Source organism: Culex pipiens, chromosome 2 (assembly GCF_016801865.2).
Source record: "Culex pipiens pallens isolate TS chromosome 2, TS_CPP_V2, whole genome shotgun sequence".
NCBI lineage: Eukaryota > Metazoa > Arthropoda > Insecta > Diptera > Culicidae > Culex > Culex pipiens.
This window is the reverse complement of record NC_068938.1, coordinates 92,348,918-92,470,813: the sequence shown is the minus strand read 5'-3', so window position 1 is coordinate 92,470,813 and position 121,896 is coordinate 92,348,918. Positions and strand designations below refer to the sequence as shown.

General features: G+C 37.5%; 5 protein-coding genes across 7 annotated transcripts in view; 4 read left to right on the top strand and 1 right to left on the bottom strand.

Annotated features, from left to right (window-relative positions):
- Positions 1-346: 346 nt before the first annotated feature.
- Positions 347-38,614, top strand: LOC120418955 (uncharacterized). 3 transcript variants are annotated; one of them, XM_039581496.2, is made up of 8 exons: positions 347-927; positions 15,646-15,825; positions 24,278-24,475; positions 24,551-24,646; positions 24,726-24,824; positions 24,920-25,051; positions 25,134-25,431; positions 33,171-38,614. In XM_039581496.2, the coding sequence occupies exons 2-8, from the start codon at positions 15,703-15,705 to the stop codon at positions 33,365-33,367; spliced, it is 1,143 nt and encodes a 380-aa protein (XP_039437430.1). In that variant the 5' UTR covers positions 347-927; positions 15,646-15,702; the 3' UTR covers positions 33,368-38,614. The 3 variants fall into 3 exon arrangements, with proteins under 3 accessions (XP_039437430.1, XP_039437431.1, XP_039437432.1); XM_039581497.2 differs by lacking the exon at positions 347-927 and adding an exon at positions 7,259-7,536; XM_039581498.2 differs by lacking the exon at positions 347-927 and adding an exon at positions 8,049-8,247.
- A 2,986-nt stretch (positions 38,615-41,600) lies between these two features.
- LOC120418945 (carbohydrate sulfotransferase 1) lies at positions 41,601-98,134 on the top strand. The gene is made up of 5 exons (XM_039581483.2): positions 41,601-42,497; positions 46,146-46,745; positions 75,301-75,480; positions 95,497-95,698; positions 95,767-98,134. The coding sequence occupies exons 1-5, from the start codon at positions 42,283-42,285 to the stop codon at positions 95,881-95,883; spliced, it is 1,314 nt and encodes a 437-aa protein (XP_039437417.1). The 5' UTR covers positions 41,601-42,282; the 3' UTR covers positions 95,884-98,134.
- A 2,182-nt stretch (positions 98,135-100,316) lies between these two features.
- Positions 100,317-102,102, top strand: LOC120418963 (thioredoxin-related transmembrane protein 2 homolog). The gene is made up of 2 exons (XM_039581508.2): positions 100,317-100,737; positions 100,814-102,102. Exon 2 carries the CDS (start codon positions 100,829-100,831, stop codon positions 101,660-101,662), a length of 834 nt encoding a protein of 277 aa, XP_039437442.1. The 5' UTR covers positions 100,317-100,737; positions 100,814-100,828; the 3' UTR covers positions 101,663-102,102.
- A 4,057-nt stretch (positions 102,103-106,159) lies between these two features.
- On the bottom strand, positions 106,160-118,282 carry LOC120418948 (minor histocompatibility antigen H13). The gene is made up of 3 exons (XM_039581485.2): positions 117,870-118,282; positions 116,929-117,806; positions 106,160-107,373 (listed from the first exon to the last, which is right to left on the bottom strand). Exons 1-3 carry the CDS (start codon positions 118,074-118,076, stop codon positions 107,232-107,234), a joined length of 1,227 nt encoding a protein of 408 aa, XP_039437419.1. The 5' UTR covers positions 118,077-118,282; the 3' UTR covers positions 106,160-107,231.
- A 3,424-nt stretch (positions 118,283-121,706) lies between these two features.
- The window catches only part of LOC120418952 (crossover junction endonuclease MUS81), a 1,597-nt gene continuing 1,407 nt past the window's right edge, over positions 121,707-121,896 (top strand). Inside the window, exon 1 of the mRNA XM_039581490.2 lies at positions 121,707-121,896. This exon is cut by the window's right edge and continues 1,407 nt beyond it. The gene's annotated coding sequence lies outside the window, so the exon portion shown is untranslated.

Sequence of the window (121,896 nt, the reverse complement as noted above, 5' to 3'; positions counted from 1 at the left end):
ACCCCCCGTTTTCCCAATCGACGGATATCCTGGCGTGTTTGACGCGCGGTGTCTGATGGTGCCTCATGTGCGGGGTCTGCATGAAAGGAGCAGCGGTGGGTGTTTTATCTAACATTTGCGCATAAGCGCAACATACCACACCAATACACACGCCCAATAAACACTACAACCCCCCCAGAAAGAGCCTCGTTATCCTGCGACGGCATTCCGACAAGGGGGTGTTTTACGCCTCGTTTGTGTGTGTGCGTTTTTTGGAGGAAAATTTCTCTCTTTCTCTCTCTTGGATTTCAAAAGGAGAGGATTTTTCCCATTTTCCTAATATGTTGGGAACTTGTGTTGTAGAGTGAAATCGAGTCCTGGCAGTCCTGGTAGTGGTTCGAACTCTGATGGGTTGGTTGGTGGAGCACGGCGACGACGACGACGGCAGAAGGAATCGTTGTCCCAAAGTGTGATAAGAAGTGAGAAGAAGGGTAGAAAAAAAAACGAGGATAGATCAAACGGGACACGATTTTCCAACGCATCGGGAAAAGCTCCAACCATGGCCGGCCAGTAGATTCCTCCGTCGTGGATTCCGTACTACAAAAAAACGCCGTGGCCGTGCGTGCGTGCGTGCTTTTGCTGTGTGCAGCTGAGGCGTATTGCGTATAGCGTCTCGCGTGTGACCGTCTAACTCGTCCGTCCGTCCGTCCATCAGTCCTCCGAGATCTCGGGACTACTGCTGCTGCTGCTGCCAAGGATTATCTGCCGATAGTATCACCCCACGAAAAGGTCCCCCCCCCTGCGAAACTTCCCTGAAAGCCTTGGAGGAAACGCGGATTCCGCGGGGGCAGAATCGCTGGAAAGACATCAATCGCCGTGTGAAGCAACCCCTCCGTGTTTCCGATTGAGGAAAATTGATGAAAACCTCAAGTGGTGGAAAAATTATAGGTCACTCACATTCTCATACACACACTCTCCTCGGCATACGGCTCCGGTGGGCTCCTTTTTGCTCGTCGTGGTGGATTTTCCTTGTGTCTCACACTCGCGCCGAGGGACGGGTTGCCAGGTTGAGGGAAAGAGCTGGCACCATTTTGAATGATTTTAATTTTATTTCGATCCTTATTAATCTTACTTATCTTGAATAACACAAACCAACAATATGCAAAAAAAAAAGTTGATTAGGTGATTGATTTGGTACATGGGCAAATTAGGACATCCGTTTTAACCATGTTTTTGTACAATATTTTGAATTATTTGAGTTGTTTCGACAAGAAGAGAATCAGAACACAAAAAAATAATACATCGATTTCCAAAGTTAAACCATTTATTAGGTTCTCTAAAACGACTGTGTTCAGTCTGTAGTCCTGATTTGCCCCAGTTGACGACACTGAATTTAAAATATGAACTCGATTAGATGCAACAGTAGATGACCCAAGCACCTCAAATTGAGAGTGGACCTTTTATCGGGTTAACAAAAAATAAATAAAAAATAATAATACAGAAATGTAACCTTTTTAGTACTTTGGCCATTTTGCGATTAATTTCAACGTCAATTGATAAATATGAAGCTTTCTGTGGCATAGTGAAAAATCTATTTTTTTTGTTGTTGAATAACGGCACCAGCAAAACCAAATTGAGCTGGTTTATTTTACATCTCCGACGACATGCTCCATGGGTTAACCACAGATTGGAAATAGATGTAATAGTTAAAGGAAAAACATATTTTCATTATTGCATTGAAAATAGATATTTAGTTTTTAGAATTTTTTGACCCTCATTTCCTAACCTTGATAAAATCCTAGTTGGCGAGACGAAATTGATCACGCCTTCCATCGGATGAGCAAGTCAAAAAAAAAAAAAAATATTAATATAGTTTCGCATTTTTTCTATTTTTCGCCTCGCAACGTAAATTTTTTGCCACATTTTTTTTCGGGAAGTTTAATGTACTTTATGAATCTGCAACAACCCAGAAGAGTCATTATTTCATTTAACATTTTAAAATTTAATGTTTGTGTAACTTTGCAGAGTTATTTTTTGGAGTGTATCAATGTTCCACAAAGAATAGATAATAACCTACAAAAATGCTGATGTTAAAACAAAATATAAAGGGGTTTGCTTGTAACCTTAATGAATTAGCGCGATTTTACGAAAAAATGTTTTGTATTATTGTATTATTGTATTCAATAAAAATCACGTTTTTTGCCTTCCTCACGTTACTGAGGAAAGGCTATAAAATCACTAGAAAAATGGACTTCTCAATTAAACCTTCTGGACCCACCTTCATGTATACCTATCGACTCAGAATCAAATTCTGAGCAAATGTCTGTGTGTGTGGTGGGATGCTGATCAAAAAATGGTCACTCGATTATCTCGACATAGGCTAAACCGATTTTGTCCGTTTTGGCGTCATTCAATCCGTCTTGGGGTCCCATAAGTCCGGAAGATTGTAAAAAGAGTGGTTTTTGTAAGAAAACCCGTCATGCTATACATTTCCAGAAAGGTATTTAAAAGACCTTTCCAACGGGTCCATTGAAGATTTGACAACCCTATTAAAAGTTATAAGCGCTTAAGTGTTATTTACGCACTTTTTGGAGGCCGGATCTCAGATCAATCATGAATTGAATTGAAGGTCTGACTACCCTACCATAAGTTGTAAGCACATAAGTGCCCTGCAATATGAAGATCTGTATGAATAATGAGTCAAATTGATAAAACACTGAAAAACACCGCCATTTTGTGTCTATTTTGGAAAGCACCCTTTAAATGTGAGGAAGGCGCCAACCACCTAAGGATGGATTAAATAAGTTTTTTTTCTAAATTTTGAGGACGCTTTCAAATCGGGTATCCAATTTATAAAAAAGTCTCTTCGACTCAAATTTTCCAAATCATCACCATTTTACAGATTATTGAAAACACGTATTTTTTCGAATTTAGGGGTCGTACTGCCCCTCCGTCAGGAGATATCAAAAAACGGAATCCGGCAAGAATTTGGATTTGTGATCAGGGTTAAAAATTACCCCTTAAGAACAAGTTTCATGCAAAACGAAGAGGAGGCGCGGCAACTGTTGTGTGAGTTGGCGGATAAACTCTTTTATTGATTTAAAATTATTCATGTTGAAAATTGATTCTCGAGCATACTTTTGGAATAATGTTAAAATCAAATTGTAACAAAGAAATATTTTTCAATTCAATTCAATTTATTTTATAAGTAAATAATCAATTTACAATTCCGTATTTTTTATAACCTAATAGTGTTTTGGAATTCCTTTCAATTATGATTTGTACTATAATTCATTTTGATGTAACTGGATATTCTAACAATGGATTTGGCAAGAGAAGGAAGATTTAAAAAGAAATCCTTTAATCTAAAATTTAGATTTGCCTAGGAAAAGGATGGAAATAAAAAAGCTTTAAACTACAGTATGTTTTGTCTATTGACATGGAAAACATTTGCTGCACAGCACAGCTTATCCGTTGTAAATGTACTTCAACATCGGCTCACTGAGAGCTTGGCATTGTTCTGCCTTGTTTCGGCAGGCACGAAAGCGCGTGAGCATCTCTCCAGCAAGGGCGAAAAACACAGGAAGCGTGAAGAGATCATCACCGGTAACACCAGCTTGACCCGGGGGAGAACCGACCCAATGAATATTTTTAAAGTGCTTTAAAAACTGATATTTTGTGGTGAGTTCATACAAATTTCCACATTTCGATGCCTTTATACTCTTTTATACTAACTTTATAAGAATCTAGCATGCTTAGCACAATAGAGCACAGAGTAATCGATTTACTAAAAAAATAGTTCTTCTGAAAATGTTTATGAAACTTTTTTGATCTGTTCTAAGGGAAAAATGTAATTATTCGATAAAAATCCGTTTTCGATTCGATCCTTTTCATCGAGAAATCCTGACATTTTGAGTGAATAATTTACTATCTTCGAAAGCTTTTCAAAATTTGTTGAAAACTATTCTTGAGGCTTGTGTACCGTATTCAGGGCTATTCCATACCATCGTGTTTAATCCGTATTTTTTATGATTTATTGTCAAAAAAACCTTCCATCGGATGAGGAAGTAAAATGTTGGTCCCGGCCTTGGTTTTTAGTCCGTTAAGTCATTCCAGGTGTAGGAGTCGTCTCCATGCCATAAGTACAAACAACACACCAAACCAAGCCTACTCCGGTGGAATCGCTGGCGGCGGTTGGACTTGCAATCCATAGGTCGTCAGTTCAAACACTGGGGTGGAAGATTCCTTGGAGTTGAAAGAGGTTTGGGTGCTCTCCCCATTCAAGCCTTCGGACTCCTAGGTTCGAGCAGAAACTTGCAATAGAGACCACAAAAGACCCGGGGGTCGTTAATGTGGATGGTTTGTTGTTTTTTGTTGCCAAAAATAACTGTACCGAAAAGTACTTTTCAGCATCCTATTTAGCCACTGTATAACAAAGTGAGATTTTTTTTGTTTGTCGGAAGTTTTGGTAAATGATTTTACTTCAAAAAATGAATATGGAATATATAGTATTTTGATCTTGTTCTCGAGATATGAAATTTAATTCAATTCAATTAATTTTGTGAACTAATTTCACATTGCTTTTAACCTAAATAAAGTTTACCAGTTCCTTTGAACTAAGGTTTAAACTATTTATTTTGATGTAATTGGATATTCTAGCAGTGGAATTGGTAAGAGAAGGAAAAACTACTCACAAAAAAACCTTAAAAATTTGCTCAGAAAAAGGATAGAAATAGAAAAGATTAAAACCGAATAATGTGAAATTCAAAAATTAATCATAATGCTATAATAGTGGTTTATGCAACAAGTTGCAAAAAAAGAATTTTTTCAGCACGAGTCGTACATTTATCCAACGAGGTTTACCGAGTTGGATAAATACGAAGAGTGCTGAAAAAATCAAGTTTTCAACGAGTTCCATACAACATTTTTTGCAATTCCAAAAAACACACACTGAGTGAAATTTTATGTCAAATTTTCATTTTTTTTGTCAATAAATCGTTTAAATCATAAAAATGTTGAAAAATGTTACTTTTCAAAACAAGTGCTGAAAAGTTCAACTTTTCAGCATTTATTTTGAAAAGTGTTGCTATTCGATTCTGTTATTTTTGGTACAGAAAAGTACGCTATTTCGTCGTTCAAGAATGACAGGAAAAGTAAGTAGTTTCACGACGGAATTGCAAAAAAAAAATATTTCGTGCTTTTTCTAGCTTCAAAACTTTAAATTTAATGTTCAAATTTTATGTTTCAATTCAATTCATTCTAATGGCAGGCCAAGTGCGAATGATGCTGATAATACCTCTTCAGTTGACGCTCAGGCGAGGAACATCCTGAAAGGAGTGTCACTGACTTCGTCCGTAGTCCTGTTAGATCATACTTGATCAATACAGTATAGCTCTGGTTCCTTGCAAGTGTCCTATTTTCTTACCTCCACGTTGGCTTGGTTTTCATGATGACCTAGCTGGTGGCCTGTGGAAACGGATCGTAAACCTTTGACCACCGTGGGTCAAAGTCGAGACGGCTAAAAGAAAGGGGCGCGACAATGTGGGAAAGGGAAGTAATTTGTGATTGTAGACGGTATTGTTTTGATTCGCAGTATGTTGAGTCAACTGCTGTGGATGTACCTGAAACATCGCACAACGGGGTTTCTCTTCTTTCCATTTCATCTACCACCTATCTTCTGTTTATTTTGTTTCACTGATTTTCTAACGCGGCTTATGTTTACTATCCTCCACTTAATTTCGATTTTACTTATTTTATTCTCTTATTTCCCAACGCTTTCCACTCTATTTTACCAATTGATTCTGCTGTAACAAACTGTCTGCTTTCCCTTAATTTGGCAGCGATGTCAATTTTGTTTATCATGTGCCTTTTCTTAATTTATCTATTTGAACAATTTCTCATCTTCCCTGTAACTTGCCCTCAATACAATCTAAGCTGGTTTGTTACCTCTGTTTATTAACTATTGTTAATTTCTTTATCTACTTCATAAATTACTATCTTTCTTTTACTATTCATTCTTTACATAGTATATTTCCTTCATTGTCCATTTTTTTTTAAACTTCACCTTTTTCTTAAGCAAGTGAGGTTCGAGCCCTTACTCAATTTATGGAATGATTAAAGGATTAACACAAATATTACTATTGTACTTTTGGTAAACTTTTATAACATGCTTAGGACCAAAAATTGTGACATAACACCGCGACAAAAGAAATAGCAACATATAAACACGACTCAACCCTAGGAAATACTTAAGGAGAAAACAATACACAGTAAAATAACAACTAGTTTTTGATTTCAAACTAAAAATAAAACAGTTTTTGCTTTAATGAAAGTTGTTAGGCACACTTTAATTGGTTAGGCGCTTATACTTACATCAAACCCTACGTAATGTACCACCCCCGGCCGAGTTAAAATGCGTAACCGGAAAAGAAGGTGTGCATGCCTGGCACGAACACTAAAAGCGTGTTCTAGCGTGCTGCTCGCACTGACTCAGAGCAAGGGTGAGATGTAGGTGTAACGGCAGTGCGTGTTCGTCGGGAACCTGGTGCATAAGATCGGTCAAGGCCCGTTTTTACACTGAAAATTGCGAATTGCGAATTCAATTCATTCTAATGACCAAAATAACAATTTTACGGCTGGTTAACAGAGATTTAGATTCCTTATTTTTTTGTATTTTCATTTAAAGCTTGAGGTTATAGGGTTTTTTTGTAAAGTAATTTATCAAACATTAGAAAAAAATGGCAGGAAAAAACTAATGAGATCAATTTATGTTCATTTAATGATATTAAAAAAAAACTTTGAAACGATGCATTTTTACAATAATTTCCTAGCAAAATTGAAAAACATTGTGAACTCATTTTTGAATGAAGTTTTGGTATCTTGGGATCTTCTATTTTCTGTGAACAAATTTTCGATTTTCGAATGATTACGTATCCTTTTTTGTACGGATAGTTGTCTGACAGTAGAAAGTCATAGGAAAGTCCTCACAGAATTCTAGTAAGAGAGTTTTCTATCTTTAAACATTATATTTCTTTGAAATAGTCAAAAATACTTTATGAAAGCTGTAATTCATGATCAAATTTCTGACAAGCTGAGAATAGAATGGTGTTATTTCCCCTTTATTTTAATTGAAAAACTTGTTTAAGTTCAACTAATCCTCAAAATATTTTAAAATTTCCAAACTCTACACTCTGGCATCCCTGCGGCTTCCACTAAACCATACCTACGATAGCTTCTGCTGATTCTGCCATCAGCACCATCGGGAGGACTCGCAGGAGCAACGGGCTGGCAGCGGCCAGGATATTACACTCTTGGACCCCATCAAAGAACTGTGTGTGTTTTAGCCTCTTGTTGGGGTTCGGGTATCGATTATTCGGGCCTGCTGCTGCTGCTGCTGCTTAATTGTGGCATGTAGCCTCTTGTGCTTCGTGTGTGAAAGTGCGTGCGTGCGTGAGTGTTTACGGCCTGTGCTGCCGATATGTGACCAGTTTTGGAGTTGTGGCCACCGTGTTTCGATCCGGGGCGGGATCTGAACGTGCACCGGTTCGAGGAGTCCAGGTCAGGGAAAAATTGAAGTGTTTGCGTGTGTGTGTGTGTGCATTTGTGGGGCGGGAGAGGCAGGGGGAAAACTCGTGGTGGTGGAACAGTGTCTCGTCTCGTGATTTTTTATTCTACTTCTTCTGTGAGTGGCAGTGCTACAGGCCAGGACTAGGACATGCCACAATAAGCTCTCAACGCTTGCCATCAGCATCAGCAGGCAGCATAAGGAGCACAGTCAGAAGAATCCAGCATTGCCAGTGGGGACCCGTTTTTGTTATGTAAAACCCTCCCTTCAACTCCGCGCAAGGACCTCATCGCTATCACCATCATCATCATAACTTCGTTTTTCCCTCTCCCAGTTTTTCTTTTTTTTCGTTTTCCAGTTGTGGTGTTTTTCTCCGCGTGCTTCCGCGAGTATCCTTATTCACGGCGCGCGCGAGAAAACGGTCGCGTGGAAAAAGGAAGGAAAAATTTCGAGGAAAATTGGTGGAAATGAGTAGAGGGGGAGTGGGGGCACCGATAGGATTCTAATTGACATTGGCCAGGACGCGCCGAGGCTGCTCCTGCTGCTGCGATTATTGTTCAACTTTGAATGGATGGACACGGTGGACAAGGACGAAGTGGGGGCAGAGTTCGAATCATATTAACATCATCGCAGGCACAGTGTGTGAAGCATATAGTAGTAAACGAGCGCAGCATCGTTCGCATCTCCCGTGGAGGTCCTTTCTGGTTCGTGCATCCTTGTGTGTTTTTTTTTTGCTTTGCTTTGCTTCATTGAAAAGTATGGGAACCATGTGTTAGCGCCACCGTCAGTGGGATGTTTGGGGTGGTACGTGACCAGATGGATATGTGGTACTTTGAATAAGTGTAAAAATAAGTGATTTAGTGACCGTTATGCACCAACTTGAAAATGCTAGAATATTTTAAAGTCAACATTTTTTAACTTCATTGAACATACTAAAACACAATATATATAATAAATAATAATATAATAATAATAAAATCAAATTATTCGCTCTACAGCAATGCCTTGGCGTTCTCGACTGCGAGATTCCTACTCGAAACTAGGTGTTCGGAGGCTTGATTGTTGAGGCAATTGTAACCTCTTTACCTAACCTACACTTTAGCTTCCACCCACCTCGGGATTCCAAGTCCAACTGTCTACCAGCGACTCCACCGATACAGGACCCAGGGAGACGACTCCTAAGCCTGGATTGAGCTAACGACCTAACCCTCTAGATTAAACCGGGGCCAACATTAACTTTCCTGTCCGACGGAAGGCGTGATCAGACAAAAATGCCACCGGGACCTTCGGGGATAGTAAACCTTATCAAACAAAATATTTTGAGGAGCCTTCATCTGGGGTGAATCCACCATTTTCTAAAACGACTGTCCCCGCGGAATTTTTGGCGAATTATTTTTTACACGCGAAAAAAAGTTGGAACGATTTTTTTGATCGCAAAAATTAAAGGTTTGATCAAATTAAGTTCTGCAAAGTTCTAGAATCATCTAGACATCCTAACGAATCACTTGAAAGAAGAATCATTTTGATTTGTTGGGTTATGCTCGAGAACCATTGAGTTGAAGTTACCGTTCCAACTTTTTTGGAGCCTTGGGCGTTGGAATGTTAATATTGTTCCAGTTGTCAATAAATTTTTCAGTCCCTTCAAATAGATTGCTTTGATTTTTCGTTCTATAAATTGATATTTCCCGCTCTTTATTGTCCCTTCAATATCGACAACGACAGAGTCCACTGTATTAAGGTGCAATTAGACTATGACTAACAAACAAATAAACGCACTTTTTCGCGTTTGACTGTTTTGACAACAAGACAAAATTTGCAGAAACGTCAGCCTGTATACATTTGGCTTTGTTTGCGAGTTTGCCGCAAACAAGTTTACGAGTTTGGTAAAGTGTCAAACAGAAGAAAGTGCGAGTTTGTTTGTTATAGTCTAATAGCTTCTTTATCACTTTCATACATGTCAAAAAAATCAAATTATTCGCTCGATTGCGAGATTCCTACTCGAAACTAGGTGTCCGAAGGTTTGATTGTTGAGGCAATTGCAAACCTCTTTTTACACCTAGGCTTCCATCCACCCCGGGATTCAAACTGACGACCTTTGGATTGTTAGTCCAACTGCCTACCAGCGACTCCACCGAGGCAGGACCCAGGGAGACGACTCCTACACCTGGATTGAGCTAACGACCTAAGCCTGTAGGTTAGACCGGGGTCAACATTTACTTTCCCGCCCGACGGAAGGCGTGGTCAGACAAATCTTGACTCGAAAAATGCCACCGGGACCGTCTGGGATCGAACCCAGGCCGACTGGGTGAGAGGCAACCACGCTTACCCCTACACCACGGTCCTGGATACTTTCATAAATGTCTCCATACAGTTTTGGGGGTGGTGGGTATTTAAATGTATAAAATTTGTATGTTGTGAAGGGAGTTTTTTTTATATCTTCTATTTCACTTTTGGCTTCTAATAAAAAAAATCCCAAAAACACAAAATTTTCATTTTTTGATTTTTTTCTAATATGTTTTAGGGGACTAAAATGACATCTTTACGCCATAATGCGTGATGATGCCAAATCTGTTTTGGGAGATATGATTTTTTTAAAGTTCATCAGAAAATCCCTTCTCAAAATACAGATTACACCGTATGTATGTATGTATGTATGATCCCCATACCCGCAGGCAACTTGGTCCTGTAACACATGTGAGCGCTAGGTGAACAATTCGATCATATTTTACTCCGTAATCTGTACACCCACGTGCATAAGTTTTTTTGCTCGAATTTTAGAGCTACAAATACCGACGCATAGATCAAAATGGTATCCCTCTTCCCTCCCCAAGCACCAGGAATTTTTAGCGGGTGTAGGAACACTTCGCATAGACGCCCTTGCTCCCATCACGTCACTGAGGGTGTGGAGCAACGTGAAATTAATAAGCATGCCCCCTCAGTCGAACCTTCATTAGAGAAGCAGGCAATCCAAAACTCACAGCGAACGACCAAGGGAACGCTCTACCGCGTATATAGTAAAGTGGCGTAGTTGCCTTCATTGAAATGTATGAATGTTAGAATAAGAGCAGTTCTCTCAGATTTCGGTCATTCGATTTTTTTTTGTATTTTTTAATCCTATTGAAACTTTTTTGGTGTCTTCGGTATGCCCAAAGAAGCCATTTTGCATCATTAGTTTGTCCATATGGGTAATTCTCTACCAACTCACACGAAATCTGGAAAAGTTGCCCCGACCCCTCTTCGTTTTGCGTGAAACTTTGTCCTAAGGGGTAACTTTTGTCCCTGATCACGAATCCGAGGTCCGTTTTTTGATATCTCGTGACGGAGGGGCGGTACGACCCCTTCCATTTTTGAACATGCGAAAAAAGCGGTGTTTTTCAATAATTTGCAGTCTGAAACGGTGATGAGATAGAAATTTGGTGTCAAAGGGACTTTTATGTAAAATTAGACGCCCGATTTGATGGCGTACTGAGAATTCCGAAAAAATGTATTTTTCATCGAAAAAAACACTAAAAAAGTTTTGAAAATTCTCCCATTTTCCGTTACCCGACTGTAAAAAATTTTGGAACATGTCATTTTATGGGAAATTTAATGTACTTTTCGAATCTATATTGACCCAGAAGGGTCATTTTTTCATTTAGAACAAAATTTTTCATTTTAAAATTTCGTGTTTTTTCTAACTTTTCAGGGTTCTGAGCATGCCATCAAATCGGGCGTCTAATTTTACATAAAAGTCCCTTTGACACCAAATTGCTATCTCATCACCGTTTCAGGCTGCAAATTATTGAAAAACACCTCTTTTTTCGCATGTTCAAAAATGGAAGGGGTCGTACCGCCCCTCCGTCACGAGATATCTAAAAACGGACCTCGGATTTGTGATCAGGGACAAAAGTTACCCCTTAGGACAAAGTTTCACGCAAATCGAAGAGGGGTCGGGGCAACTGCTGTGTGAGTTGGCGGAGAATTACCCATATAATTTTCCATACAAATTTGGCAGCTGGCCATACAAAAGTGATGGATGAAAATTAAAAAATCTGTATCTTTTGAAGGATTTTTTTCATCGATTTGGTGTCTTCGGCAAAGTTGTAGGTATGGATATAGACTACACTGAAAAAAATGATACACGGTAAAAAAAATTTTGTGATTTTTTATTTACCTTTTTGTCACTGAAACTTGATTTGCAAAAAAAACACAATTTCAATTTTTTTTTGATATGTCGTCAGCTGTGTTCTATCTTGTGACATAGACCATTTTGGTCGAAAATGAGTTAATGATGACGTTTTGCTATACTTAACAGACACTACAAGATGCTTTAACCCGATTTTGGAAACTCGCTTCCGTTTCCCAGATATCGCAATACACACTTGCAGGGTTGTTAAAATATCAAAGTATCAGCTCTCAGCAACTACAATTATCTCGCGTGAATATTCATGCCTCAAATACAACTGCTCTTCTCTCTTCATTGAAACTCTCAGCGCCGAACATAGCCGAACACGTTTTCGTGTTTACCCACTCGCGATTGACATTTTCCTTTTCTCTCTCATTCCCGCTTCCACGATCATGCTACCGCAACAGCGTTTAACCACAAAAGCCGCCACAAAACCAATTTCGCAAACGCAGTTTAACAGGACGTCATGCGTGGTCGGCTCCTAATCGCCATCTCGCGTTCTCTCATTGCAGTTTTCGGAGAGATTGAGAGACTCAGCGGTGAGAGCGCATAGTCGAGGAAAAGGGGAGGAGTGATAGAGAGAGAATTACATCGCTGGGAATCACGAGACACAAGAAGAGATCTCACAAGCTACAGTGACGGCCGCTATACTCTCGGATATTTTTGGTGCAGAGATAATCTATTGATAGCTTTTTTATCACTCATTTGCAACACTGCACACTTGTGACATAGAACAATTTATCATCAAAATGATTGTGCACACTTGTGACACGTCACACATGTTTTTGGAAAATGTGGAAAATTTTTCTTGTTTTTCACAAATTTATGTACACACATACTTTCTAAAGGCAATGCAACCTTTTGTTTTTGAAAATATACTGATTAAGTCGGTTAAACTATTGATTTAAGCCTATTTTAGTTTATATGGGAATTCTGTGCACACTTGTGACACGTAGTACAAATTTACTTTCGAAACACATTTGTGACACGTGCTTTTCAGATTTTTGTTTACATAATTTACTGTATCTTTAAACTGGTGTAACCAAATTAGTTGAAACTTGGAGCGTTTGTTAAGCGATAGTATACGAACCGATTGCTTCAAAAAGTTCGACTCTACCATTCATAGTTTTGAAAATATTTATCATCAAACTTTAAAAATCGATTTTCTCGAAATGTACTAAATGGTCGTTGTCACAAGATAGCACACAACTGACGATGTTTTAGAGGACATCAAATGCCAACTTTTCAGAAATTTACAGAATGGGCAAAAAATCTTTGACCGAGTTATGATTTTTTGAATCAATACAATTTTTTTTCAAAAAGTCGAAATATTGGTCGCAAAATTTTTTCAATTTCATTTTTTGATGTAAAATTGAATTTGCAATCAAAAAGTACTTTAGTGAACTTTTGATAAAGTGCACCGTTTTCAAGTTATAGCCATCTTTATGTAACTTTTTTCAAAATAGTCGCAGTTATTGATTTTTTAAAATGGTGCCCATGTTTGCCCACTTTTGAAAAGCTAAGAAAATTCTCTATATTTAGCTTTTTCGGACTTTGTTGATATGACCCTTAGTTGCTGAGATATTACCATGCAAAGGTTTAAAAACAGGAAAATTGATGTTTTCTAAGTCTCACCCATACAGCCCACCATTTTCTAATGTCGATACCTCAGCAACTAATGGTCCGATTTACAATGTTAAAATAAGCAACATTCGTGAAATAATTTTCAAATTTTTTGAATCAAAACTAACATTTCAAAAGGGTCAAACGTTCAATATTATGCCCTTTTTCTAAAAATACAAAAATAGTTTACTGAAAAAAGTAAAAAAAGAGGTCAAATAATTGTCCGTTCCCCTGAGAAAAGTACAAAATCTGTTCGATTTAAGTGAGTTGATTTATGAAATGTTGTTTCTGTGTCAAATACTAGTACCTCCAGCCAGTTTGTGACAACTTTGAACTTCTGATAAGTTTGTTTAGTTAGTTTATATTAAAAATTGGTTTAAGTTTAGTTTTTTTAAAGTAAAACTTATCGAAACATTAGTTTATAAACAACTATTTTTATAAAATTGCTATTTGATGTTGTATGAGTCTCTATTGAACAAGTTTTTACAATATTTGTTCAAAATATACATTGTTTTCATCTTTTTTATTGACATTTTTCGACCAAAAATACTGTTTCGGAACAATACCGTTAAACAATCCGGATTGTCCCGGAACCGGTTTAACCCCTCGGGGAGGAGATTTTGTGGTGGTCAGATAGAGGCCAAAAAAACCCACCTCTTGCAATTTGAAGCATCTAATTTCGTCCACTACAGCCCGATAACGAGTCCCTAGTCTGAAATTTGAAATTTTAACTTTTCGTGCTGAGAATTTCTGCACAGTCCTGGGTCAGAATGTTTTGCTTGGGCATGCCTTCAAAAACTCGAGTTAAAATTCTATTTGAATGTTGAATTGTTTCTCCTCACCAAAACTAAATACGATTTTTTAACTTATTTAGGAAAATTGGAAACTTAAATCGAAAGTAAAAACACCATGCGTCTCCATGATTGTTCGCCAGAAAACATTATCATAGCAAATCGGTAATTGAACTTAATGATTCGCTTTTACCATCATTTGAAAGCTTTTCATGCGAGCTTTCGAATGCTGTATCGAACAACTGCAAATTTTTACTTTTACATCAAGTTTTTGAAGAAAACCTTTGACCCTCGAAATCCACAAAGGCATCATCCATAAAGTATGTCATGCTCTAGGGGGGGAGGGGGGGTCTGAGCAAGTGTGACATTGCATGTTATAAGTATAGGAAAAGCGTGACAAAGGAGGGGAGGGGGGGGTAAATTTTGGCTGATTTTAGCGTGACGTACTTTATGGATGAAGCCAAATTCGGAACACTTTTTTTACGGATGTAAACAAACTTTGGATCTTTCCAGGAATACATATTTGTAACAAAATAATGACTTCGCACACTGCAACCAGTTTCACTCAAGCTTAGTGATGGTCTGATAACTTTTTTGTGAAAATATCAGTTAAATTCAGGCGTTCCACAATTGTGGGAGGCACAATAACATCCCACAATCATGGAACAGGCAATTTGGAGGCAGTGTTTTGCTGCTCTGGATAAAACAAATCTTGAAGTGAAGTTTTTTGTTCAAAAAGTACTACATTTACTAGTGAAATAGCAAGAAAATGTCCAAATAAAGGTCCTAAAAATAGAAGGGTCGAGTCAAAAGCTGGATTTGGCATGCTATTGACAAATTATCACAAAAGTGTTCCGAATTTGTGGGTGTTCCGAATATGTGGGATGACTGTATTTAATTTAATTTTGAAACGTGATGATAGAGACATTTAACATTACCTCTTATTTTTCGTCCCCGAGTGTGAGTTCAATCGAAAATCATTCAGTGGAGAGTTTGTACCAACCAATGCTGTTAATCGTTGAAATCAACGGCGTTTATATCATCGAGGACTAGGGAACCAAAGTGGAGATGAAAGTGACCAGCAATTAGCTAGGGCTTAAATTACGTTTAAAATCCGGTCACTTCGGGTCTCTTGGTACACCCGGATCCCCGAACAACCATGTCAAATCTATTTAAGAATGTTTCCCAATCAATACATTTATGAAAAAATCGTTCTTTCCTCATAAAACTCTAGAAAACTATAAAAGAACGCCGTTGATCAACGCGTTGATTATCGATAATCAACGCGTTGATCAACGCCGTTTAAATCAACGACTACGTTGACGTTGACGATTGAATCAACGATGGCTGCGATTACGATTACGTTTAAATCAACGATCAACGACGACATCGATGACGTTGATTCAACGATTAACAGCATTGGTACCAACGTCTTCGTCCCACCCGGCACTACAAATTCACCCTGCCAGGTCCGCCACCACAGGGTATACTAAACGGGACAACCCCCTCCCTCTCGATTTCAGTTTCGGAACCCGGACCAGTTTCGCACACGGTGATGGGGGTGTACCCCCTGACGGGAAATGCAACCACCCCAACGTTACATACCGTCAGTTTCTGATTTATACGGTACAGACGAAATAGAGTTCCTCCTGGACGAAATACGGGATCTCGAACCGGCCTGCTGTCAGCTAGAGGACATTCAAGTACGTATAACCTGGTTTATCTTTGTTCGAGAAAAAAGCTTTGGAAAAACTTCGCTAGTGGTGCACCGTAATTGTTTTCGGCCAACAACGATTATAATTATTTATTGTACAGAGGACAAGTGCAGTCATACCGTTCTCATGTGTTTGTCATACATAAAATCAATACACACCATGATGCATTCGATTCAATAAAATGCATATATTTGGGGATGGCCAACGGACACGTGTGAAGCGAGCACATGGCAATATGTGTGATACAGAGTGACTGTGTAAATGTGACACGGAAAAAGAACAACAAGAGCAGAAGCAAGGTGACAACGAATGAAGAAGAACAAGAAAACAGAGTGTCGTGTAAAATTACCCCCGAAAAAAAAAAGAAAAGTGGACAGAAAACACCACACAGCATCTCATGTATCATTGATGAAGAGAGCGGAAATTGGATATTCATACAAACACACACACACACAGTGGCTCCAAAGAGAAACTTTAAATAGTTTGACCGGATACCGGGACCCATGGCCAGAGCTCGGTTGTACTAAATAAGTGAAACCGAACCGGCTTGGGTGTCGTATAATAAGGCGAAAAGTTTCGAGAGGGGCCAACAATTCTGGACTGACGGCAGCCCGTTTTGGCACTGGGATATGGTTTCGATGGGATATAGATTTCGGATGGCGAGGTGTCCCCGCACGGATCGATGTTGAGAGCGGGTTGTCTGCGCGCTGGGAATTTTGAGGAATTTTATGAATAAGGTAGCAAATCGTCTGGAAAGGGTACCAGAGCTGGGAGAGCTTGCAATGATGGTGTGTACTGTATAAGTATACCTTTTGAGAAATAGTTTTGGGGTTATTTCAGTCTGAATAAGGCCAATTCATGGAGAAATCTAACTATCAATGGGTTAGTTTTCATTCTATCTATTAATTTTCTTGGATTGACTAAATCAACTAAAACTGTTTTGGAACTCCTCGAAAATGTTGACAGCTAATGTTTATTAGTAGGTGAAACTAAGAAGTCAAATCAAAAATTATCTAATTGTTGAACTTGCTTCAATTTGTGTGTTTTTTTAATTAGCTAAAACTATTTGAGGATTGTCCACGAAACAAACTTTAGCAAAAATGTAGGTTCCTCCTTGCTCCTTGGTTTTTTTCTTGCCATCTTTACAGATTTTAACAGGCCAGATTTTTGTACGGATTTTTCGTAAAGTTCGGAATTTGATAACGACAATAAAATAAAATTTGAAATTTCATGCTTGACTGTCAGTTTAATTTTAAAATGATATTTTGGGTAGTTTTCCGGGTTTGCCGCAGTGAAACTTTGATTATCAATTACTATTTAGGCTGTTACAAATATTTTTAAAAGTTTTTGTCACCCCCCCCCCCCCTTCAAAATTGGCCCGAAAAACCAGGGGGCAAAAAAAATATTTTTACAATAAACTTCAACATTTCAATGAAAACTCAAATGCAACCAGCTGAAATCAAATTAAAATGCATTCTTCTGCGTTTATAATCATTTTTAACATGTTTGGGTTTATTAAAAAATCTTAAGATTTTTTGAAAATTTTCGATGCAAAATCTTTTTTTTCGATACAATTTTTGTTTTTGTCAGATCTTAGATTTTTTGAAAACTAATGATTGCAAAACAACTGAACTAGTGTAAAATGCATTTTAAAACACTTTTTTCATTTAAATGTGAAGACTTTGGCTTGTTATTTAAATTTTAATATTTTTTTATTTTTTTGCCCCCCCCCCCCTCTTGACCTCGGCCAGGGCCGAGGGACAAAAACTTTTTTAAATATTTGCATCGGCCTTAGGTACCACACAAAAAAAGATTGACTATGGGTAATTCTCTACCAACTCACACGAAATCGGGAAAAGTTGCCCCGACCCCTCTTCGATTTGCGTGAAACTTTGTCCTAAGGGGTAACTTTTGTCCCTGATCACGAATCCGAGGTCCGTTTTTTGATATCTCGTGACGGAGGGGCGGTACGACCCCTTCCATTTTTGAACATGCGAAAAAAGAGGTGTTTTTCAATAATTTGCAGCCTGAAACGGTGATGAGATAGAAATTTGGTGTCAAAGGGACTTTTATGTAAAATTAGACGCCCGATTTGATGGCGTACTCAGAATTCCGAAAAAACGTATTTTTCATCGAAAAAAACACTAAAAAAGTTTTAAAAATTCTCCCATTTTCCGTTACTCGACTGTAAAAATTTTTGGAACATGTCATTTTATGGGAAATTTAATGTACTTTTCGAATCTACATTGTCCCAGAAGGGTCATTTTTTCATTTAGAACAAAATTTTTCATTTTAAAATTTCGTGTTTTTTCTAACTTTGCAGGGTTATTTTTTAGAGTGTAACAATGTTCTACAAAGTTGTAGAGCAGACAATTACAAAAATTTTGATATATATACATAAGGGGTTTGCTTATAAACATCACAAGTTATCACGATTTTACGAAAAAAAGTTTTGAAAAAGTTACTTTTTGCGTTTCTCTTTGTTTCGTCGTCCGTGTCTGTCGCGGGTGACCATGAACGGCCATGATCGATGACGACCAACTTTTTTTAAACTTTTTTTCGTAAAATCGTGATAACTTGTGATGTTTATAAGCAAACCCCTTATATATATATATATCAAATTTTTTGTAATTGTCTGCTCTACAACTTTGTAGAACATTGTTACACTCTAAAAAATAACCCTGCAAAGTTAGAAAAAACACGAAATTTTAAAATGAAAAATTTTGTTCTAAATGAAAAAATGACCCTTCTGGGACAATGTAGATTCGAAAAGTACATTAAATTTCCCATAAAATGACATGTTCCAAAATTTTTTACAGTCGAGTAACGGAAAATGGGAGAATTTTTAAAACTTTTTTAGTGTTTTTTTCGATGAAAAATACGTTTTTTCGGAATTCTGAGTACGCCATCAAATCGGGCGTCTAATTTTACATAAAAGTCCCTTTGACACCAAATTTCTATCTCATCACCGTTTCAGGCTGCAAATTATTGAAAAACACCTCTTTTTTCGCATGTGCAAAAATGGAAGGGGTCGTACCGCCCCTCCGTCACGAGATATCAAAAAACGGACCTCGGATTCGTGATCAGGGACAAAAGTTACCCCTTAGGACAAAGTTTCACGCAAATCGAAGAGGGGTCGGGGCAACTGCTGTGTGAGTTGGCGGAGAATTACCCCTATATGAAACAAGGCAATGTGCTTTGAAGTGCAGTGGGTAGCAGTAACAAAAACATGAAATAAAAAATATCAGTTTAAAAATTTTTTACAATTTTTGCCTTAATCACCTTGCTGAGGAAAGGCTTTAATTCAATTCAATTCAATTCGATTATATTTGTGAATAATCAAGTTACAACGGATTTATTTAGGTACACAAAAGTGTTATTGTGTTCCTTTCAGCTGTGTGTTACATCGTAATTCAAACGAAAACATTATTACGTATATGTACGGAATAGACAAGAGTAGGAAAAAAACTTTCAGGAAGTGCAAAGCAAGGCTATAAAATCACTCGAAAAATTAACTTCTTCATTCAACCTCCTAGACACACCTTCACGTATACATAACGTTTGAGAATATCAAATTCTGAGCAAATATCTGTTTGTGTGTGTGTGTGGGAGTGGGGGGGGGGGGGGGGTTGTTGGTCTGTGCACAAAAAATATGCACTCGATTATCTCAGCCTTGTCTGAACCGATTTTAACCGTTTTGGTCTCATTTGATTTGTCTAGGGTCTTGACTCTTGAGGTAGGTCCTTCAAAGTACTTCAAAAGTTATGCTAAACAACGAATTTGGCTAACCTTGGGTGGTTTTTGTCAGAAAACCCACAATGTTATACATTTCCAGAAAGGTATTTAAAAGACCTTTTTAACGAAATCCAAAAGATCTGACAACCCTTCCAAAAGTGATTAGCACTCAAGTGTTTAAACACTTTTTAGAGGCCGGATCTCACATATTTTGATAAAAATCTTGTCCCTGTTATGCGTCCCATTGTGGGATGGATAATCAAATGACCTTTCCAACGCGTCCAAAATATTGTAGATCATTTAAATTGGGGGGAATAATGAAATTCTGACTGAATGTATTGTTTGTATGTATATGAGGAAGGCACCAACCACCTAGAGGTGGATTAAGTAAAGTTTTTATTATGAAAAATACTTGTTTTTGTTTTAATTACATCATCTAAATGTTACTTTGACGTCAAATTTCTAAATCATTGCCATTTCAGGCTCCCCGAGGGCCAGAAATTGCATTTCAGGATGCAAACCCTCAAACCCCGGTGGTTGGTCACTTTTTGGTTTGATTTTTTTAAAGTTTGTACCCCGTTGGTTAGTCAAATCAAACAACAGTTGGTGTCAAACCATCGGGGTTTGAGTGCATTGGAAAACACGTATTTTTTTTTCAAAATATTGAAAAATAAAAGATGTCATACAATCAGGCCCAGTTCATAACTTACAACATTGCCGAAGACACCAAACCTCATATATATTTTTTCAATTCAATTCGGTTTTATTGCTGAATAATCATGTTACAATTTGTTCATTCGCAGTACATAACAGAGTTTTGGAGTTCCTTTCAGCTGTGTGTTAAATCTCTATCCATTTTGGAACGATTATTGCTTATCACTAAGAGATTACCAAGAGTAAGAAAAATATTGGAAAAAACTTACTGAAATTTCAAAGAAAAGGGGTTAAAAATAGAAAAAGCTTAAACTAGATCACAGTTTTTTTTATCTATTGTAGATGTGCTTAATCATAAGCTCCCCGAGGGCCAGAAATTGCTCCGCCTTGTTACGGCAGGTCCGAAACCGCGTCATCATCTCCCTTGCGAGAGCAAAAAACTCCGGCAAGGTGAAGAGATCTCGTCAACATCGTCCGCCAACGTATCCAAAACAAAAATTGGAGGTCTCGCGTCAGTCTCGCGTCAGTCTCGGTCTCGCGTCAGTCTCGCGAACTTGTTACTGGTGAGAATGTTGGCGGATGTTGATGCGCCACCGGTCGACAGATTACCGGAAGTACCTGAGCGGGGTCTGCTTCTTATAGGGCTACGATCCTGGACACGATAATTAGCGTGTAATAACTCCGGATTGAATCCATCAGCGCACACGCTCCCCTGCGCGATGGCGGACGACGCAGCGGCGTTGTTTTGTTTACCTTTTTGCACTCGGCCGTTGACGAACTTCACGGGTTTTTCGAGGCCACAATCGAACTGCCACGGCCACGGCCGGCCTTCGGCATGCTGGTAAAGCAAACTCGCGGGTAATCACGGTCAATTACGGCGGAAATTTCGAAAAAAATTTTAGAGCTCTGAGCAGAGCTGAAAATGTCAGGGGTCCAGACGCGAAAATCGGCGACACATACACGATTTTTTCAGATCCATTCACTGAACCGCAAAACCGTGACATAAACAAACCCGACTCAGTCGTGAGTGCCCTAGCTCACTGAGCAGCTGCAATGCGAGGCAGTAGTCGAACAACGCTCATTCGACGTTGCACGCACACACATAAAGAAACAAGTTTTTACACAAAAAGTTGGTATTTATGCGTGGAAATGTAATTTTGAACATAAGTTATGGTTGTTTTAAGTGTTTTGCACAGTCTAGAACCATTCAATTGTTTAAAAATAGTCAAAATAGTGTTTAGAGAGGATTTTACGAGTCAGTCATACGACACGAATTGAGTGAGTGTTGCTCATTTTTTCACGTCATTCTCCAGCAGCCGACCGGCACGAGTCAGGCGGCAGTGGTTGAACGGACACAGTAGGCTTACAGTCACATGCTAGCAGTGAACTGACATTTTGGTTTGCTTCATGTGTACGCTGGGTTGGAAACATTTTGCAGGCCTGGCTCTGAGCACTTCATTGCTGCTTGCTCTGGAGGATACACGCAAAAGGAACCTCATATCTTAAGAAATAGATTCTTGAATATTTTCATAGCACTTTGGCATAAAAGCCCCCAAATTTGTAGTTAGAAACCTATCAAACAAAGTGGATTATTTATTTTACTATTAGGATATAAGGATTCGAAGCACGATGTTGCATATTTCAAAATCCAGTGAAATGTCGAATTGTGACAACGTAGGGAAATTTAATTTTTTAGTTATTTTAAGGGTGATTCCCGAAAAGTGCATTTTAATTTGCTATGAAAATCAACATAAACGCCCCCTTATTATCAAGGATGCTAGGTGCATTGTTTGTGTTTCACAGACATTTTAGTTTGTGTCAAAATTTTTTTTAGATGCACAGATTTAAAAAAAACTTCATTAAATTAATATTTTGTAAAAAATATCAACCGAAACTTATTCCGATAGCCTTCAAATGCTTTCTGATGGTTTTCCATGACTGTAAATTGAAATGTTTGAATTTTAGACAAATGCACAGACTTGCACAGATTTGTTTACATACATTTTTGAAAATCATGTGGCATCTCTGCTTATTATGATGACTTGCCCAGCAAAAAAAATGCACACTTCGGGAAAATTTAACTTCTACAGGAAAAATACCAATTTTAGCTAACTTTGAAATTTGCTTTATTGGTTTGGGTCTAAAGGTCAAATCACAACTACTTTTGTTGATTTGAATGTCTTTTAGCTAGAATATACAGCAAGATTGTTTTTATTTTGATTTTTTTTTTTCATATTCAAATGTTGGATACAAATAATTGCCAATTTAAATAACTCATACATACAGGTACAAGTGACATAAACCAACGGTTCAGATTTATCAAATTGCAACTGCAAATTGATCTCTTTTAAAGAAAATTCAGTAAGTTTTACGCAACCTAACCAAACATGTTTAACATAAATCAACTGTTTCAAAGGATCAGCATATTATGTTCTTTTAAATAACCATGCGTCTCCATGAAAATTAGTTCTAATTAAATTTAGGTGGATGATTGCGAACAAAGTGGAGTTCTATACAAGGGAATGATGGAAAGAGAGGAATCACAAAGCCGTATAAATAATTTCAAGATTGTTCAGGTGTAAACCGAAAACGCGATCAAAAATTTAATTGGAAGAATAAGGCTTTTAACTGCTTATTTAATTGTTGGTGTCCAGGCCGCCGCACGGTTAAATCATTTTCTGACGTACATTCAATTTTGCAGTCCAAAACCAGTCACTGAAATGAAAAAAATAAAATTCTTTTTCAAATTTTCTTTTCTCGATTTGTATGCACCTACGTAGAAGACCAAGATTGTTTACTTTTTGCTCTTTGGTCTGACAGTCTTGGTCTGACAGATTTGGTCTGACAGCTTTATCATGGATTTTGGTCTGGTCTAGGCGAGGGATAGGACAAGCACCTTCCTGGTTCTATACCCACGAGAAACGAGGCGAGCGGCAACTCCGCGTCGTCGTCAGAGGACTTCCACCGGCTTTACCTGAATTCGTCAAGAAGAAACTCAAGGAATTGCACAACCTGGATGCTGTGGAGGTGCATGCCATCAAGAGAAAAGGAGAGTTCGCCTCATCGACGGAAACCCCGTACATTGTTACGTTCTTCAAGGGGTACACCAACCTCAAGAAGCTGAGTGAAATAAAGCTTTTGCAAGCATTTCACATCCGGTGGGAGGCCTACCGGAACAATTGGTCGAACGTGACTCAGTGCAGGAACTGCTTGCAGCTGGGTCATGGAACCAGGAACTGTCACCTCAAGGGGAGGTGCAACAACTGTGGGGGTCCCCACAAGACGGACGAGTGTGAAGTCCAGGAAACCTAGCCGAAGCGTTGTGCCAACTGCTCTGGAGCCCACGAAGCCACGGACCGCAGCTGCCCCAAGCGTGCGGACTTCATCTGGAGGCGCCAGCAGGCGTCGAAACCAAAACCGCCGGCAAGGAAGGCGGAGAAGCAGAGTCTAGCAGTTCCGGCGTTCACGCTGGCGGAGTTCCCTCCGCTGCCAGGCGCAGTTCCGGACGGAAAATTGAAAGATCGCCCTCGACCCGCAGGAAGCAACCAAGGTGGCCCCCGAGACGGTGGAGCCACGGAGAAGGAAGCCGGGGAGGTACTTTACAGTTCGGCTGAGCTGTGGGGGATTTTCTCCGAGTACATCGGCAGGTTCAAGACCTGCAAGACCCGCTTGGACCAATTAACCCTCGCCAGTTACATTATCTCCAAGTATGGAATTTAAGGAGTTGTTTTTGTTTTTTTGTTATTATATATTGTTTTACTGATCCCCGGTACCAACCTGGTCACAGCACCTAAAAGGATCTAATAAAAATAAGTTAAGAAAAAAAAAATTTAGGTGGAGACGCTTCAGAAGCTCTCAGATAAAAAGTAAATGATTGTAATATTTTGAAAAAAAAAAAAAAATACTTGTTGCCAAAATGCTGTATGATTGCCAAGGAAACAATAACGGTTCCCACTTTTACTAACCAAAAAGGAAACTTTGCATGATTAAAAACTATCATTAATCTTCCCATCTTCCCATCCAACCCCGCGGCGACTTCTTTGGCGAGCAGGACTTTGAGATAGCTGGCAGCAGAGCTGGTGAGCTTTCAATATCGCTCGAATCGCCGCTGGGCACGTGCACATCCTGGGACTCGCATGTACATTACCGTCAAAGGATAGGGAACACACCGCTACCGTGGGGCGTTGCGCTGCACTGCGACGCCTCACACCTGACCAGCCCAACCGGCATCGTGCGGATTCTGTTGGTGGTAGGTTCTTTGAAGGGGGCAAGGGTTTGATCCTGAGGCTGATGCCCTTTTTTTGTTTTTGTTTGCTTCTTCCAGATATCGTCAGCAGCCTGTTTAGCCTGTGAATGTTCGGCCGGAACCGTGCAAGTCGGGTTGTTTTTACTGCCACTGATTGGTCGATTGAGGTTAATGGTAAGATTTAACGGATGTTTTTTTTTGTTGTGTCCTTCTGTATGTGTGCAGGTCATTTAACCAATGTTTTATTTTCCAGGTGTTTTGCGCCCTGTTTTCGCTGTTAATAACGTGTTTAATGCTGTTTTTGGATATATCGCACATAGCACTGATGTTTCCCTTCAACTGGGGAAAACTGGTGAGTATTGTTGGCTGATTTCCATGTCAATCAATCCGTGTGATGATGATCCACATTGTTGTGTGCTCTCTATTTTATTTTATTCTATTTTGCAGAATGCATGGATGTACCTGACAATCGGTTTATTATTTCTTGTTGGCTCGTCACTGCTGATACACATGGTGTTTTTTGCTGAGGAATTTATGTGGGTGCCAAAGCACACCAAGGACACATTGTTCATATCAGCGGTAGGTCGACGTTTCGGACAAATTGGGGCAGCCACACAGAAAAAAAGCAACAACCCCCCTCTAAACATTTCCCCAATTCCAGATAATCGGGTACGTGTGCTCCATTGAGGCTGTGGTCCTGGCGGCGCTGACCAAGTGTCCCTCGACGTACCGTCACGTGATCGACGACTACAGCGACATGTGCCTGGAGGAGCGCGAACTCAGTCCCATCTGTAGCAACGAGCACACGAACAACGTCAACAACACCACCCTGGACGCGAACGGTGGCGCGGCCAGCGAGCTGACGAACCATCGGAACTACAACAACAGTAGTGGCAACAAAACCGACGACAGTGCCGGTGGTGGGATACCGATGTGCAACCAGAAACCGTACATACCAGGTGAGGGATCATTTGTTTTTTTTTTTTTGGGAAAAAGCCAATCGAGGATTCCTAAATTTAAATCACCAACTCAGATTTTCTTGCACCACTCGACAAAGTTGTAGGGAATTGAATTTCGAACAAGAATCTTACACTTGGACAAATTTTGGTGGGACCTGCGCCACCTACCGGAGTAATCCTGAAGCAATGTTTTCCCCTTTGGGTCATTCCATCCCAAGTGACCACGCGTCCAACATCGACCTTCACCAAATCTGCTCATATTTGGCATGGGGGTTGTTTTTGCCCCAAAAACAAAGAATCACAAGTTTGGTGACATTTGGTCACCTCCGCGCCCGTGGCACCCCCCTCTTTTTCTGAGATTTTTGAAAAACCTCATTTTTAAAATGCATTTTGCTAAGAGAAAAGTTTACAAAAAGTGAACTTTTGGGTATGCATATTTGAAGATCTTTTGACGTAAAATCGAATGGCGCACTCAAAATTTACGTAAAGTGTTGCCAGATATGAAAATTTTGCGTTTTAGGTTTTAAAATGCATTTTTAACCCTTTGGACGAGCACTTACGGGAAAACTGACAATTGCATTCGATTGCTGAGAGTTTTGCCTTCCTTACCTCACTGAGGCAAGGCTATAAAATCACTCGAAAAATTAACTTCCTAAATACGACTCCTAGATATACCTTCACGTATACCTATCGACTCAGAATCAAATTCTGAACAAATGTCTGTGGGGATGTGTGTAGACATGATTTTTTTCCACACGATTATCTCAGAACTGGCTGTACCGATTTTGGCCGGATCAGCCTTATTTTGTTCGTTTTGGGCTCCCCTAAGACCCTATTAAATTTTATTCTGTTTAGTGAAGCACTTTTAAAGTTATGTCAAAAAAAAGTTTTTTTTGTAGCTACAAAAAGGGTGATTTTTGCATAACCTCAAAGGCCGGGTCTTTTTGCTTTTTTGACTTTTTGACCACGCGGGGATTGGCAGCCACACCCCCTTGCATGCGTATCGGCCGGTTGCCACATCGCTTAAGCAGTGTCTGCGTCTCTTCTGGAAAAAATCTGTATTAATTATGTTGCTGCATCATTTTATCTCGACAAAGATTTACACGAACTTTTTACTGAAATATATAACTCATGAGACTTTTCACCTTTATTTTGAAGAGTTGGTAAAAAAAAAGAATTGAAAATTGCTGTTCAAGTAAAATCAATAATTTAAAAAAAAAAACAAATGAAAAAAAAATAAAAAAAAAACTCTTAATTTAATTTGTAAATACCACCTAAAATACAACATGAATGCGAGGAAGGCACCAACCACCTTAAGGTGGATTAAGTAACGTTTTGCCTTCCTCACCTCAATGAGGAAAGGCTATAAAATCACTCGAAAAATGAACTTCTTTATTAGACCTCGTAGACCCACCTTCACGTATACCTATCGACTCAGAATCAAATTCTGTACAAATGTCTGTGCGTGTGTCTGGATGTGAGTCCGTGCACCGAAAAATATGCACACGATTATCTCCGGATTGGCTGAACCGATTTCGACCGTTTTGGTCTCATTCGATCCGTCTTGGGGTCCCACAAGACCCTAGTTAATATTATGAAGTTTAGTAAAGTACTTCAAAAGTTATGCTAAAAAATGATTTCGAATAAAGTCCGGAAGATTGTAAAAGGGTGGTTTTTGTAAGAAAACCCGTCATGCTATACGTTTTTTAAAAGGTATTAAAAGACCTTTCCAACGAGCCCAAAACGTTGAAGATCTAACAATCCTATCAAAAGTTATGAGCACTTAAGTGATATTTATGCACTTTTTGGAGGCCGGATCTCAAATATTTTGATGAAAACGTTGTCCGGATCTACCATGCGACCTGTCTTTGTATAGGTAATCAAAAGATCTTTCCAATGAGCCTAAAACAGGGGTGCTCAAAGTTTTTGGAGGCCGGGCCAAATTTGAAGCTCAAATGAGCTTGCGGGCCAAATTTACAAAAAAAGGTTATCTTAATTTAAAAGATTTAATTTCTCTTATTTAAAAAAAATTCAATTCAAAATAATAGAAACAACAAAATAACGATTTAATTAATTCAAAATAATAGAAACTACAAAATAACGGTTTTCTATCGGTATTGTTGATTTTATTGTTTCAGGTATTGAATGTACACACTCAGATTTTTATGCCGAACTTCGGCAGAATTCTGCCGAAATCAGAACAACTTATCGCTCGGCAGAAATATATGCCGAATCTCGGCAAAATGTGAGTCATTGTCCCGATTACTCGGTGAAAAATGACAGTTAATTTGCCGAAGTTCGGCATTTTTCTGCCGAAGAAATCAGTTGTTCTGTTTTCGGCAGAATTCTGCCGAGCTCGAAAACCAAAAATGAGTGTGTACCAGTGTTTAAAAAAAATTAAAGTTTTGTTTTTATATTTCAAAAATGGTGACATTACATGTTGAACAATGTAAATGTTTTAAGCTTCCGTATAGTTAAACTGCAATCTTTATTTTCGAAAAAAAGAGATTCGACAAAAAAAAACATTTATTCATTTCAACAAAAATTCACTGAAATTCAAATTATTTTTCATAAACCTAAACATGCTCAAATGATTCTAAATGCAAAGGAATGCATATTTAATCAATTTCAGATGATTACACTTAAATTTTATTTTTTTTAAATCTATTCTAATCTAATCGAACTTAATCGCAGCCAACTTAAGAAAGCATCCTGGAAGAACTTTTGGTTAGATTATGCCCAAGTCCTTTCTTGTCAATATTAATGATTGCATTACATCCGAAAAAGCCCGAACATGTATTGCAAAAATTAAAGCGGCCAGGCCTACTGCGTTGCATTAACCGCAGAGACAGATTCTGAGAACGGATCACATTTCACAGAATCAACAGGGGAGGAAGGATGCGTGGACATACCGTACCAAACGCTCCGAATGAGTTGTGATTGGGTGTGTAAGTGTAAATTTGGCAAGTAATTATTATTATTTATAGAGGGGGAAGAGGGAGGACCGGGGGGGGGGGGGTGAATTTGGATTAAGGACATAGTAGATGGGGTGGGGTAGAACGGCTAGAACCAAATGGAAATCCTTTGCGTTACGCCACATGAAAAAAATCACGCAGAGCTTCACTTTTGTCTTCAGCATGTAGATTCACTTACAGCGCAAACAAATCCGAAAAAAATAATCAGAAACTTTCTTGGAATTTGCCAATGAAAAATAACTCTAAACCGAAAAAAACGTTAAATTTTCGGCACCAATCAAATTTCGTCGCACTTAAATTTTATTATTTTTAAGTTTTAAAGTGTTTTTGGAAATAAATTTTTGCTCCTTGTTCAGTTGGTAATCCCGAAGGAAGTGCAATGTAAGTTTCAGGGTCAGTTCATAAAAGGGTCATTATGAATTGCAAAATAATAAAGAAAGCTTAAATTTTTGCAACTATTAATTTTAATAAGTCAAACTTGAACTTTTTTTAATATTTCAATTTTAATTTAATTTAAATTTATAATTTTTTTTGATGAAAGTTTTGACGATATTTACCAGTTTCACTCACATTGAAACGTGTGAAATTGTTTTAATTATAAAATATTTTGAACAAATTATTTGTATCCTAAAGGTGGGATCAAAATATTGATAAATCATAAGTTTGTTTTATTAACAAAAAATAAAAAAAGGATTAGCATATAAAAGTTTAAAATGAACCTTAATTTTGAAAAAGTTAAAAAGCACTTTACAAGTGGTCAACGGGCCATTTTACATGATCATTCAAAATGGGTCCGCGGGCCACAAAATATCACCTCGCGGGCCACGTTTGGCCCGCGGGCCATACTTTGGTCACCCCTGACCTAAAACGTTGAAGATCTGACAACCCTGTCAAAAGTTATAACCACTTAAGTGTTATTTATACACTTTTTTAGGCCGGATCTCAGATATTTTGATAAAAATAAGTCTTATTTATACTCTTTTTGAGGCTCTGTTGTGTAACTTTATGAATGTAAGGAAGGCACCACCCACCTAAAGGTGGATTAAGCAACGTTTTTAAATTAAATTCAATCAAAACCTCAGGGTAAATTGAATATTTCTTGAGATATCCCATTTTTATGTTGGAAAGCTCTGTATTGCATAGCAAATGTTTTACTTAACTATCAATTTTCAACAGTACATTGCGTGAGAGCATAGTAGGCCTTGAAATTTGAATGTTTTTTTTTTAATTTCTTAACGGAAGCAAGTGAATGTCCCAAAATTTAATTTATGTATTTATGTATTGTATTTATGTATTGTATTTATGTATGTATGTATTGTATTTATGTATGTATTTATGTATGTATGTATTGTATGTATGCATTTGAACCCCCGTCTCTTCTTTCAAATGCAACCTAGTGCTTAAAATTTGGCTTGCGCCATTTTTTTTCTATTTTTCGGGATATTTAAGTTTTAAATTTGTATCTTTTTTACATTAAAATGGCTGTAACTTTTAACCCTTAAGTCCAAATTTACTTGTCAGATAATACAAATGTTTATTTTTAAGAGCTCTAAAAGTGCCCCGAATAACACTTTTCTCTAAAACTTAACCCTGAATTGCTACGTTAAAAAAACAGATTTTTGAAGGTTTGCTCAGATGCTTTCTCTAAATTTGGTCGTAGAAGGCGTAGATTGTGAGATAAAATGTTGGTGTCTTCGACAAAATTGCTTGGATTGCCAAGCCCAACAACTTTTTAGAAGTCGAAAAAATTTCAAAAAATATTCCTGAAAAGTTAGATTTTCAAAATCACCCTAATAGTGATCCACCCTAATTTTCAACCAAACCAAAAGTTGCCCCTTTCCATTTGCAACAACTCTTCTGAAGACACCAAAGCTCAAAAACTTTACAATTTTTCGGAAAATCAATTCCACTTAATTTTGTGATCTGGACCACTACTGGTTCAAAACATTAAATTTCAGCTTGCCCATTTTTTGTTATTGTTTATCAAGGTACGTTTGATGATCAAATAGAATTCAAATTTTGAAAAGAGAACGAAAGTTTCTTGGATGGTTTTGGTATGGTAAGAGGAACTTCATCAGGCCGATAAAAATATTTTAATGCATAATATAAATCATTGTAAATTATTAATGTTGCGAATGGTTTCGTTAATGATAACGTTTCATAATGATTTGGTTTAATCAAATTTATCGCAAGTGGCACCAGGTTCCTTCTTAAACGATTTCGCTTCCTCTTGATACATATGGGCAATTCACTGTACAATCAAAATAGTCTTAAGGGGTTACATATATGTAAATCGGCAAAAATGTCAGAGGTTGGTTTGAGCACAAACTAAAACTTTTTTTAAATCTGTTTTTAGGACATTAAAATATTCATTTTGAACTTTCATCAAAATAAATTTGAAGACTTTTGGTTGTTTCATTGCCGAGATACAGCTATATGAAAACGGGTGCCTCGATATCTCAACACTGCCTTGACCAAATTGGCTCAAAATGTTGGTGAAGGTTCATTAAACCGGTCCCGTGGCCAATTTTCAAAAAGTTTGTTTTTAAAAAAGCTAAAAATATTTTTAAGTTTTTCATATTAAAAATCGTCAATTGTCGTATTTTTTTAAAACGCGAAATTTCAAAATCAGGCTTCGGAATATGTCTTGCAAGTCTTCACCCGAAATTTCAGCCAATTTGGTCTATCCGATCTCAAGATATCGTGGCACCCGTAAAGCAACTCGGTATTCAGAGAAAAACGCTCGCAAAGTTTGACAGTTCGCTTTGCGCATGGCAAAATTTTCAGCTTAAATCGTCTCTTACTCAGTTTAATCATGAAATATCTTCATGAAACTTTCAGGAGTGATTGAATATCATCTTTTAAGTTGATTTAATAAGTCTTCCGTAAGGCCGTTGCAAATATTTTTCAAAGTTTATGTAGCCCCCCCCCCTTCAAAAATAGTCCGAAAAATCATGAACGCAAAAAAATTTTTTTTTCAAAAATATTCAAAAATTCTATGAAAATAGAAGTCAAATTAACTTAAAACAATCTAAAACGCATTTTTCTGATTTTATAATCATATTTGGAATATTTGGGCTGGATTAAAAGTATTTTGAATTTCAATGAAATTCCAATGTACAGCACCGCAAAAACTTTTTTTTCTGCAAAAAAAAAATGCAAAAAAAACAATTCGTCAAAACCTGGGTGATGAATAGAGAGAATGCGTAACGTGATTTTCGAATGATCCCACTTTGTTTACATCTACAAAGTAGGAGGCTGTTCAAGCACAAACATGACTTTTTTCTTACTGGTAAACGAGCTGTTTTATAAACAGTAGTATGTGTTTTATTTTTTCTAGTTTTTTACATTTTTGCTGGAAAATTGTGCGTGTTTTTAAGTTTCGATCGGGTAGAAGAGGTTTTTCTTTTTGACGGGTGACAAAGAACTGCGGCGAGAGTGTAATTCTGTCATGCCGCAGATAAATTCCCTGGCTGATTTTGGAATCTTCCTGGTTCAGTGAAAAAACATTGGTGATTCTAGCGAAACTGATCCAATAAACAGAGAAGATTTTTACTAAACCAGTAGGGTTTCAATCGGAATAAAAAAATAAAAACAGCTTCTGTATAAATAAAACCGCATTGACACCACACAAAAAACTTCCATTCATAAATATAAAAAATGACGATCTCGTAGTCAACTTTCTTAAGATTTCTTGACTTCAATTTCTGGTTCTAAAAGCCACACATTTTTTATTCTTGCAAAAAAACAATTTTTAATGATCGATAACAATACTCTCTACTTTTGCTGAACAGTAAATTGGTTCCACTTTGACAGTTCAAAATTGAGGCCGTTTTGCGAACCACTATTCAGCACCCAGGTCAAAACTAATGATTGCAAAACAACTTAATCGAAAAACTAAAAAATAAACATCTTTGGCATATGTGATTGGTGCCTGCCATTCCCAGTTATGAATAGGGCATACGCAGGATCCGGGAACTATTTTTATCAAATCATTTTTTTGAAATCAAGTGCGCAGAAAACACAGCATTTGGTTAGGTACCAATATAGTCCAACTAAGTCCTTCCATACCAAGTTTATCAGTGCCATTTGGAAACAACAACTTGTGGCAGATTTGCCAGATTTTCGACCTTTAAGCTTGTTTGAATGTATAAGATACCGTCATCTGGGGCGAATCGGGACTACAGTCTGAATAAAGACAGCAGTGTTTAGAGCACTTAAAGGTTATACATTTGGAAATGGATGTACACATTTTGTTGGTCTGAGTCTGTTCTATCTGAAACCTACTAGAAAAAAATCAAAATATTGTGCTCTAAAATGGTTAAAACTGCTGTCCCGATTCGCCCCAGTTGGCAGTATGAGCTTTTTTAAATGCAGCGAATGATCAAGAAGGTGAACGTTGCTCAAATGAACGAACAAACATCAACCTATTGATTTGCCTATACATTTAAATTAATTCTGGAATAAAAAACGTTATTTTTCGTTTTTTCTTTGATATGAATTCTATTAAAACCTAAACCCGCAAGATCGATTAAAATAAGGAATTTGTATGGCGATTCCCACTATTTCTGAGAAAAGTTAAAACGTGAGCATAACTATAGGAATGTACCAAGCGCCTCCATAATCTTCTCAATGGGTATTACATTTTTGAGGGGACGCATGGTTGCTCAGGATGTAACGAAGTTAAAAAATGTTATTATGTAAAAATAAAAAGTATTAACATATTCAAGACTTTGTCCCTTAATTTGCCATCCTTCTTTCCAGTAAAACGTCCCGACCAAGCGTACAACCAGCGCCCAACCCTTGGCAACTTGCAAAAGTCGGCGAATCACCGTAACCGCCAGGGCTACCACTACCAACCAATCGCCTCAACGTCCCGGCAGAGTCCCACGTTCGTGCTGGACGACGATGCCATCCCGGGACCCTCGAACCGCTCGCCGCTCGACTACTCTAGTGCGTGATAATGCGCCACGGAACCTGGATGACCTGTATGTCTATGTCCTGCGCCACTCTTCGACGGCGGCGGCGACGCTCGGTAATCTCCCCGCACGTGCTGCAATCCGCAAGATCTTCTACTGGATGGTACTGTGGACGACCTCTTCGCAGAACCTGGTAGAACTCGCAGCGCAGTTGCTGATAAAGGAATCTCTCTTTTGAACTGGATCAACAAATTCCACCCACAAATACACACGTACAGACACGTAAACCAAACCCCAAATACTAAATCGGAAACATCAATGCATTAGCGTACACTACATTTAGGGCCACCACGTAGGATTAGTTGGATTCGTCGAGTTCCGGGTTCGCTGGGGACAACACAACGCGTGGGGAACTGTATCCTGAATGGCACGAACGAGCGCGAACTAATTTGCTGACTTGGTGCACTTGGGCACAAACATTTGCAGTCTCTTCTACCAACAACCTCCTTCATCCTGTACATAATGCAAAAACTTTCCAATCCCCGTAGATGCTGTGCTGCATCTTTCGCGCCGAGCATTAACTATTGATTATGGTTTTTTGAGTGAACCGCGAGGTTTGCTTGGTAGCTGACTAGAGGGACGACCGGTGGGAGAGGAAACAATAATATATAAATTATATTAATTTAGCAACAAACAGATTTCGTACAGTAATAAATTGAAAGAAAACTTAAAAGTAATAACCGTAAGCAGAGTACAGTACAGCGGCGAGGAGAAAGACGTTGATTTTTGGATAAACGCAGTTGTTTCAAATTACAGTGAAGTATAAAGGTCACACAGACACATACACACATATAGAGGCGTATAATTTCGTAACGTATTTATACTAAAATAGCAAAACTTCTAGTCAACGGGTTTTTAATATGGTGCAGGAAGATATTATTGTAGATATCACTAATAGTACGAGCAAGGTTTTGCAAAGGCAGAGAGATCGTGGAATACAGCTACGCATGAAGTTTTATTGGGCTGGTCAAGAAGTTTGCAGGTCAACGAAAGGCTACACACCGTGGTGGTGGTGAATTGTTTGGAATCAGTTCCGCAAGTGATCGAACAGAATCGAAACCACACTTGGATTCTTATTCTCAGCTTTGTTTGTCCCCATGTTAACATATCCTTTTTGAAACCCGTAAGCTTCTCCAAACTTATTCACACCCGTTTATCAAATATCCAAGGTTCATATATTCCCCCGACTAACCCCGTCTACAGCACAGTGGGCTAAAGAAGCTAATAAGTTTGTTAATGTTGTTTGATTTACTTCTTGGTTTCAAGTGATTCCGGGCTTGTAAGGCACGAACTAGATTCCTGGAATCTCCGGCATGTTGGCCTGGCTTAGGTTGAACCAGTAGGTATTCCGCATTATGGCGCCAGAAAAGCAATCTCCACAAAGTAGTAAGTGAAACGTCTCAGCTCGAGAAGTATCCAAAGTGGCGTTGATATTTTTCTATAAAAATAGTCATACAGAGTGTAATGTATGTAACCTAGTAGAGAACAAACCAGCTTAACTATTTTCCCGATCATAGCATAACGTACGCTACATCCGTCCCAATGGAACTATTTTATAAATCTATTCCAATTTAGTTGATACTTTCATCTAACATTTGATCAGTATCTCTCCAGTATCGTAGCGTGAGGGATTAGTGCGGAATGAGTTAGTTTTTGGAGTATTTATCTTATCTGCCGTCCATATTTAAACGATAACACACATAACTAAACTTCATACACACAGAAACACACACAGCGAGCATATTGGATAACGAACTGTTAGCAAACCTTCCGCCACAGACAAATAGACGTAAAAACAAAAAAAATAAACACCTGTCAATCAAGTCTCACTAGTAACATCTAGTTGTGAACGAGTGCAAAGCTTCAAGCAACTGTCAAACGTGGGTAAATGAGCAGTGGTGAATAAGAAATGGCGGTGGTGAATTTTCGAATTCAGTTCAAAGTGACGTCTATTTGTTTGTACTTTCACTATCACTAGTGTTGTTTCCGAGAAAAGTCTGTTGGAATAACGATTGATAGGACAATAATTATGGTTTTGCTCCAAATGCTTTGCGACGAACATCATTTAGCACACGACGACATCATTTAGCACGTGCATACAGGAACACACTTACACATGCCCACATACGCAAACACACACGTTTACACAAATTCAACATTAGAAGACAATAAATAGATCGAATCAAATGGGATCGCGCTATGCAGCTTCACGTGCCCACTGTGCCTTTTTTAAAAGCATGTTTTTTTTTTCTTGAGCCCTTCCTTTCCTTGAAACAACTCCCCTCTACAGTAGTGGCAGAGTTCTGCTAGAAGACGTTTAATTTTGCCTTCGATTTTTCATTCCTTATTTGACGAAACAAAAACCAAAACGGTATTAATCGCGATCCGAACCAGAGTTTCTACCTAGTTCAAACAAAAAGTATTACTTTTACAAAAGAAAACAACCTTAAACCCTCTACAAACCAAATTAGGACCGCACTTTTCATGGCCTCATGGCATTTATTGGGTGGCGATTGCGCAAAGTTGACCAACTATTGAGCTGATTTCGGCTAAAAAATCGTTTAGAGTATTTTGGTCCACAGTTTCATTAGAAAGAAGAAAGTATATTCTTGTGCATGAACCACAATTCCATCGTACTGTGATTTAAGGGTCTAATTTGAACATCTTAGCTCACTTGGTAAAGTTTTTGTGAGATTTTGAGATCATTTATTGTGGAAAATCTTCACTCGTTCTTATCTAAATAAGCTTAAATTTTAAGAGACAAGATTCTGAGATCATTGTACAACAAAATTCCGGATGATGCACAAGGCAATAATCAAAAATTCTTGGACCTCTCTAGTCTACAGTGTTGACCGCAAAACTAACGGACTAATTGAATCGACGAAATTCCTCAGGAATATGTGTTCAACGCAAAACATAAGTAAACTAGAAACGCAGATCGAAGACAATTCTCGTCCGATGTTCCATACTACTGAGAAACTAGTGACAAAATATTAATAAAACTAGTTCAAACTAAAAATCGTCTAGATTGGAATAACGGCTTTCGAATAAGGTTGAAACGTCCTCTGAAACGCACAAAGAAACACCGTTTATAGAATAACACCGCAAGATCAATTTGCTGGCAACGATCACACTAAACTAATGCAAGGTAACCTCAATAGTTGGTAAACTTTGACTTGATTGATTCGGTTCAAAATTGCCCTGAAAAAGCATTGTATCCTACTCTTAGTTATTGATGTTTGTTCTTTTCCTATTAGACGTGATGTTTCGTTTTTGTTACAAATTATCAGCAACACAGAGAATTAATGGCTTTAACACACGAAAGTGGTGAAATATTAGACAAAACAAACAAAAAATTAGAACTTAAAAAACAACCGGCACATTCTAGTTTGTAGAATGTCCACCTGCAACAAAACACAACAAAAAGAAAACTTGAATGGCAGATAAACTTCGTTGAACACGAACAGTATGAGTGTAAATATAGTTTTTAGATAGTTTTGGAGACGGTTGTAGAAAGATTTATATGACAACAAAAGAACATATAGTATCATACCAATAAAATAGAGAGAACTACTGCCAAAGAATTATCCTGAAACGATAGTGTCGTCTTTAATGATAAACTTGCAAGAATCAACAAAACTCGTAAAACTTTCCCTTTGTTTGACAAAAAAAAATGTAATGCAACCTATATCCTAAACACCTACACAAACCTTCTCTTAAAATTGTTAATTTCAAACGCATTAGGTTAACAAAATCTGAAAAAGAAGTGTAAACTCAATTATCACAATTCGCTTCTAAGCACAAACATGACTTTGATAAAAAAAAACGTTTTCTTCACATTTTGTATTACCTTCACATCAGACAAAAATACAACAAGAAAAAAAATCGTCGAATGGTAAACCAACCAAACATCAAATATTAATTTCAACCAAACAAAGTGTAATCAAAATTTGAAATCGAGAGAGATGAAACAAGCGTAAATTCCATTTTATATACCATAATTTTACAGGGTATCGAAAAAAAAATTCCGTTTCAAATGTGATTTGAACATTAACTACTGTAAGAGCTACTGGAAATCGGTCACATTTCCGGCTAGAACGAATCGCGGTAATTTAACTAGAAGAAGCGAAGGTGGAAGTTAAAATAGAAGAAAAAACAGGAAACCAATTCAATATTTAAGCATAATACGGTTTTGTCATAACAAGCGATGTAGATAGAATTGTTAAATATGAAATCATGAAAGCATCGTAATAATTACCAAACAAAAACATTGTCAAATGTTCACCGACAGATAATTGAAAAAAAAAACGAAGCTGTATAAATGAGGAAGCAAAATCCACGAAAGCTTGAGGAAAAAGTTAAAACAATTTTTAGCAGGTAATCGAACGGTAGCAGCAATAGTGTGCAATTGTTTAAACATTGTATATTTATATCAAAATTGCTTTATTTCCTCCCGATCTCGCCCATACAAAGTTTGTCTGGAAAGCTGATATATTCCCTAGAAAGTCAATGTGCTGCAAAACTCTTATGCTAGTTTCCCTTTCACTTCTATTTATATAGATCTTTACAGATATGCTTCGATCAATTCGTAATAATAGTAAAGTGCCTAATTTAGATAATATAGTCAACACACGAACAAAAATCGGTTTTCGATTAAACTGCACAAAATGCGACCCAACCATTGAAAAACAAAAACAAAACATTCAAACCCCATTTTCAATTTTCAAATTCTTTGACTTCTTTTCCTCTTTCCGCTGTTTGAGCACAAGCTTTCTAGGTAAATATCTAACTTGTCGGTTATTTAGATATAAAAGTCACTTTTTACATTTTATTTCCCAAACACACACACACACACACTCACACTAAATTTAGAAAACTAAAAACACTCGACAATTTTCGTTTCGGATTATCGGTTCACGTTTCAAACGACAAACAAACACCTACTAAAATTTTGGCCATTTTCGACTCACAAAACGAAACAAAACAAAAAAAAGCAAAAAGGAAACAATATGTACGCAGATTCCAAATTTTTGAACAAAATTAAAACAGAGAAAAGGCTCTCTGGGTCGAGAGCAAGTAAAGCGGAAGAAAAATTAAACAAACAAAAGAAAAACACGAAAATCAGAAAAAATATAGCAAAAATATTTTAATTAAAAAACAAACTAAAGCAGAATCATTGTAAAAATAGACAATTCAACATTCCCAAAATAAATGTTGTTTTCTTTATTATTTACGGTTGTGAATTGGCGCACGTAGAAAGTTGAGAAAGTTCCATTAGTAACTGTTGGGGGATCAGTTTGTTCAATTCAGGGGTGCCCATCGTTTTGGCATTGGGGCCAGGTTTGATTGTTTCGGATTACTTTCAAACATTAATATATTCATACGTTGATAACATTTACGATGTCAGAAGAAAAATATCAGTAAAAATCTCTTTTCCATTTCAAAAAATTCAACGAATTTCTGGAGTTCCATACAAAAATTTTTCACGAAGTTTTTTTTATTGAATTATTTTCCTGGCTGATGTGAATATTTTTTAAAGTTTTTGTCCAGAAAAATCAAAATTGAAATTACAACCCATGGTTTTAATATTTCAATGAAAAATGGTTTGAATTTAAATCTTAAAAAAAATAGTTAGGATGTATATTTAAGTTAAACAAAATTTTGGATTTAACTGCACAACATTTCCAGATAAAAAAAAATGGTAACATGTAATCTCGATAAATAAAATTGAATCGAGTATAGTTGAAAAAAATAGCAAAAGTAATTTTACAAAATATGTTATTTTTTATCTGAAGTGTTTTTGAAACCATCGAGAACTTTTTGGAATCAAATTTTTTTAACATTTTTGCTATTTAAAGGTTTAGTTTAGAGGAATTATTTAAAAATTTTGAAAATTTATGTGAAGGTAGCGTATACTCTTATTCAATTTGGGAATTCAAAATATTGTTATAACCCATGTTTCGTTTCAAAAATCTTCTTCTTGTTTAAAGATCAAATCACCCAAAAAAGAAAAATTGTTTACGATTTATTGATTGCACAAACTTTAAACTTTCTTTAAATTTTTACTGAAATAACTTTGTTGTGTTTTGGTAATTAAATATGAATTTCCATTGATATTCTTGTAGGCTTGGGTATTCAAAATATTGTTATAACCTCTGTTTCTTTTGAAAAACATTCTTCATCTTGTTGATTGTAAAACTCAGAAAAGAGAAATACACTGCAGACGCCAATGCAATCTCAGGGGTTTACTCTTCTAACTCGAGGTTAACCCCGAAGACCCCGATAACGTTGTCATTTTTGGTAAATAAAGGGCACTTTTTTATTTGAAAAGGCACAACATTTTCAATGAAACCTTCATTAATTTTTTTCTTGCAACCAACCAAGCTTGCAATTCAGGAAAATTTTCTCCTGCATCATTTCCTTAAGAAATTTTCAAATATTATTGCAGTCCAGACTCGATTATCCGAAGGCCTTGGCCAAATTTCACTTCGGATAATCGAAATTTAGGATTTTTTTTGTGGAGCCTTAATACCACTGCGACCAATTATAGGAATATTGTGGTGAAAATTAGGATAATCGAATCACGGATTTTTTTTTGATGTTTCATTTTTGATTGTTGAGCTATAGTATGACCCTCAAATTACTCTAAAGTGATTTAGAATTTTTAAATCCAAGATGGTGGCCAAAATGGTGATGATGAAATATTGAAAATTAATACATTTTTGAATTTTACGGACACTCAACCATTCAAATTTGACTTAAATGGGGTCGCAGAACTCTAATTTGATGTTAAACAAGAAAAGAGTAAGAAAATGAAAAACACGAAAAAAAAATATTTTTTTTCGTGATTCGAATAATTCGGATAATCGAACTTCGCATAATCGAGGCTTCGGATGATCGAGTCTGGACTGTATTACAAATACATATTAACACCAAAAAAATCAGGAAAAACTTATTTACAGCCGAACTCTCGTTTTTCAAACGAAAAATAGGTGCTACTTTATTATAAAATTTTCAAAATGTAAAAGAATTCCTCTATATTTTTTCCCTTTTTCCAAATCATTGCACATGCTTCTGAGAAAAAGGCTACTGCACCATGTCCAACAAAAATATTTAACTTGACTTACAAAATCTTTTCAACAGGGCGTCGCTTGTGTGTTATCTTGTGACACGTCTGCTGTAAAAAGATAGGACGTGTCACAAGATAGCACACAAGCGACGAGGGCTCAACGACATAAGATAATAACAATGATACACCCAAAATTCAGCGTCGTGAGAATCGTTCCCTCAAAATCAGTGCCAAAATCGAAAGAATAATGCTACCAACTCACACCATCATAACAAATTCATAACAAATTGACACAATAAGTCTCCAACAAGTGTCATACATCGACATCTGACCACTCCTTAGTCACCAAGCTGTGGTGGCCGAGGCAGTTAAGTCATTGGGTTAGTCTGTCAAAGGTATCTGGTTCGATTCCCGTAGTCGACACTTTTGGTTTTTTGTTTGACGGATGAACTTTCTTTTTGCAATGAACCTCGAGAGAATAAGTCTTTCACCCATCTCAAGCTGTGTTCTCTGTTTCCGTGAATGGAACCACTATTCTCTCGACTCGAGGCCATTGTTCTTTCGGGCGTTGCTGCCCATTTTTGGGTGTATAAGACAATATAATATAATGATATAAGAAAAATTTTGCCTCATGAAAAATCTCCATAAAACTTCAAATTAGGGGTAAATTTTGTTCACAAGATTTCCGTACACACATGACAGTATACAACACTCAATCGCAAATGAAAGTAGATGCTCAAAACAGTTATTTGTACCGCCAAGTATCCTAGCTGTTTTCCAACACACAAAAAAAAAAAAAGCGAAATAGTTTCACCGATATGATGCATTTTGGTAGGACGACAGGCTGAGAATCTTAGATAAAAATTGATAAAACTAACCAGTGTGATAATTTTCCAAACCAATACAAAGTTAATTAAGGCCAGAAGGCCCCTGAGAGTTTTCCGTCAATCGCTATACACGACTCTCGCCTTAACCTTCCCTCTCTCAACGGTCTGTTCAAATATGCTCATGCCTCGCACAAAGCGGGCAAGCGCAAAAAGGTCTTTTAAGTCTTTTCGGTGTTTCGAGATCGGCGGGCGTTTCACTGACTGACGTTTCCACCCCGGACGTCAGAAATGCAGTCAAAGCGGACGGAAAAAATAACAACATCTCGGAATCGAAAGTCACACAATTCACTTCCATCCGTCGCGCTTTCAACATCGCGGTCGCGGAATAAATTTTTGCTAAATCTGTGTGCTATTAATGTTTCTTTCTTTTCTTTTTTGTCTGTGATTTCGGGTCGTTCGAGTGCTGGAAAGTGGCGTTTCGTTTTTGTGATTGATGCGGGTTTCTGTGGGTCTTTCGGGAAGTATCCGAACATGGTCCGATGATGGTGTCCAGTGTCTTTGGAACGGGGTGTTAACTGTGCCACTTGAAGAAATTCCCTTGGTACGTGGCTCTACGACCACGGACTTCAATTTGGTGGGGTTGCCTCTAGAGTGGATCGTCGTGTGAAGGATACACCGTACGTATGCAAATGGCATTGCTAAAAGTGAACGTGTGTCTGTCCGTGTTCAAATGAGTCCCCAGCCCAGTGACCACCTATGACGGCGATCGGGCCACTTAAGCTCGGGTGTTGTCGAAAAAAGATGATATGAAGAAGTTCTGCTCGGTCCAGAAAAGGGCGTGTTACGTTCTGGACACCCAACCTGGTGGTCTTGTCCAAAACCTTGGCCATCGAGCCAGGCAACTAACTAATCTGTGAAGAAGAATACCTACCGAAGAGAAGAGCCGCCCAGCCGTGGATTGTCAAGTGTGTGTTTCAAAAAATACGTGCTGGTTGTTTTTTATGGAGAAAGTAGTGCCCACCAGCAACAAACCTAGGCAGCAAGAAACCATGTCGCGTCGCATCAATTTGATCGGAGTGTGTGCGGTCAGTGGGTTGTGCATCCTGTTGCTCTTTGCGAGCCACCGGTTCACGTCCAACAACTACGCGACCGAGTACTTTAAGCCGCGCGAACGCAACGCCAACCTGCGGCTGCTGAACGCGCACAAGTTCTACGGGTAAGTTAAGTCGTCAAGCGTAACAGGAAAGAAGGGCGAAAGTTGACTTGTCTCCGGGCTGTGCAGACTGGGTAGAGACTCACAAGAGAAAGGGCCCGTGCACTGGATCAGTTTCAAATTGGGTCATATATGAAAGTAACCGAGCTGCATTGAAGTGCAATGGCTTGTTCCTCGTGACAGTGAGAGCTGTCCGTGGACAGGCAAACTGAAATATGAAAATTTATAAAATTATTGTTAACTTTGTCAGACATGACTTATTTTTAAATTCGAACATATTCGTTAATATCTCCATATTATTTGAACCATTTCCAATCTTCAAGAAAACTTTAAAAATAAATGTTATCGTGGTTTATTATTGCGATTTTATTAGTGTTGTATAAGGGACCATTGAGAAATTCTCCACACTCAGAGTCAAAAGTAAAACTTTAAACTTCACCCATCGGCACCTTTTGAACCATTATACCAGATTTTTTTTGAGTATCCTCTGAGGGATGACGACGGTTGAATTTGAAAATGTATGCGTTTCACAAATAAGCAATTCTCTAGCTTTTCAGGATTTTCAAAAAAAAAGTATGCTTTTGTTTGGATGAAACTTTGTCCATCGATTCCTTATGTCAAAAGAACCAATTTTGCATAATTGGATTCTCCATACATAGGAGCTGTCCAATCAAAAGTGCTATGAAAACTTTCGAAAACCCCGTATCTTGAGATTGGATTTTCTACTACATTTCCACTTGTATATTAGGCAAAGTTGTAGGTTATAATTGTTCCATGTTCTGCCTTACTCAATAAAAAGAGGCTATAAAATCACTCGAAAAATGATTTTATTAATTTGATCTCTCAGGCCCACCTTCATTTATACTTATCGACTCAGAATCAAATCTAAGCAAATGTCTGTGCATGTGTGGGAACTCTGGAAAATTGTCCCCATCCATTGTTTTTTTTTCATTTTTAAAATGGTTCAGAGGACTAAAAGTGCATGTCGAAAATTATTATTTCGGCCAAGCCATGATTTTTTCAGCCACATAGGCGACATAAACTTAGAAAATATTTGAAACAGTCTTATATGAAATTTTGATAAAGGTTTTTTGGAAAACATTTATTTTTGAAAATAATGAAAAAAACTAACTTAATCCACCTATGTGGTTGGAGCCTTCCTCACTCATTACCAACAATGGCTGTACACAACTTTCATCTATTTTTTAGATTCGGAATAAAAAAGTACATAAATACCACTTAAGTGGCCATATCGCGAGACAGGGTTGCCAGATCTTCAATGTTTTGGACTCGTTAAAAAGGTCTTTTGATAACTTAACCAATGATGGGTAGGATAGTGGATCCGGACATAGTTTACATACATTTAAGTGAGATCCTGCTTCCAAAAAGTACATCGATATCACTTAAGTGGCCATATCTCGAGACAGGGTTGCCAAATCTTCAATGTTTTGGACTCGTTGGAAAAGGACCATCCACAAACCACGTGGACACTTTTTTGGAAATCTCAACCCCTCCCCCCCCTCCCCTCGTGGACAATTGTCCATACAAAAAAAACTTTTTTGTATGGAGCGTGGACAATCGCCCCCCCCCCTAAAATGTCCACGTGGTTTATGGATGGTCCCAAAGGTCTTTTGATAATCTGACCAACGATTTTCTTTTTAGCCATCCAATTTATGGCAATTGGTAGTACAGTCCAGACTCGATTATCCGAAGGCCTAAGAAAATTTCACATCGGATAATCAAAAAAAAATGTTTTTTTCATTGTCTAATTTATGATTGTCGAGCCTCAGTATGATCCCTTAACTACGCTTAAGGGATTTTTTTTAAATCCAAGATGGCAGCCAATATGGCGGTGACGAAATATTGGAAAAATGCATTTTATTATTTAATAGGCAATCAACTATTCAAATTTTATAAAATGGGGTCGCAGAATTCGAATTTTATGTTTAAATTAATAACAAAAACGAAAAACATATTTTTTGTTAGTGATTCGATTATCCGAAGTCCCATACAAACCTTCGGATAACCGAACTTCGGATAATCGAAACTTCGGATGATCGAGGCTTCGGATAATCGAGTCTGGACTGTATATCCATTTGAAATCATGTCTTAACCAGTTTGTGTTATTTTTGTTAAAATTATCTTATTCAGCGTGAAATTTGATTAGTTGATGCCGAATAAAATGGTTTTGCCTTTATAACTCATTAAAACTAAAACTGAAAAACTCATTTGTCTATGATCTAAGATGCTGCACAAAACAAAATGTGTCTCCATAGTCAATTGATTTGAACAAATTGAAATGGATATCATTTGTAAAATTGTATTGCATGTTTAATAGTTTAAATTACCTGCTGCTCCACAAGTGTCCCGCCCGTGTAGATCACAAGTCCCGCCCGTGTGGATCAATCGGACCGCGCACTGGATTCACAATCCAGAGGTCGCCGGTTCGAATCCCGCGGCGGGCGCTCTAAAATTCTTTGTGTAAATATGGGTATTCGGCGCTGTCGCTCCGTGCCATACTTTCAAACACTTAGGAGCCCGGGCGGCGAAGTCCTTGTAGATAAAAGGAAGACACTAGTGGTTGGTACTAGCAATGATGGCCAACAGCTATAAAGTCAACTTCGTTTTCCACAAGTGGAAAACGGTTTTTTGGGTTATTTAATCATATTTGAGCGAAATTATTTGGCAAGCTCCACAAAGTTGTAGAGCGTAAAATTTCCAAAGAGAATCCACTTTTGAAAATATTTGGATGGAAGTAGCTCACCGTTCAGACCAAACCGTAAGAAAATTGTGTTTTCCTACTTTTTTTCGATTTTTATCATACAAACTTCACCTTTGGGTATCAATGCGTAAATGTTGTCCGATTTTGCTAATATTTGGTTCAGAGTCCTAAAATGATCAAGGAACAATATTCAGCTTGCGGAGCGAGCTTTTGAAAAAAAGTTCCATATTCTGGGCACTTACCTTTCCGCCGTCTGAGTGAACAATTGTTTAAATGAAATTTGCAACAAAATTAAACATTGCATAAAAGTTCATAGTAGTGCATTTTTTTACATTTTAAAATTGTCGCAAAAATCAAGCATTTTAAAAAGCACTGTGCCTATCGCAAAAACTACGTAATACATGCCGCTTATTGTAATGTTGGCGAAGATTTATTATCAAAGTAAATATGCTGTTGAGAACAATGTTGCTTTTAGTGATAAAAATTGTTTTTTCTTGTAAATAGCATTAAACGTTTAAAAAAAAAAAGTCAATGTGTGAAATCAATAGATTTGACCAACTGTTTTAATTTCGGCTTCCATCTTTTCTTTATTGCGCAGTATCTCAATAGAATTAACCGATAAAGTGAATCATCGCACCGCTGCTAAGCACTCGTATTAATTACTGCTCTTTCTGTGTGGTTTAAACCGAAATTTATTCAGGCCAACCAATCTAAGCTGGCAAAAACTAGTACAATTTTGTTGCAAAAAAAATCTAATAGAGAGAGTTGTAGAGCATTTCACCCGTTCTTAATTCCACTTCGCTTTTTCGCGCGTGGGTGCCGGCCGATAAGATCGCACAACTAACTGCTGGACCGTTTGCTTGCTTTGAACTTGGATAGTGTTTTTGAACTCGTTCTCTTCTTTTCTCTTGTTTTCGTTTCACAAACAGCTCAAAGTCATTCAGCGGGCCCTCGTACGATACGAACCCGCCCGTTCCGACGCCGCAGAACTCGACCGTAACGATCGAGGATGTCCTCAACTACCAGCGGTCCCGGATAGCGGACGAGATGGCCGAGTTCGAGTACCCAAACGGGGCGTACAGCAACGAGGCGACCAAGCTGGCCGACATGACGCCGGAAACGGGCGGGACGCCCATCCGGAGCATCATCATTACGACGTGGCGCTCGGGGTCCACGTTTTTGGGGGACATCCTGAACTCGATGCCCGGCAACTACTACCACTACGAACCGCTGCTCGACTTTGACATCGTGCAGATCCGGGGTCCGCCGAACGATCGGATCGCGATCCACAACCTGAGAAATCTGCTCAAGTGCGATTACACCGAGATGGAGAACTATCTCGAGTTTGGCAAGACGCACAACTATCTGTTCAGCCACAATACGCGCCTCTGGCGGCACTGCCGGCTCTTTCCGAACTTTTGCTACGACCCCAAGTTCCTCGGCCCTTTCTGCCAGCTGTTCCCGATGCAGAGCATGAAGGTGGTCCGCCTCCGGGCATCGCTGGTTACGCCACTGCTCGAGGATGAAAGGTAAGTCAAAGCTTCAACTTATTTTTTTTTTTCTGTTTTTCGAGGGAGCTCGACAATTTAAGTCAGGCAGGACGGATTGAGGTGGTTTTCCAGTTCACGAACTGTGTGCACTTCGTGGAGCTCATGTTTTGGCATGAAGTTGCCAAATCGATACACTTTCCCGAGAAGTGTGTGTGTGTATGTAGGCTTGTAGGGCTTGCAGGAAAAGTGGGACGTCGTGGCGGGCAGTTTTTTTTTGGGTCATTGCGGGCCTTAATTGGATTAAATGTTTCATAACACTCGCGCTTTCGAAAGGTTGCACTCCACGGAACACATGCTTCGACTTTTGCCCGGTTCAACCGTTTTTTGAACTCCACAACCACCCATCGTCACTCAGACGGCGGGAAGGTAACGGAAGGAAGTGACTAAAAAGTGGTTCTTCGGGGGCTATAGCAAGCGACCCCGTATGCGCTGCACAGTTTATGGTTCAAATCATGCCCGCTTCATGGTGGTTTGTGGAGAAAGTAAAGTGGGCAACTTCCGACGAATGCATTAGTTTAGCTAAATGTATTTCATAAATACCAAAAGACAAAGTTTTGTGAAAGTTTTCAACTAGGATAACATATTTAAACATTACTACACAAACATTTATCAATAACACGTCTCATTGCAGACATTTTACTAATTTTAACAACACTTTTTTGAAAAATCTGTAATTTTTTTCGTAGTCTACATAAATACAAACAATTAATATAATATATACATGCAAAGCTTGCATAATACGAAACAGGGTTCATGTTTCAAGGCAATTATGTCATTTTGTAATGTCTTTTATGTTGCGTGACATTTTAACAAAATCTGCATAACAACGAAAAGCGAATTAGAACGAACGAATAATAACGAAAAGCGAAAAAGTTCCCTTGAGCCATTTCTTATCACACTTGAAAGTTGTATTAGTCGAAATGGCTGGACCATTACGCACCATGGAAAGTAATCAAAAAACAGTTGATTTTAAAGTGCATAAAAAAATAGTTTCAAGTAATTTTTGTCATCAACCAAGTTTACAACATTAAAGGGAACAAACATTCCAAAGATAGCCTATTACATGAACTCTTAAATTAGTATGTTTTTTCTAAGGTTTTCGGTGCATTTTCCATAGGAGGACCATTTGCCCCTCCCCCCTTCCTCGAGAATATCATTTCAAAAAAGAAAAATTTATTATTATTGATCGGACCATCATTTTCCCAGATATCGTTAGCCTGTTTTTATTTTCGAATTTTATTTCTCGGCCCTGGTCAAGGTTGATGGGGGTGGGCAAAAAAACGATATTTCTCAATTCAAGCTAATTTTCGGAATTTCTAAAAGGATTTTAAAAGGATCATTTGGCTATTTTTCCGAAGTCCTCACTGTTTTTATTATCCTTTCTAAAGCTTGCGAAAAACTGTGGAAATTTGCAAATTATCATATGTTTTCGAGAAACACTCAGAACGATATTATTCCTAAAAGCAATGACATTTTGCAAACTTTTAAACGTTTTCAAAAAAAAAAAAAATGAAAAACAAAAAGATTTGATTCAGCAAATCACGGTTTATTTTATCAATGTTTTAAAATTTGCAAGTCATGTTTTTTGTGCTAGGAAAAGTCATTTATTAAACTGAAAACCAAAAATAAAACCAATAATAAATCAACAACTTCGTATTGTTTGAAAGGTGCTCAATGAATGCACACAATTAAAAAAAAAACTTGCTTCAAATATTTGAAACAAAAATGAGTTGCTTCAAGTAAGAAAAAATAAAAGAAGTTAGATTTTCAAGAAAAAAAAAACAAATTAGCTAATTATCATGAAAAACATAATTTCGAAATATTTCTGTATGTATTAATGTTAATCTTAATCACACTCTCTTAAACTAATCACAGAAGCTAGTTTTAAAGAAAATTTATGATTCTAGAGTATGGATTCATTTTCACTGTTTTTAAACACTTTGATAAAAAAATCTTTTCATCAAAATTTAAAAAAATGTATCTATTTTCTTGAAGTTGTAAGATTTACATGCAGTCAAGCTATCAATTGATCCTAACACTTATTTTAACCAACACCAACCAACACAACCAACCAAGATCAGGAAAAAAATCAATAAATTTTTATTTTTTCTGAAATTCCCTGGAATTCGATGATAATTTCCCGTTTCCCGGGAAATTTTAAGCCCCGGGAAATTGAAAAAAAAGACGGCTCTAAGGGGCTACCTAGAAACAAATATTTTTAAACTCACGTGTGCGAGCTTGCCTGCCTGCCTGCCTGTCAGTGCGCCTATTATGTTTCCCCTTTGAGCCGGCCGCGCAAAAATGGTCCTTTTTGGAAGCTAATAACTTTTCAGCAAAAAATCCTAAAAATATGGTGTCTTCGGGAAAGTTGTTCAAAATTTAATGAAGGTTCTACATCTGAGAATTGATAAAGATTGGATGACTATTGCGCCCTCCACAGGTAAAAAACTGAAACAGTTGCTTTTTTCCTTAAATTTTGACGATTTTTCTCATACAAACTTCAAGCGATAAGAGGGAGGGGTTCCCGTGGTCAGAATGACCTCAAATTTGGAATTTAGCCTAGTGATGGGTCAAGCTATGATTTCAGGGGGTAGCCCCAAGAAAGCCCGAATTTGGACCATCCTAATATGTGTACTATGTGCCTATAGGAGGTCGAATTAAGCAGGGCTGTGGAGTCGGAGTCGGAGCCGGAGTCGGTGGAGTCGGGTCTTTTTGGGGACCTGGAGTCGGAGTCGGAGTCGGAGTCGCCAAAACTCGAATAGCTGGAGTCGGAGCCGGAGTCGGAGTCGGCTAAATTTTATGAGCTGGAGTCGGAGTCGAAGCCGGAGTCTTTACAAAAATCTATGAGTGTTGATCCTTAAAAATATCTTTGAACAAATATTTTTTTTAATACCATAAATCTTGGTGACATTGATAGAATTTCAATTGTTTATTTCACGATGTATTTTTCCAAAAACATTTCGTTACAAAAAATCGGCTTGTCTGATATTTGGCATCATGAAAGAAGGGCTACATTTTGCGGGGCCCTGCGAAACATTTCGAAGGATTTTTTTGATTTTGAAGGATTTTTCTTCAGAAAAGTCCATGTAAATAGATGGGTTTATGTTAATATCCATCAAATTTCTTATGAATATTCATAAAAAAATAAATAAATTGTTCGCTCTACATCATTGCCTTGGCGTTCTCGATTGCGAACTAGAGTATTTGATTAGTCCTATTTATCAATGGATTCATAACCTTTCGAAACATTTAATAACTTGTTGAAAACTTCTTCTTGCGATAATCCGAACACTTCTCTACCAAGCTTTGATTCCATATCATTCTGTTTGTATTAAATTCAACTTGTCAATGTCACCCGGTTTACGGTATTCACGCAAGTGTGAACTGAACATATAGTTATAGTTGGTAGGCCGGAGTCGAAGTCGGAGCCGGAGTCGGAGTCGGAGTCGGCTTAACTCAGAAAGCTGGAGTCGGAGTCGGAGTCGTTCGAAATATGACCCGACTCCGCAGCCCTGGAATTAAGAAGTTCATTTTTCGAGTGATTTTATAGATTCATTAAGGAACGTAAAACCTTTCTCAAGAAACCGATGTTTGAAAAATGATTATTCCATTTTTGCATGGAAAGCTTTCAGAATTGCACAAAAAAACCATGAAGAACTGAAATAAATTCATAAAAATAAATTAAAAGAAATCAAAATACTTATGTTGCGTATTTTTAGAAGGTTATACTTAGTCGTAGAAAAACTTAAAATCGACTATCTGCCGTTTCGTGCCGGCTGACAATAACAAATAGTCGTTCGCTTTAATGTTCCCTCCGATTATGGGAAAAGTTGTAAAACGGATACAATAATTTTAGGTTCTACATCGCAATCAAAAAGCCATATTGCTCGCTACGCGGACGGCAAAGGTTGAATGCGGTGGCTTGCTTTTTTATCGTTTATCTCAATCTGATGCGAGTGCACCCCGTCATACAGGCAAACCTCCCCCCAGTCAAGTCAAGTTGGCGCACTGTTAATTGATCGTTACAAACGACGACAGTGATCCTCCCACCTAGATTCACCCCACCTTGGCCACCCCAACAAAGTTGGAATGCATTCAAACACAGCAACAACAAAACGATGATCGTTCCGCTGCAATTCCGCACCGTGCACTTGGACTGCTAAATAATGCAATAAATTCGCTAGGAGGAGGGGATGTGACCGGGATTCAAAGTGCCAGCCAAATGGCACGGAAAGATGCACCACAGACAAAAAGAGAGGTGATTCTGATGTTTGGGTACTTGAAGGCGCAGTTTTCTTCTTTGAAAAGTAAAATTTGCACTTAAAAATGAATGTCAAAATCAACCAGATAAGTGGTGAAGAAATCCTGACACTTTGAACATCTAATTGTTGATGAATTCACGCTGCAGCAGTTATCTACATCATCTTAATTCCTCTTGCCTTAGCGACTCCCATACTACCTATACTCAACAACAAAACATACGTCATCGGTAGGCAAAAAAAGAAGTGCAGTATCTGCATTGCAACATTTATATTGTATGTGCATTAGGAGAGCTTACCTTCAATGCATTGAACACATGCAATGACAGCAGAGATGTTTTGTTAGGCTGGTGGTTCGGTTTAAATAGTGGATCCTTGAGAGACGACTAGCAAATTTTAATAATTTTAAGCCTGTTAGTACACAGCAAAAAATTGTGTAAATTTGGAAGGTGTAATTTTAGAAGGTTGAATATTACCTCTTTTATGATGTAATTTTACCTCAATTTAGACTGAAAAAGCGACATTACACCAGAATAGTGGTAAAATTACACATTTTAAGAGGTAAAATTACACATTTTTTTCTGACATAAAAGATGTACCCCTTCGCAGATGTAATATTACCATGATTTTTTTTTCTGTGTAACAGCATGTAATCCCATCGTGCACCTATTGTTGGCAAATCAGCACATTAATGTTCAATTCCAGCTTCTAAAAGGAGTTTTTAACTAAAACGGAGTGATGAATAGCTCAGTAGGAAGTGAGCAAGCAAGTTTATATTAAATTTACAAAAAAATGTTGTTTAAATAGTGAAAATCATCAAATTTGATGGAATTCTGAGTCCTTAACCTACCAAACATCTGAAGATTCCCTTATTTCATATGTTAATGCCAATTTTGATTTTAAAACGCTTGACAATTTTTCAACGCAGGTTCAAAAACATTGAACTAAAATGAATCATACTTTTATGATTGTAACGTTGGTTATATTCCTGCAAGTTCTGCGCACACCTCGCGTCCCACTTCAGATATGAAACGACCCAAGACCGCATGCATAGTTGAGTCAGAGTCAAAAGCATAGCAAACGACGAACCGGTTCTCTCGACCTAAGTTACCCTCAACCTCCCATCAACAGCACGACTTTCGCATGTCTTGTAGCCCCTCTGTTAAAGCACACACTTTTGCGTTTACGATTTTGCCATGCCAGCCAGTGCTGCCAAAGTGTAGATTCCCGTGAAAGGTCGTAAAATTGTCCACCAGGGAGAGATACCTGGGCCATATTTTGTAATGCCATTATAAGTTTGCTCCAATGGAGCAAAGTTTTGCCTTCTGATGCTTTCGCGGCCCATATCGAAGGAATTTTGGGGCTGACGTTGAACAGAAACGGGCAGTGTGAACTTTGGATCCACCTCAACGTTATCTAGCTTGGGGCATGAATCATTTGAAGTTTATTCATCGTCACTGTCAGAGAGGGAAAAAGTTGGCTGGTGATTATGACCAGATGGTCGCAAAAACTTGTGTAACTAATTGCACTTTTTACACAAAGTAACTTTGTTCCCATGAATAGTATTTGAATCTGTAAAAATAAAATATTCCTTTAGTTTTGCTCTTAGGAAAAGAATTGATTTAAATTCATTTTGTTTGACCCATATTCGCGAAATGCTTTTTTTTTTGCTTTTTCAATTCAAACTCACATTGATCTACTTTCTATTCCTGCCACGAATAACCTATTCTTTAGAGCCCTCCAGGGGGAAGCCAGCGCGAGTCGTCATAAATCTCGTCCAACGTGCCTCACTCGATCCAATATAACTCAGAGCTGCGGCCAGGAAATGTGTTCGGTGCAGATGATGCAGCTTTTTGGTGTATTGTAAAGCCTAGTGTTTTTGGGGAAAAAAGGCTTTCAGATTTGTTCTGAAGTCGCAAGAATAAATCTGAATGATTCTAGATTAGGTCATTTTAAGCAACTTTTGTTCTACGCAAAAAAAAACAAAACTTTTGTTTTATGTTTTTCATGTTTTATTTTTATAAGTATTTATATATGCATTTATCTGATAGTATTTGGCGAATACTACCACCTCATATCATTATCTTTTGTCCCTTTGTTTTCTTATTGCTTGTTTTCACATTTTTTGAAATATTTAATGAAACAAATCCAAAGATGACCCCAGAAAACATTGACTAAGTCACATAAAACAAGTAGGTAACATTGGAATCCGAACGACCCATTTTTTTTAGTTTTAAGAGTTCTTCTTTCCAATTTTTTTTAAAGATTGAAAATGGATTTACGGCGAACTTCAAGTTTTCATTTCAAAAACGTTTAGAATACACACATGATAGCCCTGAACAATATTAAAAATATGATTTTATCCATATTTTGAAGAGTTTGATAAGTTTGATACTGATTTGCGGTATTTAAAGAATCATCTTATTTGGTTTGGTCCATTACAATGGCAATCGATGCCAAATCCAAGTTAAAGTGTAGCTTGAAAACAATAAAATTTCATTTCGTCTTCTCATCCGCTGTTCTGACTGTTTGATTGACTGGGTGCAAACTCGAATCTAGTCTAACGTCCGAGTCAATGTGTTTTTGTTTACACTGTCATGTACAGTTTTACATACACTCTGGTTGATTTGCAAGTGTTTTTTTTTTTTTCATTTGCAAAGCACGGAAAAGAGATTTATTGCGAATATTGCAATAAATTGAAAACTATTTGCAACGGAATTATTTTAATGAATTCAAAAAACCAGTATGTTATCGAATATTTTCGAAGGAAAGATACTGCTCATGTTCGCATAATGTTTTATCGACAAAAAATCAAAAATTGGTTTTAAAATTTAAGCTATTTTTCGTTACTCAACTGTCATATTTTTTGGTACAAGTCATTATTTGGGAAATTTTATGAACTATTCGAATCCTCCTTACCCCTTCACGCATTTTTTCTGATTTCGTGTGAGTTTAGTTTTTTGTTTTTGAGTTTTTGAGCGGAGAATTACCCGTAACTTTTGAGTTAGGTATTAGAGGTTGTTCAAATATTACGTCCAAGGATTATTGGGATTTGAGACCCCCCTACTACCTGTCACGCACTTTTCTTATACCTTTAACATTTACTGTCACAAACCCTAGACCCTAGGCTGTGAACTAACCCCTGATCCTGAAGCAGTTTGGTTCAAAATCGTGTGCTCTTTCATAAAAATAAACCAAAAATATCTGGTACCGTAAACCGGGGTGACTTTGATAGGATTTCAATTTGTTTTTGGAATATTTTCCAACAGGCAAGGTTTTTCTCAAGATTATTATTTCTAAAACATGTACTGGGGTACGCCACACCAAGTCCATGCACTATTTTGGAAGAAAGTTGTTTCAATAGTGTTTAGAAAAATAGTTACGTTAAAAGTTCTTAGTTTAAATTCCGGGGTGACTTTGATAGTCATAGTTTTTCTTATTAAAATCATATTTAAGATGTTCAAACTTTATTTGTAGGTTAAATGTACCATCACTAAAGTAGCTGAAAAAATCAATGTTTATATAAAATACATATAAATTTTAGGTAAAATTTAGATAAAAAGTCGGAATTTTGCCAGAAATTTGTTACTAGTTTTGTTTATGTTTTGTTTAAACTATCGATTTAAATTGCATTTCATACTGAATTCGAAGCACGAATCACAAGTTTTTACATTTTACATGAAATTTGTTCAACTGAAATTGCCTATAAATTTGGAGATTTTTTTTAGTTGTGTTTCAAAAACACATATTATTTATTATTTAAAAACTTATTTAACCTTCTCCTAATGGCAAATTGTCCAAAACATCCGAAAATGCATTCCGTTTTCCGATTCCGAAATTATGTTCATAGTGAAAATCATGACACTTCGAGAAGTTTAAAATAATGACTTTCATCAACATTTTCTTAACTATAGTTAACTAACTTTTTAAACTTTCCAAAATTTTATGAAAAGTTCTTTTTGAGGTACTTTGAACACTTCTCTACCACGGTCAGTATGATTCTAAACCATTCCGTACGTATTTAAATTGTTATCTTCATTTTGCGGAAAAATCGCAAACCTATCAAAGTCACCCCGGCTATCAAAGTCACCCCGTTTTACGGTACTTTGTTTGAGAAATCGTTAGGAAACCCAGAATGTTTTTGTGCACACACGAAGCCTTAAACAAACTTGCCTTAGGTTTTTCTCAACTTACTGTTTTTGCATTTGGGACATTTATACGAACATGAGCAGTGTAGTGCATTTGAGAATTGGGTACATAGTTTGAATTTCGACCCAATTGTAATGGGTTTTAATTATCTTGGAATATTTACAATAAACAAAAAAAAACTGGGTTGTCCCAATATGCATCTGAATTCCAACAAATTTAAAACCTTTGCTAAAAGGAACCCCTTTCAAAATTGTGTAGAATGTTTGTAGGCCTAATTAGATTGGAAAATTTTCAAATATTAGAGCCACCCTTATCTTTACATTTGCCATGGTTTACAGTCATCGATGCTGGAACTCAAGTTTCCGTGCATCAAATGTACAATTGTTTGCACCGCGCACATATACCCGCACCAAGTAAACAGTAATTAACAATTGAGCGTCAATGTGTCAAAATCATTATTGATCGCATACAGCGCCGACGAATGAAGTTCAATGGAAGTGGACGTACGTACCGGACATTCGGCGAAGCTCTGGTTTGCTTGTCCGACCGACCGGTTTTTTTTATTTTTCGACTTGAGCAGCTGGTTCTTCTGCTTTTTTTAAGCTCATCGATCGGCATTAGCCGCCGGCATTTGAGGTGGTGGATGATGATGGCCTAGATGGGGAGGATTCGTATTTGGATGTCAAGGTGTAGATTTGGAAGTGGGGGTCTCTGGATGGAGAAGTGCGCGGGTACTTGGAGAGGAAATTGATTGGTGTTTGCCGAGAGAGCATCGGTTTCGAACCACCACACAGACCGCACCGCCGACGGTCGTGACAGGTTTCAATCCAGTTATTGGGTAATTGCGTAGTCATATTCTGGAAGCAGCATGTTATCGATCAAACCAGCCGTGTCAGGTTGGTTCAAATGCAGTAAGGTTTTGAATCGTGTTTACAGTTTTGTTTTTGCCGACGAGAAGCTAGGTATTGCCGTGATGATGATTGGCCTTGAAGATAAAAACTTATCAGGATAATGTTGGTGTTATTCTCTTTAAGCATATCAAAAAAAAAAAAATGAATTGATTTTTATGAACCGTTTTGTATAGAGTATAAATATAAATTTATAAATTTCATCAAAATTGGTCTACACAGTAACATAAGGACAACAAACGTAGAATTCTAGATTCAAGTTGGTAGCATTACTTAAGAAAACATTAAACTTTAATCTCTTACAACTGCATCACTTTCACTGTGTAATCGATCCATTCTGTTGAAATGTTTTCAGATCGGATGCAGTGCAAACTTCCTCAATCCAGTGTCACCACAACACAATGGCCAATATCGTTCAAGCGCGAAGCACTTTTTCGAAAGTTCCTTCTCCTTCTCCTCTTCTCATCTCTCGACCGCATCGTCGTGTTGACTTCCTTTCACAATTCCTCGGTTTTATGCAAAATTTCGTGCTTTATCAGCACCATTCTATTTTCCGCATCTATCAACTTTTAAGCGAACCAAGTCAAACTCTTCTTTTGCTTCTTCTTCTTCCGCTTCTTCTTATAGTCATCTTGCGAGGAGGCAGGCAGCTTTCTTGGCGGGTGGTTGTTCCGTCGTCGTTGGCCATTGTGTTCGAAAAGTTGGCAAAACTGTGCCATCAGGCATAATAATGGAACACAACGCTTGTGCCGTGCCGTGTCGCGTCGCGCCGTCACATGCAATATGTCCGCTGGAGTTTGGTGGCCCCCAGGCGGCGATACTGCTGGGGGTCGTTCATAGATGGTTCCAAAGGTCGAAAAGATGTATTAAAAGTTGTATTCTTTGATTTCCTTTTAACTAACCTTCAAAAAAAAAATAGCAAAAATTGTGCAATTTTGTTTTTGCTTAAAGAAGTTATAAGCGTTAGAAATATCAACAATTCGTCGCTTGTGTGCTATCTTGTGATACGTCTACTGTAAAAAGATATGACGGGTCACAAGATAGCACACAAGCGACGAATTCTCTACAAAATAAGTCAATCTCGTGCATTTATAAATTTTGTTTTATTAACATTCCAACGCCCAAGGCTCCGAAAAAGTTGGAACGGTAACTTCAACTCAATGGTTCTCGGGCATAATCAACCAATCAAGATGATTCTTCTTTCCAGTGATTAGTTAGGATGTCTAGATGATTCTAGAACTTTGCAGAACTTAATTTGGTCAAATCTGTAATTTTTGCAAACAAAAACATCTTTCCAACTTTTTTTTTCGTGTGTAAAAAAAAATTCGTCAAAAATTCCGCGGAGGCAGTCTTTTTAAAAAAGGTGGAACGCTGTTTTCGGTTGCAGAAATTACAGATTTGTTCAAATCAAGTTCTGCAAAATTTTAGGATCATCTGGACATTCTTACAAATCACTGGAAACAAGAATCGTCCCGATTGGTTCAGTAATGCCCGAGAACCAGCGAGTTGAAGTTACCGTTCCACCTTTTTTGGGAGGCTTGGGCGTCCGTGTAAGTTGGACATGCGTTGGGCGTTCCAGTGTTAAGCTCAAACTTAGTGGGGACCTTCCACAAAAAAACATTTTGTGTCTTTGGTTCGCCAATACAAGGCTCCATACAATATTGGCAGCTTTCTATACAAAAATGGTACGTAAATATTCGAAGAAAAGTATCTTTTGGAGGAATTTTCTGGAAAAAATGTAGGTATTGATGAAGACTATTTAGGGAAAGAAGAGATTGTCAACGCTTCATCCAAAACAGATTTTTTTTTGTATGGACAATTGTCCACGATGGGGGAGGGGGTGTTCAGGATTGCCAAAAAAGTTTCCACGTGGTTTATGGATGGCCCGTTATATTTTTTTTAATTGTTTTTAATAGAAAAACTAACTTAATCCACCTATGTGGCTGGAGCCTTCCTCACTCATTACCAACAATGGGTGATATGAGTGGTTTGGAAACATATTTCAGGTATTTTTTAGATCCGGAATAAAAATGTACATAAATATCACTTAAGTGGCCATATCTCGAGACAGGGTTGCCAGATCTTCAATGTTTTGGACTCGTGGGATAGGTTTTTCAATAACCTAACCAACGATGGGTCGGATGGTGGATCCGGACATAGTTTACATACATTTAAGTGAGATCCGGCTTCCAAAAAGTACATAAATATTACTTAAGTGGACATATCTCGAGACAGGGTTACCAGATCTTCAATGTTTTTGATTCGTTGGAAAGGTTTTTTGATAACCTAACCAACGATGGGTCGGATGGTGGCTCCGGACATAGTTTACATACATTTACACACACACACACACACACATACACACACACATACATACACACACACACACACACACACACACACACACACACACACACACACACACACACACACACACACACAGAAATTTGTTCAGTTTTCGATTCTGAGTCGATAGGTATACATGAACATAGGTCTACGAGCTGTTTTTCAAAAGTTCATTTTTCGAGCAGGATTATAGCCTTACCTCAGTGAGGAAGGCAAAAAAAGCAAACGTTTTTTTGTCATTTCATTTTTTCCAATCATTCCGAAATAAATTATTTCAAATCTAACAAATGCATGAAAATTCCCGAAGTATGGATTTTTCAACCAAAATTTTTGTCCAAAAATCTCTCAAAAGTTGCGTTTTTTTGTCCCCTAAACATAAAATTACAAAAAGAAAAAATGTGAATTTTTAAAAATTTTAAAAAAAAGTTTTATCTATGCTTTTCTGATCGATTTGATGTTCTTCGGATTTCTGATTCGAAAGGTGTCTGATTTTCTGATCGATTCGGCAAAGTTTTAGTATTGCTGAGGACTGTTGTCCCGATGTTTAAATAAACTTCAATGCCACATAATCTATTTCCCAAAATCTGTTTTATCTTTTTTTTATCGATTTGTTTAAGGGGAAAAACTGCAACTTTGAGCCATGGAGAACTATCAACAAAAAAATTCACCTAAAAATCCATATTTAAGATATTTTTAAACACAAGTCAGATTTTAAAATTTTAAAAATATATTCAGAGATCGGATAATTTTACAATTGATTGGTTTTTTGACATCGAAAATCCGACAAATGGTTGCCGAGCTAAATATTTTCATTTAAAAAATATAGTCAATTTGCATAACACATAGAACAACCTAATTTTCTAATTTTTTGTTTAATTCTTGCAAGACTAACTAACTGTCCAAAAAAGAAAACTGCACAGAATTTTTTCAGCTGCTCGAAAAAAAACATGTGTACAATGTACACTGTACATTAGGGTGTAATATCATAATCGATTTTACAGCACAGCAATTTTTCAGTTCCTTTTGGGGTCCTAAACAACTCCCCAAAGTTTGGGAACGATTGGTTTAGTACTCACTTTGCGCAAAGCGATTCAATTTTCCATATAAATTTGTATGGGAAAACCCATTTTTTTGAGTTTGGATATTTATAAAATCCACGTTTCACGCTATATCAAAACCGGATTCATAATCGGATGCTCTGGAATGTGCTCTACAACTTTCCCGAAGAGAGTATGGCGCTAGCTTGTCCCTGAAAGAAGATACAGCGTCCTCAAAACTCGTCTAAAACGTGATTATCGAGCAAAAAACACGTTTTAGACGAGTTTTGAACACGCTGTATCTTTTTATAGGAGCAAGTTAGCACCATACTTTCTTCGGGAAAGTTGTAGAGCACATTCCAGAGCATCAGAATATGAATCCGGTTTTGATATAGCGTGAAACGTGGATTTTTTAAATATCAAAATTCAAAAAAATGATTTTTCCCATACAAATTTGTATGGAAAATTGAATCGCTTTGCGCAAAGCGAGGGCTAAACCAATCGTTCCCAAACTTTGGGGAGTTGTTTAGGACCCCAAAAGGAACTGAAAAATTGCTGTGCTCGCTAAATTTGGACAACTTCATTTTTTTCCATACAACCATATTACACCCTACTAGTTGCAAAGTAACCGCCGACCTTACAAGTCGCATTCTCAACGCCAGTCCGCAGTTTGTGTGCGCGTCGCCGCTTTTTTTAAAATGTGCACCGTAGACAAAAACAGTGTGGTTCTGGATTTTTGTCAACTCCAAAACCAACCAAGCCCAAAGCTTGTAAAAAAATTTCTCGCAGACCTTCAAGTAAACCAAGAAAACTTGCGAGCATTGCAATTATGCAATAGAAGAAAAATAGCCGTGTTGCAGTTCGCCGACTCAGCAATGGCCTCGTCCATCATCGACAAACCTCTGGTATATCAGGGTTGCAAAATCCCGATTTACCTGGACAACAACGCTACGGAAGTTCGTGTGCTTGACCTACCTCTAGGCATAAGCAATGATGATGTAGCCAAAGTGATGAGTAAATACGGCGAAATTTTAACCATCACCAACGACCGCTGGATTAACTTCTTCCCAGGGATCCCAAATGGAGTTCGGACCTTGCGGATGTTGCTGAAACAGCCAACGCCGAAATCAATCACTGTAAACAACGCTGCTGCAGCAGTGACGATTATAGGCAAAAAATCACTTTGCAAACTCAAAGCAAAGAACAAAAAATGTGGGGATTCGAGCAAAAAGGTGAACCAAAAAAGCAGTAAACCACCGACTGAACCTGAGCCAAGCAGCAGCAGCAGCAGCAGCAGAAAAAGCAACAACAGTAAACCAGACCAAAATGCAATGGAAACAAGTGAAATTGCCGAAGAATCTAACGATGGATTCGAGACCGTGCTTTCTAAGCACACTCGCAAATCCCGGAAGCGCTTGCAAGCATATTTGGACGCGGATTACGACTTAAGAACAAAACGAAGAGAGATTGCTGAAGAAGAAACAACAGATGAAGAAGACGAAGATGCCATACAAGCAAAATATTATTACAATAAGTGTTATGAGTTAACGGTTAAATCCTCGAAGGAAGAGGACGAAGAAAAAAGCAAAGAACTTGATAATTTAAGATCCAAATTTGCCCGTAAATATTTGAAACTAAGACAGAAATCGTTAGAAAAAAGGCATGGTATCAATTATTGAAATATAGCCAGACAAGTGATCAAAAACTTTGTAAACTTTCCTCTTCTACTATCCACCTTAAAGAGACGAATGCACAATGGTGTAAAATCTCTATAATAAATAAAAAAAAAAAAAAAATATTACACCCTACTGTACATAGATGGCCACTAGGGTGGTCCAAATGCGGGCTTTCTCGGGGCTACCCCCTGAAATCAAAGATTAACCCATCACTAGGCTAAATTCCAAATTTGAGCCCATGAAGTTACTATGGGAAAAGTCGTCAAAATATATGGAGAAAAGCAGACATGCATTGGCACGCTCTGCACTGGCACTTCAGATTAGCACTTACCTCAAGTTCTACGCACACTGCGCATTGCACAGTGCTAGTGCTATTTTTTAGCACTCCCTTATAGCACGCCCAATTGGGTACATTTCAATAAACTGGAATAATTTTTGCGAGCTTCTAAGGCTACAAGCGGTTGATCCATCCACGCAAGTGGTCAACATCTAACCAATTTTCAGTTTCTCTTGCCATTCCGATTCCAATAATCTAAAAGAAAAAAGCTGGCACTTTTATTACACCAACATAAAAAAATGACCTTGCAGAGAATAGATCCATGAACCTTTCAATACCAAGTCTTGAATTCAAGCACTACACTAAACTTTCAGATGAAAGTTGATGAAATTATTTGCATAACTTTCGAGTGGTCGACGTCACTCAAATCCAGATAAACAAATGAAAAAACGTCTTAGTTACCAGTTTAGTTAGAGTGCAAGGGCGAGTGCTATGATTGAAAACGCAGTGCTATTCGCTAAAATAGCACGCGTGCTAACCGCGCGCAGTGCCAATTTTTTACCTGTGGAACATAATTTTTGTGAAAAATCTAAATAGTCTACATCAACACCTACAACTTTGCCGAAGACACCAAAGACCACACTAGAAAGTCGAGCGAATAGCTCTACCAAAATCATATAGACTATTAAATCTCTTGTGAATTAACCATCACGAAGTTGTGTTCATTCGTGCATTAAAACAATTCATCTCATTGAGCTATACTGGCTAAGGTGGTTTGGGTTAGATTCTAAATATCAGCATATCATTTTTTTTGCTTGGTGAACTTTTTTGAAAACGAACATATGAGAATAAAGCTCTTGCCAATCTTGGGATTCATCCTCTGTGTCCGGTCAAAGTACCTGTATACTACAAATCGTTTGCAAATCGTGTTCATTATTCTCTCGGATGGCGCTGCCCTACTTTGGGTGTAAGTACCATTTTTGTATGGACAGCTGTATTTTTTTTGCTAAAATAAGAACTACTAAATAGTCATATTATGTTTTTTTTTTAATATTTAAAGCTTTATTTGTAATTCTTATTCAATTTTTTTTTATTCAATTATTCTCAAACCACGTTTGTCATGAATGGCTCCCCATAAACAAAAAATAACGAAAAAAGAAAAGCAGTGAAAGACAGCCACGAGGAGCAAAGTATCTTGTGGCTTGACGCGCGACAAGTGGCGCATGGTTGACTAATTTTAAATAGCATCAAGAAAGCTTTTCCTTTTTCATGCCTGGTCACCACTTTGAGCACTGGAGAAGGAGTGAAGTCAGAAAAGATACAAACACTTTTTTTTCTTGCGCTGGACCGGCCGAGCTAACGCTCGTTCACAAAAGAAAAGATTAATTTCCTCTGCGCCAAATGTTGGTGAGAGTTGCTGTCAAGTGTTTAATTATTTAAAAGTTTGAATTCGTTTATGCGAATTTCATGAAATGCCGTGCATATTCATGAGGTGCTAAAGTCCGCTCGATGAATAATTTGGTGTGTGGTTTTTGGGAGGTTTTATTTAGTCAAAATGAAAGAAAAAGATGTTTTATAGCAGTTAAAATGAAATTAAAAAAGTCAACTCTGTTGATATTCAGCGCGAAGGTAAATGCAACCCTTGAAAGGGTCAAATTGAGTTGACAAAATCATGTCACGATCATCTTTTATTTTGTCGACATTGTTGTGCAGGTGCGAACAGTTGACGCAGAGTGCAAACAGCATTCATTGCTTTGGCTGACAGGCCGCAGCAACAGCACGGAAAACAATATAAATTCAAGCGCATTTTACAGCAACAAACAATGCAATGGTGCACAGTGGCGGTGACATTCACCGGCAGTGCAAAGAACCAACGTGCGCGATGTTTTTTGACTTAAGGTTTGTTGACATACAGTTGATCAAAATGTTTGAACTTAGGTGGAAACCAATTGTTATTTTTATTAAAAATAATTCAATGTTTAAGAAATGTTATAATTTTATGGTTTAATTTATAAAAATCCAATATCAACAGTTTACCCTACATTTGTTTACCATATTTTACGTGAAAAAAAAAAAAACAACCCCAAACCATTTCATTAATTCGTCGCTGGCACCACTGTCTACTAGTATACTAAAAATGTGCAGAATGGTATGGTTGGTGGTGGTCTTTTGCTGGCTGCTGTCCGGCGCATGACCTTACCCAGCGGAACTGGTCCAGTTCACACAACACACCAGCCTGCAGCAGTGGTGACTGACTGTTGCTGACAGCGGCCGACTGCAATAACAAACGAGTTGGGGCTGACATTATTGTACCTATACACTATGGGAAAGAGTGCCGCAATCGGCGTTCTATTATGCGAAATTATTTTAGCCACAGTGAAGAGAGAGCTGCAAGCAAATGTTAAACAAAGTTTGGATAGTTATTATTTTTGTGCAAAAAAACGCCCTTTCAAGATGTTAGTACCGATGTTTCATGATTTCCTCAAACATTCAAACTCAAATTCATCAAACGTAAATTTAAATCTAGAGTTTTTTTTAAAAAAGGTCCTATAAGTAATTTTGTTTCATTTGTTTATAGGACAATTATTGTTATTGAAAACAAACTATAGAAATTTCTTACTGAACTTCATTGTTATTACTTTGGAAGGTGACGTAAACGAATAACGCCCTTCAGAGATGTTGGGATCGACTATTTAGTTGTGTCTACAAGCGTTTCCAGGAAATTAGAGAAAAAAACCTTTTTGGGTACTATTTCAACTAATGAAAATAATTTTTAATTGATTACAAAAATTACGCAATGTGACGTAGCGTATTTACCTTTTCAACCATTCTATTGTTCCTAATATTTTGTTTTTTTATTGCATTTTAATTTGCATTTATCTTGTTTATATTATGTTTGTTTCTGATATTATTTGGCTTAATTTCCACACCCCAACCCATTGTAGAATGATACCTTTTTTTCAATTAAATTGTATAAAAATGCGTAGAGAGACGTTATACTGCATACTTATTTTTGCTTGAAATAAAAAAAAAATGTTAGTAAAAACACAGCCAAAGTTCACTCCTAAAAGCATTTAATAAAAAAACGTTGGAAAATTCAAATGCATTTTGAAGATAACGTCATGATTCGAAATCCGGACACTTAGTAGCATATCATTTTTGTTATAGCTGGCAAAAAATCATGTAATAAGTTGGAAATGTAGAATTATCATCAGGATGTTGTATAAACAGTCAGTTTCACGAAAATGCATGCAAATTATGTCTTTTCTAACAATTTTTCATCAGAATTTTAAAATTAAAATGACTTGTTGTGCTTCGAATCCCGGACACTGATAAAAGCTGATTCGAAATCCGGACACTTTTGCTTCGAATTCCGGACACTCGATTTTACTTAGGATTCGCACAAATTTGGACTGAAATGTTAGTGAATGGCATTCTTTAGGTCACAAATTAGCTGTTAACATTAAAACAATCGATAGTTTATATAAAAATTTGCTAGAATTTAAGGAAATCGAAACCATAAATTTCTGCTTCGCCTTCCCGGTGCTTCGAACGCCTATGAAATATTTCAAGTGAAATGTTTCGCATTTTTGGTAAACTTATAATTTTATTGTATTTAATTGTTTTGGCATTAACTACAACGTTCAAACAAACTTTTAATGAAAGTTGATGTTTGAATTCATCAAATAACACAGTTTTGACATTCATAATGCGAACTTATATCCAAATAATTGATAAAACAAGATGAAGTGTCCGGGTTTCGAAGCGTCCGGGAATTCGAATCATGACGTTACAATATTGGTTTAAAATTTTATTTTTAGCGTTTTTTTAACTTGATCTTTAGAATGATTTGGCTTGAAATACCAATAATGGTACAGAATTTAAATTCTAAGATTAATGAAATTCATTGCCGTTAGAAAATGTTTCAAATAAACTTTAAAAACATCATTTATATAATTCTCGAATTAGTTTTCAAAGAGACGTAAGAGCCAATGGTAGATAAATCATTTTTTTGCATCGATTTTCGAGCTACTTACGAAGAACCAATTTAAAAAAAATGCTTAAGATTGTTCATCTATACGTCTTTAAAGTGCCCAATACTAAAAATAAATGAAATTTGTAACAATTTGGAGAAAATCGAATTTTAGTGACCTCCGGTGGTTCTTACGGCTTTTTGAAAACTCATTCGAGAATAGTATAAGTTTCCCAAATTTCAGCAATATCAATTTAATTCGAAATTTAAAACTTAAGGTTTAAACAAAATCAAAAACCGTAATTTCGAACTTTAGAAGAAGAAGAAGATTTTAAAAAGTATCACAAAATCTTTTATAAAATATATCATACATGCCATATAAAATGCAAAAAAATAAAAAATAAAACAGAAAGTATTGTACAAATATGAAGTTTGTTTTTTCCACCCTTGGTAAATTCCTTACTCATTTTTTTATGAAAATAAAACTAAAACTAGCTTGCATGTCATTGTGCTATAAAATTTATTTACTCTAGGTCCGTTACTGAGGCTTGTTTTTTTATTTACTCTACTCACTCTGCTTTGCGCTAATAGCAGCTCTCACTACTCATAGTGACTTGACTGCAGCAGAAGCTTATTCTTACCGTGGCTTGAATCGGCCGCCGGGTGCCGCCATGCTCTATAAAATGATAACGGGGCCCCGGACAGCTAAATGAATCTCCTTTTGCCGCCGGCGTTGATGGTGGAGAATAGGGGAGAGCAGGATAAGGTGTCTTATTTTATGGTAAAGTTGAAAATAAGATTTTTGTTAAAAATTTTAATATTTTTCTTGTTATTAAATTTATAACATTTTTTTAATTATTTATGAAGTTAGCAATTGCTACGAAATCAAATCTAGTTTGATGAGATTAACTTTCCCCTTAATTCCCCCTTCAATCACCAGTAGAAATGGAGGATGAAACGGTGTGTGTGCGCAATGAGGCGCAGGGTATTTATCCCCAATTTTCAACGCTTCAGCGAAATTAACCGCGCGCAAAGCTAAGCACACACCCGTAGGTATTAGGCACTCTGTTTAAAATTGCAAATCACAGAAGCCGGGAAGCCGAAGTTGATTGCAAAGCGGATCTGAAGTAGTGTAGCTTAGCTTTACTTAAGGTAGCGGGCTATAATTTTGGCTGGAATTTACTTATTGGAATATTACCATATTACTCCTAATTTGAAAATTCAGAAATGGCAATAGAATATTCGAAATTTGCTAAATTTCATTTTCTCGTTTGATTATTATTGCATCTAATAAATTGTCAGTTTCTAAGTTCCTAAGAGTTAAATTATTTGTCTGTAAGAAATCAAATTGAAAGCTACGAAAATAACTATTCAACCGCCGGCAATAGTTGACTGAACCTGCCTGCTGTTAAGATAATTGTGAAAAGTTCCAACAAGGCGCGAAATTGCTGCGGTAGATAAGAGCCGCTGTTTTTTGTTTACAATTCAACTCTATATAGGTTAATTGTTATCATTTCGATACGCTCTGCTGTATAGTTTAACTTTATGACGTATGATAGATAAAATGTGCAATGTAAATATGGATTTTATCAAGTAATCAACAGTTGTTGGAAAGTTTCATGGCATCGAAAGAAAAGTACCGTACACCAGGGTAAGATTGATAGCTGGGTGACATTGATAGAATGAAGATTTTTTTGCTTGAATGAAATACAAACGGAATGGTACGGTAACCATACTGAGTTTGCTAAAGAAGTGTTCAAAGTACCAAAGTACCAACAAATTTTGAAATGTTTTAAAACTATATGCAAGGCAATCGACTTTAACGACCCCCGGGTCTTTTGTGGTCTCTGTTGCAAGTTTCTGCTCATTTCTTGGCATCCGAAGGTTATGTGTGGTGAGTCACGCAAAACCTTTTTACCCTATGGACCGACGTTTTAATTCCCCATCCGATAGAAGGCCAGGAGGATAAGGCGGGAATCGAACCTGCGCCCCATAGCAACTTAGGGATCGGCATCCGAAGCCGCTAACCAACGCGCTACGAGGCCCTCCCTATGTTATCTTTAATTATCAAAACAGTGTCAAATTTTATTATATCGTCGTCGTCGTGCTATCTTGTCGCACCCGCCATTTCGAGGTTCCGAGAAAAACGCGTTTTAATGTTTGACGAAGTTTGAATGAAATTGGTTGTTGGAGTCCCGAGTTATAATTACAAATGTTTACGGTAGTCTAACTTGTACGTGCGTCAAACGCGTTCTGAACTGAAATCCCTTTGGCCAATTGTCGCACTTACATCAATTTTCAGGGAGTGACAAGATAGCACGACAAGATTGAAACAACCTTCATATGTAAAGTGACAAAAATGCACGGAGCTTTTTTGGTTTTTATTGAATATCTCAGGATCGAAATCAAATTATGGGGATCTGTGAAGGTCAAAAGGTGAGGCATTGTGAGCTGCACAAAATGGCGTTCTTAACTCAATTTGGCCCAAAATGCACGTACGACAAGTTAGCACAACGACGACGATATGAGGATTAATAGGAGTATTTAACTCTGAAAATGTAATGTAATGTAATGAATCGGAAAACGGAATGCATTGCCGATTTTTTTGGACAATTTTACACATTTACAGCGATGGAAGAATCATCATCAAAAGGAAATCTTTTGATGTTCATCAAGAGAAAAAAAACCGTAGGGAGCATGGCTCTCCTCTCTCGCGCACGAAAAATCGGTAAAAGGAATCTCCAAAAATCATCATCTTGATTATTCGGTGGAACATCTTTTTCACTACTACACTTGCAAGTGTAACATCACATGTAAAAAAATGGTCTGTTACTTTTTGTAGATGTGCAATGTGTGTAAACAAAGCGAAATAAACAATTTTAAGTGGTGCTGACAAGGAAATTCACAAAAAATCCTCAACAGATTGATTTTCTCGGAGATGTTCGGGAGCGATTTTCTTTAGCGTGATTTGCCTCCTCTCTTTTTAGCGGATGAAAAAAGTTCGCAATCGAAAATGATCTTTTTGCGATTATGTCATCCATGATTGTTGTTGCTTTTTTTATTTTTAGAAAATACCAATAAAAACTCATAATTGAATGTTTAAAAGTTTACTAATTTCAAATCAGTTATTGCAACAATGGTTTTATTTATTTTTGTTTTTTTTTTTTATTGACAAGGAATAGTTGAAATAAGTTTCTAAGTTACATTTTTGCCTTCCTCACCTCACTGAGGCAAGGCTATAAAATCACTCAGAAATTGAACTTTTTAAATAAGCCTCCAAGATATACCTTTACGTATAAATATCGGCTCAGAATCAAATTCTGAGCAAATGTCTGTGCGTGTGGATGGACGTAGAATTTTTTTTCTCACTCACTTTTCTCGGAACTGGCTCGACCGATTTTGTCCGGATCTTAGTTTTTGGATTCATCTTCAGGTTCTTTAAGTCTTTTTTAAATTTCATCCGGTTTGGTGCAGTACATTAAAAGTTATGTTCGAAAAACGGTTTTGGTTGATAATAAAAAGGGTCATTATTTACATAATTTGAAAGCTCCGGCGAAAGGCTGTCGGAACTTTCCGCTCAGTGCACGCACACAAACACTGCAGTGCTTTCAAATCGTTCAATAAATTTATCATAGATGGCAGCACTCAGATGTATAGTGTCTTTACTAAGTAAGCGTTAGCCAAAACTTTCGTAGTGTGTGGTTGCAAGGCTTTTAGGAGGAAGGCAGCAACCACCTTCTGGTGGATTAAGTAACGTTTTTAAGTATTATGTTAAGTAGAACAAGATTCGTATTATAGTTGAAAAGTGCATGAATAAAGCTTGAAAATTAGCATTGGTGGCAACTAAAATTAATATTTTGTGAAAAAGGTCAATTTGTGATAAATTTTAATCGTGTTTAATAATTTTTATATTCACTAAATATCAAATTTAAATGCGTTTTATTAAAATGTAATAAGGCTGGTACAAATATTTTTAAAAGTAAATTACATCTTGTTTTGGAAATTTTGTGCCAAAGGGACCTTTATATAAATTGGACGATCGATTTAAAAGTGTCCTAAAAATGTTGATAAAACGTATTTCCCATTGAACATTGGTTTTAAAACCTTTGAAAAATTCTGTTTCTCAACTATAAAAATAGTAGGACATGTCATTACAAGGTAAATTAAATGTATTTTTTTGAATGTGCAATTACCCAAAAGGGGAATATTTATAGATGACGAAGAATAATAGAACAAAAAAACTCTACAATCTATGCTATTTTTAAATTTGTTTCTGTTCGATTTCCGTTTGATTTAAATGAAAATACATTGGGTGAACAATTGTTCTAATTTTTGCCAATTTTCAGCTTAGCTACCGCCCAAATTTTTTTTCAATTTTTTTTATTTTTCCCGTATTTAGGAGGGCATTTTGCGTTTTTTCTTGTTTTATTTTTAGTATTAAAATTTGCATTTATCTTGTTTAGTTCATGTTTGTGTTTGGTAGTATTTGGCCTATTTTACAACCATCATTACATTTTGACTTTCTATTTTTTTAGCGGTGGGCAAAACCGCTCTTTTTCAGGAGCCGCTCATTTTTGCTCACTCATTAAAATGAGCGGCTCTTTTGAACGGTTCTTTCACTCTTTTTCAAAATTTTGATGAAAAGGCTATTTACTTTTTAGAAAAACTGCATAAACAACAAATTATTCAAAAAAAAATCGCCACTAAATCAAATGATGCGCTTTTATAATAAAAATTCACAGTACATACATTTCGACATGTCTAAACCGGAACTACGAAAAAATCTGTACAATTGAAATAATATCTAGTATGTAAGAGAATTGTAAATAGTCTTCATAAGCTTGACGAATAAATAATAAACAATGAAGCATTTTTTAACATAAAATGAGAAGATTCGCTTGAAACCCATAGAGTTGGCGGTCTCTATGTCAAGCTTTCTGATCAAATCGTTTGAATAATTCAATGGGTAGTGCACTCAAACTTAAATTTATGAATTTACCTCCAAATTCATAAATTTAAGTTTGAGTGCACTCCCCATTGAATATTGTAATTAATTTTACATCGTTGCGTTAATTTCTGCTCAAATTAAACAAATCGATGCCTCTGTGCTCTCTTGTACTACACTTGCTGGTTTTCCTATCTAGTAGTTGGAAAAAAATTTTCCAAGCTATACATTTTGAAATACTTAAATTTGTGTTCGAGTATTATTTACTAAAAGATTTTCATTTTGTTTAGATAATTATTCACTTTTAGAGTACCGTCATCAGGGGTGACATTGGGTCTAGGGGGTGAGATTGGGTCATACAAAAATGCTGAAATTTGTTAGACCCAATCTCAGCCCCCAGACCCAATGTCACCCCTGATGACGGTAATTTAAAAAAAACTAGGAAACTGAAAATATGGGTTAAAATCTTATATGTTCAAAAATTGGCATAAATGCTATTTATATTGTAATTCTGGCAAATAGCCACTTTTAACCTGCGGTTTTTTTATCCTAAACCCAATGAAAACCTTGGCTCAAGCCTCGAGTCGATTTAAGTTCGAGCTCGAGCCAAAATTTTTAGTGGGAAGTAGGGGAAATATACCCATTTTACTCACTCTAAGCCGTTCGACCAATTGGGTCCTAAAATGAAGCTTAGATTGCTGATATTATTGTTTACAGCGATAAAGCTTATTTTTCTGAGTACAATGACCCTTTGTACAACCACAAAGAGTTTAAAATGGATTTTTAAATCAATTATGAAAAATTAACCCCGCGGTCCTTCTTGACAGAAAAGCTTCTACTTGACAGCTCTTTCCAAGGGGACCATAGTTGATCCATCGAAAAAATGTTGTCTTGTCAAAAAAAAAATTTGCATTAAAATGAAAAAAAGTGATCAGAAATGGTTTTTAATCGTGTTTTTTATCGTTGTACATAAAAATTTACATGGGGCTTTAGTACCCAATTCTCATCACTTTTGAAGTTTCATTTTCAGATATACAGTGAAACCTCTTTTTACGCGGTGCGTTACGTTTTTCTAATTTGTCGATTTCTCTGGAATGACGCAACATATTTGCATTCTTTTGAAAGCAATTTGTAGGTTTTGTTCAGATCTACAAAACGCATTTTGAAACTTGCAAAAATATTGTATGGTTTAAGAGAAATCTACGAAACAAAAAGCGTAACGCTACCGCGTAAAAAGAGGTTTCACTGTATCAACAATGGAGAGTTGCTTGCTCACTTTTATTTGAGCTATTTATTACTTTGGAACAGTCAAAAACACTTTATGAAAGCTGTAATTCATGATCAAAGTGCTGATAGGCTGATAATAGAAATAGGCTGAGAAAGGGTATAGTTCCCCTACTTGAAAAAGTAAATCGTGGAACAATTTTGACAGATTAGGCATTAGTTTATAAGAATTAAATTATTTTGAAATTACATTTTCATTTTTCAAAAATTAATTTAATGCTACCATTTATTGGAAACACAAAGTTCAAAAATCATTCCATCTTGGTTCGTTTTTTTTCAAAAGACCAAAGATAAAAAAAGAACCGCGGTTATTTTTGTGAGCCATGGTTCTTTCGCTCTTTTTAGTGATCCGGCTCTTTGAGCAGCTCGCTCTTTTTTTGCCCACCTCTAATTTTTTTCATGTTTTTACAGTTTTTTCAGGTCCTCGCTCCATACAAAAATAAAATATTTGTATGGAAATTGTCCCTCTCCAATACTTTTTAAAGATCAAAAGTTTGTTGAAAAATGGATTTTTCGCGATTCTTTAGAACGAAGCCCGTCTAGAGGCGGGGTTGGGTTGTAGAGGGTTAAAATTGTTTAGAGGGGCGGTGTTTGATTGTACTGGGTTATGTAATCACTTATAAGGTACTGCAATCAATAGATTTCCAGTATCGGAAATACTAGCCGGTCTTGCCAATCGGTCCGATTGATTGACAGATTCCAGTGCTAGTCGTAACGTAACGTAATTTCCTGCTTGACCGATGTAATCACACATAACTAGATTGTCCCCCACCGTAAGTGCTTTATGGTGGGTAGTTTCACCCTTCAATTCTCTACCGCCACTGCCGATAATCTGATGCACTAAAGCGAACAGGTGCACGTGTGTGTGTGGCACACACTACCAGAGCGCAATAAATGGCAATTAAGTGATGTGACACTCTGTGGGGATGGTGTCGCGCATATTAGCACACAAACCTACTAAATAGCTCCGATTGATCTACACGTGAGACGGTGTAACAATAGGCCAATACGCAAGAGCATTATTAAATAAAAATGTCACCTGTGGCCGGTGGATTACGCCACACAGATTCCATCGTGACCCAGCTAAGGCTGTGGTGTCGGAGGCCAATGCCCAACCGATATGGGATTACACATCCAATATTCTATACCAAGTAATCACATTAGCTCTCACGCCCTCCACACACGCCGCGAGTAATAATGTGATTAATCTGTGATATGTAGGACAGCAGCAGCAGCGGTGGACATTGTGTTCGAATGATTTATTTACCGTGGGGTTCGGCTTATAACCGAACACCTGAACCGCACGAGGTTTGCATTAGAATGTCCAGATTACAAGATCATGAGACGAACTGATGGGTATAAGTAAGGCTACCAACTGTACGGATTTTTTCCTTACCATACGGATTTTCGAACCTCTTCGCGGATTTTTAACAGGCCGGAATTTTTGTAGGGAATTTTACGCATAATACGGATTTGTACGGAATTTTAACAACTTTTTAATCATTGAATTGCTTTTTTGATTTGGTCGAAGCTTTTGTTAACTAGAAATTTTTATTTTTCTGTGAGTTTGATTTAAAAAGGGAGAGTTTTCCGGGGTTTCCTCAATTCAAACTTGATTATCAATAATTCTAAAGTTTTTTGAACTATTGTCTTTCATATGTTGATAGGACCTTTTAAAAAAACACTAGAATTGTTGTTTTAGAAATTCCTTACTAAATATATTCCATTTCTAAATGCTTTCTAAAACTTGTAAAAAAATTTGAACATTTAACAAATCTAGAATTTTTTTTAAAGGTTCTATAAACTGTTGTGTTTCACATGTTATAGGACCTTTTCAATAAAAAAAAACTCTGGAAAAGTGTTCGTGAAAACACTAAGAACGATATTATTCGTAAAAGCAAACTTGACATTTCGTAAACTTTTAAACGTTTAACAAAAAAAAATTGAAGAACATAATGATTTGATTCAAATCACGGTTTATTTTATGAATACTTTTAAACGTGCAAGTCATAAGCACTCTGATAGCATTTTGTGAAATTTGTTTGCTGTAAAAACGACACAGTTTTATATTTTTAATTCTCAAATTTATTAAATTTAATTTATCTAAATAATTCATTGACAGTTTTTGTTATACCATGGTGTCATATCGGCAAAGTGTACGGATTTTTGCTCAGCAAGAGTTGGTAGCCTTAGGTATAAGCAATATTACGTATTTTTTTATTAAATACAAAATGATCTACACTAGTTATGTTGTGATGTCAAAAAAACAGTACAATGCTTTTTTTGTAAAATTAGATAGCCCTTAACAAAATAATTAACTTGTACCTGTTTTCAAAACATAAAAAAAATCAATACTTGACCTATTCGGGTCAATATTGAAAATAGTCACAAGATATTTTATTCAAAAAATATCACAAAATAGTAACGACATTCGAATTCCCAGACGATTCGAAACCCGGACACTTCATCTTGTTTTATAAATTATTTGGATATAAGTTCGCATTATGAATGTCAAAACTGTGTTATTTGATGATTTTCAACATCAACTTTCATTAAAAGTTTGTTTGAACGCTGTAGTTAATGCCAAAACAATTAAATACAATAAAATTATAAGTTTACCAAAAATGCGAAACATTTCACTTGAAATATTTCATAGGCGCACAGCAGAAATTTATGGTTTCGATTTCCTTAAATTCTAGCAAATTTTTATATAAACTATCGATTGTTTTGATGTTAACAGCTTATTTGAGACCTAAAGAATGCCATTCACTAACATTTCAGTCCAAATTTGTGCTATTCATAAGTAAAATCGAGGGTCCGGAATTCGAAGCAAAAGTGTCCGGATTTCGAATCAGCTTTTATAAGTGTCCGGGATTCGAAGCACAAAATGTCATTTTATTTTCAAAATTCTGATGAAAAATTGTTAGAAAAGACATATTTTGCATGCATTTTCTTGAAACTGACTGTTTATATTACATCCTGATGATGTTTCTACATTTCCAACTTATTACATGATTTTTTGCCAACTATAACAAAAATGATATGCTACTAAGTGTCTGGATTTCAAATCATGACGTTAATAGAAATAATTGAAAATGATTTTAAAAATATATTTATTCAGCTCTATTTTGTTTAGCACTTGACATATTTTTAATACTCGGCTGAGTCATTGCACATTTTGCAACTTTTGTGTTGAAGTGCCGGATTACAATAAATAATGAAAATTTAACAAATCATAAAACAAATTTTTTGGACGCCCTGGTGTGTGCCTCCTGTTTCTACTGGTAGACATAAAGCACAGTCCTGATGACCAATTAGATGATTATCTCTGTGGTTAACTTGGTGGTGGCCCGTTGTCCTACCGTCGATTTGGGATCCAACCCCGGTGAGACAATCCAGCTGTGTTGAGTTGCGGAGCAGAGAAACCGGGAACATTTTGCATATTTAGCGTATCTGATTGCTATGGTCCCATTCCATTACATCAGCAATATCGACCACAAATTCCGGCAATCGAATCATGGATTGGCGTGGGTGACCCATTCCGTCCTGTCATTGTTGACCGTAGTTGTCGTTGTCGATGCTCATTACCGCAAATGACCATTTGAGTGTTAATATTTTACGCTCCACCAACAATAATAACATATCGTCTTACCTGTTTTTTTTTATCCCCTCTTCCACAGTCTAAACGTGCGCGTCATCCTGCTCATTCGGGACCCGCGGGGGTCTCTGCAGTCCCGCAAGCATCGGGTGTGGTGCCCCGGCCGGCCCGACTGTGACCACCCGCCGACCGTGTGCAACGACATGCAGGCCGACTACGAGGCGGCCGTCGAGCTGACCAAGCAGTATCCCAACAAGTTCAGGTGAGAGGAGTACTTTAAGTTATGATAGTACTTGTAGCAAAGAATCAGTGTTATGACAATGTCGTGTGCTTTGTTGACGCATATAGATGTTGAGCTGGATAAAATTAAGTAAAAAAATATCCATCAGACTATGGTTAACCTTTCAGCCTTTACACCTGAAGTGTGCAAGAAAAAATGCAAATTTGAAAATTACCATCTCCGATTCTGCTCAAATTTGGCAGAGCTATTGAGACTATCAAAACATGCAAAAATCCCGAATTTCATCCAAATCGGATTACCCCTCCATTTTTGTACCCTCCCAAAAAATCGTTCAAATTTAAAAAATAAATAGGGCTGTTTTGAGATACGGCCATTTAAAGTTTTCAAGTGTGCAATACAGGTAGAAAAAACATTTAAATCTAAATTTTGATCACGGAAATGGATTCTACGTACAATTTTCTTCAAAATTGAGTCTAAGACCGACCCTCTAACATTTGTGGTTCCTGAGCTATCGCCGTTTGAAAATAGGGGTTTTGCTCAAAAATCGCCAAAAAGTCGATTTTTCGGGAGGGTACAAAAATGGAGAGGGTGGTCCGATTTGGATGAAATTCGGGATTATTGCATGCTTTGATAGTCTCAACTAGCCATGCCAGATATACAGATAAATCTGTATTATACAGATTTTTCGAGCCCAAAAATCACAAAAATCTGTATACAGATTTTTTTTAAATGATTTTATTTACTAATTTCAAAAATTTAGTAATTGAATTATGCTTTAATATGCTTAAAAAGCTTAAATCTGTTTTTAAACGTCTAAAAAAATCTTCCATGGCTTCGAATTTGACATGATACAGATAAAATACAGATTTATTTTTGAGAAAATACAGATCTCCCAGAAAATAATCTGGCATCGTTGGTCTCAACAGCTCTGCCAAATTTGAGCAGAATCGGAGATGGTAATTTTCAAATGCTGTTCCGCTTCAGATGGAATGACCCATATGCAAAACAAAATACTTCTCTACGATTTCGCATCTTTTTCGCAATTTTCAAATTTTTAGTTTCTAATTGGAATAAAACTTTGTCTATGCATGACCGAGCCACGTAGCCCAGTGGTAACGCCTTCGCCTCGTAAGCGGTAGATCGGGGTTCAATTCCCGGCTCGGACCAACACAACTGGTGATCTTTTTCCTTCTGGATTTGATTTCTTAGTAAAGGAAAGGTAGTGTATCGTCACAAACTGGACCTTATCAAGACACCTTAGGAAGACGACCTATGGAATGTTAACATTAAACTTAACATGTTAACATTAAGTTGATTAATAAACTGTCACTGAATCCGCTTTGTAAATGCCGGCCCCGATACTCTTCACGGGTGTTCCCCTCAGGAACAGGGAAAGATTTACTTACTTACTTAACTTTGGAGCGGTCTATAAAAAGATAATTCTCCTTATTTCATATTTTACATAAAATTATAATTTTTTTGAAATATTTCGATTGAAAAGATTAAAAAATTCGCAAAAGATTTATCTTTTTCAGCAAAACATACTTTCAATTAATTTCAATGTATGGAAATGCATTTTAAAAACATTTTAGTCTATTGTGTTATCTTCAAAGTTGACATCGAATAATGTAATTCCGCGGAAGGGTCTTCTCACCCCAACAAACGGCGGCTTCGGCTGCCGAGCTTCCCAAAATATTTTTTTTTATTTTTCAAGATTTGGCCATTTGAAAATAGAGGCTAAAAAAATTGTCATAAATCGCTAAACTATATGGTAGCGCCAAAAATGAAGGGCAGCTGCTGAAATTAGGGATTCTTGCATGTTTTGATAGTATCAATAGCTTCACCAAGTTTGACAAGATTGGAAAAAAGTTTCGAGCGGTATGTAACTTCACATGATCCGTATGACGAATCACGATTGATTGTATTTTAAAGCAATTTCTCCTTGAATTTCTCTCAATAAAAAGTCACAGCTCAATCACTTCCAATAGCTTGATGTGATTGAAATTCAAGTCACATGGTCCATTACTTTTCACCGGGCCAAACAGCTTCATCAACAAGCCAGGCCAAGCCATGCCACCACCTTGCCAATCATTTAACATTTTCCGACATGCTTTAGCACAAAGTGTGCAACATATTTTCTCCTCTCGGGGGAAGCAAGCATAACACAAATTTATATGGCTACATTATATCACAGCATCCCAGATTGCCAAGTATGGAAATTCCTTGTCCCAGCGTCGTCCAAACCCTGAGCTCCTACTCTCTCTCTCTCTCAGTGGAGAGTGAAACTGAAACTAAAAGAAGGAAAAGTGCCGTTGCATTAGTATTCATGACTCGCCCACTCTGTCTATCATTAAAATTGCGAACATAAATAGCATAGGAAACGCTTCAAACTTAAACATGCTCCCCGTGGGCCATTCTCCACGCGCTGCATAGTAAGTAAGTGCGAATGACGCCTGTGGATGGTGCTTTGGGGTGGCTTATTTAACTCTTTGTTTTTTGTTGAATTTAACTCACTAGTAATAATCCAAACACTTAACAAACAGTTTTGTGAAAGTATGTTAGAACTTATTCAAAAAAATCTAAATTCTCTTATGTTTAAGAACTACTTTAAGAAAAAGTTGTTAAAAATGTTTAGTAAATAAAAAAACAAGAAAATACAAGAACCACCCCTATTAACACACTATTTCTTGCTTTTCCCTAAGGCAAAAAAAAAAACTAACGCCTCATGCCCAAAAGGGGGGCGTGCCTCGAGTCAAATCTTTTTTACCCATTCTCAGCACGCATTTAAATTACTAATAGAGCTGCCTTACCTGCCCTCCCAGCAGCAAACAACAATAAACTCAACAACCGCAACGCGATGCGAAAGTGAAAGGTATATCAATCGGAGTTCGACAATCTTTCTCCGTGTTCGAATTGTGTTTTGCTAGGTCCGGCGTTGGAATGGCATTTGTTGGTGGATTTTTTGTGCATTGCCATCTGGCATAACTAATGACTATGAGTGCTGGAGAGGAATTTAGCTTTTTTTATCGTCCCGCCCATGTGGATCAATCGGACCGCGCACTGGACTCACAATCCAGATGTCGCCGGTTCGAATCCCGCGGCGGGCGCTCTTAAAATTCTTTGTGTAAATATGGGTATTCTAGTCAAGGCACGAAATCGAAAAAGGGCTCATTTTCTTGTGTCTAACGGCAAATCATGTAACAGGCCAGGTTTTGATTGATCTAGACTAAATCGACCCCGCTGAGTACGAATATCGCGGTCACGAAGCCGGATTCCTAAAGGGAAGCGAGATATTCAAGATGGCGACCAATATGGCGGCTATATAGAGAAGTTAACAATATCACAGTATGAAGGTTGTCGACGTGTCGATTTTAACTAATTTGGGGTCGCTGAACCCGAATATGACCATGAAAATCGGTCACGGCGACCCAGCAGCGTGTAATCCAAGATGGCGTCCAATATGGCGAAGAGAGAATCTTCAAGTATTTTTAAACAAGATGTAACAGGCTTGTGACCGATCAAATTTAACTAATTTGGGGTCGCTGAACCCGAATATGACCATGAAAATTGGTCACGGCGACCCAGGAGCGTGTTATCCAAGATGGCGTCCAATATGGCGAATAGTGAATCTTCAAGTATTTTTAAACAACATGTAACAGGCTTGTGACCGATCAAATTTAACTAATTTGGGGTCGCTGAACCCGAATATGACCATGAAAATTGGTCACGGCGACCCAGGAGCGTGTTATCCAAGATGGCGTCCAATATGGCGAATAGTGAATCTTCAAGTATTTTTAAACAACATGTAACAGGCTTGTGACCGATCAAATTTAACTAATTTGGGGTCGCTGAACCCGAATATGACCATGAAAATCGGTCACGGCGACCCAGCAGCGTGTTATCCAAGATGGCGTCCAATATGGCGAATAGTGAATCTTCAAGTATTTTTAAACAACATGTAACAGGCTTGTGACCGATCAAATTTAACTAATTTGGGGTCGCTGAACCCGAATGACCATGAAAATTGGTCACGGCGACCCAGGAACGTGTAATCCAAGATGGCGTCCAATATGGCGAATAGTGAATCTTCAAGTATTTTTAAACAACATGTAACAGGCTTGTGACCAATCAAATTTAATTAATTTGGGGTCGCTGAACCCGAATATGACCATGCAAATCGGTCACGGCGACCCAGCAGCGTGTTATCCAAGATGGCGTCCAATATGGCGAATAGTGAATCTTCAAGTATTTTTAAACAAGATGTAACAGGCTTGTGACCGATCAAATTTAACTAATTTGGGGTCGCTGAACCCGAATATGACCATGAAAATCGGTCACGGCGACCCAGCAGCGTGTTATCCAAGATGGCGTCCAATATGGCGAATAGTGAATCTTCAAGTATTTTTAAACAACATGTAACAGGCTTGTGACCGATCAAATTTAACTAATTTGGGGTCGCTGAACCCGAATATGACCATGAAAATTGGTCACGGCGACCCAGGAGCGTGTTATCCAAGATGGCGTCCAATATGGCGAATAGTGAATCTTCAAGTATTTTTAAACAAGATGTAACAGGCTTGTGACCGATCATATAACTAATTTGGGGTCGCTGAACCCGAATATGACCATGAAAATTGGTCACGGCGACCCAGGAACGTGTTATCCAAGATGGCGTCCAATATGGCGAATAGTGAATCTTCAAGTATTTTTAAACAAGATGTAACAAGCTTGTGACCGATCAAATTTAACTAATTTGGGGTCGCTGAACCCGAATGACCATGAAAATTGGTCACGGCGACCCAGGAACGTGTAATCCAAGATGGCGTCCAATATGGCGAATAGTGAATCTTCAAGTATTTTTAAACAACATGTAACAGGCTTGTGACCAATCAAATTTAACTAATTTGGGGTCGCTGAACCCGAATATGACCATGCAAATCGGTCACGGCGACCCAGCAGCGTGTTATCCAAGATGGCGTCCAATATGGCGAATAGTGAATCTTCAAGTATTTTTAAACAACATGTAACAGGCTTGTGACCAATCAAATTTAACTAATTTGGGGTCGCTGAACCCGAATATGACCATGAAAATCGGTCACGGCGATCCAGGAACGTGTTTGCAAGATGGCGTCCAATATGGCAAAGAGAGAATCTTCAAGTATTGGACGCCATTTTGGATTGCACGCTCCTGGGTCGCCGTGACAAGCCTGTTACATGTTGTTTAAAAATACTTGAAGATTCACTCTTCGCCATATTGGACGCCATCTTGGGTTACACGCTCCTGGGTCACCGTGACCGATTTTTATGGTCATATTCGGGTTCAGCGACCCCAAATTAGTTAAATTTGATCGGTCACAAGACTGTTACATGTTGTTTAAAAATACTTGAAGATTCTCTCTTCGCCATATTGTACGCCATCTTGGATTACACGCTCCTGGGTCGCCGTGACCGATTTTCATGGTCATATTCGGGTTCAGCGACCCCAAATTAGTTAAATTTGATCGGTCACAAGCCTGTTACATCTTGTTTAAAAATACTTGAAGATTCTCTCTTCGCCATATTGGACGCCATCTTGGATTACACGCTGCTGGGTCGCCGTGACCGATTTTCATGGTCATATTCGGGTTCAGCGACCCCAAATTAGTTAAATTTGATCGGTCACAAGACTGTTACATGTTGTTTAAAAATACTTGAAGATTCTCTCTTCGCCATATTGTACGCCATCTTGGATTACACGCTCCTGGGTCGCCGTGACCGATTTTCATGGTCATATTCGGGTTCAGCGACCCCAAATTAGTTAAATTTGATCGGTCACAAGCCTGTTACATCTTGTTTAAAAATACTTGAAGATTCTCTCTTCGCCATATTGGACGCCATCTTGGATTACACGCTGCTGGGTCGCCGTGACCGATTTTCATGGTCATATTCGGGTTCAGCGACCCCAAATTAGTTAAATTTGATCGGTCACAAGCCTGTTACATCTTGTTTAAAAATACTTGAAGATTCTCTATTCGCCATATTGGACGCCATTTTGGATAACACGCTCCTGGGTCGCCGTGACCGATTTTCATGGTCATATTCGGGTTCAGCGACCCCAAATTAGTTAAATTTGATCGGTCACAAGCCTGTTACATGTTGGTTAAAAATACTTGAAGATTCACTATTCGCCATATTGGACGCCATCTTGGGTTACACGCTCCTGGGTCACCGTGACCGATTTTTATGGTCATATTCGGGTTCAGCGACCCCAAATTAGTTAAATTTGATCGGTCACAAGCCTGTTACATCTTGTTTAAAAATACTTGAAGATTCTCTCTTCGCCATATTGTACGCCATCTTGGATTACACGCTCCTGGGTCGCCGTGACCGATTTTCATGGTCATATTCGGGTTCAGCGACCCCAAATTAGTTAAATTTGATCGGTCACAAGCCTGTTACATCTTGTTTAAAAATACTTGAAGATTCACTATTCGCCATATTGGACGCCATCTTGGGTTACACGCTCCTGGGTCACCGTGACCGATTTTTATGGTCATATTCGGGTTCAGCGACCCCAAATTAGTTAAATTTGATCGGTCACAAGACTGTTACATGTTGTTTAAAAATACTTGAAGATTCTCTCTTCGCCATATTGTACGCCATCTTGGATTACACGCTCCTGGGTCGCCGTGACCGATTTTCATGGTCATATTCGGGTTCAGCGACCCCAAATTAGTTAAATTTGATCGGTCACAAGCCTGTTACATCTTGTTTAAAAATACTTGAAGATTCTCTCTTCGCCATATTGGACGCCATCTTGGGTTACACGCTCCTGGGTCACCGTGACCGATTTTCATGGTCATATTCGGGTTCAGCGACCCCAAATTAGTTAAATTTGATCGGTCACAAGCCTGTTACATCTTGTTTAAAAATACTTGAAGATTCATTATTCGCCATATTGGACGCCATCTTGGATAACACGCTGCTGGGTCGCCGTGACCGATTTTCATGGTCATATTCGGGTTCAGCGACCCCAAATTAGTTAAATTTGATCGGTCACAAGCCTGTTACATGTTGTTTAAAAATACTTGAAGATTCTCTCTTCGCCATATTGGACGCCATCTTGGATTACACGCTCCTGGGTCGCCGTGACCGATTTTCATGGTCATATTCGGGTTCAGCGACCCCAAATTAGTTAAATTTGATCGGTCACAAGCCTGTTACATCTTGTTTAAAAATACTTGAAGATTCATTATTCGCCATATTGTACGCCATCTTGGGTTACACGCTCCTGGGTCACCGTGACCGATTTTTATGGTCATATTCGGGTTCAGCGACCCCAAATTAGTTAAATTTGATCGGTCACAAGCCTGTTACATCTTGTTTAAAAATACTTGAAGATTCTCTCTTCGCCATATTGTACGCCATCTTGGATTACACGCTCCTGGGTCGCCGTGACCGATTTTCATGGTCATATTCGGGTTCAGCGACCCCAAATTAGTTAAATTTGATCGGTCACAAGCCTGTTACATCTTGTTTAAAAATACTTGAAGATTCACTATTCGCCATATTGGACGCCATCTTGGGTTACACGCTCCTGGGTCACCGTGACCGATTTTTATGGTCATATTCGGGTTCAGCGACCCCAAATTAGTTAAATTTGATCGGTCACAAGACTGTTACATGTTGTTTAAAAATACTTGAAGATTCTCTCTTCGCCATATTGTACGCCATCTTGGATTACACGCTCCTGGGTCGCCGTGACCGATTTTCATGGTCATATTCGGGTTCAGCGACCCCAAATTAGTTAAATTTGATCGGTCACAAGCCTGTTACATCTTGTTTAAAAATACTTGAAGATTCTCTCTTCGCCATATTGGACGCCATCTTGGATTACACGCTGCTGGGTCGCCGTGACCGATTTTCATGGTCATATTCGGGTTCAGCGACCCCAAATTAGTTAAATTTGATCGGTCACAAGCCTGTTACATCTTGTTTAAAAATACTTGAAGGTTCTCTATTCGCCATATTGGACGCCATTTTGGATAACACGCTCCTGGGTCGCCGTGACCGATTTTCATGGTCATATTCGGGTTCAGCGACCCCAAATTAGTTAAATTTGATCGGTCACAAGCCTGTTACATGTTGGTTAAAAATACTTGAAGATTCACTATTCGCCATATTGGACGCCATCTTGGGTTACACGCTCCTGGGTCACCGTGACCGATTTTTATGGTCATATTCGGGTTCAGCGACCCCAAATTAGTTAAATTTGATCGGTCACAAGCCTGTTACATCTTGTTTAAAAATACTTGAAGATTCTCTCTTCGCCATATTGTACGCCATCTTGGATTACACGCTCCTGGGTCGCCGTGACCGATTTTCATGGTCATATTCGGGTTCAGCGACCCCAAATTAGTTAAATTTGATCGGTCACAAGCCTGTTACATCTTGTTTAAAAATACTTGAAGATTCACTATTCGCCATATTGGACGCCATCTTGGGTTACACGCTCCTGGGTCACCGTGACCGATTTTTATGGTCATATTCGGGTTCAGCGACCCCAAATTAGTTAAATTTGATCGGTCACAAGACTGTTACATGTTGTTTAAAAATACTTGAAGATTCTCTCTTCGCCATATTGTACGCCATCTTGGATTACACGCTCCTGGGTCGCCGTGACCGATTTTCATGGTCATATTCGGGTTCAGCGACCCCAAATTAGTTAAATTTGATCGGTCACAAGCCTGTTACATCTTGTTTAAAAATACTTGAAGATTCACTATTCGCCATATTGGACGCCATCTTGGGTTACACGCTCCTGGGTCACCGTGACCGATTTTCATGGTCATATTCGGGTTCAGCGACCCCAAATTAGTTAAATTTGATCGGTCACAAGACTGTTACATGTTGTTTAAAAATACTTGAAGATTCTCTCTTCGCCATATTGTACGCCATCTTGGATTACACGCTCCTGGGTCGCCGTGACCGATTTTCATGGTCATATTCGGGTTCAGCGACCCCAAATTAGTTAAATTTGATCGGTCACAAGCCTGTTACATCTTGTTTAAAAATACTTGAAGATTCTCTCTTCGCCATATTGGACGCCATTTTGGATAACACGCTCCTGGGTCGCCGTGACCGATTTTCATGGTCATATTCGGGTTCAGCGACCCCAAATTAGTTAAATTTGATCGGTCACAAGCCTGTTACATGTTGGTTAAAAATACTTGAAGATTCACTATTCGCCATATTGGACGCCATCTTGGATAACACGCTCCTGGGTCGCCGTGACCGATTTTCATGGTCATATTCGGGTTCAGCGACCCCAAATTAGTTAAATTTGATCGGTCACAAGCCTTTTACATCTTGTTTAAAAATACTTGAAGATTCTCTCTTCGCCATATTGGACGCCATCTTGGATTACACGCTGCTGGGTCGCCGTGACCGATTTTCATGGTCATATTCGGGTTCAGCGACCCCAAATTAGTTAAATTTGATCGGTCACAAGCCTGTTACATCTTGTTTAAAAATACTTGAAGATTCATTATTCGCCATATTGGACGCCATCTTGGATAACACGCTGCTGGGTCGCCGTGACCGATTTTCATGGTCATATTCGGGTTCAGCGACCCCAAATTAGTTAAATTTGATCGGTCACAAGCCTGTTACATGTTGTTTAAAAATACTTGAAGATTCTCTTTTCGCCATATTGGACGCCATCTTGGATAACACGCTCCTGGGTCGCCGTGACCAATTTTCATGGTCATATTCGGGTTCAGCGACCCCAAATTAGTTAAATTTGATCGGTCACAAGCCTGTTACATCTTGTTTAAAAATACTTGAAGATTCACTATTCGCCATATTGGACGCCATCTTGGATTACACGCTGCTGGGTCGCCGTGACCGATTTTCATGGTCATATTCGGGTTCAGCGACCCCAAATTAGTTAAAATCGACACGTCGACAACCTTCATACTGTGATATTGTTTATTTCTCTATATAGCCGCCATATTGGTCGCCATCTTGAATATCTCGCTTCCCTTTAGGAATCCGGCTTCGTGACCGCGATATTCGGACTCAGCAGGGTCGATTTAGCCTAGATCCATCAAAACCTGGCCTGTTACACGATTTGCCGTTAGACATGCTATTTTTGGGTTTTTAGCCTTGACTATTCGGCGCCGTCGCTCCGTGCCATACTTTCATACACACAGAAAAAAAAAGTTGAATTTTGGAATGTTGAAAATTTGGTAGGTTGAATATTACCTCTTTTTTTGAGTAATATTACATAAAAAATGTGTAAAAATGTGAACCTGATGAATATTCATCAGTAAAATTAATCATTTTTTTTTGCCACCAAATCTGTCACCATTTCCTGATGAATATTACCATAATTTTTTTTTCTGTGCACTTAGGAGCCCAGGGCGGCGAAGTCCTTGTAGATAAAAAGGAAGACACTAGTGGTTGGTACTAGCAATGGTGGCCGACAGCTATAAAGTCAACTTCGTTTTTCGAGGAATTTAGCTTCGGGCTCTTTGAAGGTTTGATAGTGTTGACTCGATTGTCAGGATTTTTAAGATGATGGTAGAAACATATTTTAGGAATCGGCGGACAAACCATTTTTTTAAATTATATTTTCATTCAAAAATACGTTTTTCGGAATTTTGAGTACGCTATTAAATCGGGCGAGTTAACATATATGTCTATTTGACACCAAATTTCCAAATCATCACCATTTCAGGCTGTAAGTTATTGAAAAACAAGTCTTTTTTCAAATGTTTGACCTCAGAACTAGGACCAATAAAGGAAAAAGTTTCACGCAAATCGAAGTCGGGGTAACTTTTTCTGATTACGTGTTAGTTGGAATGAACCAAATATCTTTGGGGTCCCCGAGGGTCCCGGAGCACCAAAACTTCTTAGCATGGTGGCTCCCAACGATAAATTGCCTAAACAAATAGGAACGTGAGCGGGGGATCCCCACGTTTCTTCCTCCCCTGTAGATTCAGAACTGTATTGCTGTTTAAACATTCGTGTTCAAACTCAATCCAATTCAACGAATCATCTTTGCGGTTAACTTTACGCAGTTGGCCTGGCCGCTTTAACGTTTGTGATTTTTCAAAGCAATTTATTGCATTGGGGTACCTAAGGCATTTTCCAGGATGCCCTCGAAAGACTGGCTGCGCTAGGGTTAGATTAGATTAGATTAGATGAACCAAATATCTTTGGAAATTATTAAGCATGTGTCTTAACGTGAAGACTTCCATCATTGTCATGATTTTTCTTTCAAAGATATAAATTTTGTGTCTCTATCAATATTTTGACAAAATTCCTTCTACAAGTTGTTTAGAATAGTGCCCTATACACTAGCCTATACATGCTGATTCCTTTTGGTAACGATTATCCCATTCCTTGCAAAGTTATGGAAATCGTCATTAATCAATGATTGCCAACTAGGACGTCAATGATTGTACCACAAAATTATAAAAAAATTTGAAACACATTTGATTTAGACCAAAAATTCGTTCAGTGGCTTCAAGAAGGCAACAACCGGCACATGCTGATTCATTTTGGTGCAGAAATTCGTTAAATTGAATTCAATACAGAGCATTTTAGAGTAATGATCAATTTTCTTCGAAAATGATCAACGGCTTCACCTTAATGTTAACATGTTAACAGAGTTAAAGTTTTACTTCTAACTTTAGCTCGCACGTCGATTTTGGGCCAAATTGAGTTAAGAACGCCATTTTGTGCAGCTCACAATGCTCCACCTTTTGACAGTCACAGGTCCCCAACATTCGATTTCAATCCTAGGATATTCAATAAAACCGAAAAAACTCCATGCATTGGTGTCACTTTTCATATGAAATAAGTTTCAATCCTGTCGCTATCTTGACACAGCCAGAAAATTGATGTGAGGGCGACAATTGGCCAAAAGGAGTTTAAGTCAGAACGCGTTTGACACTAGTACGAGCTTGACTACCGTAAACATTGGTAGGGGAAGGTTAGGCCGCTCGTACGGCCGTAATTTTTACAATTTTGATTATTTCCAGTATGAGGAATTGTTGCTAGCAATGCATTTAGCTGATTCTACTACCACATAATCACCAAAACGACGTAAACGTCACGAGGAACAGGATTTATTGAAGTTTTTTTTCAAAAACTTTGTTTTCTTCTAATATTTGGAAAGTACAAAATAAGGCTTAGGGTTCGTTTTAAGGCTCATTTTATCAAAATGCTATTTTTCCTAGATCAGTAGTGTTCCTACCAATGACTTGCACCTATCATAAAGTATGATTTAACTTTTGGTTATTTTTGTTGAGAGCTTTTAAAAAATCTTGTTCAAGTGGGGCAAGTGTACCATATGGATTTTTAGTATGGAAAAAAAATACGAATTGCTGCAACAACATATTTTATTGAGAAATAAATACATAAAAGTACTTAAAAACTGATAAACAATTGTTTAAAAAAATTGTCCAAACAAAATATAGTGATATTATGAAAATTTACTATTTATCATCGAAGTAATATTTTTTTCGTAAAAACGATAAAATTTTCAGTAAAATATTCTTATTTAATCTAAAAATGAAAGAAACGTTTCAAATACATTCTAATCTGATGTATCTAAGTGATAACAGTTCAATTGTTAGCAAATTAACATGTTGTTTCAAGCATTGTTCCTCTTACCCCAACGGGTTGTTCGTCTTGCCCCACTAGTTAAGTAGAACGTACGGAAAATCAAAAAAATAAAATCAATTTTTGACATTAAAAACAGCACCTAGAATAAGATGATTATAAAAAAAATCCGACAGATTTTTTTACGTTTTTAATGGATTATAACGAGCATTTCCTTAGCTTGTTACACTTGCCCCACTTTCCCCTAATTATAACTCGGGACTCCAGCAACCAAATTCAACCAAACTTCAGGACAATGCACAGAATTGTTAAGAGGCAGTATTTGTAAATATTGCTCGGTTTGTTCTAGAGGTCGTATCGAGGTGCTCCGATTTGGATGAAACTTTCAGCGTTTGTTTGTCTATACATGAGATGAACTCATGCCAAATATGAGCCCTCTACGACAAAGGGTAGTGGGGTAAAACGGGAAATAACTAACGTTGTAAAATGTTTGTTAAAGAAAAATCGAAAAACTATGAGAAAAACTGCGATTGGCCAAAAAATTAATACCGTAAGCTTATAGTCCATAAAATTACCTATCTTTTGACCTATGGGAGTATGGGTGTTGGAGGCTGTTGCAATAAGATATAAAGGTTTTAATAAAATCCATTTTTGACAGTAATTTGCAAAAGCTAAGAGAAAAAGTCAAACCAATCCTGGATGTCTATGGCACATTTTGAAGTGCTTCATAAGACTTTTCGAATGCATCTAGGAGAGTTGGAATTGAGATCAGTAGTGCGGTGCCTGTGTGGACGCGCAGTCCTGTTTTTTCGTGTTATTTTCCGTCTCTTTTGTGTCGCTGTTCGAGTGCATGGGGTGATTGGTCATTATAATTAAATAATAGCATCATTAGTGTGGTGCTTTTCGGGACGCGCAGTTCTGTTTTTTTTACCTTCTTCTTTTTTCATTGTTTTTTTTTCACTCGCGTTCGTTGGCCGATGAGTTTTTTTTTGTGTTGTTCTCTTTTTATAGTTTTCTATAAAAACGTACCTATTTTTTGAGACTAGCAAGTCGTATTGCTGGATTAAGCCCTTTCTATATCATCGATGATTGGAAGGCACGCCTTCGAATATTTTTTAAGGCTTATGATATAAAATTATTTCAATTAATGAAGCCCTTCCTACATCACCGTTGATCGGAAGGCACGCCGACGGAGAATTTCTGGAGAATCGCGGTCAAATTAATACTATATTTAAATCCCTAGATAGCTATCTTTCCGCAGCCGGCTGCCTAAGATTTTTAAAATTTCAACCGATAAACAAATTACTTATGGTCGCATCACCTACCATAGTGAATCCTGACCTCATACCCATCTTACTAACCCCTCAAAACTCATGTGATACTTTGTCGGAGACGCAGTCGATTTGGCGGTCCCATCACTCAAGTATCGGACTAACATTCCCATCCACTTCCCCGTGTCTTACCTCTGGTCGTGGCCGGCGTCGGTATTGATCAGCATGATAGGGATCTTTGAAAATTGCGAAGGGGTGATGATTGGTTCCTACTTTTCATCTGTGGTCCACGGAGCAATGTTTGGGGGTCCTGGTCAATAACGAAGTAGCAGCTACGGGTAGACACCAATGCTATGCTAGACACCAATGCATCTAGGAGAGTTGGAATTGATGAAGTTTTACGGAAATGCAAGCAATTTTAAGATTTTTTAGGTTTTTTGGACCTCAAACTTCAAAGCCCGTTTTACCCCACTACCCTTTGTCGTAGAGGGCTCATATTTGGCATGAGTTCATCTCATGTATAGACAAACAAAAGCTGAAAGTTTCATCCAAATCGGAGCACCTCGATACGACCTGTTACACATTGGTGGAAAACTCGCTCTTAACCAAACAAAACGGGTTTGTTATTGATTACATTGCGTGCTCTAGTTTTTGTTTTTTCAAGGTCAAACATCCCTAAGTTTCTATGGGGCGCGGGTTCGATTCCCGCCTTATCCTCCTGGCCTTCTATCGGATGGGGAAGTAAAACGTCGGTCCATTTGCGTAAAAGAGGTTTTCAGTGACTCACCACACATAACCTTCGGACGCCTAGAAATGAGCAGAAACTTGCAATAGAGACCACAAAAAACCCGGGGGTCGTTAAAGTGGATTGCTTTGCTTTTTTACATTAAAACGCGTTTTTCTCGGAACGCAATAAGCGACGTACGACAAGTTAGCACGACAGCGTCGATTTACGGAAGATTTCTCTGCAAGGTCAAATATGGAAAAATAAAAATAATTGAATAAAATTTTTAACAGTAGTCTAGCTGGAACGTGTGACAGTGGGTGGAATCGAAAATTGTTTTTTTTTCAGCAACACATTTTTTGGGTCTTTTTTAGGGTCCCAAACAACCTCCCAAAATTTGGGAGCGATTGGTTAAGTCCACGATTGGCGCAAAGCAAATGAAATTTGTATGGAAATTACTATGGGGAAACTTGCATTTTCACATTTTTGAATTTAAAAAATATATGTATCATTATTTTATGAAACTAATACCGTAGAAGTATAGCCCTGAATGTCCTTAACAACTCTCTCAAAGACAGTATGGTGCTAATTTGCTGCTAACACAAGTTACAGAGCGTTCAAGAGAGACATTTCGAAATACTCGGTAAAAATCATTCTTTTTGCAACACTGCCATGTCAAGCCGAAACTTTCGAAAACTAATATATTTCTTTCGAAAACTAATATATTTCTTTCGAAAACTAATATATTTCTTTCGAAAACTAGTATATTTGAGGAATTAGGTGCAATTTAACTAAATAATGTCTTCTGAATATTTCTTCGCAACGATTTTACGTAAGGTTCATCAAAATATAACAACAATCATGTTTGTTTTGTATTTCATGGTTCCAATGTTGCCAGAAAATGTGAGTTTTACTGATTATTTCAAAACACTACTTTTGAAAACTCTGTATCTTTTTTGTGACGCACTTTAGCACCATAAAGTCTTCCGGTGAGTTTTTAAGGACATTCAGGGCTATACTTCTACGGTGTTAGTTTCATAAAAAAACATGAATGTTGTAAATTCAAAAATGTGAAAATGCAAGTTTCCCCATTGCAATTTCCATACAAATTTCATTCGCTTTGCGCAAATTTTGGGAGGTTGTTTGGGACTCTAAAAGGAACCCAAAAAATGTGTAGCTGATTGGATTTGTATAATTTGTAGGTAATATCTGTGCGAGTTGATAGAAAATACATCATATTTCAATTTAATTAGTAATCAAATAGTTAGAAATCAGAAAGAGAAAGCTTAGTTCAAAATGTTTTTAATCAACAAGAAAAACGATAGTACTTCTTCAATTTTCACTTCATTCCAGTGCCGAGTGAGGGAATCGATTAAGGCTTTTTGAAATACCTTTCCCCCCTTTCGATTACTTCACACAATACGCAGACTTACATTTCATTTTTGTTGGTTGTGCGTAAAATCGAAACCAAACGATGAGGTTAGCCATGAAATGCGGGCATCAATTTGGTTGAATTATCGGGTGCTTGCATGTGAAGTGCACAAACCATGCGGAACTGCGGTACTAACCCAGCGACGGGTAAGGGCGAATCAATCAATGCCCGTGAATCGTGATCTTTCGACGCAATTACACGTTCCACTCTGTTTGGAAAATTAGACGGAAGGAACCGCGGTCGTTCTGGACCGAGTAATGAATTAATGCATCGTTGAGGTGTCTGCAATTTAGCTTGGGTATGGTAATTTGTATAGCTATTTTTATTGGGGAAGTTTCAAATTCAAACATTCAATACATTTTAAATAAAATTTAATTCAAAATCAGCTCAATTTTTGAATAATAGCTCAGTTGAGCTTGAAAGCTAATGCAAAAACAACATTCTTAACCTGCCGGGGCTGAAAAGTTCGACAACCTCCATCACCATCCAATTTCTTACTGACACACCAAGCTATTAACAGGGCAGTAAGTGGTACCCACCTGCGCTAGGGGAGAGCAGGGATCAACCTGAAGTGACTTGAATGCTTACTACAAGTGAACACTTCAACTTTCAACCAAGTTTCCCCTAACCCCATACGAAAGAGTTAGACGCTGCTGACGCTAACCAACGTGGAAAAAGGCGTGCCTAAGTCGGATACCACTCTCGGCTCATCAGCCCACCGCACTAATAATGCAGCTGCCTAATGATTAGGAAATTCGTTTCTAGCATCAATTATTGGCGATGAATTTGATGAAGAAAAAAAATGTTTGCGGAAGCTGCGCAAAAAAGATCATCATATGTGAATGATCGTCGATTGGGGGTAATTTTTGCTCTGTTAAAAGACACAATTAACAGAAAAAAGTTGAAAATTGCGTATACTCGAGCATGAAATAAAAGATCTTTTGAAAATTGTGTTTTTCTCATTTCTTTTGTTGGAATTTAGTTATTGATTATTGACTGAATTGAAATCAATTTCCCAAAATCCATATTCTATAATCCTTGAAAAAAAAAAACAAAAGAAACAGCAACTATTGAGCCATAGAAAAGTATGTACAAATAATTTGCCGCCGAGTTATGATTAAAAAAAAAAGGTTTTTAACTTAAATTGAATTTCAAGTCGATTTTTTTTAAACTCTAAAACGTGATGTCAGACTGTAGTCCCGATTCGCCCCAGTTGACGGTATAGCCACTTAAAGATTATTTTTTACCAAAATCTCCAGTATTTCGTCTTTTTAAGTGTCCATGATTGTTTATTCCCAAAAATATTTCTTTTCGAAAAGGTGAGAAAATTTACAATAAAAATGCCTAATACTAAATATTTGACCTTTTTAAAATGTTAGTCTTGATTCCAAAATTTAAAAAATCGAAAATATCAGAAAAACTCACATATTTTTAATATTTTATCTTTGAAAATAGGACTTATAACATAGCTATGCGCAAATCTTTTGAGCGTTTTTCTGAAAATAACAGGTTGATTTATGGGTTCCACAATATCTCGAGATTGGATGGACCAAATTTTATGACATTTGGGGTGAAGACTTTAGAGACTTTAGAGAAATATCCCGTGTGTATGATGAGCCCGATTTTCAAAATTTGTTTAATTTTTTTTTACAAAAGTCGAAACCTAACGATGTTTTTAAAAGAAAAATTTTTGGTCATAATTTGGGTTTAACTGATAATTTTATATAGAAACCCAAATTATGATCAAAAATCGATTTTTCGATACTGTTTCTCAATTCTGAGGGCAGATTCAGATTCAGCGGGCCAAATTACATGGAAAAACATATATTTGGACAATTTTCGAATTTCGTTAGGGTGGTCCCATATGGTTTTCCCTTGAAAATTAGACTTTTTCAAATGAAGATATCTCGAGTTTAAAGAAATACACCCCATAGTTTTTTTCAGCATTTGTAGTGTAAAATCTCCTCTTTCAAATGCAACCTAGTGCTTAAAATTTTCGAGATATTTAGGTTTTAAATTTGCATCTTTTTTACCTTAAAGTGGCTGTAACTTTTGACCCTTAAGTCCAAATTGACATGTCAACAAATTCAAATGTTTGTTTTTTTAAAAGCTCTAAAAGTGCTCCGAACATCAAAAACTGGTTTTTGAAGATTTGATCAGATGCTTTCTATAAATATGGTCATAGAAGGCGTAGATTACGAGATAAAATTTTGGTGTCTTCGACAAAGTTGCTTGAATTGGCAAGCCCAACAACTTTTTAGAAGACAAAAAAATTCCCAAAAATATTCCTGTAAAGTTAGATTTTCAAAATCACCCTAATCGTGAACCACCCTAATTTTCAACCAAACCAAAAGTTGCCCCTTTCCATTTGCAACAACTCTTCTGAAGACACCAAAGCTCCAAAACGTCACAATTTTTCAGAAAATCCATTTTCCACTTAATTTAGCGATCTGGACCACTGTGCAATGTAACAGTCACATTTTTGCATATATGTTCGACAATAGGCTATCCCTTAATGCTGACGTACTTAAAATTCTCAAAAATGTTTAAATATTAATTTGATGGGCATTTGAAAACCAATCAAAGTCACCCCGGGCTATCAAAGTAACTCCAGTTTACGGTACCTTTTTTTGCTTCGCTAGGAGATAGTGATTTTAGCAGATTGTAGACTAGATTTCACCATGTAATGAGAAAACTCTAAAAATACTTTTACCTTTTTTCAAAATATTTGTTTTGCGTCAGTCTTAACGAAAATTGAGCCAATATGGTCAGAGCATGAGAAATTTTGAAACTTCTCACTTCAAATAGCTATATCGTCGCTCGTGTACTATCTTTTGACACATCTTATCTTTTCGTATAATTTAATGCCCTGAAAACATATTTAAAAAAAAGTTGTGTGTACTCATTTTTTACATTTTTGCCAATTTACATATATCAAATCAAAAAAATCAAATTATTCACTCTACAGTATTGCCTTGGCGTTCTCGATTGCGAGATTCCTACTCGAAACTAGGTATCCGAAGGCTTGATTGTTGAGGCAATTGCAAACCTCTTTTTACACCTTAGATTCCATCCACCCCGGGATTCAAACTGACGACCTTTGGATTATTAGTCCAACTGCCTACCAGCAACTCCACCGAGGCAGGACCCAGGGAGACGACTACTACACCTGGACTGAGCTAACGACCTAACCTTTTTTTTTAGGTTAGTCCGGGGCCAACATTTACTTCGCGTGCGACGGAAGGCGTGATCAGACAAATCTCGTCTCGAAAAATGCCACCGGGACCGTCTGGGATCGAACCCAGGCCGACTGGGTGAGAGGCAATCACGCTTACCCCCACACCACGGTCCCGGCTCATATATGTAACCCCTTAATGATTGAATTTTATATGTGATTTTTTTTTTGCGGAAGGATCACATAGTTTTATAGATTCTCAATTTTTGACACTGAAAAACGAAAAATGAAATTTTTGAGGTTGGAATTTCTTGTTTCTATATTATTTAGTGGTTTGTTCTTAGAAATGGGAAACCAATTTACTATTTTTGCAAGCCGAGTTTATAAAAGTTTTCTGATATTCAAAAAACTTTCGAAAACCTGCAAAAACGGACTTTCGATCAAACTTTTATTCGTAAAAAATTTAATTAAAATTAGTAGTTTTTTTTTGCAGACAAACAAAATTTTGAACACTAAAGTAATTTTTCAAAAGGACGTATCATTACTTGAAAACGTCCAATGTTACGTCCTATTGTAAAATTACCGTGGAAAGTCCAATTTAAGTTTAATCTAAGAATAGCTGCATTGCAATCAACTGAAAACAACTGTTTGGATCGTTAATTTTAAGACTTTTAGAAAACTAAAAGTGTAAAACATCTGCAAACATTTAAAACTTACAACATTTTAAAGCGGAGGATAAAAAACTAAGAAAAACTATTCCATTAATTAAATCCTTGATAATTTGAAATTATATTTTTTCCCTTTTTATTCATTTCATTCCCAGAGCGATCCGCTACGAAGATCTGTCGATGAACCCGTACAAAACCACCAAAGAGATACTCAAGTTCTACGGGCTGCCGTTCGATCCCGCCGTCGAGGAGTTCCTGGACACGCACACGAAGCTGGACATTGGCGGGGTCAGCTCGACGTTCCGCGACTCCAAGTCAACCCCGTTCCACTGGACCAAGGACCTTACCTTCGAGGAGGTCGGTTTAGTTTAGCGTCAGGAAATTTTCAATTAAAACTAATACATTCAACTTTTTTCCAAACCCAGGTGAAAGTCATCCAGGACAGCTGCGTGACGGCGATGAAGTCCTGGGGCTACCGGAACGCGTCCAGCGAGCAGGATCTGCTCAACTTTAACCCGCTGATGACGTTCGATTTGTCGTGAAAGCCGGCCGACGACGGGCGGCTCAGCTGATCGGGCGAGGAAGCGGCTTAAATCGTAAAATCGGGATAAATATGGTACTTGGTACTTCGTTCTGAACGGAGAGACACACACCCACACACAAGTGCGAACCGTGTGACTACAATTTGTAATATAGAACAAGAGCATCTGTGATGAACTAGGTAAAAACTAATATCGAATAGTGTGTTTGTGTGAATATGAGTGTAATGTGGGCGTTACTGTACTGCATTAAATAACTATTAATCATTACATAAATATTTATCGTACGTGTTCGAAGAACGGTCCTCTGTCCTTTGTTACTCCGGCACTAAATAGGAATACGGATTAGTAGCGGATTTTACACTGGCTGATGTCACTAGAAACCCGATTGGTTGTAGAGTGTGTTAATTATCAATTTGTTCCGAAACCTGGATAGTAGCCAACACAAGTTTGAAAATACTACGCAATTCTTCAGAAGCTCTCTCAAAAATCTGACCCCTCGCAAAATCGTTCTCTTCGGCACCACTAGAACAAAAAAATTCGCTCGTTGCAAACGCAAAAGTTGGTTGTTCCCCACCCACGTCAGTTTGCACACTTCGCGTTCAGTTTGTGCTGCTCTTTTTCTTTTGACAAAAAAATGCGGTTGAAATATAGCAAATCAACATGATCGTGCTATCAAATTGCACGTGCATTTTTGGGCTGAATTTTGACGTCATTTTGAACAACATTTTGACCTTCACAGAACTCGATTTAAATCCTGTTATTTACAATGCAAACGTTAAGAACTCCGTGCAATGTTGCCACTTATCATACAAGACATGTTCCGATCAGATTTGGTACCACAAAGTAGTACTTCTAGAATATTTCGTGACCAGGGGCTGATAAAGCATTGCGAAGCCTAAGTTCACCTCACTTTTTTCATGATGGAAGCAACACTTGAAGTGTTCCTTGTGAAGTGTAAACTTCTTATCTTATCTATTTAGTTTTCGTTTGTTGATTTTGTTATTATTCACTGTAACACTACCGGGAATTATGTGCATTCAAACTATTTTCATAGCAGTTATTTGAAAATTATATTAAACTCCAACGAATTTAGATCACTGAGGATAAATCAAAGCCAAAATATGAATTTCTCATTAAACATCAAACTTTGAGTTAAAAGACAAAATTTCTATAGGAAATTCCAGCATTTAAAGCAGCACAAACATCAGTCTTTTTCATCGTACATATCCAAATTTCTTCTAACAACCACGTGACTCGCGCATTTTACCCCAAACACAGTGTCTACCCTTTATCTTTGTAGTAACAATAAATGCAACATATCGTTAATAAATTTGTAGCAAGCCTACCTACTCCGAATAGAATTCGTAAACGTTTTAAATGATTAACTACAATAAATCCCGAACTCAGAAGCCTCCCTTCTTACTCGGGAGCTTAAAATAGTCGCGTAAACTTCGTAAGTAAAGATAGACTATTTGTTTAAACACACTACAAGATCACAGGCATAGATAGTTAGATCGTCAATAAATAAAAAAAAAACAAAACTTAAACTAACAATACATAACAGATAAAATAACATTTTTGATAACACTACTTAAAAAACCCAAGTAATTAGAGTGCCTTTTAATCTGACGCGGATTGATGCAAAAGCTAACGGATTGATACCAAATTATCACATGACATAAAACGAAAATTGAGGAAAAATAACGCTACACTATAACATAGGAAACGCAAAACAATACATAGGAAGTAACGTAAGAAAATAAAACTCTGAACAATCTTCGCAGAACGCTGACTTTCCGCCTCGAAAGGTCCTACACTTTTTGAAACTGCGCGGCGACGGTCCTACTCTTTATCGCACACTTGCAGAACACAGTATACCTATATAGGCAAACAACACTTCTATTTACAATTTAAACAGAGAAAAAAAGACATTTAATACTGTAGGAGTGTGCACACACATGCGTATAAGATTGCAACGAAAAGCTGCTGTTGATGGTCAAACCAGATTATTTTGTTTGTGTCTTTCCGATAAGTAAATTACAACTCATGCTTAAACTAGAGAGCAAAACACAGAACAGTTTCACAGAGAAATAAACAAAAAAAATGCAAATTATTGTAGTGTAACGTGTAGAAAATAGTCCGAATAATCGTAATTTATTGAAACCCAGCAGAATTAAACACACGAAGAGAAATGTACGGAAAACAGCCTATGCTCAAGAATTGGAATAAATCTTGTCTGATGAAAATAGAAGCGGTTTATTAGTCATCGATGGAACATAAAAGAAAATACCCAAAAATAATGACCAATAGCGTAGATCACGGATATATGAAAAAGACAAAAGTGTTCAATTTCGATTGCATCAACCGGAATTAAAAAGTACTATGACTCCAAAAGCTAGCCTGAAAATTTGGGCTCATTCGGTCGCTCCAGTTTTGATCTGAAGTTAGTATGAAACTTTAATCAATTTACTAAGGAGAATTGTAATTGAATATCCCAAAACCTTTTTTAATTTTTCCTTTTCTTATGTTTTTCATAGGTTTTGATCCGGGGAACAACTTTGTAGAACATCGCAAAGCGCTAGGAATTGATCCCGAAAAGATACAGGATTTTTTTTGGAGTTTACATTTTCGGCAAAATTTCAAAACATGCCCCAAAAACTGTGTACCTAAACTGTGGTCCTACGCATAATAGGGTCCTGAAGCACTATGTCAATTGTTATGTCCAACGAAAAATAAAAATTTAAATTACTGGCCACGGTTTGAACACTTGAATGAAAGAAGTATTTTAAAATGCATTATATGCAATCATAAGTTTCCAAAATATCTAAGCATGCTTTAGCATTGGGGTGTAATATCAAAATCGATTTTCCAGCGCAGCAATTTTTCAGTTCCTTTTAGGGTCCTAAACAACTCCCCAAAGTTTGGGAACGATTGGTTTAGTCCTCACTTTGCGCAAAGCGATTAAATTTTCTATGGGAATTTGTATGGGAAAACCCTTGTCTTTTTTTTAAAGCCGGATTCATATTCGGATGCTTTGGAAGTTGTTCTGCAACTTTCCCGAAGAGAGTATAACGTTTTAGACGAGTTTTGAACACGCTGTATCTTTTTATAGGAGCAAGTTAGCCGGTCAAGAAACACGCTGTATCTTTTTATAGGAGCAAGTTAACCGGTCAAGAAAAAAATCAAATGCGCAGCTGCGGCAGCGCAAGCAAGTCAGAGAGGGTGAAGAAAAGCCCCAAGAAATCGCTCCCTCTCCTTTGTTCTGCTGTTCGTAAAGCTGTTTCTTGACCCCTTTCCTTTCGATCTGCATATTAGCCTTTAATATAGCGTGAAACGTGAATTTTATAAATATCAAAATCAAAAAAATAGATTTTTCCCATACAAATTTATATGGAAAATTGAATCGCTTTGCACAAAGTGAGGACTAAACCAATCGTTCCAAACTTTGGAGAGTTGTATAGGACCACAAAAGGAACTGAAAAGTTGCAGTGCTCACTGAATTTGGACAACTTTATTTTTTTCCATACATCCATATTACACGCTACTGTAGCATGCTTGTTGAAGTGTCAAATGGACTGTAAATAGAGCCATTCTCTCCGAGATGAACGAAGTAACTTCAATCAGTTATTTTATGAGGTTCGATTTTGTCAGCCTGCAAAACCAAATGGTGCAGTATTATGCGTACTAGGATGGCTCGAGATGGTCGATTTTTCAAAACATGTTTTGTCAGTTGCTTTTAGGCCCCTAAACAACCCCCTAAAATTTGGGATCGATTAGTTGCGTCCACACTTTGCGCAATGCATTTCAATTTTGTATGGGAATTATTATGGGAAAACCCTCTTTTTTACATTTTTATTTTTATCATTTTTATTTTCCACTAAAGTTTTTGAACCAACACAGTAGCACAGACGTTTTTGGCTCGGTTATTGAAGGACGATGGTTCCGCACTCGAGTGTCCCGTCTGTTTGTCTGTGACAGTAGCGTAAAATTGAGAAAATTCTCTAAAACTTTCCCGAAGAAAGTATTGTGCTATCTTGATCCTGTCAAAAGATACAGCGTCCTCAAAACTGGTCTAAAACGTGTTTTTTGCTAGGAAATCACGTATTAGACCAGTTTTGAGTACGCTGTATCTTTTGACTGGAGCAAGATAGCACAATACTTAACTTTACCTTACTTTTCTTCGGGAAAGTTTTAGAGAATTTTCTCAATTTTAACGCTATTGTGTTGGTTTGAAAACTTTAGTGGAAAATAAAAATGATAAAAATCAAAATGTAAAAAAGAGGGTTTTCCCATACTAATTCCCATACAAAATTGAAATGCAATGCGCAAAGTGTGGACGCAACCAATCGCTCCCAAATTTTTGGGGGTTGTTTTGAGGCCCAACAGGCATCAAAAAAACTTTGTTCTGGTTTGATTTGATATTTTTTCAATTTTTCCAATAACGACGAGCCAGTCTAATGCGTACGCTAAACGTCTTAAAGCTCTATTGTTGATGTATCTGAAAATGTTGTTTGAATAGCGAAAAACTGCACAAGTGATGAGAATGTTTTTTGTGCTCGTTTTGATGTGGATTTTGCTTTCGACTGCATTCGCAGGAGAAGGTGTGCCACCGCCACAACTTTTAGATCACTTTCAAAGTGACAGCTCAGGCATCACACCACCCAACAAAAACCACCCACCCGCCCACGCACCCCACTTTTAGTCGATTGCTCTAAGCCGATTTTTTTCCTCTCTCACTAAGCTCTCTGCCTACTAGTGCTGTATTAGTGGTTCAGTTTTCTTGACAGGTGCTTATGCTGCAACATCTCGCCTTTCATTCGCTGTGTAATTCACAGGAGGAAACCATCAATTAAGGTCAGGCTCAAAGTGTGATAAAAAGTTCTTGTGCTGGTTGGATAATCGAAAGCGTTTTTGTTCTAATCAATTGCAGTGTGAAGCCGGAAAGATGTCGTTCAAGAAGGATGTGATCCTTCTCATCAAGCCCTATTACTGGGTCAACATTCTGATGTCGATTTCGTACATCTTGGCCAAACGTGCTCCGATGATTTGCAACTATTTATGGACTTATCTGTTCAACCAGGCGGACCAGTGCGAGCTGGATGGGCGCGAGACGGAGATTCTGTTCTTCCTGCTGATTGTCGTGATGATCCGGACCCGGAAGACGGGCAGCGTGACGATGATCAACTATCTGACGTCCAGCTTTACGTACACGAAAATTGCAAATCTCGGGTTGTGGTTCTACAGCGACATTCGTCTCGGTTTGATCTACGGAGTGCTGTTTATCCTGGTGGCCCTGCTGCTGCCTGAACCGACCTATTCCGGGCCGGAGAACGTCGTGTACTTCCGGACGGAAAACGGCCTCGACGAGGAGCTGGAAAAGGACAAGAACGTCAACTGGTTGGTCACGTTCTACACGGTTTGGAACCCAGCTTGCGTCAATTTTGCGCCGATCTACTCGGAACTGTCCGCCGAGTACAACCTGCCCAATCTGAAGTTTGGCAAGGTTGACATCGGACGGTTCCCGAGCGTCGGCAAGAAGCACCACGTCTCGGACAGTTCGTTCAGCCGGCAGCTGCCCACCGTGATACTGTTCCGCAACGGGAAGGAGTCGGTCCGCCGGCCTTACGCCGACGCCAAGGGCAAACTGGTCAAGTTCTTCTTCTCGGCGGACAACTTCAAAGCTGCCTTCGATCTGAACAACCTGTACAAGGAGTGCAAGGACAACCCGCTGAAGGTCCCCAAGGCAATCACAGCCGCCGAAAAGAAGAAGAAGAATTAAGCCCCCGCGAACGAACCGGGACACGGCGTAGTCATCGTTAGTGCAGCATTTACCAGTATAAGAAACAGCACTTATCTTATCATCCTATCCCCCGATTGGCACACGCTCTAAAGCGAAATCGATCAAAAGTTATTATCTCATCTTCACAAGTGCAGTGTCGTTTTTTTAATGTCGCAACAGAGCCGGGTCGTCTTTCTATTTTAGTTAGCGTGATAGTGTTAAGAACTTGTGAAACGTGCGCGTCGTTCGACTTGTCTCTTTGTTTTAAGGTGTTTTTAGTTTGATTAAGCACGATTCGTCCAGTTTTGTGTTGCACGCGTTAAGAGCCTATGGTTTAGAAAAGACAAAAGCATGCGGAGAGAATACACATTAGGAAATCAAAAAAAGTGAATTACCAAAAGCAACGCGGTATAGTCAATAAATTTAGCAAAGGATTTGAATTCGTGGGTGTGTGTACGATCACTGATCCGAAAAGCCGTGAAATCTGGAGCAGCATTTGAAAAGGGCGCATTTTGACTGCTGAGCAGATCTCTACGGAATTGGTCTTTTTTCTTTAATTTTAATTTTTGTATTTTTTAATCTGGCTGAAACTTTATTGGTGCCTTTGGTACGTCTAAAGAAACCATTTTGCATCATTAGTTCGTTCATATAAATTTCCATACAAATTTGGCAGCTGTCCATATAAAAATGATACATATGTGAAAATTCAAAAAATCTGTATCTTTTGAAGGAATTTTTGATCGATTTGGTGTCTTCGGCAAAGTCGTAGGTGAGCAATTCTCGCTGAAACCGTCCCACTAGATGCACATGTTCTCAAATCGTGACGGCAATGTTCTCATTCGATTCAGCGCACCAAAAAACCATAAAAACAACCTTCGAACCAATGAAAATGTCAGCCGTTAGCCACCTGTAAATAAAAACATGTTTTGAACAATGGATTTTTTCGAAAAAATGCCCTAATTTGAAGAAATGATATCTCCCAAAATACATTACCAAACATCAAAAACTTATACATCGTTGGAAAGGTAATCGCGAGGGCTTTCTATCACACTTTGATAAACATATGAAAAATTATTTTTTCAAGGGTAATTTTAAGGGTTTTTGGGAAACTTACTCTTAATTTTGAATTTTGACCGTGTTTGCAACCACTTATCATTACGCAGCCATTTTCATTCGAAAGATTGGACGATTTTGCATAAAATAAACTTGAGAAAAGTAGTGTAATGAAATAGTTTTCGTACAGTTATTAGCGGATGAAAGAAATTGGTAAAATTTCAGTTAAAAATAACCAAAGCTCAGACTTCAGAAATGAGGCTTATTTACAGGCAAAACAAAGCAGGATTGTATTTGAGCCGAATATACAGTCATCTGAGGCAAATCTGGACATGTAGGATGAATAGGGACAGCTGTTTCAACTATGCTTTCACTGATTAGATCATATTTTTAATTTGTTTATGTAAAAGCATACATAAACAAACAAGTTTCTAAATTTGAAGCTTTTAAGTACTCTGAAAACTAATGTCCTTACTTAGACTGTAGTCTCGATTCGCCACATTTCACTGAAGTAATATTTTATGTACATAATTTCAGTTTCAGGAAGGTCTGCTTTATTTGTATAACCTCAATCGTACACATAAAAGTGCAAAGTTGAAATCAATATTTTTTGATCAAGTTAAAATTGGGTGGGGCTGTTGATACCATCAAAACAAGCAAGATACTCGATTTTCGTCCAAATCGGACTACGCCCTTTTATTTGACACCACCCCAAAGTTTCGCTTTTTTTTGCAAACAATGTTAAAAACCTTCATTTTCAAACTGCTATATCTCTAAAACCGCAAGTGGTACAAAGTCGAGCAAGAAATTCACTAGAAAGATAATTTTACGTAGAATTTATAGTTGTAGTCTGTTTTTCAATTAAAACTATTTACAGTGTATTTATGTTGCGCAAATGAAAACTTTATAATAGGTTTTCATATTTAGAGCAATTATAATTAAAGTTGAATGAATCCCAACATATTTTTTGCATTAAATAGAGAATAGCGGAGCAAAGGTACGCACCTAGTGACAATCATTCTGTCACCGACCATACAATATTTTTGATTCGATGTACATACAAAATGGTACCCCTATCACTTGCCTTCAAAACGTAGTACCTAGGTACTACGATTTACCTCAAATCGCTTTTATGTCGAGAACTAGGCAATTACCATTAAAAAAAAATTAAGTGCGTAGCTTTGCACCGTATGTGGGGCAAAGGGATTTTTAATTATTTTTTTGTTTTTAAAGTTAATTTTCCATACAGTTTTCAATTGGGGGTTGTTATTTACCCCAAATAAAGATAAATTTATCGTAAATTGACTTGTGTCAAATAAAAGGGCGTAGTCCGATTTGGACGAAAATCGAGTATCTTGCTTGTTTTGACGGTATCAACAGCCCCACCCAATTTTAACTTGATCAAAAAATATTGATTTCAACTTTGCACTTTTATGTGTACGATTGAGGTTATACAAATAAAGCAGAACTTCCTGAAACTGAAATTATGTACATAAAATATTACTTCAGTGAAATGTGGCGAATCGCGACTACAGTCTAAGTAAGGACATTAGTTTTCAGAGTACTTAAAAGCTTCAAATTTAGAAACTTGTTTGTTTATGTATGCTTTTACATAAACAAATTAAAAATATGATCTAATGAGTGAAAGCATAGTTGAAACAGCTGTCCCTATTCATCCTACATGTCCAGATTTGCCTCAGATGACTGTATATTCGGCTCAAATACAATCCTGCTTTGTTTTGCCTGTAAATAAGCCTCATTTCTGAAGTCTGAGCTTTGGTTATTTTTAACTGAAATTTTACCAATTTCTTTCATCCGCTAATAACTATACGAAAACTATTTCATTACACTACTTTTCTCAAGTTTATTTTATGCAAAATCGTCCAATCTTTCGAATGAAAATGGCTGCGTAATGATAAGTGGTTGCGAACACGGTCAAAATTCAAAATTAAGAGTAAGTTTCCCAAAAACCCTTAAAATTACCCTTGAAAAAATAATTTTTCATATGTTTATCAAAGTGTGATAGAAAGCCCTCGCGATTACCTTTCCAACGATGTATAAGTTTTTGATGTTTGGTAATGTATTTTGGGAGATATCATTTCTTCAAATTAGGGCATTTTTTCGAAAAAATCCATTGTTCAAAACATGTTTTTATTTACAGGTGGCTAACGGCTGACATTTTCATTGGTTCGAAGGTTGTTTTTATGGTTTTTTGGTGCGCTGAATCGAATGAGAACATTGCCGTCACGATTTGAGAACATGTGCATCTAGTGGGACGGTTTCAGCGAGAATTGCTCAGGTATGAATTCACTGAAAAAAATGATACACGGTAAAAAATTATTTTGGTGATTTTTTATTTCACTTTTTGTCACTAAAACTTGATTTGCAAAAAAACACTATTTTTTTTTTTCTGATAAGTTTAAGAGGACATCAAATGCCAACTTTTCAGAAATTTCCAGAATGGGCAAAAAATCTTTGACCGAGTTATGATTTTTTGAAACAATACAGATTGTTAACCGTGTAATTTTTTTCAGTGTAGTCCTTATCCTTAACAAAAGAATCGAATTTAATTAAAACTTGTACCAGGCTAATCATTTCTAACATGATGTAGGGGAAATATACCCTTTCTAATCAAACACCTATCTTAGTCATAGGAGAGTTTGATGCTCGATTAAAGCTCCAAAAATTCTATTTAGGCTATAAACTTAGCAGCAACAGCACCGCCTCGAGTAAGCACGCAAATGTATGCCATTTACTGGCCAAAAATATCAAATTTAATGCACTTTTGATAATAATTTCTATTTTGCGACCATTTTTCTTCATTTTGTTGACACAGACATCCACACGCAAGATGAGAGCTTAACTGCTTAACGAAAGTCGCTATCAAAATCTTTTCACTTGCGCTAACGTTTTCAAAGAGCTTAAGATATGAAATTGCTTCCAACTACCGGCAACATGCTCTTTTGAACATTAGTTAGTCACTCACTTGAAAAATAATCCCGAAACATGTAAATAATTAGCAAGCGCCTTCAAAAAAACAAACGCGCCATGTCGTTTGACGTTTGAATTTTGACGACCCATTCCAATCGAAGGCTGAAGAAAACCGAGCGAGAAGCGAAGGCAAATAAAGAACAAAGGGTGGCCAGTGGCCACCAACACCACCAGCAGTGCCTGTTGGAGTGAACCAGTGATGCCAGGAAACTTTCTCTATAAATGCTACTTTTCGTGAGTGTTCGCTTAAAATTTGATTACAATTACAATTTTAGAAAATTTCAAGGAACACTCCATATTATCCAGCATCATGACAAACACGACCGCTTATTAGGCTTAAAATGGGAATATATTTCCCCTAAACAGCTTAAAAATAACATCCGGATTCCATTTTCTACCCAAACCCAATATGTATAGCTTTTGGAAAATTCTTTTTTTCATTATAGAAACAGATTTGTATTAGATTATGAATGTAGAATTTTATTCATTTGTAATAAGTTTTTCTTTCTTTTCATCCTGTGGTCAGACTGTGTTTATACTAAAATATTTTTACTTTATTTATTTTTTGCTTTTCAAATTTAGCTACACATAATATTTACTGCCTTTTGTTTCCTCCCTAATTTTTCGCTATATAACGCCCAGCTAAGTTGAAGAAATGCTCCATGTGTGAGTGTGTGTGTCTCCTCTGGTTTCGTTAAATTTATGCTCACTTTAAATCGACACACAACACAACACACGAAGCCGTTTGCGCAGTTTTGCGGTACAAATTCAGTCGAACAAACGCGTACAAAACGTAAGCAATGAATTACACTAAGTTGGGTTTTGTGTTATGTTGGATAAGTTTTTGTTGTAACTTTATCTTATCAGAAACTGAGCAGAAGATCTCTACAGTTAAGTTTTCTATTTGTTTTGTCGTTTTTAAAATTGATACAAAAGGAATCACACTGTCTGAAGACGATCACCGTTTTATTTTTTCTCTAACACAGAAACAAACTTAAAACAATGCTCAGACAAACAAAAATTGGAAACTCAGGCTACGAAAACATTGAATAATTTGTGCACGCTTCGTCTCAGAGGCTGTGGAAGATGTTGGATCATTGCTTGGCAATGAAATTAGGCTGTTTTCTGTTTCTTGGTCTGGAAAAGAAGAGCAAAAACCGATCAGTGTGGGATGGATGGGAATACTGCTGAACTATTGGATTCAACTAAACGAAGCTCAACTTTCGTAAATGCGGATGTGCGATTGTGTGTATGTTTTAAACAAGCGAGCCTTTCGTCACTAAATGGATATTCTAAAGACCTGATCAGATTAAAACAAGCTCCTCTTCAAGCATGCAGCATAGTTTTTGTTTTGTTTTGTTTTGTAAAACGTTCTTTCTGTTGCAAAAGTTCCAGTTAGCACTTTTCACACGCAAACACTCAGTTATCAGTTAATCAAAGGGTCTCCTTTCTTTTTTTTTTTTAATTTGTTTGAATTTGTCTGGTTGTTTTGTTTCGCAGAAAATTGCAAGCCTCCCGCCGCTGTCTATTTTACTTTTTTAGAGTCCTTCTTCTTGGTTTCCTTTTTCGTCTTGGTGGCGGCGGCGGTGCTGGTGCTGGACTCATCGCCGGAAGACTTTTCCGATTTTTTGGCATCCTTGGTCTTGTCCTCGGGGTGGTCCTCGTAACTGGAAAAATAAAGGAGATTTTTGTTCAAGTTTAAATAGTTTGTTTTTTTTTTTAAAGAATTTTTACAGCTCTGAACATGACTTGAATGTCATAGTTTTGACTTTATTGTTCGTCAAATGTTGACATTTTTGACAACATTTTTTTTGTATGCTCGTAACAATTTACAATAAGTTATCGTTTTTTCAATCATTTTTCATAAATTCTAGTGTAATTAATTTCATAACTGTTTAATAATCATTCCGAACTATTCTCGCATTTTTAATCAGTCACAAATGAATAAAAAATAATCAAAGGACCTCCGTGTACGCACGAGTGCAAGCAGCAGTCAAGTGCTCAGTGCTCCATCGTTTTTTCGAAAATTTTCGCCGTAATTTACCGTGATTAGCCGCGAGTTTGCTCCAACAGCATGCCAAGGGCCGGCCGTGGCCGTGGCAGTTCGAGTGCGGCCTCGAAAAACCCGCGAAGTTCGTCTACCGGCCGTGTGCAAAAAGGTAAACAAACCAACGCCGCGTCGTCCGCCATCGCGCCGGGGAGTGTGTGCGCCAAAGGATTTGACCCCAAGTTATTACACCCTAATTACCGTGTCCAGGGCCGCAGCCCTATAAGGCTCCGTTCAGCTACTTCCGGCAATCCGTCGACCGATGGCGCTTCAACATCCGCCAACATTCCCACCAGTAACAAGTCCGCGAGACTGAGTGACGAGGAAAGCAACAACAACAACACCGACGGTAGCACTACCGACGACGACGACGACGATGGTTGTGCACGGAAGAAAGTGATTTCGCCAAAAAAAGTAATTACTCCAAAGGAACGACGACCACCACCAATTTTCGTTTTGGACACGTTGGCGGACGATGTTGACGAGCAGCTGGAAGGCCTCGTGTACTGCCTCAAAATAGGTAAATCGTCAGTGCAAGTGTTCACATTTGACCAAAAGAACTTCGACCTGGTTGTGGAGAAATTGAAGCGTAAAAACTTCAAATTCTACACATTCGACCCCGTGCAGAAGACCGCTGTTAAGATCGTCTTGCAGGGGTACCAAGACCGCCCGACCTCCGTCCTCAAGGAGCACCTCTCGGGTGTCGGAATAACGCCGCGAAACATAAAAGTCCTCTCGCGGAAGACAACCGTCACAGGTACACACACACTGTACCTGTTGTACTTCGACCGCGGCACCGTCAAACTTCAAGACCTGCGGCGGACTAAGGCGTTGGACGGTTTTTGGGTAAACTGGCGGTTTTACTCCAAAAATCCGACGGACGCAGCGCAATGCCACCGTTGCCAGAAATTCGGCCACGGCTCGCGGAACTGCAACCTCCAGCCCCGCTGCGTGAAGTGCGGTGAGTCACACCTCTCGGAGGTGTGCGCACTACCACGAAAGGCGGACTTGGGGGAAAACGCAGAACAAACCAAGCCGCGCGTAAAGTGCGCGAACTGCGGCGGTAACCATACCGGTAATTACCGCGGATGCGTCGCGCGGAAGTCCTACCTCGAGGAGCAGGAAAAGAGGAAGAAGAAAGCAGCAGCGTCCCATCCTCCTCAGCGAAGTACGAGCGCAGCCGTTCCTGCAGCTGGCCAGCGTACGGTTCCAGCGGACAACCCAGCGTTCCCTCCTGGATGGGGGCGGTCGTTTGCAAGCGTGGTCGCTGCCGGTAGCGGCGATGCGACCCAGCAAGGAGTCACCGGGGAAGATCTCTTTACCCTGCCGGAGTTCTTTGCTCTCGCGGGGGAGATGATGACGCGGTTTCGGACCTGCCGTAACAAGGCGGAGCAATTTCTGGCCCTCGGGGAGCTGATGATTAAGCACATCTATAAAGGATAAAAAATTGTGATCTAGTTTTAAGCTTTCTCTATTTCTATCCCCTTTCCCTTGCAATTTTAGTAAGTTTTTTTTTTCTTTATTTTTCTTACTCTTGGCAACACCTTTATTTACTAGCAATAACTGTTCCAAAATGGATTATGATGTAACACACAGCTGAAAGGAACTCCAAAACTCTGTTTTGTATCTCAAAAGAAATTATTGTATCTGATTATTCACCAATAAAACCGAATTTGAATTTGAAAAATAATCAAAGAAGCCATATATTGATGTTCAAAAGAAGAAAACATTTAAAAATATTTAAAATTATATTTATTAGGCCGCTGCAAATATTTTTCAAAGTTTATAGTTAGAAAAAATCGTCAGATTTGATTTTTCTGCCGATACAGGAGGTGGCCTTCAAGAGAAAAATGGGTGGATTTTCCAAGTTTTATTGTTGTAAAGTTGTGAAAATTGCTGAGGAAAATGTTGAAGGAGTTGAGTAGTGAGTGAAGGGGGCGGGAGTAGGCAACGTTTGCTGAGATTGGCGGCTCGATTTCTGAGCGGCTCAAAATGCAGGCGGCACGAGAAGTCGCCGGATTCGTGACGAAATAGTGAATGTAACCGCCGCCGGTTTGACGGATGATGCTGCTTTTCGGGTGAGAAACTTCCAATTGGAAATATGGAGCAGCCGTGACTGACTGGATACGGTGTTCGCTTTGTAAGCGAATGATCCTGGGTTCGATTCCCATCTGCTCCAAACGAGAAAGATCAGGAAATATGAATTTTTGAAACTCTAAACACGAACGAAACATCAAAGTCGCTTGAACAGGGGTTCGATCCCCCGTCCTTTAGATTGGTAGAATTAGGAATACTACTACTACAAACTGTATACGTGCTGGGTCTTTGTCCATTTGACAAGGACTCGGAAGTGCTAAATAACGTTTAAATCCGATTGATGCAAACGTTCTTTAGGGCGGGGCTTGTCGATTCAAGCTGAAGTACCTCGCACACGGCTAGCCTGCGTAGAAATGGGTCACCAAAGCTCGGCAGAGCTAACACCTGCCAAATGCCTATGCGAGTTATTTGCATGCATAGGATTTAAAATCTAAAATACATGATGAATTATGAAATTTTGTGATTTTCTACATGTTTGTAAACCCTTAATACTCAGAAATTTTGGCAACTCATGATTGCAAAATAACTGAACTGGTGTATACTGCCTATGTTTGCATAAATGTCCCATATGCAAAAACAGCAAGCTGAGAAAAACGCATTTGAAGTTTGTCCCACACATAAGGCTACCACGGTGCTCAAAATAAATCCTGCTGAAGCCTCAAGCTATCGGCCCATTAGTTTGCTTTCATCTATTAGTAAATTATTCGAAAGAATAATTCTTAATAGAATGATGACGCACATTAATGAAAATTCAATTTTCGGTGATGAGCAGTTTGGATTTCGCCTTGGGCATTCAACTGATGAGTAGAGTTGTTGAGAGTTTCAAATTTAATTCGAAGCAACAAATCTGAGGGCTATTCTACTGGCGCTGCTCTTCTAGACATAGAAAAAGCATTTGACAGTGTTTGGCATAACGGTTTGACTGCGAAATTGAAAAGGTTTAATTTTCCGATTTATATCGTGAAAATTATTCAAAATTATTTGATGGATCGTACTCTGCAGGTATGTTATCAGAACAGCAAATCTGATCAACTACCTGTACGTGCCGGCGTCCCTCAAGGAAGCATTTTGGGTCCAATTTTATACAATATTTTTACTTCTGACTTGCCTGATTTGCCCCCAGGATGTCAGAAATCACTTTTTGCTGATGATACAAACATCTCCGCCAAAGGTAGAAGCCTTCGTGTCATCACAAGAAGATTACAAAAAAGCTTGGATATTTTCAATTCTTATTTGAAAGAATGGAAAATTACTCCAAATGCTGCAAAAACTCAACTTATTATTTTCCCTCACAAACCAAGGGCTGATTTTCTAAAACCAAAAAGTCATCACATTATAAAGATGAATGAGGTAAATTTAAAGTGGGAGGATCAAGTGAAATATCTTGGACTTGCTTTTGACAAAAACCTTACTTACAAGGATCACATTGAAAGTATTCAGGTTAAATGTAACAAATATATTAAATGTTTGTATCCACTTATAAACAGGAATTCTAGACTTTGTCTCAAGAATAAACTGTTAATTTATAAACAAATTTTCAGACCTGTCATGCTTTATGCTGTGCCGATCTGGACAAGCTGTTGCCTAACCAGGAAGAAAAAACTTCAGAGGATTCAGAACAAAACTCTGAAAATGATTCTGAAACTTCCTCCCTGGTTCAGCACCAGTGAACTTCATCAATTAGCCGAAGTTGACACTTTGGATGTTATGTCCAATAAGATAATTGATGCATTTCGACAAAAATCATTGCAGTCTTCAGCTGCATTGATCCGCTCTTTATATAGTTTATAAGTTAGTTTTAAGGTATCCCTTTTCCCTTTTGTACATGTAGGACCTCCTACATTTGAAATCACTGAATAGCGAAAGCTACAATATTTCATGAATAAATGAAAGTTGCTAGTATTTAAAATTGAGGTGAAAAGTCATCGATTGTGATTGGACACTCAATAATATTTTAACTTAATGAATGTACATGGAAAAGAAAAACTGAATAAATATAAATTAAAAAAAAAAAAAAAAAAAACGGTGCTCAAAATACCGTTATTATGAAAAAAATATGCAATCCGAGATTTTGGGGTCTATCGATTCCTTACATCATTGGGCACCTCTGTGCAAAGAATAAAAACATTCGCTGATGTTTTCGAGATACAGCCCTTTTAAGATGTTACATCCGATTTTCAATATGAAAATCAAAACAATCTATACAATTTTAGCATTTCAAAGAATATGCAAATCGAGATAATGATGTTTTTTGCTTCATATGACTGTCAAGTATATCTGGGCCAAGTTTCAGATGGTTTGCTGATGTAGTTCTCGAGATACAGCCATTTTTAAATGTTATTTCCGATTTTTTCAAACAAAATCGATAAAATCAATACAATTTTAGCACATTAAAGAATATGTATATCGAGATAATGATGTTTTTTGCTTCATATGACTGTCAAGTATCTCTGGACAAAGTTTCAGCAGGTTTGCTCATGTTGTTCTCATGATACAGGCGTTTTAAAATGTTATTTCCGACTTTTTCGAAAAAAAAATCTATTTAATCGGCGTTAAAAGTCGGAAATAGCATCTTAATTCGGCTGTATCTCAAAAACTACATCAGCAAACCTTCTGAAACTTTGCCCAGAGATACTTGATCATTATCTTGAAATGCATATTCTTTGAAATGCTGAAATTGTATCGATTTTATAGATTTTCTTAGAAAAAGTCGGAAATCACATTTTAAAATGGCTGTATCTCGAAAACTACATCAGCAAACCTTCTGAAACTTTGTCCAGAGATACTTGACAGTCATATGAAGCAAAATTCATCATTATCTCAAAATGCATATTCTTTGAAATGCTGAAATTGTATAGATTGTTTTGATTTTTTTTATTGAAAATCGGATGTAACATCTTAAAAGGGCTATATCTCGAAAACTACATCAGCGAATGTTTTTATTTTTGCACAGAGGTGCCCTATGGTGTAAGGAATCGATAGACCCCAAAATCTCGGATTGCATATTTTTTTTTCATAATAACGGTATTTTGAGCACCGAGGCTACGTGTAAAGTTTTCGCGAAAAATCCAGATTTCCTCTAGATTTCTAGAACAAAGTACTAGATGTAGTAGGCTTTTCTGAAAGAGCACACCATTTTGAACCAAACTGCATCAATAACTCAAAAACAATGAAAAAGCATATGGGACAATTATGTGATCAGGGGTATAATTAATTTTAAAACATTTTTTTGTTCATTTAAATGTTGAAACTATGGCTCGCTATTTCAATTTTTATACTTTTTTCGTTGCCTTATTTTGTATTATTGTTGAGCTTTAGTATGACCCCCTAACTTGCCCCTAACTACTCTAAAGTGATTTAGAATTTTTTAAATCCAAGATGGCGGCCAAAATGGCGGTGATGAAATATTGAAAAAATGATTTTTTTTTCATTTTATAGGCAATCAACCATTTAAATTTGACTAAAACAAGGTTTAAAAAAGGCTCAAATTTTATGTTAAAAGTAGTAAAATAAAAAAACCAAAAAAAATTGTTCGTGATTTTTTTTTTGTCCTAAACAAACCTTTGAATAATCGAAACGTCGAATAATCGAGTTTGGACTGTAAATGATTCTGTATAAAACCAAAAATTGTATAAACCAAAAATTCTGTAAAAAACCAAAAAATACGAAAAATAAGATGTAAAACACTAATATGCCTATACTGCCGTTCTAGGCATGATTGTCTCATTTCATTTTTGGACGATTCTGACTTTTTATCATTTAGTTTTACGTATACTTTCAGAAAAAAACTCATAAAATCTAGTACATCCGTTTGTCCATATTGTTTTTTGTTTGAAAAATAAAATTTGTGGGTTTTACGAGCGGGTTTTCAATGATGGAAGGCACAAATCCGAAAATGATTTCCGTTTTCCTACATGAACTCATTTTTAATGAGAAAATCATGAAATTTTGAAAGTATTGAAATAATCCAATTTCAGGGTTGTTACGGGAGAGTCGAAAAAAAATCCGCGCCAAATCCGCGCCGACCTAAAATCTGAAACCGCGCGAAATCCACGCCATATAAAAAAATATCGCGACCAACATTTAAGAAATTTTATTTTTTAATGAACAAAAACTAATTCAGAAAGTATTTGATTAAAAAAACTCGTTTTATGTTTAAAGGCTCCAAAAGAATGAAAGCAATAAATCCATTTAAAAAAATCCTCAAGAGACGGTCAAGGGTCATGAAAAAAAAATTCAAAATAGAAAATACAACATTTAAAAACCTAAAAATTTAACTTCAAAAATATAACCTCAAAAATAAATCAAAATCTAAAATTATAATATGATAAAATTTTTAATTTCGAAAGTCTAAATATTCAAAATCTAAGAATTTTTATACAGTTTGTAATCCAAAATCCTCGCTAAAATTTCACTCCGAAAGAAATGTAATTTCCGATATTTAAAATAATGTCTTCTCACAATTTCAAAAATTGTGGCATTCAAGAATTTAAAAATTTACGAGTTTAAGATTTTTTTTTTTTTTTGGGAGGGTGGTCCAGCCGCACATCGTTGATGTTGAAACCTCTAAACTGGGCCCTCGTCCGTCAGTAGTCTTGTCGTACATTACAACTAGAACATGAATTAGTACTCTTCGACCAAATAAACACTGACGCTGTATGGATCTGACTCTAGAAAAAATGCACAGTTGTATGTTATTCATAAGTCCAACTTATTCAATTATTCATTCAAGTCCAAATATTCATTTGCTAACTACTTTGGATTGAAAATCTAAATCCTCTAAACTTAATGTTCAAAACTAAACGTTCCTTTAACTGTTGTAGTACTACTTCTATCAAAAAACAATAAAAATTTGTGGACTGATATACAAATACAATAGAAATCGCGATTTGAAAAAGAAATGACCATTTAGGTCAAAAGATCCGTAGTTCCTCGATTCGCAACAATTGTCAATACAACCATAATCCGAAAACCGTTAGTTCAACAGATCAACGAATTTTGTCCGATATCATTACATTATTGATTGATCGAGACTCTATGGACAATTTGACATAAAAGAATTTACGAGTTTAAGAATTTAAGAATTTAGGATTCTAGGATTTCAGAATTTAAGAATTTGAGAATTTTAAAATTTAAAAGCTGAAGAATACTAAAATTATTTTAGATTTGAGAATTTTTTTCTATATTGTTTTGAATTAGATATTTTTTAGTTTTTAAATTTTGACTATTTAATTTTGATTTTTTTTAAATCTTCAAATTTTCGATTACCCACATTTTTGGTATTTTGAATTTCAGTGTGCTAAAATTTTGAATTTCGAAATTTCAGTTTTTTTAAATTACGATTTTAGAAATTTGGAAAAAAATAATATGTATTTTGATTTTTTTTTGTTATAATAAAAACCATTAAAACAATTTTTTTTGAATTTTTGAATTTCTGATGCTTTGAATTTGGAATGTTCTGATCTTTTTATTTTCGCCAAGAATGTTTAAATTCAGAAAAAAAATATTTCTACCGATTAAATTCCATTCCAAAATTCGAAAGTGGAAGCCAGCTTCATATTTGGCGCCCACCAGAACAAGCCCCAATAATAGTAGTTTGTTACACATTCTAATGTTTGTAATATTTGATTTGCAAAATTAAAAATTGAATAAATCCAGTATAAAATTAAAAATAAATAAGGTTAAAAATCATTACTCAAAACTCAAAAGAAATTAAATAATCAGAGCCGGAGATGTTAAGAAATCTAGATTAAATTTGCAAAACAACCTATCCCTCATGGGTTTCCTATGCAGATAGGACCTTTTGAAAATTTAATCTAGAAATGACAAGAATCATATAAAAAATAATTTCTACATAATCTTCATCTTCATTTTTCGACGTTTCGTACTAAGAAAATACAAACAAACATTTTCAGAAGAAAATTCAATTAATAAAAATTATGAAATTCTTGCACTCAAAGGAAAAAACTAATCATCGTAATTCCTGATAATATTTTTCTTAATAACTTGAAAGTAATTCTATCTCTCTCAATTAATTTATTTATTAAAATTGCCATCCGCGCGAAATCCGCGCCTGATCAAAATTAGCCAGCAAATCCGCGCCAGATCCGCGCTATCCGCGCGAAACGCGCCATCCGCGCGATCCGCGCCGTCCGTAACAACCCTGCAATTTAACAAATCCAATCATAGTTAGGCTGGTACAAATTTTATTTGAAAGGGCAATTTTTTTTTTTTTTTTTCAAAGAACTTCAAAATTTCAATGGAAATTGAACTGCAATCAGCTGAAATCAATTTAAAATGCATTCCCCTGCGTTTAGAATCATTTTAAGCATGCTTGGGTTGATTTAAAAATCTCTTGAATTTTAGAAAATTTTCGATTTTTAGTACCCCAATTATTTTTTCGCTAAAATTTTTGTTTTCGTCAAATCTAACATTTTTTAAAAAAAAACTAATGATTGCAAAACAACTTAACTAGTGTAGCATGCATTTTGAAACTATGGCTTGTCGATTTATAGTTTCATAATTTCATCAATTTTAAGCGAATTTAAAAAAAATATCCATGCAAATAAAAAAATATACTGAAAAAAAAAATTAACAATGAACCAGCTCTTCTAACGAAATATTTCGATTCTTCTCTCAAAGTGTCGGGAAAGAGCCCCTCTTTAATGGTGCTACATACAGACTTGCCGAATTTTTTAACTTGAGTTTGTTTTACGAAACACACCGTGTGGAAGCAGTACGAATTTTGCTTGCCTATTGATACGTAAGAAAATCTGAGTTGAATTCAAGTCATCGCAATCATACTTTTTTCCATTGCAAAACCAAAGTTGTTTGAACAGTTGGGAATCTAGACTAGGATTTTATTCAAAACCTTTTTGTCAATTGACGAAAGAAATACTTTGCAAAGCACAAAATTAGAAATTAATAAAATTATGATAAAAAAAAATCGCATGTCAACTCATTCAATGGCATCATAAGTAAAATTTCTGTGAAAACAATATTCAAATAAATTATGAATCAAACAATTCCGCCAATGAGGTCACTCGCGATAAGGGCAAAACAACAAATCAACACTTACGCAAACAGCTTCTTGATGTCGCCCTTGAGCAGCGCCAGCAGCAGCGGAGTTCCCAGACAGGCCGGAACGAGATAAAGCAGCGCCGGCTGGGCATGCTTGAACACGTGCATCACGAAGATGGTGGCCAGCAGTCCGAAGAAGTACGCGGTGAACGTGGCGTAGAAGTAAAAGTTGCTCTTGCGCTTCAGGCTGTTGTCAAAGCGGAGCAGCAGCGCGATGAAGATTCCGGGGATGACGATGTCGCCGAGGCCGAGCACGGCAAAGTTGGACGCCGACAGGCCGTTCGTGATGATGTCCTGGGGGAAGACCAGCTTGATGGGGGCCTCGAAGGAGCGCGCCACGGTCACCATCACGTTGGTTCCGAATACCCAGAAGATGTCGTAGAAGAAGAGACCTCCGAGCAGGATGCACCCGGTAACGATGTTGTTCAGGTGCAGCAACTCGACTCCGTTCACGGCGAAAGCCAACCCGAGCAGGTTGTTGGCGATCCAATGCTTCTGCAGCAGGTACCACACGCCAATGACCAGGGAAATGATGAAGCAGACGATGTCGTGCGTGGTGAACTTGTAATCGATCAGGTACGATTCCGTCTCGTCCTTGGAACCCTCGGTCGGGCCTTGTATGAAGGAGAGGTGGTACGGGATTTTCGGGATCGACGCCGGAATCAGCGAGCTAATGACCGGCGAGAGCAGATGGGCTAGGGCCATCACGCCGAGGAAGAAAAAGTATCCCGTCAGCAGGAAGTTGATGTTGTCCTTGGAAAAGATCTTGAAGAACATGTACAGTCCGAACAGCGCACAGGAAGCCATAATCGGGAACATCATCGCGTCCTTGGACGTCATCGTGTCCGGTTTCTCACCGGTCTTCTCAAATGCGGTCTAAAAAAAAGGGAAAGAATCGTTAAAATCAGCAACTTCCCCTCAAACACAATCCGGCCTTACCGTCTGTTCCCTATGGTGCTTCACGGATCGTATCGAGCCGAAAAAGATGGGCAGCATGGCCATCACGACCAGCGTTCCGTACGCCAGCGCCATCCCCTCCGGGGTGGACGGAGTCTTGGGGATGGTTCCATTGATAGCTGCCGCGTTGGCGGCTTCTGTCAGGTTCTCCTGCACCTGCTGGATGACATCCTCCACCACTTCGGCCATCACTCACCGCAAACCCTGGTCAACCTTCTTTCGTGTGTGTGTATTTGGCCACAAGAACGACGAGGACCTGTGCTATTCCCCGGCGGACACGGACACGGCAGCAAAATTAGAAAGGGGGAAATTTGTTTAACCAAACGCCACCAGAAGAAACCCGTCGCCGTACGTGTTTGGTTGCGTTTTCTGACTGCGTGTCAATCTCGTCAATCTGCGCTGGCCAGATAAGCACGTCAAAGCGAACTGTCAAAGCCGAATGTGATCTAAAATCTGTGCTGCTGCAACTCCAACGTTGAAGAAGGTGTGCCGTGCAAAACGGGAATTTGGAAGGAGGCTTCTCCCGGGATTTTTACTGAGCATACTTTAATATTCGATGTTAAAATGTTCATAGAAATAATCTGGGTGCTGAAAAGACAGAATGCGTAACGTGATTTCCGAAAGCTCCCCACTGCTCCTCACTAATACAACTGCACTACAGCTGTAAACATAAACAAAGTAGAAGGCTATGTTCAAGCTCAAGCGTGACATATTTTTTTGCTGCTGAAGTGAATTATTATGAAACATTTTGGATCTGTTGATGTTGATGTTTTCGATGAAAAATTAAGTGCTTCGCATTTTTTTCTTCGTAGACTAAACGATGGGCGGCCAAAAGAGGCCCCTTTTTTGTTTTACACGTGATGAAAAATTGTGTCAAAAGTGGGTGTAATTTCGTGAATCAGAAGAGCAACCGAATGGAAGTTCCGAGATTATGTATCTTTGATGTGTAGTGATAATATCGGAGTAAGATTATCCAATATTATATGCAATTATCCAATAATATATGCATAGTTATTGATAATTCGTCGCTAACATTTAAAAAAGCGTCATAAACATAGGTTTTGCGTGAGACATAGCGATTATAAAATTTTAGCGACGAATTATGCCAATTTCGATTTCAACCCTCTTATTAAGATGTTTTGACTTCAAATACCTCAATAGCCATCGATTTTTTTTTATTCTTGACTAAATAAATTATAGATCGATCACAATACTTGCCACTTCTTGGTATAATTATGCGAACAGTAAATTGGTTCCGCTTTGACAGTTCTAAATTGAGGCCGCTTTGCGGACAACTATTCTGCACCCAGGAAATAATATAAAAAATAAAGTTTAATAATGTTTAAACCATATTGTCTTAAGATTATTCATTCTGGTCATAATAAGCTAAAATTTAGCTAAACAACTCCAAAAAATAGTGGACCGATTGGTTTAAGAGAGAGCCCAAGTCAACGAACAGGGCATACCCCTTTGAATGGAACGTCGTTTGGACCTTACCAATCTGCCTGTAATTTTCAGGGGTTGTTTGTACATATAAAACTAGCATCTGGCCAAAATATGAGCAACGGGAAGTGGGGCAAATCGGGACACAAAGTTTGAAGGTTCAAAAACGTCAAAAATCTTAAAAATGCTGTAACTTAGGCAAAATTCATTTTAATTTCAAAATTCAAAATGCAACTGAAAGGGCTTCAAAAATGCAACTAAATGCATGCTCTACCCAATTGGTTTAATCTAAAGGGAGTTATTGGCATTTTAGTGAAAAAAAGCACAATTTTCAAACTCATAAAAAGTGTTCCATCCAGGTATCAACTCGATTCGACCTGCAGCTTGTAGAGGACATCTGAGACTGAGACAAAGACTGAGAAAGCTTTGGGTAAGACAGTTTAACATATTTAATAGATCGTGAAATAGATACTGTGGCATCCTGAACATTAACCTAAGTTATATAGTTAGCGATAAGCGTGTAGAGCTGTGTATGTGTGAGTGTAAAGCTAGCGTGGATCAGGAGTCAGTCTGGGAGATGAAGCCGATGAATAAAGATGGAGCTCGGCTCCCGTGTAGATGATAAATAGTGTTAAGTTTAATATCAATAAATAGGAAAATATCACAGATACTTTTTCTATTAGTGATTTTTCTGGTTGTATTTTTTAGGAGCGGCCGTGGCTGACTGGTTACGGTGTTTGCTTTGTAAGCGAATGGTTCTGGGTTCGATGCCCATCTGCTCCCAACGAGAAAGTTAAGAACACAGAAATTTGAAATGATGAATATGAACGAAAAACCAAAGTCGCTCGAGGCGGGGTTCGATCCCCCGTCCTTTGGATTGGTAAGCAAAAATGCTAACCACTAGGCCATGACGACTTGGTGAGCATAGACTGGAATTAGGAATACTGTTACAACCAACCCGCAACGCCTTTCGAGGTGTATCCTAGGGTTCTACCTCTCCAACTAACATTGAGTCCAAAACCTCCCTACAAACATCTATACCACTAAGGTGACGTAGGGGTCCTTGCGCACTTTAGATAGGTGTTTACTAACGATCCTTCCCATCCCTGAGGATAGCTTGGACCCGGCCTGGACCCCCTTATGCCCTGGGTTGTATTACACACTCATCAAAAGATGAAGACATGGTATCTCCCGTGTTGGATTATTGTTCCGGATGAGGGTCTAACACAACCACACCAAACAGTGGGAAAAGCGTTGTGGAGCCTTCCGGTGGTGGTGCGTCCTCCAAATGCTAATGCTAATGCTAGTGATTTTTCTGGTTGTATTTTTTTGCTCGAGGGACCACTTAGATCAAATTTTCCGGTGATAATTTTATCATATTCGAATTCCTGAGACAATTTCACAAAAATAATATGCATACAAATGTTTATTTTCACCCATTTAAATCTCTTAAAAAATTTAAGTTAAAAAAATCTTCGAATAACATTTTTTGAAACTCAAGTTCGTTTCCAAGAATACTAGAAGACCAGAAAAAGGCAGCTTCTTAATTTTTTAAACTTTATTTGTTTAAAGGGTTTAAATGGATGAAAATAATCGTCATCAATCAATTTTTGCCAACAAGGACGTCAATGATTGTACCACTAAATTATATAAATTTTTAAACACATTTGATTTAGACCAAAAATTCCTTCATTGGCATCAAGAAGGCAACAACCGGCACATCATAGACTAATATTAGTCTATGGGCACTGGCTGATTCATTTTGGTGCAGAAATTCGTCAAATTGAGTTCGATTCAGAGCATTTCAGAGTGATGATCAATCTTAACCAATTGGAATGCTCTACCCTGTCTACCCTGCATTTTGTAGCACTTTTGAAGCCCTTTCAGATCTGGAGCAACATTTGAAAAGGGCGCATAAGCATTTTAACAGCTAGAACTATTTCGCAAATTCCGATCCAACAGGCAACTTTTTCACAAAACTCGATGTGTTAAACACTAGCTGGCCTTCCCAGCTACCTTCTAACGCTGTGGGTTTTGTTAAATAGTTATCTTTTGTCTCGGAATTTGCGAAATAGTTTTAGCTGTCAAAATGCTTATGCGCCCTTTTCAAATGTTGCTCCAGAGATGCATTTTGAATTTTGAAATTAAAATGAATTTTCCCGAAGTTACAGCATTTTTAAGATTTTTGACGGTTTTGAACCTTCAAACTTTGTGTCCCGATTTGCCCCACTTCCCATTGACCTAGAGTGCTCATATTTTGGCCAGATGCTAGTTTTATATGTACAAACAACCCCTGAAAATTACAGGCAGATTGGTGAGGTCGATTCAAGATTGGTATGCTTTGCTCGTGGTCTCGCGGGACTCGCTCTTATAAATGTAATTTTCCCGGGAGGAGGAATCCCTTTTTAAACCGCGAAAAAACGTAAACATGTGCAGTTTGCAATGCAATTTCTAAACGTTTGACTCATTTAAATAGCAATTTTGTATTTATGAAATTCTAGATGAAATTTACATAAAGTAATGTTTCTGTAGTTGACTAGTGTTAAGTGACCACTCTGTGATACCG

Excerpts from the sequence above, each read along its gene's own strand:
- LOC120418955 (XM_039581496.2), top strand. The coding sequence starts at position 15,703 with ATGCAACCACCCCAACGTTACATACCGTCAGTTTCTGATTTATACGGT. Across the intron at positions 15,826-24,277 it reads GTCAGCTAGAGGACATTCAA|GACTTTGAGATAGCTGGCAG; the intron begins GTACGTATAACC and ends TTTGGCGAGCAG. Across the intron at positions 24,647-24,725 it reads TTGGTCGATTGAGGTTAATG|GTGTTTTGCGCCCTGTTTTC; the intron begins GTAAGATTTAAC and ends TTTATTTTCCAG.
- LOC120418945 (XM_039581483.2), top strand. The coding sequence starts at position 42,283 with ATGGAGAAAGTAGTGCCCACCAGCAACAAACCTAGGCAGCAAGAAACC. Across the intron at positions 75,481-95,496 it reads CAGTATCCCAACAAGTTCAG|AGCGATCCGCTACGAAGATC; the intron begins GTGAGAGGAGTA and ends TTTCATTCCCAG. Across the intron at positions 95,699-95,766 it reads AGGACCTTACCTTCGAGGAG|GTGAAAGTCATCCAGGACAG; the intron begins GTCGGTTTAGTT and ends TTCCAAACCCAG.
- LOC120418963 (XM_039581508.2), top strand. The coding sequence starts at position 100,829 with ATGTCGTTCAAGAAGGATGTGATCCTTCTCATCAAGCCCTATTACTGG.
- LOC120418948 (XM_039581485.2), bottom strand. The coding sequence starts at position 118,076 with ATGGCCGAAGTGGTGGAGGATGTCATCCAGCAGGTGCAGGAGAACCTG. Across the intron at positions 117,807-117,869 it reads AGCACCATAGGGAACAGACG|ACCGCATTTGAGAAGACCGG; the intron begins GTAAGGCCGGAT and ends CCTTTTTTTTAG. Across the intron at positions 107,374-116,928 it reads GACATCAAGAAGCTGTTTGC|TTACGAGGACCACCCCGAGG; the intron begins GTAAGTGTTGAT and ends TTATTTTTCCAG.